Source organism: Scophthalmus maximus, chromosome 2, assembly GCF_022379125.1.
Source record: "Scophthalmus maximus strain ysfricsl-2021 chromosome 2, ASM2237912v1, whole genome shotgun sequence".
NCBI lineage: Eukaryota > Metazoa > Chordata > Actinopteri > Pleuronectiformes > Scophthalmidae > Scophthalmus > Scophthalmus maximus.
The window spans coordinates 23,045,001-23,170,000 of record NC_061516.1 but is presented as its reverse complement, the minus strand read 5'-3'; the positions used below and the strand labels follow the sequence as shown (position 1 = coordinate 23,170,000).

Below are 125,000 nucleotides of genomic sequence, written 5' to 3'. Positions count from 1 at the left end.
TCCTCCTCCTCCTCCTCCTCCTCCTCCTCCTTCGTTTTAGTGTCTCCTTTATCTTGCTGCTTTATTACCCTAACTCTGTCTTGTACCATCTCTCACACACACACACACACACAAGCCAAGTCATTGGTACCACACACTGCCTCCAACTGCTCACCACTTTCAGTAGCTCCTCTACATCTCCCTCTCTGTTTGTGTAGTCCTCCTCTATCTGCTCTTCAGCTGTCTCCTCTCCTCTCCTCTTAATATTTCCAGCTCCCACACACACACACACACACACACACACAAAAGTAGGCTAATGTCTTTATCAGACCCATAAATTCGTTAGCGTATGATCCCCCTGTCTTCATTTTACAGTGCGCAACCTTTTGATGGCAGCGCCATGGCTCTCCAACGGGCTTTTTCGAAAAACTCAAAAGTGCCATAAGTGCCACTTGAGTTTCTTTTTGCTTTTGATCTGGAGAGTTAATCTCGGTCTTTATCTCGGGTATTTGTATTTGTCCCGCACTTCTGACGTGAAAAGCTCAAAATCAAACACGGCGCTCCAGCACAGTGTGCCCTGTATAGGCTACTACAGTAAGAACATGATGCCCTTTGAGCTTTACGCTTATTGTTAATTGGTGTGTGTGGGGGGGGGGGGGGTCTCAGGGTCCAGAGGGCTGTCTGTTGAGGTATTTGTGTTATCACTAAATTACCTTAAGAGCGTATAGGGGAAAGTAGGCAGTGTCCCAGAGAGAGAGAGAGAGAGAGAGAGAGAGAGCATTAATGATTGATAAATCTTTCAGGCACTGGCAGCATGCGTGATGTCTATCTGAACAAAATGCGGTCATGGATGGTCGGTTGGTTGTTTTTTTGTGTGCAATATATAAACTGACACGTGTGTGTGTGTGTGTGTGTGTGTGTGTGTGTGTGTGTGTGCGCTTGTGTGTGTGTGTGTGGGTTCGAGAGAAAGAGAGTGAGAGACCCAACCACCTTACAGTTGGTATACTGTAAGGAGAAGTCACACTACCACACAGAGACACATTGTGCAAGAGGAGTCTTACGTTGGCATAGGGCGGTTCACGCACACACACACACACACACACACACACACACACACACACACACACACACACACACACACACACACACACACACACACACACACACACACACACACACACACACACACACACACACACACACACACACACACACACACACACACACACACACACACACACACACACAAGCTTGTACTCTATATAGTAATCGAAAGGGAAATCCGACGCTCAAATTTGGACACCTTACAGTAACTTCCAGTCATTTCATCCGTCTCATATACAGACATATTCATATGAATGGCCAACATGCAGACACACAACAAGAGGCCGGTTCCCTCCAACCCATCCGTCAGCCACAAAGCTCCCCCAAAAAACAAACATCCAGAAAAACAGATGAAGTAGACGTCCTTACCTCCTGCTCCTGCTCCACGTCTGCGTGTGTAACAGTTAATTCCCAGTGATGGTTAAAACACCGTCACACACGTGTCCTCTCTCTCTTACAGGGGGGAATCCTTGCATCCGTGAGGCGACTCCTGCTCGACTGTACACACACACACACACACATCACAGCACATACTCACACATGCTGCCTCTTGCATGCCGAGACCAGACTGAATGAGGAGAGGGTGTGTGTGTGTGTGTGCGCTGCCTGTGTGTTTGAGCCCGCCCTCTTTTCTGTGGCTCTCCCTCAGGCGCTCACCCTCCTCCTCCTCCTCTCCATCTCTCTCCCCGATTCCACCTCCCCCGGTTTGCCAATTGACTGCCAGCATGTGTGCTGGGTCTGTGCCTCTAAGCCCTTAGCTGTCCCGGTCCTCTTTTTAATTGCTGGCTCTCTCTGGCCCCTCAAAAAGTTTATTTTACTGAGACACACACACACACACACACACACACACACACACACACACACACACACACACACACACACACACACACACACACACACACACACACACACACACACACACACACACACACACACACACACACACACACACACACACACACACACACACCTTTGTGTCAAAAACATCTAAAAATTCAAATTCCCAGCTCCGTGTCGTCTCCGCGTGGTTAGCTGTTTGCCTTTGTGACCTTCGTGAGCAAACAACGAGCATGTGACAAAGTTACACGCCAATAGTTTCGAGTTTCACACAATTGGGAAGCATCTTTGTCACGAGACCAGGTCCATTATATTAGTCTGAGGAAACGTGCCAGACAATATATATATATTCATTAAATGTAATTGTTGCGGGATTAAACTTAATTTTGCTACCGCTGCATTTAACCTTTGAACATTTGGACTCTCAACATGTTTTTGTTTAGAAATTTTGTTCTGTTTTTATTAATTTTTTACGCGATATATTACGATGGCATCTGCACAACTAATTTCCTTTGGAAAACGTTCACGTGCAGAAGGGAGGCGTTTTCAAAACTGTACAGCTTGTTAATATTGATTCCATGACGCCTTAACTCCGTCAAAAGCTGTAAACACTTAAAAAAGAACTAACGAACAAAAAAGGGGGTTTGGCGAAATTCTCATTTGGACCTTACTCCCACAGAAAAAAAAATGGCTTCAGCACCTCGGTGACCTTTAACATTCCAAGGAGTTAAGAAACCTTCTGGCGTTTTCTTTTTTTTGTTAATGAAAGACTTGTCGATGGGAAAGTGAGGAGGACTTTGAAGTATCACGTCCGAATGTCTCAAAAATGTTTCCATCCCCAAAACATGAAAATGTTGTCATGGGTGTCCGTCTGTAAACATACTCACGACTGAATAACAAATAGCCGTCTGTGGACAGTCTCAGCATCAACAAGTCACTGACCAAACCGTTTGGCCTTCGGGGACATGCGTGTGACGTTCCCCATCGTCTCATCGTCCGCTGGTGCTGCGGCGCGACAGCAAACAACTGCCGTTTGGGAGTATTTAACATTTATAGAGGCAAACATGTCGGGGCGAAAAGGGCAGCGGAGGTAACAGGAGGGACCTGACGCGGTCTCCACAGGGGAGACAGAGGAGACGGCCACAAACACAACGTTGCCAACGTTCTGCACACACACACACACACACACACACACACACACACACACACACACACACACACACACACACACACACACACACACACACACACACACACACACACACACACACACACACACACACACACACACACACAATGACATTTCAGCACCTCACGCAGACGACAACACCGCGGTGCTCCTTGCCGATCCCTTTTGTGTGCGTGTTTGTACGTAATGTGCACTCGTGTCGTCTGTCCGGCCGTCGCCCACCCCGTCTTCCCCGTCTGTTTCCTTCTGCGTTATCTAACAACATGGGATGGAGAAGGTCGTGGCCCGCTGGAAACAGGAAGTCGCCAATCCGGGCGAGGATGAGCAGGGACTCAAGACTCAGGCCAGTTCCCACACTCCTACCCAAACACTGCGTTATTGGGCCCTAATGAAATTAGCCAAGGAGCGGGGAGGAAGCGGTTGTAGCAGTTTTTTTGGAAGACAACCCAGAGCGACGGCCGCGAGGGCCTGTTGGCACAAGCAGAGAACAGGAGAGGTAATGACAACAGCAGCAGCAGCAGCAGCAGGTGGAGGATGTTACGTAAGCGGAGAGGTGAGCTGGAGAAGCATCGGGATGGCGGGGGGTGGGGGGGGGGGTTGTTTTCCTCGTTTTGCTCCGCCCGCACTCGTGTGGCGTTGTCCTACATTCGGGTTTTTCTGGTGAATAAACTGTAGACTGTATCTGGCGGCGGCACTGCGAGCGTCCGCCCCCACTTCTTTTTGTTCTCCTGCCTCCCCGCACACCTGAGCTGGGCCCTTTCAGCACAACACGGACTCCACCTCTCGGGCGCTTATCAGACGTTATCGCTGTGCGCGTGCGGGTGGGGGTGGGGGTGGCACTATCAGCTGAAGGCACGGCGACACAGATTGGTTTCTCCATTTCATGCCTCCTGACATCTCGGCTGCTAAACATGTCGTATTGAAATTCATGAACTGTATTGGAGACGTACACCAAAAAAAAAAAAAAAAAATAGAGGTGCACATATACACAGTCAGGATGCCCATTTTCCCCCCACGTTGCCAGATTTGATAAAATCATTATCACCAGTCATGCGTGAGCAGCTGATGAATAATGTATGTACCGCGCCGGGGCCACAATAGTACATCCCCCTTCCTGCCTTCTACCTTTTTTTCTTAAACTCACACTAGCTACCGGTTGCTAGTTCCACTGCTTAGGGTCATGTCAACTAATCCCTGTCTAGTTGTCGCTATTACAATTTCCATCAGCGTGCCATACCACTGTAGATGCACACAAAGCATGTGTTGAATACACACACACACACACACAAATGGGCCCAGTCTAGACAGAAAAACAGATTGGACAGGTACACAAGAAAGACACAACTGCACTCATTAATATGACAGGTTTTGACTGACAGGCCCCTCGAGCCGAGAGAAGCACAGGCATCAGGTGTTTGACTGCATCCCTCCATCACCAACACAAAGGAACAATGACATGCGTGAGGTGGAACGCAGATGATGGACAGCCCGGGCCCGACGCGACAATTTCCTCAGTCATCGAGTGTAACTGATCATACATGAGCGCCAACCTCCTCCTCCGTGGGCCCACGCACACGCACACGCACACACACACACACACACACACACACACACACACACACACACACACACACACACACACACACACACACACACACACACACACACACACACCTACCTGAACCATACAGTCAAGTTAAAGTTAACATTCGCAAACGGACCAGTAGTCATTTTTGTCCCTCAGACTTCCAAGGTCACGCAGGCGCTCATCTGCGCGACATTAGCCCCGAGCTATGCGAGCCCTGATGAATATTCACGTGGGAGAGCTTTGCTCATTATTACCTCGCAGCGCAGTTATTAAAACCCGCCAACATTGCGCGTCGTTCTATTTATTTTGCTCGCAGTCACATGGCTGCTCACAGACCAACGCTGTGTGCACTCGTGTGGCGTTTTCTTAATGTGCTCGGACGAGACACGACCGTGTGTCCCGCTCTCCGTCAGCTGTGCTCGCTGATCACCGCGCATCGAGCTTTTAAAACCCGACAAGACACGGTGGAGACGTCCACAACTGGCCCCAATGTCCCTTCTGGGTGCGAGTGTCGTAGCTGTATCACAGTCAGCTCCACTTATCCTAAAACTGACGGACTGTTCTCACACAGGTACATTAATTCAATTCTAGTGAGTCGCTCGCTAAAAAAAAACCCACAAACGTACGTGCGATAAGGTTCCGTCCACTCATCTGACAGCTCGCACTGATGTTGCAGATGTTCCCTAAAACACGGCACAAATAATACGGACAAAAAAACAACAGCCTTGTCCTTGCATTTATCATATACAATATGTCTTCTTATGGCTTGTGCTGAGACAAACAGAACGATGAGCGAAGCTCCACGGAGTCAGCACCACTTTATTTCCGGATCAACTGGGTTTAAGACAGGACGGCGTCCAGTCCCCCGCTGGGCAAGATGGGCAAAAACAATATTCACGTGTGTTCCCACAGGCAAAATAAATTATCATATTTAGAGTATATCTCGCAAGAGTCAGAGATGTACATCTAGCCGCAGAGACAACACAAACAACCGGCAGAGGATTTTTGACAAAAGGAGTCCATTGTATCCGTCAATCTCGGGAGAATGTGATGTGTAGCAAAGATGAAGACGAGAGAGGCCTTGACAAAAACACAACCGCCAAGACAAAGACTCAGTCTGTCCTCCGCGGTCTACACGCAGGGAACCCTCCGGATCAGACGTGTCACTGTGCTGCATCATACTCCTCAATTATAATCCCCCGTCAATGTAAACAGGGAGCATTAGTTAATTAGGGTGCTGCATTGAGAGATGATTATCTCAGATACAAGCTCATGGGAGGGTGGGGGGTGTCTGTTGCTTTGTATTTCCATCTCTTTTGCTCCTCGTCTCTCTCACACTCTGACTCTGCCCTTAAAAAAAAATCTGAAGTGGAACAAAGACAACAAAGGGTGGAAGTGAAGAAATCAAAATGTGTGTGTTTGTGCGTGCGACTGTGTGAGTGGGAGATGGTGCAGGATGTGACGGAGGAAGAACGAGAGACGAGACTGCTGCTGCCGCCGCCGCTGTTGCACACCCGGCGCACGACCTCCTGACCTTGTCACAAAACTCATGAGCGCTGGGCTCGTTTCATTACCCGCACACCCCCAGTAACCCTCTGGTGACTGACACACACACACACACACACACACACACACACACACACACACACACACACACACACACACACACACACACACACACACACACACACACACACACACACACACACACACACACACACACACACACACACACACACACACACACACACACCCTTATCGCAAAAGACATCAAACGATTCCTCCGCTGCTCATCAGAGTCTCTCAAGACAGACGAGCGTGGAAAACGGACAAAGCAACAAAGCATCCCCGCGAGAAGCGCCGGCCTTAAGCTCCGACGTCACGTGTGATGACACGCGCACAACAAAACACACCTGTGCGTGTGAGAGAGGGTACAAGACAAAAGACAGTCTTCGTTTTTGCAGTAATCGCTCAAATTGTGAGACCCACGGTGGCGCTGCAGGAAAAAAAAAGGTAAAGGGGATCTCCGAGGTTCATCCTCTGGTGACAATGAATGTCGCGGCAATTCATCCAATAGCTTTATCACTAAGGTGTTGACATGGTAAACATTATAGCTTCTTCAATCTTACTTCACGCTGTGCGATAGCTTTTGTATTGAACATGCGATATAAACAAAACGCCAAAATATTAACGTATCAAATCATTTTCATCAGTTAGGACATTTTTTTAAAGTCCCGCTGACCTTTAATTCAAACGCCCTGAACAGCACAGCTCCGACATTTAAATGAATAAATGAAAAAGGTAAATGGCAGCGGACATCTCGTCACCGAACTGGACGGACAAGAGCGGTAACGACCCCCCAGCTCCCTGACACAGCCGCTGCTGCGTCGGCTGAGTTTCAGCCACTTCAGCTGAAAGTTGACAGAGCCAGCACAAAAAAAAAGAAAACGGAGAGCGGGAGGAGGAAGGGAGGAGAAAAACGGGAGATGAGGTGAAGAGGTTGAGTGTGGGAGAAGGAGGGGAGGGAGCGGGAAGCGGGGATTAAAGCATCAGAAGGTATAGTGTTCCTCTGAAAGACGACGGGCTGATGGCTGCTCCCTAAAGACCGACTGCAGAGGAGTAATCCCACCAAATGGAAGAGTTTAATAGTTACCACCCACCAGGAAGGGTACACAAAGGCAGAGACGAGACACTCACACACACACACACACACACACACACACAAGTACAAACGTGCAACATCCACATGTAGGTACACACAAAACATTTCTACCGCAGAGAGCTTGACTTGAAATGTGACTGACACACACACACACACACACACACACACACACACACACACACACACACACACACACACACACACACACACACACACACACACACACACACACACACACACACACACACACACACACACACACACACACACACACACACACACACACACACACACACACACACACACACCCTTTTAATCCACTCCAGTTTTCCAACATTAAAAAAAAAAAAGCAAAATTCATGGGCGACAATATGAAAGCGGGAAATGTTCCAAATTTGCACAAGCGTAACACAGCATGGTGAAATCCTTCAGTCTGCAGAGGTGGAGGATTTTGTGGGGCGGGGGGGGGGGGGGGCGTCCGGCGTCAGGAGAGAGGACACCTGACACCCCTACCACTCTGAACCTCTCTGTGTTCATCAGCAGGACCGAGCGCCGTCGTGGCTCTTTGCCATGAATAAAACAGGACAGGGCGTCTTCGCTGTCCCCTCCCATCGTCTCTGGGCCAGATTTTGACTGCATGCGACGCTGTACGGCCTCATCGGTGCTGTGGTGGGTCTGTGGCTGTGGCTGTGGCTGTGGCTGTGGCTGGCAGTAACGGCCAGAAAGAGGCCGACAACGGACGGACGCGAGGACACGGGGTTCCGTGGGGGTGAGAGATGCTGCCAGGCTGGTGAAGGGTGTCAGTTCAGTGAACCCCACAACGCCCCAGGACGACCCGCTCTTCATCTGGCCCCGCCACCACACAGGCGAGAGTTACTTGGCCCGTTTGGCCTAGAACAAGTCAAAGTTTGGTCAACCGACGTCTCACACCATCTTAGCTGATTGCTGAAAAGTACCAGATAGCAAATAAGATCTCACGTGTTTACTCATCTTGAAATTGAAAAACAAACCACTTCTTATAGAATCATCGTCTTCCTTTTTAATTAATTCATGTGCCGGTTGCTTTGTTGATTAAATATTTAAAGGTCTGATTTATCGTTTCATTATGTGCTGCTCATTAATGAGGTACATTACAGGTTTCATTAAGTAAATGATCGGTGTGGTTTCCATTTGGCAAATTAGTTTTTTTTTCTTCAGTTACTGTGGCATGTGAACAGCTTGTCCCATATTCAATTGGTGGATTGATTTTTTTTTAGTTGGTGATTTTACACAAAGAACACTGGTCATATGTCTCAATTACGCACTATCATAAATAAAGCTGATCCTCGCACGCACGCACGCACGCACGCACACGCACACACACACACACACACACACAGAGAGTCTGGTCCCGTCTAGATGACGGTACTTGGAGTATAAATTAGTAAATTGCAGCTGCCCTCTACCAATGACCCCTTTTGTTTTGGTTTTGTTTCTTCGACCGACTAATTGAGCATCACGATATGATCCACATCTAAAGCATGAAATGAGCCCCGTGGCCACAGTGAATGAGCAGCTATGGATCCCGGTTGAAGAACATCCATGTGTTTCTGGGTTTTTTTACGTCCAGCCATTCGGAGAACGATGAAATTCCATAAACAGGCGTCAGGTCAAAGGCATTTTGAAGTTATGGGCTAGCTAGGCATCAAATCAGTGACATTGTGCAAGTTCCACAAAGGAAATGAAGCATATGGTATCATAATTGCGGTCAGCCAAGTGGGGGGAAACTGTTGGCGTCAGCCTCCCACTTATAGGCCTAAATGTCCGAGATGCATTCATTAGGAATTTCAGTACAGACATAATTTTTTTTTTAAATGACAATAGAATTAAAACTAATAATCTACTCTGCTCATTTGCAGGAGCCATGCACTGTCACGGTCTGACTCCACTCGGCAACAAATTGATCGGATTCTAAATCACGTACTAACAGTCACAAAACTGCTGCTCATTCCAAACGAGGGCATCTGGGAGGTAGATGGATGGTGCCGGTCAATATTTTTCAGTTTGTGAGCTGTACTTGAACTGTGCCAAATAATCAGGTCACTACTGGGCCTAAAAAGAGAACAGCAAACTGACACCAAACCGCTGGCGGGCAAAAAATAAGAATCACTCCCACTCCGAACCTCGCGTCTGTGGTCGCAGGCGCCGTCGTCTCACCTCCTACGGCGACGGCGCTCTGATTGAAACAGGTTAATTGCCGTCCGAGGCGCGGCCGAGGGCACTACAAGTAATTATTAGGAGACCTTTAACCACCGGTAAGAGCGCATTTTTACACTGTGCTACAAAGACCAGCGGTGAATTACGGCCACTAACATTTATGAGAGAACAGAGAAGAGGAGGCTTGTGGAGAAACATAAATACAGCATCCATTACTGTGCTCGTACCCACAGTGGGTTACCTTTGGGCGAACGCAGGCCGACGTACATCAGTCGCCCCTTAGATGAGGCTCAGCGCGGAGTGGAGGTCAAGTGTCCTCGCTAAGTGGCACTTAGTCTGTATTGGACACCGTGGTGTTGCATGTGACTTGTGCCTGTGATTCAGAAACTGGAAAAGAAAACACATCGCAAGATCGAGCAGTAACTGCACTAAGTGTCCAGCCGAGTCGACGTCATTAGGTGAACATGTACAGACGGAATATTGACCTTTTAAGCAATTTTTCAAGCCAAGTCCGTACAAAAGAGGGTTAGGGGCGGCCGGCTTCTCAAATGTGAAGATTTGCAACTTCGTGACAGCTAGTTTTCCATACATTTTAAGGACAAAATGATAACTTGAGCAAAAACAGTCAGAGGACGCCGTCCTAGTCTTGAATCCCTGACCATATTTCAACCCCTCCAAAATCAAAAGTAGATGAATAATTTAGCTAAAATTGGGGGTGAAGTGCAAAAATTTAAAAAAAAATATGCGCATATTAGGACAGTAATTTCATCCTTCATCTCAGAGAGTGTGTGGGAGGTCGGCGCTCAGGCTCTCTCCGTTATCTGTGAAGGATAGAAAGTAGAACGAAAAGAAGAGCAAAGGAGAGGGGATAAAAAAACCTTGCTGTCTGTGAGGGAAGTGAAAACATTCCTTCTAGTGGAGTTTCTATTCTCTGGGACACGAACAAGGGCGTTGGTGACCCTCCCTCCCTCTCTCATCCCCTCCCTCCCTCCCTCCCTCCCTCCCTCCGTCCGTCTCCACATGAGACGAGTGTGTGGAGGGCTTCGCTCTGCTGGGAACCGCAGAGCACTTTCACACCTGAGCGGCACATCTCACGCACACATTTGAGAGTCTCAAATGGGAAAACTCACAAACATACAGACACACACGGAAGAAAAAAGAAGAAAAAAAAAAACCACTAAGAGCTCTCACGAACAGAGAATGAAATCCGTGTGGTGCGCCTGTACACAGGAAGGGAGGTCACCTTGCAGATTATGGAATATGTGCAAACACACTTGCTGTGGGTTCATTGTGTGAACACAGGCCGGTGTCTTGTCTGTTAAGTGTGCGGCATCTCTGGACTGTGACAGCATTCGGCAAACAGGTTTCCTCTCCTTATCTTGTTCACTGCTTCCTCTTTCTGCAACCGCTGGACAAACATTTGCCTTGATAACATTTGAATAGCTGGTGAATTTAAATAACTGAGTCCACAGTGTGTCCGCGGGGGAAATCCACACGAAGAGGCCCCCGGGGATATGCCACGGATCATCTCTGAGCATTTATTTTTTTCTGTAAACAATTTGTGAGAATCATGATGTGATGTATAATATACAATTTACATATGTAAACTGAGTAGGGGAAAATCAATTGATGCGAACTATTTTGAGTTATATTTTAGTTGATTTATTTATATGGTTTGCTTAGGGCTACAGTTACAATTATTTTCATATCCAGCCATTCATCTGTCGCGGGCGAGAGGCCAATTCAAAATGATTTGAATGATTTATCAGTTATCTGAATTCTTGGCCATTCATTTGTTGCCGATTGACTTAATCTCTCAATTGACTAATAATTTCAAGCGCTGGTTTGGTTCATGGGCACACTGTATGGGTGGTAGATAGTATGTGATCGGTAAACTTGCATTTGCAGGGATTATGACAAGCTGCACAGAGATATTAAAGTGCGTGAATCTTGAATTATTTGCGTAAAATAGTGTGTATAATGCGTTTGTTAATTTTGCAAATTACACGAACTAGACATTTTTGAAACATGTGAGATCGCTTTTTTTCTGATCGTGGTTCAGCGTGTGCAATTCTCCTGCCATTGACCATTCACGAGTTCAACAATCACACAAACATCTCTGGAATGTGACACGAGGTCAGCGTCTGTATGGCAACATACTCGGTTGTAAAAGATCCAATCGTGTTTCTCTCTCTGTGTCTGTCTGTGTCTGTCTCGTTTCAAGCGGCGGTCTACTTAACGTTGTCGGAAATCGTACAAGCCCGTCGTCCTGGAAAGAATAACAACCACCCCTTTTGAGTTAAAGTGAGAGTTACGGTCACGCAGGTTTAGGGGGGTCACTAAGGTCAAAGGTCAGAAACCAGGGACTGCCGTTTGACCATGGATGAGAGGGAGGGGGGGTTGTAATGCGTTAAATAGGCCTTGGAATCCCTGTGGAGTCGTCTCCACACAGCTCGCACACAGTGCAGCGCAGGCTGAGCTGCTGGACTGAGGGGCCACTTTTCCCACATACACAATACAGGATTCATCATACACTTGAATATCTCTCCTTCCCACTTCAAAACTATGGCTAGTGTCCGCAGCACAAATGTAGTGAAACGGGAAAATGAAAAGCAGAGCAGAGGAATTAGCTTTGCCCGGGGGCTCCGCTCCCGTGATCACATGACACAGAGCTCGGGGTCAAGAGGTCAGGTCACAGGGGACGTGTAATTAGCCCGTCTAGCGGCCGACCATGTCTCATAGCACGGGCGCCATTTATGGCATCTCAGCCCCTGACCCGTCGCTCCTAACATGCCCACAATGTCAGCGGTGGACGGCGTGTACCGGAAGGTGAACTCTCGCCCCCGGAGAATAGTGGAGAGTCGCAGGGGGTGAGTGCCGATGCCTCAATAGGAGCATTGAGGCTAAAGGAGTGTACAATGTGTGTGCATGCAGTTAACAGCTGGACCCCAACTCGCACCAGCCTCATACAATCCGCCCGGATGAGACCAACCACTCTGTTGAGAAGCCCGTGACCCCGAATTACCTTTTTCATTTTCCCAACGACGGAACATGTAAGCGCATCGCTCGCTCTCTCTCTCTCTCTCCTCAGACAAATCACCCGTACCCAATTGGAGGTGGGGTGTGGGAGTAGCATGCATGGTACTGAACGCAGATGATAAACAAGTGAAAGCCTGTCGAAAGTGTTCAGTCGAAGTGCTGGGCATACATACATACATACATCTGCTGCTGCTGCTGCTGCTGCTGCTGCTGCTGCTGCTGCCCTGGGGGAGAACGCCACCTCCAGAAATGTGACCACACTGGTTCTTGTCAGCAGCGCTGTGGAGCACAAAGATGGATGGCTGTAGATTGTTTTTCTTTAAAACACGATTGCTCTTAGACAAAGTACACCTGCTCAGGGAAGCAGACAAACACTCATGCACACAAAATGCCAGTAAAGTCCCCCCCCCTCCCCCCCCCCGCCAACTTACATAACTTGGTTGAACAGAAGAACCTCCACCTCTGAGTCATCTTTCAGTCAACGGCACAGGCACAACCATGACCACCACCTCCGACCGGGACTATGTACACGTGGGTGTTGGATATCATTGGACAGCCAATGACCGTTTCTCTTCTTTCTCTTTAACATGATGGACACACGACGCACTTTGCTGCAACTGCTGCATGTAAGCACTGAGCCGCTGAAGGACTGGCTCACCAGAAGTTTCGGGAAGGTAATGCAACGTCGTGTAAATCCCAGGAGCTATTGCAGGAGGACTCCACCTCGAAACCTCACCTTTCACCTGAAACGCGTGTCGTCTGTGACAAAACTCAAATCCAAGCACCATATACACAATATCTGTGGTAGAAAAAATATGGATAGGACGATGATTAATAAAAGGGCCAATATCATATTGAAATGTGACCTTCAACGTGAACTGCTGGCTTTACACTTTCTCGTCGTATTCATCATTTAATGCTTTTTTTCATTATGTTACATGCTTTTGTACTAAGCTCGGCTGGTCTCTCCTGCCGTCACGACCTCTCTCCCTCACTGTCAGCGGCATCGGGCAGTCTCTATTATTCATCACCTCCACTCGCAGGCTATTTATACAGGCTTTTTACAGTCCGTCTGTCTTTCCGCTCTGCTGGCTGCCCCTGTCCACACTAATACAGCTTACGCTTCGACTTGAATATGTAGTTCTGCGGCGGTGCATTGGGGTTCTTGGCCTAAAACGGCATCATCACAGGCACCCAAATAATATGAATACACTGACATGCAAAAAAGACTAACTATCTCCAGTCCAAATGATTATGAAACTATACTGGCTGATGTCCCTGATTAAAACTGGTGGATTTTACTAAACAACTGCGGGGGCTGATTTTACAAGTAAAATAACAAGCTCAATGTCCCCCCCCCCCCCCCCTTTTTTTTTTTTTATGAAGCACTGCCAACAATTCTGCTGCCTGATTTCTTTCAAAGCTGAAATTCATGAGCCGTCGATAATCAGCCAAACAGCGGAGCAAGAGACATAATCCCATATATGTTAATACAGTAGATGTCAACGCCTCGCTACTGTACATATCATGTATGGATTTACACACACTTTGCTGCTCGCCTCTGGATTGCTCCCTGGGGTATTAACTCCACAGAAGGAGCCTCAAATCTCTCAATTCCCGCAGGAGAGGAGGAGCAGCAGAGAGAGAGAGAGAGAGAGAGAGATTTTAAAACACAATGTTTATTAAGATTTACCAGAGAACATCACGGTCCTCTACAAATGAAATGGAAAAAAAACCCACAGAGAGAGCCAAGTCACTTCACGTGGAAGCATCTGCCATTCCCATGCAGAGGAAAAGGCTTTGAGAGCATGCGATTTCTACAACCACGCAGGGAGGGATGTGTACTGTATTGGGAGTGTATCCATGTGTTACGGGGTGTGTGTGTGTGTGAGAGTGAGTGAGTGAGTGAGAGAGAGAGAGAAAGAGTTGGCCACTGCAGGGCACAGCTGTTCTGCTTAATATCATGGAGGAGGAGCAGAGACCGTGATTCCAATTTAAACCCCAAATCATCCAATGAAAAACTGTTATTTATATTTCAGTAGGTTGGTTCTCGAGGACCTTCATGAAATTTTATGTTTTTATGCATGTGCAAAGGCATTTAATTATTAAAAAGTAAATAATTATTTACATTGCAAGCCCGTGTTTCCATATGATGATGAATGTTTGCAACATTGCCTTTTGGACACGTCCTGCACTGTTGTGCACAGCTACATTCCTACAATGTAAAAAGAAAAACATATAGGTCCCCATGATTGCAACAGTTTTAGATATGAAGAGGTGCAATGCCCTCTAGAGGATGATTCAGTTAAATACATAATCCAGAACTTCTTTTTTTGTTGTTGTCCATAAACCAGAAGTGAGCTGAATCGGGGATGAAGGTTTTGGATCCCTCCCAGAAACGCCCTGTCTGAGAATCTATGGCATGTGGATTCGGTAGCATTTCTAAAATTGATTCTTAAAATCTCCCTTTTGTTGTTTTGTATTTGTCATTTGGTGTAGTTTTTTTTCATCAGCCTAAAATGTTTCATTGCCCAGGGTAGTGAACATGTTTGAGATTTTATTAGAAAAAACAAGTACGACACATTTGTCCTACCTGTAGCCAGGCGGGTGTGTCAGGTGTCCTGCGCAGAGAGAATGAACCGAGACAACTGCCGTATTGGAGAACTGTGTCAGGGGTCACATGAAACCAGTGCAACACAAAACCTTCCTTTGTCTCTGCAGTGAGAAGACTTTTGTCCAATTCAAGTGTTTGTATGGTGACTTGAAAAATAAACATGATTAAAAACTTATCACCCCCCAGAAAATGTATTCAACTAATTTACACCAGAAATGATGTTACATTACTTTCGAGTATTCAAATGTGCCACACGTGGTGTCGAAGAATAGAAACAAGACAAAGACACTACAATTACTATATTCTTATATAGCTACCCAGTAGCTAAAGCAAACTTCTCCTGTTGACTCACTTGGAAAAGATGTTGATTCTCTAAACATCTTAATGATTGAGTTTGTTAAAATGCTGCCAACTCTTGCCGTCAGCTATGACGTCTTAACATGTAGGTGGACCAGTTGTTTGCCTACCTGAAGGGTTGTTTCTCCTGTTTTGGCGGGATGCCAGCCTCCAGAGAACATGGCAGTTTCAGTATTTCAAAATAGAAACTAACCAAACATATCCTGCGCTCAATAAGATGATTCACAGCTAATTACCTGGAAACTCTTTTTTAAAAGCAAAAATAAAGTTTTCTAATAGTTTTGCCTGTTGGTGGGTAAAAAAAATAAAAAATAAAATAAAATGTTTACTTATGCTTCAGGGGGAAATATTGTGGAACATTTTTTTTAGCTGACATTTCACACTGATCAGTTATTACAGTACTATAATTGAATGCCACGTTACTGTAGGTTTTCAGCAAATTAGATGAAGTGAAGATTGTGTCTGCAGTGCCAAACCATTTACACACAAAAAAATTGGCAGAATTGTTACACGGCATTCAAATGAACAGACAACTTATTGATTAACTTTGTAAATATAGGTTTATTTATTGTGCGCAACTAATTCTTTGGGACCAAAACTAGTCAACAGACATAAATCCATACAGAACAATTGTCATGACAGGAGAACAGTAAAGCATGGCTCGTCTACACTCGCGATTGGTCAACAAAAAGCCACAGAGTATTGAAACGGGAAAACTGTCACCTCAAGTAGCTCTGTTGGTCTTATTAAGTGCTGTGGGGGGAAATAACTATTTCCAGTGCTCAGAGGTTTGGCAGATTGTTTACTGGGTGATGCCAATGACTCCACAGGCCAGACGTCCACCGGCATTGCCCGTCTTTAGGCTCTCTTCATTGCCTCCTTTTCCGAGGTCATCGGCCTTCTCGTGGATCTAAAAGTCAGGACAAAAAAGAAACAGTCAAAAAGCTTTCAGATCAGCTCCAGTAAGGTTTAATACCCTCCAGGTTTTATTCCACCTATACACCAACCTGAGCCACATCAGCAGCTTGTGTCGTGAGAACCAAGATGAGCAAGTTAACCTTAGGCTAAAACTTGGCTTACTAGTCTCAATTTTCATTCTTTGGAAATTAAATTAATATTTTTTAAAAAGCACTATTCCTTACCACCATGGTTCGGCCAATGATGGAGTAGGGGCCATTGAGGGTGAGCATCTTGTCAGTGATGTTTATCTCAGCAGTATTATCTGCTCCCGCAATCACATTCCCCAGGTCTCCAACGTGCCTGTATACATACAAAAATAAATTATGTTATCGTTTAATCTTACAGACAACATACTTTATTAGTTGCCCTTATAATCAACATCGTTTAACAGAAATTAAGGCTGATATATATATATATATATATATATATAGGCAATTTTGTGACAACACTGACTGTACACAGGGTCGCAAAACATTGAAATTTAGATCAGTCAAGAATATATCAGGTTTTTGTAGAAAATGCTTTTGTTTTCAACATCGCACTCGGACCGGATCATCATTCCCGATCCTGTAAATATTTAATTTTCTGTCTGGTATCTATCAAAATTACAATACCTTTAATCATGCAAAATTTCCTAACATAATGTTGTAATGTCTTTGTTGTTAAGCTTTTTGAGCTGCAATTCTTGTATTAAAGGTGCTGCACACAAGATTATAATTTCCATTTGATGAAGGCAAAGTTTTATTGAGAAAGGCCACCGGGCATGGCTGTTTGTTACCGGTGCAGAGGCACAACAGCAGTTAGTGAAATCATCACCAACCTCTTGCGGTGAAGGGGTTAAGATATTACAATCCAAAAAGACTGCAGCCTGGCAATCTAATTTATCCTGCCACAGTTTCATAATGAACCAAAATAAAAAAAAATATACAACACTTCTTATAGTAACATAGAAATATCTAACAAAGTCATCTAGTCTGTTGCTTCATTGTAGAGTATTGTGCAGTGCATTTATTGGCTCCCTCCCTCCTCCGGACCCGTCTATCAGACACACCAGGCCACCAGGGAGAAATCCTGCCACATCTGAGGACTGGTGGGCGGTCAATAAAAACACAAACAAACGCGGCCCTTAAAAGGTCTTAACTATCCACGGCAGGCACAACACTGGCCCTCTCCATGTACCACCTCATCATTCGAGGTGCGCATGAGATCATGCATGTACTGGCCAATCCCAATAATCAACCCCTGCCATCCCAACACCCCCACAGATAAACTCCAACTCACCTATCTACATCATTAGGACCAGCATGAGTCTTGCTATGGGGATTGAAGTGAGGTCCTGCACTGATGCACCCTGGGAAAGAGGGAGAGAAAAAAAAAATCTTTATAAGAAACACTTCCCATTCAGTCTCCACACGCACACACGCACGCCAGCTACTCACCGTTTGTGTTGTCTCCAAAAGCATGGACGTGGAAGCCATGCTCACCGGGGGCAAGACCTGAGATTTTTCCTGTCAACTTCACGGGGGCTGCATCGCTCTGGCAGATTGAGATTATTACACGGTTTATCAGAGGAGAATAAAGAGAGAGAGAGAGAGCTGTCAAGGCCAGATGCCTGGAAGGATGGCACATACACATGGTGATGTGCAATGAGTCATAAAAAATCAGCACTGTGCCAACTACAACTCAAGCTGGTGCACTTTCCACAATAATAAAAACACCATAACCAATTTGCATGGACAACATATTTAGCCCAGTGGTCTGATGACGTCACCAAGCCCCCCCCCCCCCCCCCCACCCAAAAAAACCAATGCAACAAGGAGGACACACAGTGACTCGGCAGAAATGTAATTACGATCCTCTTGTTAACATTAATAATGTCACAGCCAATTGCACTCGGCAACACAGGTGATGAAGGAGACTGATGACGCCATTTGAGCAAGTTTTCATAACGGACTGGCGAATGTCGATGATACCGCCAGAGACGTAAAGACGCCGCAAACGTCGAACTTATGCAACAGGCGTGTGCACCACACGCGCCGTTAATCATTAACAACAACAACAACAACAGACAACGGTCTCATTCGTTCAAAGGTTGCGCGTCTAATGACGACGCTGACTTCTGTCCTGGGCAGTTGCCGTGTGTCAACTTCGCTCGCAGCCGTTCAGATATATTCGAGCGACGAGCGGCTCAACGGCAGCTGCATGCGCACTTTGACGCGCGCGCCAGTTGCGGAGCTTGTAAACGCGCAGCGTCGCCGCTCATTTCCATTTACACAAAGTGAAAACAGTCGGGTCATTTATGCAAAACCGAGTGGATTGGCGAAGCATAAAAATCAGACGCCTTCTCATTCAAATGTAGCTAGCTAGCTTAGCTTAGCTTAGCCGGCTATAAAAACCCGACCGAACTCCTCAAACTCCTAGCTTGTGGATTGGACAGCGTACTTTAGCTTAGCATGGCGGGTGCATACATTAGCTCTCCGGCGTTTGTTTATTGAACTGATTAGCTACTAGCTTTGAACGCAACGCTGCGCGCCTCACCTCCTGCTCAAAGTGAACGGTGCCTGCGGTTTCTCCGGCTCCCTTCAGCACGCACACGGCTTTCAGTACCATCTTTGCGCTGGTTCCAGAAGACGCACAAATGTCAGCGCTGAGGAACCGTATTTAAATGCCGAAAGGCGGGCGCACAAGCAAGAGCTAGCCAATCGGAATCAAGTATGACCAGCGAGACTCATTTTCATTGGTCGCTGGCTGTTTTGGAGCAGGTCGAACAGATCCACACATCCGGTGTTCACGTAACCTTTACAATCAATTAAAAAGCCCCGTGACAACGATTAATCCACATTTTCAGCACTTTTCTAGCAGTTAAAAATAATTAAGTGGATTCTTTGTAATTGGTTAGAATCATTAGAAGAATATTTAGGGTTCCACTTTCCCCATTTATCAACAGAAACCAATAGTATTTGCATCATATTACCCACACTGTTCGCCTTATTTAAAATATCAATACTATTTCTTTATAACAATGCTAGATTTAATCTATATTCATCCATGTTGCATGAAGAGTAGCTTAACTGGAAGGCCAGGCTGCCAGTAATCATGTCTCATATCTCTTATCAAATATCAGGCTTGCAGCATTTAAACAGACCATAACATCAAATGTGTTCAAGATTTTGTCAGAATATAATTGCAACAAGCCAAATGATTTGGTAAAAAAATAGTTTATTAAAAACAATTTCCTATGATTGAAATATTGATGATTTTATGTCCATGTCTTTTGTTTTTTCTTAACAAATCATAGAAACATCGGTCAACTTTCAAACCATGAGGCGTTAAAAACATTAAAGCAAAGGGCCTCTGTTATTCCTTCAAAGTCAACTCCATTTCTCTCCAATAACCGAATCACACATTATAAACAACAGTTGCCATGACGCCTTAGAAGCGTCAGTGTTACAAGCATATTTACAGCAGTGTGTCACGAGCAACACTCTTCAGTTCATCACTTTAGTTTGGCCCTTGGCGTCTGTGTTTTGAAATTCAAAAAAACATTGGAGATTGCAGAATCTGGGCGTCAGGTGTTGCCAATATTTTCAATATCTGATACAATATGTCTTCAGTGACACAGACACTAAGTTTGAAGGCTGTGTTTATCAAAGCCCAAAAAAAAGTAATTCAGCAACAGGGTTTCGTTTTTTTTGCATTTTCGTATGGACAAAATTAATTTATATCCGAGCTCGTCTTGAAACACATGAAACAACAAGAGGAGGATTCGAAAATACAATTCATCTCTTTTATCTGATCAAAGATATTGCCCCCCTTCCTTCCTTCAACACAGGAAATGACCCTCATAAACAAAACGGTTATCAAGTCTGTCTGGTCACTTACAAAATGCTCAAAAAGCCAAAACAAGCACCTGAATCTTTGCACATTGTTGATGGAGTAAAATACTTGACAGGGGTTGGATTACCTTTAGGCCTGTGTATTAAATTTAGATATCAGAAAAAAGTGTACACATTTCAGAATTTTCCTACTTTTTAGGTTGTAGATGTTAGTTATGGAAAAAAATTACTATCTAAACATTTAACAGAAACCAAGATGAAAAGCTGTTTTTAAACTTCTGTCTGGGTAGAAAAAAATGGATGTAGTTCAATTTATTTTTGTACAGCAATTTCTCTCTCTCTGTCCAAGTTTCCAACACCATCTAATTTGTTTGCTCCATAAATATTCCAAGGGAGATTTGCCCCAGTGCACCTGGACTTCCACTTTTCATTTCATTCTTATTTTTTGTGTACGATAATGTTGAAATTCCTCTCGGCCGATCAGTCGCAACGTCGGTTAAGCAAAAGAAATATAACTGTGAAAACGTACGTTTTAAAGGCTTTCAACCTCGACTGTGCTTTGCATGTGTCCAATGTTTCTGCCAACAAACAATATGATTGAATAGGTTTTCATGAGAACTTGCGTGCGTGCCCGCGTGAAGCATCCTTAAATCCCAAAATTTTTTCAGCATGAATTGGGTTTAATTGCCAAGTTAAATTTAGAGATCTGGTGAGAATAAACTCAGCGTCTAATATGATCTGTGTTTGAATTTTTTTAAGTACATTAGTACTGAGACCCAACACAATTAGAACAATGAATTGAAATAGGATTTGGGTATTGGCCAGTAACTTTGCATGTGTCCAGGATTCCTAATTTACAGGATAGTGTTTGGTAGAAAGTTTTTTATCTTCTTTTACATATGCCCTTTTCCATCCAATCAAATAACTTGATGGAAATTGTAAGGCCACCACAATCCTTTAAAAGTTGTTGCCTTAATGGCTGACTAGAAAAACAAGATGAAAAGAAAAAATAAATGGTGCTTCTTTTATAATAGGATTGCTTAAGATATTCAGTGTTTGACATTTTACATTTTGGCAAATTGAAAAAAAAAAGAAAAACATTTAAAAATGAATAGTGATATTAACCATGTTGAGGAGGAGTGCCCGCTTACACATAGACGAGGCTGCGAAGTAAAAAGTACATTTGTGTGATAGAACTCATTTGTTTCCTGTTGGGAGTAAAAACATAAAAAGCTACGCTCACGTTAAACTCGGATGGACCGAGCCGACTCCATATTCTTTCTTACAACTTACCAGAAGGAGAAACATGTAGGTGGTGACAGCCAATGTATTTCTGCAGCCATTTTTCCCCAAAGGGATTTTCATATGCTTGTGTGTTTTGAGACTTTCTGATGCAAAGGAAAAACTTGACCCTAAGCCAGAAATTCTACAAACACCAATTTCATCTGTTTGATAACGTGTGGGAGGTGGTCTTTCTTCAAGAAGTACATTACTTGCCCAGAAAATGTCCAAATTACCAACTGACAAACTGTGAGTAGTTATAATTCATCTGACAGGAGTTGAGTGAAAAAAACACCTTGGTTATCTTTCAGTGGTTCACAGCAGGCTCTGGCTAAAGGAAGAGTCTGAGCCAGTCTATGATGATGATGATGCTGCTGCTGCTTCCTCTTTTGTTTCTGTGGGTTCACTTTGAGCTGAAGGTAGAGGCTCAGCGGGCGCCGGCTCTCTTGCAGCAGCAGCTACCTCCGGGGCCGAAGCTACGAGTTCTGACTCTGCCTTTTGTTGAGGAGCTTCAACGCTGGGTTCTTTACTGGTTTCCGTGGCAGCCTCAGGGGTCACAGAAGGTTGCTCTGTGCTGTTAGAGGTCCGAAGTCTGTCCATGTTTTCCAGTTCAGCCAATCGATCGTCCCTGTCCCACCGCGTCGTCCTCTCTCGCCGCTCTGACCGCCTTGGCCTGTCCCCTTCTTTTCCTTCGGCTCCTCTCCCTCTTTCTCGACTCGCTCCCTCTCCCCTTCCTCTTTCTCCCCTTTCCCCCCTCCCCTGATCCTTCTCCCCATCATCACCCCTCCCTCGTTCCCGGTCCTTATCTAGACTGCTTCGCCTCTCTTTCCAGTCCCGTCGGTCTCTGTCCCGATCACGGTCCCGATCTCGGTCCCGATCTCTGTCCCAGCCTCCTCCCCGGTGATTGCCTCCATCTTCCTGCCAGCCTCCAAGCCTCTCCCTCCCCTCCATTCTGTCAACACCTCCTCCCCTACCCCCTTCACCAAATGGACGCCTTCCACCTCCGAAGCCTCTGTCTCGCTCTCTGTCTCTGTCTCTGTCCCGATCCCAGTCTCTGTCCCTATCTGGCTCTCGGTCCCGGAATCCAGGCCTGTCTCCCCTGAATGCTCTGCCATCCATTTCCTCTGGGCCTTCCTGGCCATGAGGAGCCCCTGGTCTGATAAAAGTAGGAGGAGGACCTTGAGGAGGACCTTGAGAAGGACCTTGAGGAGGACCTTGAGGGGGACCTAGAGGGGGACCAAGAGGGGGAACTTGAGGGGGACCTTGAGGGGGACCTTGGGGAGGAGGGCCATGACCATGTGAGGGGAAAGGAGCCCGCATATTGTGGGGAGGCAGCATCCCAAAGCCTCCTTTAGGTGGATGGGGCTCGTGGTGCATCATCTGAGGGTGTGGCCCCCTGGGAATCATCTGTGGGGGCATAGGGGGCATGTTGGGGTGAGGAGGTCTTGCCACATGGGGTGGAGGGAAACGCTGCAAGTGTGGTAGTGGGGGACCAGGAGGACGCTGGAGTGGGATTATACCAGGCCGTGCACCAAGCAGGCCACCAGGGGGCGGTTGGATGTTTCCCGGGGGACCACCTGGAGGTCCACCCAGAGGAATACCTGAAAGAGCGCCTGGTGGTACACCTACTTGGTTACCTGATGGGGAAACAAAAACAAATACAGCTTTAATTTCATCTCATAAACCCACTGAGTGACTACAGTACTGACTATACTGTATTTATTAACGAGCATACGAACATTTAACCATTGATTCCTTATAGTTTTTTTAAGCAATTAGAGTCTTTTTTACAATAGATCAGGCAGAATGAGAAAAAAACAAATCACTCAATCTGGTGAAAAGTCCGGAGAGAAAGGCAGACTCACCCATAGGTCCCATCTGGTTGTTGAAGATGTTGGGACCCTCTGGGACGTCGTCCTGCTTCCTGTTGCCCAGACCTGCTGGGTCAAGGTTTTTGTCCTCAACTCCACCTTTGGAAGGAGGTGGGGGACCAAGAGACATGGAACCTGGGGGAGGGAAACCTGAGAGAAGAGGGGTGCAATGAAAGTTAGGCTTCAAACAAACTCTGGCGCATTTGCATGTTTTGATTCTGTTCATTTGGGCGGCATATTAGGTTACAAGGTGCCTTAGATTCGTCCTGTTGTCCTTTTCATCATTATTCTTGACTTTTTTTGGGGTCTTGTGCGCTTTCTGACACTAGAGATCATGAATACCCCAAACACACAAGGAGCGATAAAAGTGTCTCATGTCTTTGTAGATCCATGAATAGCTGGTGTTGCAGGATGGCAGTCACCATAACTGTTTGATGAATTAGTTACCCATCTTTCCAAATCACTTCAGGTTCTATTTGGACCAAACTAACTGAACTATAGGTATACCGATTATAATTGGCGGTGGTAAAAGCCACAGAGCTGTGGTCTGATGGCAGTTATAGGAGGGGATACTGTACCTGGAGGCATTTGCATGGGGTTGAAGCCGGGTCTGATGAAAGGTGGAGGGGGGACACCTGGGGGGAATGATGGCGGGGGCATGCCCATGGGACCGGGGAAGACAGGAGGCTGCAGAGGCCCCACGCCGACCATGGGCTGCTGCATTGGAGGGACCTGGAAACATTTACAGGGATTTACTGGAGATTCTTTTTCCCAGGGCCCCACTCTGGAGACACGTAGAGGTTAAGTTATGCAATACAGTACAATACCAACTTTTCTTTTAAAGCGGTGATAGATCAAGTTTAAAATACTGGCAGCAGCTTGTAGCCGTTATCTACCTGTGCAGGAGGAGCAGCTGTGACAGGTAATGTCTGCGTGTCCTCGAGCTGCTGCTGCTCTGAACGCCCGTTGTGGGTGAGTTCTTCCGATTGGTCGAGAGATATCCTTGCTCCACTCCACGCTGAAACAAAGACAGGAAATTCAGGTTTGTTAAAAAGCAAACTGGTCACAAGACCATAATCTTTCCCACAGGAGCTTTGTGGGCTTTTATTGTACGGCTTTGTTTCTATGATTTCCTAATGCGCCTGTGCCCGTCAGAGGTTTTACCTGGTGATAAGGTGTCTACATCCAGTACCCCTCCTTCTTTTAGCTCTTCCAATTGGTCCTCTCTGATTTTAGACCACGGTATGTAGGTTACACCCAGCTCCACGTCCCAGTACTGTTTAAACTCAGCCTTTATGCCCTTGTTCAAAGCCCAAGCAATCTGGCGAGAAAGGAAAATTCAATTAGAAATGTCTGTTTTCTCTTTTGAGTAGCTGACTTTTTGTACAGTTGCGTTGCATTGTCAAGGATCAAACCATGTAGCTCACTCACCTTGATGGCTTTCTGGTTAACTTTATAAGAACCTCTGCCGAGCTTCTGTAGAGCCCTGAAAGCGTCTTGCCTGTGTATCATGACAATATAGGCACAGCCACGTGGAGGGATCATCTTAACAACAGATGAGGACAGACAGACAGACAGACAGGTGAGCAAAAAACACAAAAAACTGCGATTGCGGTTCATTATTACACTACTTACTAGTACTTTCTTAAATCAGCTCAACATTGGGAACAAATATTTTACTATCATAAACTTAAGTATCAAATAAAAAAACACCTGATCCTGAAAAACTAAATATACAATGACAAATGTACTATTAGGTGACCAGAAGACACAAAAAAGGGCATTTTTCATCTTTCATATACAGTGGGGTCTCAATTTTTGGGCAATTCTGTTGTGATCTATACACGTCTGCTTACATTGATAGATTCTATCGGCCCGAACTCTTCCAGTAAACAGGCGACATCTTGCTGTTGTGTTCTCTTGTCCAGCTGGCCCACCCACAGAGTTGTACTGCAAACTGAAGTGGAGAAATGAAAAGAAAACATGAACAAGGGAGGAAAATTATTTGGAAAGACCCTATGATATCATCGAAAAACAAAAATCTTATTACATAACTAAAACCACACTGCACAGACCTAACTGACCATTTTCTGGTCCATGTCTACCCGCTCAAATAAATATGACAACGAACAGATTGTGACTCACTGCTTAGCGTCTCACTCTTGGGTGGCGGGAGGCCTTTCTGTCGTCGCTCTCTCTCCTTCTCCCTCTCCCTGCGCTCCAGCGACCGGGAGTGCGGAGAATGGTGACGCCGGTCTCTGGAGCGCGAGCGGGATCGCCTGTGCCTGGACCGTCGTGTGCGGGAATTTGACCGTGACCTCCTCCGCTTTGGAGACCTGCAGGAACAAAAAAGGCAATGCAGCTCGTGGCTAAGGAAAACCTAGTTTGAGAGGTCACATCCTGTTTTAGATGCTTACCTGGAGCCTGAGTTTGACCTTTGAACATGTCTGCCGTCCCTCATAGATGGACGGTCCGTATCCACTGACATATCCTGATATGGTATAAAAAGTGCATGGTTATAATTTGCTGCAAACTATTAGAACTACACCACTGGGTCTTCTGACTACAACAAAAACATTTAAATAGTACCTGTTGTTGCTGGGCTGCGTTGTGGTGAGGAAATACTACGGGGAAACCTGGAGGCCCCGTAGAACCAGGGAGGGGCTGCCCTGGCAGAGCATGCCCCATATGCGGCATCATAACTGGGAAGCTTTGTCCTGGAGGTAAACCATAGGCCTGGAGCTGGCCATTAGGAGGGAGAGCCTGAGAAACAATATTGTAAATATTGTGCACATACAGCTGGGTTTATGAAATATACAATGAATTTATCCATCTTTATGGTCATGTTAGGTGTCGTCTTTCACAAATGAAGAACATGCAATGTAGGCCACAATGTTTGTTGCAATAGGAAACTTAAATTTGATTGAATATTACACCAATTCGTAAAAAAAACAAAAAAAAATGTATCAAACAGAATAAGACGACTAGAATTGAGAGAAATGTTCTAACGATTAAAATTGATGTTCTCTTTACCTGTTGTGAGAGATCATGCGCCATGTTAATCATTGACGGTTTTAAGTGCTCCATGTGCTGCGGGAAGACTGGAGGCTGCTGGCCACTGTGATAATGAAAATTCACCATTAGCCTCACAGCTTTAATTTCATTCCTTACGTTATCTTATGAATCAAAGCTTCCCACTTGTAGGCATCACACACACATTATTGTTTATTATATAAATATAGGGCTTACAAGGAGGCCTGTGATGCAAGGTCGTCCTTCCTTGATTCCTCTCCGACTTCTGGTTCATCGTCATAGTCAAAGCGGTCCAGCAATTTCTAAGAGAGTGACAGAGAGACGGGTTATGAATGAACAGAATACACAAAGGACAGTTTTCAACATGGAAGAGCTTGTACAGCTTCAAAAACCATGCATCTGTTGAGGGCTTTTTTTCTAAAGAAAAGAAGAAGAAAAAAACACACTGCCACCTTGTCAAAGGTTGTTTTCTGCTGCTGGGTGAGCTGGGTGGGCAGGGGAGGCAGGGGAGTGCCCATGCCCAGGCTAGTGGGGACGTTCTGGGCCTGCGTTTGGCTCGTATGGAGAGTAGGCAGAGTGTTGGTGTCGGGCTTCGCCGGCTGCTGCTGAAAGTTCTGGAGAATCTGTTGAAGCTGTAATCGCCAATGAAAGAAAAGTTATTCGTTAGCGGAAGTCAAGGAGAGGTCCAAGAAAAAATGATACAAGCAACTCTGAGGTAGACTGCAGAACTCACTGAACTCACCTGCTGACCCTGTGACGTCTGGAAGAGCTGTGCCACTGCAGCAAAGGCCTCCGAGGTTTGCAGCTGAGCAGTAGATGGCATGGTGGAGTTTGCCGTTACTACAGTAACTGGCTCTTTGGCTGGAGGTGGAGAAGAACCTGATTGGGGAGAAAAGGCTTGAGCATGTATGTGAGCAGCACACCAATATTTCAGCATATTGAAACAACATTGTTTTAAACAAAATAGATTTTGTTTTTGTTTTTTTTGTTAAAGCATATTTAAAAAATATTCTCCACAAAGCAAACATACATAATTTTATCTATGCAACAACTCATAGCAATTCGGAAGTATTACGTGCCGGTGAAGATAACGGAAGTGAACTAAGTTACATCTATAAATTCACGTTTGTCTTTAAATTCAATTTCATGGCCATACAATAAACACTACTGGCCAATGCACACGATTGCAGAAATTACCTGGCTCATCTGAGCTTGTGAAGGGTGCAGCAGCACTGCTCGACCCAGCTGCCATGTCCAAGAGGGGCTGAATCACCTCGATCTTGAACACCCCATTCTTCTGCCACAGGTTCAGCACCCGCACAATCTTACTCTACAAAAGGAAAATGAGGAGCGAAGGACACGAGTTAAGGGGAGGGAACAACAAGAACAGAGCAGTCTACAATTTCTACACTCATATTCCACCACACTGAAACTTAAACCCGGTCTTGCTGTTCTCACCCTGTCCTCTACAGGGCAAAGGCAGAGGTTCTCAAAGGTTCCTGTAATGTTTTTGGTGAATCTTGGGCCAAACACGTCCTTGTCCACTCCAAACTGGTGTCTGGACTGCCTAACAATGGAATCCACCACGTACAGACCCGCTACCTTGTACTCAGGCTTGCACTGGTGAGAGCAGAAGGAGGAGAAAAAAAAAGATTCTGTATTACGAGAGGTGTCGAGGAGAGACTCGAGTGACGATTACGTTTTGGACCAGTTTGTGTGTCTCACCTTCTTGATGAACTTTTCCACAATCTGGACCACGTGTTTATAGAGCTGAAAATGAGAGGTGCAAGTAAGCGCGTTATAAATCAAGACATGGGCTCCAAAACATGATGAATACACTTTTTTAAGAAAAGAAAAAAAAGAGACTACAGTTCCATTCTTACTTTCATGGCTTTGATGGCCGATTTGGTGATGGATATCATCTTCGCCCGAGAGATCGGGGGCTTGGAGTCCATCAGTGAGAATAGCTAGAGACAGAGAAGATGATAGATGAGTGAGATGAAGAAGACGGAGGGTGCAGTGTTAGAGGAGTGGCGTGTCTTCCCATGTCAAATGACACACTGAAGAGACAAGTGGCGACAAGTGGTGCAATTAAACTCAATAACATAAATTCTAAGCAACGAACACGCCAGTGTGACGTGATTTGTCTAGTGGACAAATCTTTCACTGGTCGCCAGTCGATGATCTTAAAGCAGACACTGCGATTGATTGTGCAGACCGATCTTGTGCGACTGTTGTATTCGGTCATTATTATGTTGTGATGGAAGACTGCAGCTGGAAGTTCTAGTTGTGTGCAGTGAATTATTTACCACTTGTTATTTCTCCGATACACGCTCACGCTCACTCACACTCCACACTTGCATCTAAATGTATTATGGAGGAGATGTAATGAAATACGTAGGAAGTTTTCGAGATGAAGATCCAACAGGTCAGCACGTCGTTGCTGCGGCCGAGATACTGTAGAGTGAAACGAGGAAATAAACTGTACACAGTTGACAGGGGTCAATTTTATGTGGTTTACTTCTGCAAGATAATTAAGTTATTGACTTGATCGTACGGTACATAAATATGAACTCAATAATTTCTTGTTGACCTCAGTTATAGCCACTGTGTCTACATGCGTGTTTGTTGACATAAGAATGAATGTCAACAACAGTCCAGCAAGTTTCAATGCGTCTATCCTCTCATCTGTTATATCCCGAACATATGATTAATCAATGACTTGATCGGTCTATAAAATGTCAGAAAACATGCATTTATTAGTGCTTTTTGTAAAGGCACCATGTCTCCAAATTACTTGTTTTGTCTGGACCTAAACGCAGTACATTCCTCCCAGCAGCAACACAAATCATGCAGGACTTAGGCTCATACTTGCAAGCTCACATGATTCAGTATTAAAATAAAAAGGGTCTTAAAAAGGACGATAATATTGTTTATCGCGATAATTCCTGGGACAATATATATCGTTCAACAAAAAAGTAGTTATCGTCACACCGGCCTAAGTCTGAGATCACTGTAACACACGTTTTATAAGTATCGACAATATGTTGGGTTACAACACACATTGACAAATTGAACGTGCATCATACAAATAACAGTGATTTGCACAAATAAACAACACATTTGTTGTTGTTGTTGTTTCTGTGCCGGTCTGAAACTGCCATTGAAACTACAAGACACTTTCACAAGAAACTGCTTTTAATGTTTTGGTGCAATCACAGAGTTTCGGCGGAAGCAGGACAGATCGATGTGGTGTGGTGGTCACAGGTTTGTCGACACCGACCACCCTCCCTGCACCTCGTCAGTGCCGCGGGGTCGTGTCGCTACGTTCGAGGCATGGAACAAAATAGAGGCCATGGGCCGAAACGAGAGGAAACAGAAGAAAAAAACACACCAAGGGACTGAACTTTTAACACTTATCACCACCCGTCCTCGGGCCTTTACACCCACTTCACAAACACACGCTGTGCACGTTTGTCGAGGTAGCCTCGAACAGTAGCATTGTTACCAACACCGCTGCTAGCAACTAACACTCCCACTAGCCAACGTTTAAATGAGCGCACGGGCTAACGACGACTAGCCGCGGTTGTGCTAGCGTCCTAATTGGCAGGGAAACATCGGCGTGTACTCGGCGTGCGGTACACGCGCACACTCGGGTTAGCCACCCGGGGGACACGGGCCATGTCCGGCTAGCTCGCCGAGCTAGGCCCAACGGCCACGGGTCGGTGCTGCTCGGCTAGCTCCGGTGAAACAACACAGTACCATGACCACCGCCGCCGCCCGCCCGCCAGCCACGGCGAGTTCCCGCGTCTCGGCGAGCCCCTGAGGGCCGCTTACCTCCTGGTTGAAGGCGTTGACGGCCTCCATGGTTGCCCGCCGCCCTGGGCCTTCCCCTCAGCTCCCGATTCCCCCGCTCACGGCGACGTTTACCCGAGGAAGGGTCCGTACAACATGTCCGCTCCCGGTAGCTAAAGACGGCTAGCCTAGCATCGGCGGATCACAGGTCGGCGGTCACGGCAAAGCATGATGGGATTTAATTGTGCAGTTCTGGATTGTGTCCGCTAGGTGGCGGAGTGCTGCAAGGATAGAACGTGGTATGTACGCCTTTGTTTTGTTTTGACATGAAACACGTTCAAAGTAGAGAAAAAGACACCATGAAGCACGTGCATAAGCATTTTTAGGCAGCATACAAAGTGCGATGCATGAAGTTGAAGCATGACACAGGATCTGTGATCATTGTGACATCATGCACATGAAATATTAGGCCAAAATAATGTTGACCAATATGTCCATCATGTGGACAGGGCCGCAGTTTAACTCCACCAGTGATCCCAGGACAAAAAATAACTGTAGGCCATTGATCCATGGTCCTCCCATTCACTGTGCACCTGCCCCAGTCAACTCCAAATGCTTATGAGATGCAGAGGATTACACATAAAATCTTGCCTTTCTGCTGTATAGATTGATTGATGCACTGTATTGATCCCCCCAAAAACCCACTGTTACAGCAGCAAAGTATCAAGCACACAACATTCCATACAAATATAAACAACGTAAGAAATACAAATATAAAAACTGCAAAACTATATAAGTATATAAGGAATAGAAATATGAAGAATGTGCATAATATTAGTGCAAGTATGTGCAATTTGCTACCAGCGATGTGCTATTAAAATAGTAACATTTAAGCCATTAAAAGCTATTTGAAGGTTGATATACTGTATATAATTCTTTTTTTAAAGTGCACAATCAAAAGTGACAATTACACTCTTGTTTTCACCATCACCTGATATTTCTGGGGATTAAGAGAATACATCTGCCCTCAAAGTATTCCAAGTCACAAGGTATTTATTAGTGGAATAATCACTTTGATAGTGCCGTAAAGCTTCTCAAATTGAAAGCATTAAATGGATATGTGCCATATTTCCAATACACACTTCTGAAAATAACTTTAAATTGGGAATCACTATCTTCAAATCACGACATCATTTGTTTGTTGTATTGCACAGTCCCCCCTTTTATGGATACTCTTTATCATACAGGCTACTGTTAAACTACGGGTTAATCCAAGGACTACTTACACTAAAGAAACCCATGTGCTGTTGGGACAAAGGAAAATGGCATTCAGTGAAAGCTCACCAAGGCTGCAGGCTTGTGGGACTGACTCTACTACACCTATCAGCCATACAGAGTTACTGGTTCTAATTCAGTTTGTGTATTGTAGTATAAAATAAATCCAATAGGTGGTGGTATACTTACACTTTTGTTTCCATGTCTGGATGTATGTTTTTTGTTTTTTTTGTGTGTGTCTAGAAAGCAAGGATCAGCAGGCAAGTCTGACAGTATCTGTGGATGTATTCTCCCTCCCTCCCTCCAGGAACCCGCACATGGAGTGAACACACCATGCACACCTGTACATACATTTCAATCTTGATAGTACAGACTATTCAGCTAGTGCAGAAGATTTGCAGCAAAATCCTTTATTAAATGTCAGTATAAGGTCTGGTGAAGACAAACACAGGGGATGGGTCATTTTTTGTTGTTGTCTCAAACTGTTGCCCCTCCCTGCAGGTGCACGTCCTCCTCTGAGTGATGAGCACCACGTTAATGAGGCCAGTGAACACCTCCACGAGCTGGGGGGCGAGTGCTCCATTTGTTTGTGGCTGGTGTGCTGTACCGGAGTGCAACTTCAACATTTCGCCGGGCAGAAACCCGAGTTGGGCAGCAGTCAATCAATAGGGCAACTAATGGAAAATTGCTGTGGGCAGATGGCGCGTCTTCATCTGAAGGTGACACATTCTCACACACGACATTTCACAACATTCACATCGTGGGCCAGTCTAATGAAGGGATCCGTGGGTGTCCTATTTGGATTCATTACGCACAAATGATATATTAAAAATGCAGATGCCCCCCCTCCCCTCCCCTCAAAATAAAATCAGAATCAAAACCAAAACGTGTGCAGTGATGCTGTTTCTGTCTCCGTGTTGCGGACTACAGGTGTACTCTTTGTTCTGGGCCGTGGACAGTCCGAACGCACCATGTGCGTCGGGCGGAGTTGTCGCTCTTGTTCTCACATGTGCTCCTCCCCAGCCTGCGCCGATTGGATTGAAAACTAGCCCGGCTACCACCACCACCGTGTGTGTGTGTGTGTGTGTGTGTGTGTGTGTCTGTGAAGAAACGCCCACCCAGACGACCGGGAAAGTCACTTCAAACTGAGGAACACGCTGCCTCTGCCCGCACACAGACGGGACGCGCCGCTCGCGCATGGAGAAGGGACGCACCGTGCCGAAGACTCTTTTTTTTTTCTTAAATATCAAGACAGGTTGCGTCAGGCATTAACTTCCCACGATTGAGGCTGGCATTTGTTTTACATTTAGCGTGTGTGTGTGTGCGCGTGCGCGCCATTTCATCCTCAACTGGTGCACAGATAATCAAGACGTGCGTCGGAAACTGCTGAGTGCGCACACTTGGATCCTTCGGATGAACAGGTGGCGCACCGCCCCGGCTCCCTTAATTTGTTATTAGGGGCGAGACGCACACACACAGCCCCGGATTTAACTGCGCCGTGCACGTTAAGAGTTTAATACCTGCCTCTCAGGTGGGGTGAGAGTCGATATATCTTTTTATATAGAGGAGGCACTCGGGCAGTGCGCAGCGGTGATGCCTGTGGCGGACAGCGACATGGTCGTGGACAACAGCCACGGGATGTACGAGGGCCAGACCGCCGGGCACGAGGGCGCCCTGCCGGCCTCGCTGGGCAGCCCCGCGGCGGACAAACTCAAGAACTTCTACCACACCAAGCGCGTCGGGAACTACCTGATCGGGAGGAAGCTGGGAGAGGGCTCGTTCGCCAAAGTCAGAGAGGGTCTGCACGCGATGACCGGGGAGAAGGTAATAACACCTCTTGGTATTAATATTATTATCATCACATGGCATAAGAATTAATACAGCTACAGTTGTACATTTCAAATGGAAAAACTTAAAAAAACAAAAACATAGGTTTTTAATAGGTATTACTAGGGTGGCATGGCATGCATGGAATGGCTCAGATATGGTTTTGGATTTCGTCCCACATGGACTGTCAGCTGTCATCATGTCTGCTTGGCAATGCATTTTTTGTTTCCCTCCCTGTGCTGCATTTCAACTCTTTGATCCGTATGCGCAGTATGGTTTCCACAACATGTCAGCCCAGGTCCCCCTGGGTTTAAATCGGCTCTTATAACTTCCTCGGAGAAAGTGATCAGACCCGTTTGCAGATCGGGAAACCTTCTTAGTTAGTGAATGAGCTCGTGGAGGAACCAGCAGCTGTTGTACAGGACTCGTGCTCTGCAGGGGCTTGTTTTCCTGCCAAGGCTCCGGTGACAATATTTACATTCCTGTGATTGAGAGAGAGAGAGAGAGAGAGAGAGAGAGAGAGAGAGAGAGAGAGAGAGAGAGAGAGAGAGAGAATGATCAGCCTGTGTTTCTGTGCCATGTTGATCCGGCACATGTGCTCTGCCCCGAACCTCTGCTTTGTCTGCTGCTGGTGATGGAGATGGTGATCTCACCACTGTGGGCGCGCGCAGGCCAGTGACAGGGACGCAACGGGGGGAATCGGCTCGGCCTATGAGAGAGCAGCGCTGCTGCTTGCATATGAAATCATGTCGTTGATAAATGGGGCTTCATTCAGCCTCATTAGGATTCCGCCAGCGCAGGGGCTTTTGATACGGGCAACAACCACTGGCCACTGGTTGCCTTTGTCTCCTCGGGCAAATTTGAGGCAACAGCCAAGGAGATTTGCATATTGGAAAAACAAGTGCCCCCTCCTTTTTTTTGGTTTTACCCCTTCCTGTGTCTACTTGTGGACCCCCCCCCCCCACCACCTCACCATGTTCATTTGAATATGTACGGAGTAGAATATGTACAAATATAATATGTACATATGTGTCATTGAAATTCACATTAAACATATTAAAATGAGCTCATATTGAGCACCCCCCCCCCCTCCTCCTCCTTCCACTCTGTTGCTGTGAGGGGAGAGAAAGAGAGAGAGTGCTCCTCTCCTCATCCCTCCTTCCCTCACTGTCTTTGTTGAGGATGATGCAAACACTGGCAATCTCACAGCCCACCTCTCTGTCTCTCTGTGTCTCTCTCTCTCTCTCTCTCTCTCATTCACTGGAACACCAGCGGGTGATGGGATGGGGGGGGGGGGGGCAGAGAGTTTATTCAAGGGTAGGGGAAGGGAAGAAGATACAGGAGGAGGACTCCAAGTGATGTAGCATCACTAGAAAGTCAGTGTGGACACAGGGAGGAGAACAACTGTATGTGTGTGTGTGTGGGGGGGGGGGCATGAAAGCGAGGAGAGGTGAGCGAGGGTGCTGTCATGGTCAGAGGGTTGGCGAGGTCATACGCATGTGTTTTTGATGTCTGTAACCCACTTTCCCCTCCATGCCCCCCCCCCCCCCCCCTTTTTTTTTCTGTCTGAGGGGCGCCTGATAAACAACTGAATCCCCCAGAAGCCCCCTGGCTGGGTTTGCACCCCTCCCCCCTCTATTGCCCCCCTTGTCATATAGACCAGCCTACTGTAAATACAGTGCCCCACCCCCCACATACATACCCTACACCCCTTCTCTTATCCACACTGCTTGGCGTAAACATGGGCCATCTATTACTGTATTAGGACGGCTCGGTGAACCCCCCCCCCCCCCCCCCACACACACACACACACAAGCACGTGTACACACACACGCATATACTGCCAGGTTTAATTAGTAGCTGTAAAAAAAAAAAAAGGTTTTCAGAGGTGAATCAATTATCAAAGATGAAAGTAAAAGAGAAAGGCAAGCTGAAGGACAGAAGAAAGAGAAGACACACACACACACACATGCGGCCCTCACCATTTCATTAATGGATATGGTGATTAGTTTCAGCGGCCATGCCTTTCCATGTCGGTGGGCTCTCCTTGAGATGATTTGCTGTTTATAGTAGCCACGCTCTTGAACTCCCAGTCTAGACTGGGACACGGGCAAAGGATGAAAAAGAGTGGAGAGAGTGTGTCATTGAATGTAATTAGCCACGGACGACACCGCAAAGTGTTTGTCATTCAAGACAGAGGACACGCTCTGTGGCTTTTTACGAGAAGCTTGTGTGTGGGTGTTCTTCCTCCGATGAGACAAGGACGGGATGAGTGATTAAAGACAAAAAACATGTCTGCTCGGAACTTCTGTTCGCCTCAGTCTGTTGAATCAGCCCTCGGATCCTGATTCAGGATCCTGCCTCGGTTTTCACGGTTCCACATTTGGCGCCCGCTTCTCCCGTGTGTTAAGCTGCGACTAAACTCTGTGGCAAATGGGGGAATATAAACTGTCCATTTGGCCTCGGCGCCTTCTTAACAGATAGGGTAACATTTGCTTTTCCTCCCTAGTTTATGATGGTTCAGTAACCCCTCTCCCACACACTCTCACACACACACACCACACACCTCCCCCCCTGCCGCCTCAAGGCCCTGTAGCGCCTCGGTCGCCCCACATTGGGAGCAGCTGCGAGGGAGAGGTCAGTGTCGAGTTATATATCCCCTGCAATGGAGACTGAGAAACCCATCACCTGTTACACTGCAACCCCGCCGAAAATCTCCCTTAAGACGCAGCAGTAGGGCTCAATTGTCCACGGGTGTTATTCACTATATCATATAGCAAAGAGTCAAACTTCAGCCGCAGAGTCAGTGCTTTGTCTAAAGCAAATGTCCACCTCACCCTCTTTCCCCCGTCCTGTCTCACCCTCTCCAGGTGGCAGTCAAGGTGATAGACAAGCGGAAGGCCAAGAAGGACTCGTACGTGACCAAGAACCTGCGGCGGGAGGGCCACATCCAGCAGATGATCCGCCACCCCAACATCACGCAGCTGCTGGACATCCTGGAGACGGAGAACAGCTACTACCTGGTGATGGAGCTGTGTCCCGGCGGCAACCTCATGAACCGCATCTACGACAAGAAGCGCCTGGACGAGAGGGAGACGCAGAAGTACATCCGGCAGTTGGTGCTGGCCGTTGAGCACCTGCACAGGGCGGGTGTGGTGCACAGGTAAAAAAGAATTAAATAATAATAAGTTAAATAAAATAAGGCTTATATGTGCAGAGAGAGAAAAAAAACCAAAAACATCTTTCCCTAGAGTCACAGGTAGAATTTAAATTTTTTCATCCGAAGCTCAGAGAGCTTTGTGCTGTTTATGGGTTAAAGCTGACATTAAGATCTCCGAGTCAGACATGATCCTCTTTCTCAAAGTGTGGGTTAAGTCCTTATTGTGTACATTACTGTTAATCCAGAAACAAACAGCTCTGTGTGCTCAGCGACTGCAGTCAGGTGGTGTGCCAGAGAGCTGGTTTAAAAATATCTTTAAAAAAAAAAAAAAAAACAACTGCCAGAGCCCAATTTGATTTCATTTAATTTTTTATTGCGGGAAAACGACAAGTAAACTGCATCTCAAATTTCAAAAAGCTCTCCCCAGGAATATTCAACTCTTTGTCGCCCCGAGCCTGGGAACTACATTTCTATCGTGGCGAGATGGTCCATGTAGATTACTGTGTAACAGGATTTCTAAGACTGAGGAGGGATCTGGAGGCGCAACAATAAACCCTGAAAATCGGCCAGTGTGACCCACATTGGGAGGGGTTATGTATGTGTGTGTGTCTTGGGGGGGGGATTCCCATAGACCTCTCCTGCTTGTGCATTGTGTTGACGCTGGCGGCTTTAGATAAGTTGACTAATGTAAACACAGACACTGTGCTGGCATTAACATCTCCCTCTTTCCTTTTGTCTTGCAGAGATTTGAAGATAGAAAACCTCCTGCTGGACGAACAGGACAACATAAAGCTCATAGGTAAAAATCAGAAGCTCTGACCTTTACTGTATCCATCCCGCCTCAAATCTTTGTCTTTTTCTTTGTTCAGTGCACACATTTCAAACGTTCAATTCCCAAATACATTTTCATCATATTTAAGAAGTTAATGATTAAAAACAGGCCTTTAAACTTAACAGCAAAAATGAAAAGATTTTCTCAGTTGGAGTGTCACAGTGCCCCCACATGTGGAGAGGCCAGCTAAGAGCAATTAAAAATATTCTGTTAAAACCCCTCACAAGCTCTCACCAGAGGGCTAATCTGCTTCCGTGTGTGTGTGTGTGTGTGTGTGTGTGTGTAAAACGCCGCGATGAAGCGGCTCGTTTAACGAGTGAGCTGAAAAGACCCGGGGTAATAAAACCCAGAAACCTCACTCACCCCCCACCTCCGCTGTCCCACAGACTTTGGCCTCAGTAACTGCGCGGGCATCTTGGGATACTCGGACCCGTTCAGCACCCAGTGTGGAAGTCCGGCATATGCCGCCCCCGAGCTGCTCTCCAGGAAGAAGTACGGGCCGAAAGTGGACGTCTGGTCCATGTGAGTGCACTCTCTTCTTTCTATTTTTTTTTAAAAATTATTATTTAGTTGTCAAATATCAGCATGTGTTCATATATTTCGAGTCCACCCTGACCTGTTTCTCCTATATTTTGGTCTGCCAGTGGTGTGAACATGTATGCGATGTTGACCGGGACGCTCCCGTTCACCGTGGAGCCCTTCAGTCTCCGAGCCCTGCACCAGAAAATGGTGGACAAGGAAATGAACCCACTACCTCCTTCGCTCTCCACAGGTAACCAATGAAACGCTTTGTGTGTGTGTGTGTGTGTGTGTGTGTGTGTGTGTGTGTGTGTGTGTGTGTGTGTGTGTGTGTGTGTGTGTGTGTGTGTGTGTGTGTGTGTGTGTGTGTGTGTGTGTGTGTGTGTGTGTGTGTGTGTGTGTGTGTGTGTGTGTGTGTGTGTGTGCGTGCGTGCGCAAGTAACAAGATCTTCCTCGTTCCTTCCTTGTGGTTGAACAAACTATGAGTCCATGAATCCAGATGCTGCACTTGCATTGATGCAGATTACAATTGGCGCTGTAACTGACAGGAGAGGGAAGTCTGAACGTGATGTGCCAAGTTTGTAATGACTTCGTTGGTAATGACTGCGAGTGAGAGAGTGAAAGAATGTTGACATTTACAAAGCCGCTGCTCTGCAGAGCTGAAAAGACAGTCAGGACTGTCAGTCGACTCCTTTGTGGGTGTAGAGATAAACAACACACTCCCTGAGAGTCGCTCATGAAAATGCCCCCCCCCCCCCCCCCCCCCCCCGCTGCCTTGGTAGCCATTGTTGAGCTTGTTGTCCGAATGAACAAGGTCTGTGGCGGTTGAACGTCGAAGCAGTTCTTCCAACTAAAGAAAAGAAAGAATCGCCAGCATTGTCAAACTAAAGCAGTCATATGTACCCTGGTGATTCATACGCCTTAATTCCAGACTGCTCTTTGGAATCATCTGTAAATGTGCCCACGTACAAAGAGGCCATAAACGTTTCTCGAGAACTACCCTGGAAGCCTTATAACAGAAAGTATATTTCCTGTTAGGAATTAAAAAGAAGTCTGTCAGCATGTGCAGAATATTTGTTGACAGTGGTATTGAGCGACAGGTGTGTTCACTTCTCTGGAAGTAGAGACACTTCACCACATTTACGCACATGCGTAGATGTCACGAGGGCGCGATGCCTAAGGCAAAGTGAGGGAGAGCTTAACGTATCGTACTGTATGTAAGTACCTGTAAATCATGCGAATGACAGAGGTATGTCCTCATCTGTGTTACGCAACAATGAAATGAGAGCGGATGAGAAGGGTGAGGCCAGGGTTAGTGGGATTACCGCCTCAACGTTGTTTAACCACTCAATCGAAAAAAGTTGCGAGTGTGCCTTTTCGTTTTTTATGAGGCAGCCTCTTCGGTTCAGTTCCATAGTTGTCACGCAAAAGGAGCCGTCTCATTTCTGAAGTAAAATGTATGATAGAAGAACACAGAGTGGCGTTCCAGTGGCAGCGTATGCATATTTATTCTCCCTCTCCCTGCCTCAGCTGCCATCTGTCTTCTGAAGAAGCTTCTTGAGCCAGATCCCAACAAGCGTCCCAACATCCATCAGGTGATGGCCGACTCCTGGCTACAGCTGGCCAACAAGAACACAGGGGCACCGTACCTCAACAGGTAGACTCCCGCACATTTGACACGCGCTGAGTTTTGTTTTTTCAAAAGCAGCGTGTCCTGAGGATTCACTTCAGAGCAGCACTAATCACTCGCTTTCTTCCTCTGTGTTAAGGATCCACATTGAGGAAATCAACCACACGGTGCTGCTGCACATGACGGAGAAAATGACCTACAAGCACAGCGAGGTCCTGAGCGCCGTCCTCACCAACCGCGCTTGCCACACTTTGGCCGTCTACTTCCTCCTCAACAAGAAAATGAAGAGACTCTCTAAAGAGTACAGGGTGAGGGGCCATAAAAGTGTTCTCAAGAATTTCCGAGCATTTTTTTCTCATAATGACACCTGAATTCGGTTTAACGAGGGCGCCGTGATTTCGATAATGTCAGGCCTCAGACGAACGGGTTTGGTAAATGCTGTCGGGGGCCGGTCGTAAAATGTGTTATTTGCCGTGTCTGCTCAGGAGATGCAGTTCCAGGAGAAAAAGAAAGGAGAGAAGCAGAAGAGCGAATACTTCCAGACCCAGTGGAGGAAGCACGTCGACAAGCTCACCATACCTCCGAAACAGACGCCCGTCTACCTGGCTGTTAGCAAGGGGCCCAGTAAGGAGAAGAAACACCGGACAGGTGAGGTTTCACACGATGCTCTGAAAATGTAAAATAACAGTACAATTGTTAAAAAAACATTAAAAAAACTTACCCCATTATGTATTTTATCTACCTTTATCAATGCAGGGTAGGTTGACTGAGCGTGCATGTTACATCTACGACATATGTAGTTACCCAGTCATCCATCCATCCATCCATCCATCCCTCCATCCATCCATCCATCCATCCATCCAACTACCCACTCAACACATCTTGGACGAGTTGTCAACCTTAGGGCAAATACGAGACCACGTTTATTTAAAAAAAAAGAAAAAAGTTAATTTAGCTTGTGACTGAGAAAGTGTTGTACAGAATCTGGAATTAAACTGGCAATGCAGCAGCTAGATGAAAAAATCTATTGATTAGTTCTTTCAAACTAAGGCCTAGGGGAGTGATAGGTGACCGCAGTGATAGTGTGACAAGGCAAGCACATGGTGCCAAAGCTGAGGTCTCGGCTCCTTTCCTGATCATCCACTTATAAGACTATAAATGTTATCAGGAAAGCCCATAGGCCGTTCCTGATCTGGCACGTCAAGACAGGCACAGTTGTTAATCACGACAGACCACTTCAGTACCTTTACACCTGATTGGAACATGCTGCCAGAAGTTTAATGGTCATGTCGTCACTGACACGTAATGTGGAATCTAGACATGTAGGGGAACAAAAGTAATCGGGGAAGCTGCAGTTCTCCACCTAAAACTACTATTGCAGATGTTTTTTTTTAATGTCAATCGACGTACAGTATTTTCCAAAATGCTAAAACGCTTCTCTTTTACCTCCTCAGGTCTTTTGCGAGCCATAACTGGTGGCCATCGTAATTCACCTCTGGCACCACCCGGCACCGTCGCCTCCTCCTCTATGGAATATCTTGAGATCCAGCCGCTCTTCCACAACACGCCCCAGCAGCGGAGGCGACTGGCCACCCTGCCCCAAGTCAACACCAGCCCAGAGCACAACATTCCGGCTCCACCAGCACCGTCACCGATCGGCATGCATTCCTTCGGCTCCCTCTCCAAAGCCGAGCAAATTGAAGACACCCCCACGTCACCCTGGTACAAGCTGACCAACGGCACCCTGTCCCCACCCCGCCACGTGTCTGCCTTCCAACCAGACTCCTCTTACCTGAAAAAGGCCACGATCCCCAGTCCTCCGGTCCTCATTGTCAACCCGCAGCCCAAGAAGAGCATCTCATCCGACTGGTGCGGTTCTTCCGACACCAGTGGCAGCCCTCCCAGCACCGTAGGGAGCCCCCCAGGTAGTTCGGCATTCAGCCCTCCGAAGTCTGCCTTCAGTCCCCTAAACCCCACGTCGGCATTCAGTCCACCTTCCAACAGCGGCAGCAGTGATCCCGAGAGCCCAACGCACCGCAGCAAGTTCCCCTCCATGGGAATAGGACAGATCCTAAAGAAGAAGGTCCAGCTGCAGCCGTTCTCCTTCCGGCCAGAGCAGGTCGTCGAGGAAGTGGTGTCCCCACCTCCCTATCCAATGCAGACGCTCCTCTGTGCCTCGGGCGCACTCAAGACCCTCTGCTGAGGGGACGCAACACGAACAGAAAACGAAAGCAAAGACAGACTGACCTCGAGGCCCCTTCTCAACACTTTTGTTGAAGTTGGAGAGGTCTTCCAGAGTGGCCTTTTGAACTGTGAACTGTCCCTTTTGTTATTACTGAGCCACTTTTTTTAATGACAGACTTTTTGATCCCTTCAAATTTGAAAAAGAAAAGGAGATCGAGTGAGAGCGTATAATACACGCGGTCGCTCGTTACCGCTCCCGTTATGTAATACGAGGCGGTGACAACTGAGAAGATGAGATTTAAAACTGATCCAAGGGCGACGACTAAACCTGGACGGTGTCCCAGATACGGAGTGGACATCGTGTAACGCGGGGCCTTGCCAGCAAGTTGTACAAACGTGCGCGCGCACACACACACACACACACACACACACAAAACTCTGTATTATACACTGAGTCGACACATACTCTCTCATGTAATATTGCTGTTGTTGTAACTGGTTACTAACTGAGCCGCAGGCTGATTCACACCAGCTAACAGTCCCCAACGCTTACCCTTACCCTGACTACATGTATAAATGTTTTGTCTGTGTGAAAAACTCGTGATGATACCCACCGACTTCCAGCCGGCTGGCACCATATCCTCAGTGCTGACTGGCTGTAAAAAAAAAAAAAAAGAAAGAAGAAAAAGTAAAAAAAAAGAAAAGCTCACTGCACTATTCTTGAAAACCAAAACCTGTGCTAACAACGGCGTCGACCATCCTTTTACCTCGCTGCATTATTCATACATCAATGTGCAACAGCAGTCGATTGTGACATGCGTGTGTGGACTCTGCCGCCGTGTTGCAGCGTCTTGAGTGTCGGTGCCATTAAGAGTCTGGACACCCTGATAGTGGTCGTTGGCAGCAGGAAGGAGAGTAACGCTGTCACTTTTTTTTAATATCACTCTCGTAAACTGTCCCTCAACACAGATGAGAATTCACGAGAAGTGTTGCATCACTTCTTGGACCCAGAGGGAACCTCAAACTGTAAACGTCTTAGCTATGACGCTCTCCCGCAGCAGGATGTGTGTATTTATAGTCAGTTTTGGAAAAAAAATCAAATAAAAAATCAAAAACAAATAGAGCATCAAAGGCCTTATGAAACTGATCGGCCTCGCCGAAAGGCTGAGGCGCGTGAGAAGGTGGGAAGAACACTCGGATGTACTATCCATGGAAAGGAGTTTTTGTACTTCCTTTTGTCTTAATACTGTAGTTCGTGCAATAGTCTTAAATGTTTAACTGCAATGACGAGTATTTGCCAAGAGCTCTCTGAGAGTTATGTGAAAATTGTGCTTGTAAATCACAGTACGGCTCCTGTGCTCCTGTCACTAACGCAACTTAGTTGCTCTAAAAAAAAAATTTAAAAGCTGTGACTGTACGAAAGAAGCTTCCACAGGCGCACACACACGGCTTCTCACTGTTAAGATGCTGTAGAAAATCTCTTCCTGTCCAAAACGAAAAAGTTGCATGCAATGTTTCACGAGTCGGATCCGTATTGTCAACATTTGAAATTACGTCTTTGTACCCTTTTTTCCCCCCCCCGGTTGACACTGAGATTGATACAGACTCGGGTGGGGGGGGGGGCTTTTATAAGATTTTGTATTGGATGTTTTTTTGTTTTGGAGTGTCAAGAGATTTCTATGCTGTATAAAGTATTTTAAATATTAATACTGAATCCATTATGTGTCTGTCTGGTACTGTCTGCGTCTGGCTTTTTTTTTGCACATGTACTGTAGTCTGCACAAACACATATATATATACAACTTTTCCCAATATAGAATTAATACTCACTAATACTTCAATTATCATAATGGAGTAAGTAATGGAGTAAGTAATTCCGCAATAATCCACCGGATCCAAATGTATGTGCGAGCTGCAGTTTCCTGAGGCGAATACTTTGTTCCTAAAGTTCCCTGCTCCGGGACGATCTCTGCTATTATAATGGTCTGTGTTGCTTTACAACCTCAATGTGCCACTTGTCTCACACACCATATACATTTCCCACGGGACACCTGTGAATAACACACACTTGCACCCAAACAGCTGAAGGATCCGTAGTACCGACACACACACACACACACATCCCCTCCCTCTACTCATATGAACACACACTGTAGACACTAATCTCTTCAGCTGTCCCCCCCCCCCCCCCTAGTCCCCATCATAAACCTCTTTGGGTGACACTGCCCTGACGAGACAAAGACGGAGCTCTGAGACAAACACACACATACACAGGACAACACAAACAGGACTGTCCGATTAAAACCGGCGCGGCTAAGCTGATAAAAGCCGAGGTGGAAGAGTGGCTCTAACATGCATTAGAGACGGAGCCGTTTGTTTATCATAGACAAGTTTAGGCAAAATCCCCGGGCGGTCTGGTGGTGAGACAAACAGGTTGCAGCAAGGAATATTATTATGGCTAACGCAGAACGCGGAGCGGAAAGGATGCGAGTTGACAGTATAAGCGCGTGAACAGGTAATACCTGTACCCAGGTGTTCAGTGCTGCTCTGGTGACACCTGTAATGTGTGCACAAAATAATAATAAAAAAAAAGATCAGTCAGGTGATGGTTTGTAATACTGAACGCCCGTAACTTTCTAACAAGACTGCCATGAAGCAGAAAATTAATCAACAGCAAATTTTTTTAATATTTAACTATATTTATGAGAAATTTATCAAGCAAAATAAAAAGGAAGATTTCCTATTAATGTTCTATTTAAGTTTTGGACAAAATTAGCATTTGTTTTTTTGAGACATCACCTCTGGCTGTGTAAAGTTGTGATGAATATTTACACAAGTTGGCACATTTTATAGAAACATTTTTCATGCCAAAAAAGAAACATCCGAAGATTCTTGGAGGACTAAGAAAATCCTCTCATGGAGGAGACTGAATTCAGAGGCAGGTTGTTAATGTAATATCTGAAGAAATCCATACTGATGAGATAAAAGATTAAAACACACATTTGATTAATTCAAAGTTAATCTGTCACAATGACGAATCTGTGATCGACAAGCATTCGCCCCACCGTCGCAGCGGGGAGGCAGGCGAAGAGGTGATTCATGTCATCATAACGATACTTTGGACATTTCAATTCTGTGAATTAGACGAATGGAAAATTATATGGTCGAGAAAAATACAAAGCCACAGTTGCTTCAGGTTCCTCAGAATTGTCCAGAGGGTAGACTTATGCCACACCCAGGGAAACTTTTTTGAAATGCAGTTACAAATATCATACTTATATAGTCTGAACATTTATTTGTGGAAAGAAAATACAGAAACAGGCTTTTGTGTGCGTCACATCTTTCAGCAAGGTTATGAGGGCTGATTGTTTTTTTCTGTTTCCAATTCAACAAAAACAAGGTCACAAAAGTATATTGATTGTGTGACGGCCCCATTCTGACTGCTTTAACTCAGAGCGCTGCGAGAATTACATCTGGTTTTAAGTTGCGTCTGTAGAACTTTGGATAAAGTTTGGAAAAATCCCGACAGAAAATGGGACAGTCAAAGAATTGGATTTTGGTGTTTCCGAGAAGTGATCATCAGAGCGATGTCATCCACAAATGTCATTAGGTGCCTGTGGATTAACTGTCACCGGTCTAACAAAGACGACAGCAACAACAACAAAATCATGTTTTATTATTAACGTCACTTTTAATGTGGCGCCAAATTGACCACTCGCTGTCCAGCAGGACTTTGTTTTTGTCAATCTGTTTGGGCTTAGATCCTAATGACATTAATCCTGTTTTTATCCCCCTTCTCATCACATATACGCGCACACACACTCACACCGGGATGGAACGGGCCAACGAGACGAGCTTTTGTCCGACAAAAAACAAAACAATAAAACAACAATTGACCTTCTGTACAGTGCCGGACGCCAGGGACGTGGACACAGACGGACTACCTGAGCGTCCTGGTTCACCTGCATTCATCAGAAGCCGTCACACATGTAGAGGACGATGAGGAGAGAGTGAGATAGACCGCCAGACTACCTGGCAGACACAAAGACGTGGGGGGGTGGATAAACAAGCAGATGTTTCTAATGAAGTAGGAGGCTGTGAGCACTCAAGGGGATTGGGGTTATGCCGTCAGAGGAGTCGCTGTCCGACCACAGACACAGACGGAGGAGGATTAATGAGACGAGAAGGTCGCGTGGCTTATCGGGAGATTTTGCGCTTTCGCCGTAGAGGTGCCGTCGGCGAAACGAACAAGGCTAAGTTTCCCCAAACGCTCTTGACACCAAGATCATCTCACAGCCACCGATTCTTCCGATTCATTTTGGAAATTTAAACGTCAGACGGAGGGGTCGACCAACTGACCAATTCATTTTTTTAATTAATTGGGTTTTTTTAAATTTAAAAAACAACAACAATCATTGCTGAAACAGCACTGACGAAAAACATAACTATACGTCACGAAAAATGAAACATAAACAAGCTATGGGCAACTGGTGGGGTGTGGTTCCTTTGTCACGGGATAAACATAATAACATGATGGGAAAGGTGAAATTTGCATTTAAATAGTAGGTACAAATAATATTAATTATTGAAATGAGGTCAATATTTGTCAAACATTAAATGACAAAAGCCCAGAATGAGAATTTAGCAACTATCAGAAAAAAAGATTTTCTTATTGCTCTTGATTACAAACCTAATTTCACTCAGTTCAGTTCTCATGAGGCCTTAAAAATAAACCTTTTTTTAATTTCTCACAAATAACCCTTTTCATTTCATGGTAGAAAAACAAAACAGAAAAAACAAACAAACATATTTTCTAAGTTGGCACACAGGTGGCACTCCTTGAGATATTTTTTCCCCCTCTCTCTCTCCAAAACAAGATCAGAAATTCAATCAAAGAGCAGAGTTTAACCAATCGGATCCCAGTGTCTGTGGCAACAGCAGCACAAGCGCGAGCTGCCATTGGCCCCATGTTTCACACAGGGAAGGTCGGTAATTGGCTGACGCCGTGCCGAGGCTTCATTGCCTCCATGGCAACATTGCTTCCTCATTGCTCAGGGAAGGTGAAAAGGAGGGAGAGAGGGGAGGCGACTTTCACTCAGACACTACCTCTGCATTATTCATCCTTTGTCCCCCGAGCGCTCGTAGAACGTGTGTAGATGTACCGACTGATGCATGTGTGTGTTGTTTCTGTGACGGTCTTGGTCTGAGTGGCAATGATTGGCTGAGACTTTAGGGGTGAACGGGGGTGAAACCTGTGCAATAATTGCACTCAGCAGTGCAACGCATCCAGCAACAGCGTGTCTATATATAAAGCAGCCAAAATGAGTTCAGAGGCCGTTCAGTGAGCCATTTCAAACACAGCCGACTTATTGCTCTGAGCGGAACGACCGTCGTTCTGGGACCCGTTCTCCAAAAGGAGTCTGTTGCAGGGCGTAACATCCGGACAGTGGACTGGCTCGCACCATCCACAGTCTGTGCAGGATGCAACGCAAGCGCCTTCATCCTTAAGCGAGGGCTGGATAAAGACATCACCACCAGGAACAACGCCAAAAAAACACGCGGCTTGTTTGTTGTTGTTGTTGTTTTTTCGACTTTTTTTTCTCCCCCCCCCTTCCCTGCAGTTGAGGGAGGGGACAATTATATGGAGGGGGAGGGAGAAAGAAGGGCGAGGGTGGGGTTTGCAGAGAGAAAAACATCACACAGAGATTAGGAGGAGGGGAGCGGGTGCATTCAGGACTCCTCCCCCATGTATGTGCCGGGGTAACGTCTGTTGACAGGCGTGCCGGCCAGCGAGCCGGCTGGCTGCTCCTCCCGGCGGCGAGCGCGTTGACGAGATGGCAACAGGCACTCAGCGTAGCACGTGCTCCCACTGTTGCCATCGCAACCTGCCCTTGGATACAGCGTGTTGGTTGGCCGTTTCCTAGCGGTTGTTGTTCTGCGAGGGCTGATGAAACCTCGTGGGTGAGGGAGGGCAAGCCGTACGGCGTGTAGGCTCCCCTCTGCCGCCTTGGCAGAAAGTGTTGCTAGGCACATTAGGGGTCAGTCGGTAAACAAACACAAGCGCATTTAACATGTAATCAAACCCCGTCTCAAGTCCCGGAGGCCTTAAACTTTGCTGTTTAATTCTTAAATACTTCTAATTAGAGACAAAGCAGGATGAGCCGCTGATCCCCAACTATGTTACTGCACCGAGACCGGGAAACAGAACCATTTAATAAGATTAGGCCGATAGTTTAGAATTGTGCCTTTTTTTTTATTTTGATTTAATCCTGTAGGCAAAAACTGACACTACTGATATAATGTCATTCTGGAAACAGGTGAATTTTTTATTACACACACAAAAGAATACATGAGATAAAACAAGCTTGAACAACTGTGGACATAGAAAAATAACAAACAAACCGTTTTGACGACAACAAATGAAGAGAAGCAAAATGTCCAATATTTGAAAGAAAGTCTTTTTTTTCCAAAGCTAATCAATAATGGGATGCAGTCAATATTAAAGAGGGGGTGTCGTTTTTTGTTTTTGTTTTAGTTTTTTTTAAATGTGTCCATACAAATTCAGTGTTGTTCCATTCTGACGATTAAAAGCATATTATCCCAGAAATCCTGTGTCGAGGAAGAGAACAAAGAAAAGTGCTCGTGGCCTCGAGTGGCCCGATCGATACGGCGTAGTGCTGAGTGTGCAGCCTGCCTGATGAAATCCTGCACAAATAAACATTCTGCTCTCAGCGCGCGCGCACACTCACTCTGCGCCGAGACACACAGAAAAAGATGGTGCCTTCGAGCCGAGCTGACACGGTGATTGATTACAAGCGCAGGCGGTCTTTGTTTCACCATCGGTAATCAGAACAAAGCAGATGCTCTGCGTGCGCGTGTGTGTGTGTGTTGCGTTTGTGCACAAGAGGCTAGGACAAAAACGTGCAACTGAGGGGAATGTCGTTCAGATGAAACTTAAAGAGGCGGAATTAATTTATGTTACGGTAATGGCGAGGAGGAATGAGGATGTTAGAGTTCAACACCTGGACCCACCCATGCATCCGGGTTGACGTTCCATCGCCGTCACACCTCATCATATCCGTCCTGAATGCCAACTTCGATCGCCTCCAGCCTCTGTGCCATGGACATGACCAGCATCTTCATCTGGGAAGGGTGGGAGGAAAAGAAGAAAGAAAAAAAAAAGGTTGATTTTTTTTTTTTTTAATGGTGCAGGGTTCTGGAGGTGTAGGTGAACAGAAGAAGAAGAGTGGAAGAAAAATGAGTTAGAGGGAGGATGGAACAAGGGTGGATACTGGAGAGTGCTGAACTGGGAGGAAAAGAAAACGAAGGAGAAAATTGGACAGGTGGGAAGCAGGAGAGAAGAAAGAGGGGAGGAGAGGGGAAAAAAGGAGAGGGGGAAATGATAAAACCCAGAGGGGAAAGTTGTCAGGGATGGATGGGTATGAAGAGGGTGTGTGTGGGGCAGGCAGGTCAGTGAGTGCATGAGACAAAAAAACCCAAAGAAGTGTCTGCGAGTCAGTCAGACAGTCAGACAGACAGTCGGACAGACAGACAGTCAGACAGACAGTCAGACAGGCAGACAGAATTCATTAACTGTGGCGGCGGGGCTGATGAGCGTCATCCATCAGATACAGTGTAGCTGAGGATTTGTCATTTTAACTGAAACAACTCTTTTCAATACCTGACCTTTTCCTGCAAAACCAATAAATTCATAGAACAAAAGAAGAATGGTTGAAAAATTATTCTCCTGGTTAATTGATTAATCTCCTCCTGGTGAATAGAACAGTTCCAGCAGCCGAAGGTGACGTCAGTCCAAAACCCCAAATATGTTCAATTTATAGCCATTTAAACTGGGAGGAAACAAAAGATCTGACAGAGAGCTTGTCTGCATGGGCTTCATTTTCCGGAAGAAATAAAAAATATGCGGACAGGGGACGGGTGGATATGTACATTGTTTGCTATACATTTCTGAACTTTATTCTTTTTTGTGTGAAGGGTTTATAGTTTTTAAGTTAAAGACTTAGACTTAGTTAAATGCAGTGGATGTTTTGGTGTTCATCAGAGTTCATCAGCCTGCGAGAAGAAACTGTTCTTACAATAGTCAGTTTCTTTTAAAGTGAGAATTTAACTGCTTGTGAATCAATCAATCAGCAGTCTGATTCAACTGCTGATTGTTGCCACAGAAACATTTTACAGTGTTGACGTTCAATGTCAACATTGTGAGTTGTACATACCACTCCTTGTGTTTCACTGGATTATTTCTTTTGGCCAAGAAAAGTGTAACTGTGTAGGATGGTAAAACAGCGGAGCTAATGAAAAGTAGCGTAGAGTTGGACTTAACGGCCTTAACGTTGTAAAGCGAAAAACAGGATTTTGATTATTCTTCACCCTGTCAAAGGCCTTTACTGTCTTGTAACAACGTAGATGAGTAGATATGGATGAGTGGTTTCTGTTAAAATCAATACATCCACACAATCCTATTAATCGTCAGTTAACTCACACAGAAACTAAACAGAGCCATTGACGGGGTGGATTTCAGCGTTAACCTACAAATTAACCTACATGAGGCGACTGGTTCATTTCATTGTATACTCTGCTCATGCAGCCCTTTGTTGCTGAGTGACACATGCGGTTGCTTCAGTGTTTGCATGGGATTATTTGTTAAGGCAGGTCACAAAAGTGGAGCAGAAGATAATTATACACAGGCTCTAACTCAAGACTGACAAAATAATGGATCTGAACGTCACAAAAAGAGACGCCTGACGGTAATCAAATTTGACGTTGCATACATTCTTTCTTCTCGTCACCTGTACAGTTTAACCTGTTTAAAATATACATTTACATATCATAGTTCAATAAATCAGTTGTCACATGCAGGGAATTTTCAGTTGCAGCCAAGCAAAACAATATTTCATTCATACATACATACAGCTTTCATGACAAAGACACTCATCGCCAAAACATGTTTTTCCCCTAACAAAGATTCCTCCACATGCTCCCCATCACATCTATTGTCCCTTGTGCCAAGGAGCTGGCCCGCTATCGCCACCTACTGGCCAATTTGCTTTTTTATGGATATATTTTCTAAACAAAGGATGATTTTGGATTAACTTTAGGAATCCAATACCAATGAAAAACATAAGCTAACCTTTAGATTTCCATATTAATAACACTAATGCGACACTTGCGTGTGAAGTGTACTACTAAAGCAGAAAAATTATCTTTTTTTTAGGTGAACAATGCAGAAATTTACAAACAAATCTGATTGTTAACATTGAAATTACTGAAAATATATATATATTTTTTAAAGAAATGGAAAATAAGTGCGGCATGGGGGGTGGCATGATGGGATGAGGTAATGTCTGATACAAGAGTCTGCCCATCACAACAGCAAGGGCTTCCCAGAACCAGGGCTGATGTCATCATTAGTACAACCTGTGAATTAATAATTAATGAAAGGAAGAAGCTTCCCGAAAACAATGTGAAATTTACCGCCACAACTGACGTGTGTGTGTGTCAGATAATACACATCAACAATATTGTTTTGAGGAATTAAGTAGAGCTGCAACAGTTAATCGGTTAATAATCGACTACTAAATTAATCACCAACTATTTTGATAATGGATTAATCGGTTCAAGTAGTTTTTATGGGGGGAAAAAAGTCACATTTCTATGATTTCAGCTTGTTGAATGTGAATATTTTCTGGTTTCTTTGCTCCTCTGTGACGGTGAACTAGATATCTTCGGTGTGTGGACAAAACAAAACATCATCTTGAGGTTTTGGGAAACACAATCGACATTTTTCATCATTTTATGGACCGAACAACTTAATCGATTAATTGAGAAAATAATCAACAAAATAATCAATAATTAAATAATCCTTAGTTACAGCCCTAGAATTAAGTCCACGTTTGTTTGGGGGGGAAAAACAAGCCAATGTTATTCATCCCAAAGAGCTTTACTGCAGACATTATGCTCAGCAGATGGAACACTTTACCCCACAGCGAGGCAACATCACAAGGAGCTGAACAAAGAGAAGCAGCAGCAGTAAATTTACCTCCGTTAACTGTTGTTCAAGGACGCCTCTGTACTCCAGCGTGACCGGCAGCTCTTTGGGGCCCTCTGCTGCCAACATCTGGCTCGCCGAGCCCAGCACATAGCTGGAAAAAGGTTTACAGGATGATGTCAGGGGGCTAAATGTAGGCACAGGAATGACACGTACAATCAATGCAATATCTCAACCATTAACACTACCTGCGTAAAGCTTGTTCAAAATTACACACGCCCGGTGTTATGTTTCTTGGTAAATTAATTCCTTTACCTTTTATCTCTTGAAGTCGTGTGACAATGGGATACTTTGCACTAGAGCCCGACTGATATGGATTTTTGGGGGCCGATGCCGATATTAAGGAGAACAAGATTTCTGATACAGATACATCAGCTGATGCATATAATTTAATTTCGAATCTGTCAATGATTCCTAAAATGTCGTCATCAAACCTTTATGACAAAGAAATGTAACTGAGGCTTGATATATTTTAGTTTAACCATAACCCTTATGATAAATAACTATACATTTTTTTACAAAAGAAATTGCAATAATGCTAATTTCTTTCTGCATTGTTTTTTTCCGTACAATAAAAGATATCATATTTGTAAAAATAAGCCCTGATACTGTATACAACCATATCTCTGTCCCACCCAGAGACTAACTGACCATGAGACACATGGGCTGGTGCGAAACATTGATTAATACAGAAAAAAAAAAAATCCTAAAGAAGGAGAGATTCTCGGACTCTGAACCGACCTGTCGATGTCTTTCACATTGAAAAAGAACGCAAATCTCTTGTAGTCCAGGTTCTTCGGCGTGGATGTATAAATCATGCCAAGCACAGAGTTGCAGGCTTGACAGAAGAGATCCATGATCAGACTGCGGAGGAAGAGGATGAAGAAGAAAAAAAAAGAAGAGATTTGTCAGTGACAGACATTTTGTTATCCATCAACCTCCCCTATAATAAAACTACTGGTTCGTTTAGCCAGCTGAAACGAGGTGATCACGGTTAAAAGAAACCAAAGGTGTAGTGAGGTTCATGCATGTGGAAAGTTGTTAGATGGGACATGAAGCCCTGAACTCCACAAAGACTGGCAACATCCTGTTTCAGCACTGAATGTCCATATTTGGGTTTGTGATGAACGCTGTCGTTTGACTGTAAAGATATGACAATAACGATCTGACAATCTGAAGCCGTGTTTCCTGAAATTTTACAAGGTGGCTGACAGGACGAAGTTTCCAGAAAATGTGCAGAGCGACATTTTCAGACATTTGCTTTTTTACACATACGGCCCCTCGGAAAAATTTCAGGAAAACAATCCAGACTTCAGTGCAGAGTTGTAGATTTTCCGGGCAGAAAAAACCCTCAAACGTCATCCTGTGATTCTGAGTATGGGACATCTGAGACTTTCTTACCAGGGAGAGTTTTTGCCCGCTTCATACAGTCGATTGTCTTCTCCAACCAGGACGTTTTCAGTGACCCCTAATAACCAAAAGATGAAAAACATTACAGCTGTAAAAGAATAAACTGCTGATTGTAACTTTTTTTGTCTTATGTATTTCTGTCTAGATTATTTGGCTAATTGACTATCACTCAAGCTGAATATCAAATGTGACAAGTCTTTTGGTCCTGTTTTAATTTATAATGTGGTCATTTGTTGTTGAGTGTTTCCTCGAGTGTCAAGTAATTGAAACAGAGACAGAAACTTCAAGCAAGGTAGTATTATTCCACCATATGAGAACTATAATTATATAATTTATTTTAAAAAATTTAATAACATTATTCGATTTATCTAAATTCTTTTTGCCGAGTAAAAATGTCAGAAAACATCGATGAATGCAATTTTTTGGAGTTCACTTGTTCCCTGGAGCCAGTGAACATTTTCATTATCTGATCTACTGTAAAATAATAATAACAAAACACTCTTTATCCTCATGTAAAATTCAGAAGCTGTTTTGAATTGTTTGGGCACGTTTTGCTTTAAAAATGATTTAAATATTATATCAATTGGTCTGAAAATATTATTGACATTAAATTTTTGAGTGCGTGCGTGTGCATGGTCGCACTTTTGTGTTTTTTGCTTGTTTTCGTTGATTGTCTTGTTGTATTGATGCTTGTACTGTATTCTTATTTCTATTCATGATTTGTTTTAATGTGTATGCTGTTTCTTAATGTAAAGCATGTTGGGTTTACTTGTAATGAAAGGTGCTATATAAATGACATTGACAGGAAGTAATTCAACTGCAGTGTTACAGGGGGGGGGACTGGGGCCCCCAACAAGGGCCCCTCAATATGTCCACCACGGCCCTGTTTGTTTGTCTCCTGTTTTCTTCCATCTCTGAACATCTGGTCAAGTGTGTTGAGAGGATAAAGGCCAGACTCACGTTTGAGTCGGATCTGGTTCTGTCCGTCCTCGCATCCGTCCCAGGACAGCGAGTCGCCGACGGGTAACTTGCACTTGCCGCAGATGAAGACCACGGGTCCGTCGTCCTCCTCCTCCGGCTCCTCCGCGCGGCCGAACAGCTTCTCTTCGACGGTGCTGACGTCGACGACGCTGGACGTTTCAAACGTGCTGTTGTTCACACATATCTGACGGTACTTCAGCGGCTTGTTGCCGCCGGCGGTGGAGTCGACGCCGGGCGCCAGGAAAGTGCTGTCCGCCCTTTTCTGTCGGTGCTTTGGTTTTGTTGACTTTTCTCTCTCCGCCATGTTTTTTAAGGTTTCTCTCTCAAAACAAACGGTTTCAAACTTTGGCGGCTGGTCGGACGGCGAGATTTTCACTCCTGTGCACTTCCGCCTTCGTCTCTCCACCCCGGTGTGTGTGTGTGTGTGTGTGTGTGTGTGTGTGTGTGTGTGTGTGTGTGTGTGTGTTTTTTCCCTTTTTAGCTGAATGTTGTCAGAAATTTGAGTGACATAGAAATATATGCATCTAATTACATATTCCATTCATGCCCAGTATATTAAAAATATATATTTATGAGTTACAAATATATGTATATATATAACCCCCCCCCCAACATTTGTATTGTTCCATTTTAGATAAATGAGTGGCAAAAAAACATCAGTATAAAAGAGATAGATAAGTAAACCTACGATATAAACATAAGGACATATATAAATAGTAATGAAATATACAATGTGAACAGGATTTTCCGTAAAATTATTCCACATGTATCAATAGATATGTCTAATTGAATTGTGTGTACACAATAGGAATATAGGCCTTGCATTGATGAGCAGATGTGTTTTTCCCCCTGCGGGATTAAATAAAATAAAAGATATTGAAACCAACAAAATAATAAATTATTATTTATCTACCTATTTATGTAAATAGGCAAACAAAAAAGTGTTAGATATTACAGTAATTATAAACTTTTCTCATGAGTGTGACTCCGGACTTCATTGTTAAATAGAGAAGGGGGTTGACTTAGCTGTGACGGTACGTGAACTATCTTGACCTGATCTTGATCTTTGAAACTTGAACCGGATGTACTTTTATCATTAAAGCGAAATAATTTTTCCTTTTATTCACTTAATTCGTCCCCTGTTTTTCTTTGTGTTGACTTGTATCATCACCAATATCTGTCTACATTCATTTTATCGCTAAATAAAAAACTGCCATCGTTAGCAAACGTAGCTAAGACACTTTTTCATTGGTTGGCAATGCGGAAGTTATTCGAATAATTTCAGGGGGCGCGAAACCAAAGAGCAGATCATTGTTGTTGTCGTTTTTCTCCCGAGCTTACATGTCCGCTTAAACTTTTAATAACCCCGTTATTTTTGGGGGCTTTTGTAAGTTTTTATTCGCCATGTGTGAGAAGATAAATCAGGTAACGTTCACTGTCTCTCAAACGCGAGGGAATTTCGAGTGACTGCGGCTGTTGTGCCCCGTGGTTCATCCTCCCCGTGTGGCTCCTCCGCAGGTGAACAGCTGGCTCGGCTCGGTGTTCGGGGATCAGCCGGTGCCGCAGTTCGAGGTCAACACCCGGACGGTGGACGTCCTGTACCAGCTGGCCCGGTCCAGCGAGGCCCGGTGCAGCGACACGGCCCTGCTCACGGAGGACGTCAGACAGAAAGCGTCCGAGTATCAGGCCGACGGTGAGTCACCGACAGACTGACAGACAGACAGACAGACAGACATGTAGACAGACTGACAGACAGACAGACAGGCAGGCAGGTAGACTGACTGACAGACAGACTGACGGACAGACATGTAGCCAGACTGACAGACAGACAGACAGACAGACAGGCAGGTAGACTGACAGACAGACAGACAGACTGACAGACAGACTGACTGACTGACAGACATGTAGACAGACTGACTGACTGACTGACTTACAGACAGACAGACAGGCAGGTAGACTGACAGACAGACAGACAGACTGACAGACAGACTGACTGACTGACAGACATGTAGACAGACTGACTGACTGACTGACTTACAGACAGACTGACTGACTGACAGACATGTAGACTGACCGACTGACTGACTGACAGACATGTAGACTGACTGACTGACATGTAGACAGACTGACTGACTGACTGACAGACATGTAGACAGACTGACTGACTGACTGACTTACAGACAGACTGACTGACTGACAGACATGTAGACTGACCGACTGACTGACTGACAGACATGTAGACTGACCGACTGACTGACTGACAGACATGTAGACTGACTGACTGACATGTAGACAGACTGACTGACTGACTGACAGACATACTGACTGACTGACTGACTGACAGGTAGACAGACAGGTAGACAGACAGGACAGGTCCATGTGTGTACAACATGTGTACAACATGTGTCACTGTTGTTGTTGTTTTTTATATATGTTTACTGTATAAGATACTTTATCTTTATTTAAAAGTGCTCAAAAACATAACTATTTACAATTGACTTCCAGGCTCATTGTTTGACCCACTGCACTTGCCAAACATCAATTCAATTTTATTTGTATAGCGCCTAATCACAACATACTCTCAAGGCATTTTACACTGAAAGATCGAAAACCTCACAATATTGCAGCGTAGAGCTGCAACAGTTAATCGATTACCAATCGGCTATTAAATGAATCGCAAACTATTTTGATGATCGGTTAATCTGTTAAGTAGTTTTTATGATTTCAAATAAAAAGTAAAAATTCCCCCAGATTTCAGCTTCTTAAATGTGAATATTTTCTGGTTTCTTTTATGGACCAAACAATTAATCGATCAATCGAGAAAATACTCAACAGATTAATTTGATAATGAAGAGAATCTTCAGTTGCAGCCCTCTTACATGTTAAAGGGAAACCCAACAGTTCCCACAATGAGCCAACATTCGGGGCCCATGGAGAACAGAAAAAAAAACGGGAAGACAGTTCTAGCAGAACTGGACTCAGGTGGGTGGAACATCTGCCATGACTGGTTGGGGTGAGAGGAGAGAAATGGGGGAGAGGATAGAGAGCGAGAGAGACCAGGAACAGTTGTTCCAGTTTATTTCCAAGTATAAGACAACACTGATCCATCCATTTACACCACAAAGTGTTGACGAAGGACACGTTCACAGAACTGAACCGTGTGTGTTTCCTGCCTCCAGGTGCACATCTCCAGGACGTTCTCCTGCAGGGTGTCGGCCTGTCCTGTGCGAGCCTGTCGAAGCCCGCCGCCGACTACCTGACGGCTTTGGTGGACAACGCCATGGTGCTCGGAGTGAGAGACACGTCACTGGGCAGGTATTCGACCGTCGCTCTGTTGGAATCGATTGTCTTGTCGTTTATTCTCCATGAAGAGAGACGAGAACAGTGAACAGGTAAAGATTTCGAAGGCATTTTGTTTTTTATTCCTTTGTGTAGCTTCATGCCAGCAATGAACAACCTCACCAACGAGCTTCTGGAGGCAGAGAAGTCGAACAGACGACTGGAGAGGGAACTCAAGGCCCTCAGGAAGAGACTCGGAGCGACGCTGGTGCTGCGGAGCACTTTGCAAGAGTAAGAACGCTGTTGCCACGACACCCACTGCTTTATAACATTAATTTATAACACATAATTTAAATTATAGTCCCAACAGATGTAAATCAACTTGCTGCTGCATCTGAACTCTGTGTTCTGTGTGTGTGCGATCGTCTTCAGGGATATCAACAGAACGGTGAAAGCTCAGGCGGCGGAGGGCGCTAAAGCGGAGGAGCGACTGCTCAACATGGATTTTGTGACGGCAAAGGCTAAAGAGCTCAGCAACAGACGGGAGAGGGCAGAGGTACGTCGTCCCCTCGTGTCTGTGCCTGTAAAAGAGCTGTTAAGTTGCAGTTGTCTTTGCCTTTTGCCCTGTTCAGTGTCTGAAAACGGCTTCAGTGGCACAGCTGTGCCGAGTAAGACGACCAAACCAGCCCAAAATGATATTAGTAACAATAAATTAGGCAAAATATGGAATGTTGTTGGTATCTTGCAATGGGAAAGAATAATTTCCAATGTAGATGTATAAAATCCTTAATGTTGCAAAAGAAAAGAAAAAAAAGTTTTATGCTAAAAATGTTTTGGGAAAGAAACTGAGCTTGAAAGAAGCAAATAAGCTCCTGAGGGGCCACTATTCTTTTCCTCTGTGGAGTTTTATTTTGTTCAGAAATGACATCGGATATAATTGTGGCATCGTGTTACCGCCTCTGGTTGAGAGATGAGAGATGATGCCGACACTTCTCTGTGTCGAGTTTTTAAAAAATGTCTCAGTGGCGCAGCAGCAGCAGCCACGACGGAGCTTTAATGACCGTTTTTTATTCTGCCATCGACCCCACAGGCTCAGCTTGTCTCCAGGAACATGGACAAGTCCGTCACCCACCAGGCCGTCGTGCAACTCTCTGAGGTATTTATTTAACGCTTCTGCGTGTGTGCCACGGTGATGATCGCCATGGAAACGGAAGACGTAACGCCCGTCCACTCTCAGGGTTTTTCAAGTGTCGTTGTCTTATTTTTCTCTCTGCAGGAAGTCACCACACTGAGACAAGAAATAATCCCCTTGAAAAAGAAACTGGAGCCGTACATGGACCTGAGCCCGGTATGCTCGTGTTCAGTTTGTCTTTGAAGTTTAAAAGACAAATTTGAGAAATTAAATTAATGTTGAACCCATCTTAAGATTTGAAAAAACAACTTTGTGTTGCTTCTAAACCACCACAGAGTCCGTCTCTGGCTCAAGTGAAAATAGAAGAAGCAAAGAGAGAACTGGTGGGTGTCTAAACATATCATTCAACAATGAACAAGATGAGGTTGCTTATTGTTTTTATTTTAACGCCGTTTTGTTTCCTTATTCACAGGCTGCACTCGATTCCCAATTTGAGATGAAGGTGGATTTCAAGTGAAGATGGTTTGTGATGTTGAAATCTGTTCTTTTTCGATCCGTGCCTTTTCTGTGTTTTGAAAAATAATAAAATGTAATCGCTGCCGTTATCCGGGCGACTCTTTGACTAACCTCTGTCTGCCCGTAAAGACCTGGTGCACAACTCGTCAAATCTTTCGGTGAGTTTGGGAACTTTGGACAATCACCTTTTTGAAAAGTTTGTCAGAGACAACCAGAGTCTCCTCGTAAAGCGATTTCTATCCAATAAAATCCAATACTTCCTGTGCAGTTTGTAAACATCGCTCCCCGACACCGTGAGAGACGCGCTAGCGACAGATGCTACGACTCCGGGGTTGTGGACCTCGTGGTTAGCGCGTACGTCCAGTGCAGTTAAAAAAAAATGTACAACAAACAATCTTTCTCCGAAATCGCTTACTGCCCCTTTAAGTGATGTCTCATAATCTACACACTATATTCCATTAATGAATCTCTATAAAGGCGACCTTAGAAGACGAACTGTTTCATGCACAGTCAGCGGTGAAGCGGTGGCAGGTATATTTTTAGGCTAATTTGAGGGAAGCTGTAAAAATAAAAACACTTCATACGTTGATTTATAAATACCTCCTTGCAATTATTCATGCCACTCCGGCGAGACAGGCGGGGTTCCGACCTGGATGGGCCACCAGCCCATCACAGGGCCAAAGTTCTGAGAAATCAGAAATCTCATCTAATTATATTTCATATGAATATACATCATTTTCTCTCGGATGCGGTCGCCCTAATATCAATGTGTTATAACGGCTCCCTCTGATGTTTGCGACCGCCGCAATCAGAGAATAGGTTGGACCTCTTCCTTTCATCGCCTCTTCCTGTTTGTTACAAAACATCATCAACACTAATCTGAGTGTTTTGTCTTTATTCTCAGTGTGATCCAGGGTGTTGTGCTCCCAGTTCATCAACTAGCCGTGAGAATCTTTACTGGCCAGATGCATGTTGATCAATCTCTGCCCCCAACACACAGAAAGAAAGAGAGAGAGAGAGAGAGAGGCCTTCGTTATATTAGACGTATTGAGAAATAAGAATAAATATCAGTATGTTTTTGATTGTTTCAAATGGCAACTTTGGAGGAATCCTTTCAGATGTGATGGACACTACACATCCACTGAAGTGCAATTTCATTGTATTTGTCACCTTCCTGTTTAAGCCTATGTGGCTGAATCCCGTCTCAAAAACAAAGTCCAGGAAACGTTTTGGAGTTTGACAACAAAATTCCACAGGCTTTGGAGGGATAACGGCAGATGAAAGGGGCTGTTGGAGCCACTCCCTGCGCGCCTAAAGCTAAAGTACAGCAAATTGAACCAACTTGCGGGGGCCCCGTTCTGTTTGTATGCAGAATATCACCTCTCACTCCCCCCACCCCCACAGAGACCCCAAAACGTCTTGACTGTTGTAGGTCTGACATTGGGATTGACTGGTTACCATGGATGGGGGTCATGGATGTGGGCCGGGGGGGAAGCAATTTACCCAGTAGGCCCCCTGCTTCATTCAAAGACACCATGGATATAGAACATCGACCGTTTATGAAAAGAAACTGAATCAAAAAAATCCTTCACTTTCACTTGATCTTTTGATGCTTTTTCTTAAAGCTGATTTGAAGCCGACACACACACACACACACAAAGCATCACAAAGCTTTATAACACCTCACCTCTGTCTGACAGCAAAACTGTTTAATCTAAATTAAAACATAAATCCCGGCACATTTGCACCCTCGTGTTACCATGTTCCTCTGCACACTACCGGTAACTGATTGTACTACTGCACTATTTCCACAATTAATATTCATGTCAATTATTTATATTTATTATTCCTATTCTTCATATGTTTGCAATTTCGTGTATTTTTACAATTATATGTGTAGACATTGTATATATTTTGTGTGCTGTGGGAAACGTGCTGCTGTTACACCTGAATTTGCCAGCTTGGGATAAATAAAGTAATTATATATATATATATATATATATATATATATATATATATATATATATATATATATATATATATATATGTGTATATATATATATATATATATATGTGTATATCTCATTACCACTAATCCAATATGTTTGTGGTAACTGACACTCTAATTCAGCTCTTGCTTTCTGGATCAGACTTTTATCTTTAAGCTCCTTTTTTATTATGTATTATAAATTATTTTTCGTCCGCGCAGGTATCACGATTTCACAAATAATAAGAAGAGAGAGACTTCAAATAAATAAAAAACCTACTACAGCAACCCAGAAAAGCTCAAGAGTTTAGTTTATTTACCGAATTCAAATCAAATAAATGATGATTTTGGCAAAAAAAAAAAGGATTAGAAAAATGATCTATGACACATTTGAAGTCTAGTTTTCACTTGACAAGGAGGAAATAAGAAGGAGGAAGAGAAAGAGAGAGAGAGAAAGTCTCAATCCAGAAAGTAAACATGTGCCTCATGGAGGGGGAGGGGGGAGGGGGGGTTTAAAATAGTTCTCCAAGTGCCACGCCCACACACCATAACTCCCACTCAGCTGTCACCGCGGAGGGGGACGTTAGGTTTCCACGACGCATTACGCATCATCCATTCACAGATCCGCGGGACGTGGGAGTCTCCTCACATCTCTTCATCCACGCGTCGGGACACACCGCGTCTCGTCGTCTGGGTCAAGTTTTTGGAGCAACTTTGTTGCGCAGCTGCTATTTTCTGACCCCCTCCTCCTCCTGCTCCTGCTCCTGCTCCTCCGTGGTGCGTCGCTGGCGCACACCGGCGCCGCTTTGTGCGCCATCGGCTCCAACCACGTTTTACTTTGTGTGATATAGAACAAAACAAAAAAAAACTTTTATGAGATGATTGACGTGGCGCACCCGTTAACCTTAGTTAATGTTTTTTTGTTGTTGTTTTTGTGAGGTCCTGTAACCTGCTGCGGTGACGTTTTGGAGAAATTTTTTAATTTGAATTTTTAACTACCATTTTTTTTTGAATATGATCTGGGAGACGGGGGATGCGACCGAGTCATGAGCTGCAGCACGCGTCCTGGTCACGGACCGGACTGGAGCCACAGCCTCCTCTACCTCACCGTGCTCCTGTGGAGCAGACGCGTGGGCGGACTGGCTGACTTCTCAAGTAAGAGGAGGATGATGATGGTGATGATGGTGGTGATGGTGATGATGGTGATGATGATGATGATGGTGATGATGATGATGATGGTGATGATGGTGATGATGATGATGATGGTGGTGGTGATGATGGTGATGATGATGATGGTGATGATGGTGGTGATGGTGATGGTGGTGATTATGATGGTGATGATGGTGGTGATGATGATAATGATGGTGGTGATGATGGTGATGGTGATGATGGTGGTGATGGTGATGATGGTGATGATGATAATGATGGTGGTGATGATGGTGGTGATGATGATGGTGGTGATGATGGTGGTGATGGTGATGATGGTGATGGTGGTGATTATGATGGTGATGATTGTGGTGATGATGGTGATGGTGATGATGATAATGATGGTGGTGATGGTGGTGATGATGGTGATGGTGATGATGGTGGTGATGGTGATGATGGTGGTGATGATGGTGATGGTGATGATGATAATGATGGTGGTGATGGGGATGGTGATGATGGTGATGATGATGGTGGTGATGATGATGGTGGTGATGGCGATGGTGATGGCGATGGTGATGATGGTGATGATGATGATAGTGGGATGAGGAGGAGAAAGTGGATGAGAAATCAGGATGAGAATGAAAAGATTATCATCGTCCAACTGAAAGTTTTACTCTGTACTCATAGGTTTGATGTGGAGCTGTTGCAGGGCGGTTCAGTCTTTCACAATCTGCCTCTGTCCTTAAAACTTGACCCCAGTTTGGATTTGGCATGGAATGGCACACCTGTCTGAGATGCTGTCATATAAAAGAGGAGTGCGAGCAGTAAAATACACAAGTGATTGGATTTATTGTTTTGTCATTTACAAATCAGCAGGGGAAACCAGGCAAACTCTGCTCCGCTAAACTCACCATATAATCTACTGTATTTCAGTCAGTTCTGTCTCGCAATGGTCACTCTCTGTGAAAAAAACAAAAACAATCTCAAGAGAAAGGACTCTGAGTCACAGGAAACTGCACACCACGCAACAGAGGCGGGTCATATCGAGGGTTGAATGCCAGTTGGCAGAATCTGCCAGCCAGGAAAGAGAACTCGCAGCACTTTGATAAGTGAGTTTTCACATAGCAACATGAGACAACTACAAAAGAAACAAAAAACTAAACAGAGCTCCGAGGACTCGGAGGCCTCACAGCATCTGATGTGAAGCCACAGATGCAATAGACTGACAAGAGGAAGAAAAAAGAACATTAACTACAGAGTATTTTTATTCCCATTATGGTTTTTAGCTTTAGAAAGTTTCCTCCAGAGTCACATGGAGGCGTTGCCCCCCACAATCCATCCGTGACACAAATGTGTCCCAATATCATAAAAACCTGATGTTAACGCGACACACAGACATGGACCTCGTGACCTTGACATGTTTCCGTTATGTAAATTCAACAATTTTCGATTTTTGAGTTGATCATACTTAAAATTTACAAGGTTGACACAGCCCCATTACCTCAAGGTAAATTGACAACACGTACAGTCTCCTCTTTGCATATGTTTATTAGCGGAATAAACCACAAAAAAAAGTTATAGGTGTAAGTAAAAGTATATAGTCAACGGTTTTCTGTCCACATGACCAGTTCTCACTTTCTTGTGTGCCTAAATGAAACATTTGTTAATGTTAAAAACATAATTACAACAAGAACAATACTGAACACATACATTTTTTTCATGTCAGGCGCACTCGTAACTTTCACGTTACACTCGCTGTTCTAAACTAAAAGTGTTGTTGCCAATAAAGTGAGCGAGGGGGCATTTCGTGCCGATCGAACTGAACTTCATGTGTACAATTGGTGGACTGTCCCTTTAATGCACCATAATATCCCACAGACTACCTGTCCAGGATCATCACCAGTCACTCGGCCCACGCGTGCGACGGCGAGCCGCTGCGCCTCCACTGTCCACGTCACTCCACCATCTCCATCCAGGCGGCCTTCTACGGCAGCGGCGAGGCGTGGCTGTGCAGAGCGGCCCCCGACCCGGCCCCCGACCCGGCCCCGGCCCCGGACCCTCCGCTCGGAGCCCGCAACCACAGCTGTTCAGCGTTTACTGCCCTACAGGTGCGTTTTTTATAGCGCGGGACACGCAGCGCTTTTTTGCGCCCCTCGCTGGGTCAGCTTGTGAGCAGGTGGGGAGGGGTGCGTTCGCCGCGTTCAGCGGATTTATTGGAGCGGTTTTAGATTCCGGTGTTTGCTCTGCAGAAGCTGCTGTCAGAGTGTCAGAGCAACAGAGATTGCCAGCTACCTGTCAATCCACTGCTGTTCGGGAAGGACCCCTGTCCCGGCACCGCCAAATACCTCCACGTGGACTACAAGTGTAAACCCAGTGAGTTCCCGAGTGTGTCCCCCCCCCCCTTTTTCACCACCATATATACGGTCTGCTCCTGTCGCACGTTCACTGGTGGTCCAGATTCCCCACTGTCATCACCTCCTCCTCATCCCGACCGTTTCTCGCCTCCCCCCACTCTCAGCCGAACACAAGAGACACGTGGCGTGTGAGGGCGACACCATGGTCCTGAGCTGTAAGCCCCCCAGGGTGCTGAACATCTATGCAGCTGTGTACGGCAGAAGTCTGGGCCAGGCCGACACCTGCCCCTCGCCCCTGACGAGACCACCCCCTTTCGGTGAGTCGACGTCGCCATCGCAATGTCGCCAGGAATCTTAAAAACTACTCCGACAATGTATTTCACTTTACACACAGAGAGAGAGAGAGAGAGAGAGAGAGAGAGAGAGAGAGAGAGGAAATGAAGCATTATCTTTAAACTTACATTACTTGAAAAAGAAAAAAAACTGTTAACAAGGGGCAACACATACTGTAACGCTTTGATGTCTTGTGTCTTTAAACCATGGAACTGTGCTGAGTTGCTTTGTGGCACAAAATAACTTTTTAAATGTCATTGATGGTGACAAGTGCACAGGCCACTGTCCCAAAAAAAAATCACTCCCCACTTACTAGATGTACTAGATGTATTTAAAAAAAATTGTGCGTTCAAAAATGAACCACCACAGGGAAAAAAAAATGTTGATGGGATGATTGATGGTTTCTAATTTCTGCTACAATGTGCCGAATACTAGTGTCTGTTATTTCGAGGTGTCGTGAATGAGACAAACAGAGACAACCTTTTTCTAAGCAAACAATTTCTCCCGTCAATGCCCCCCCCCAGAGTGTCTCAACCACGGGGCCGTGCGCTCGGTGTCCAACTCCTGCTACGGCAGACAGAAGTGTGCTGTTGCCGTCGGCAACCAGACCTTCAGGGACCCCTGCGCTCCAGGAACCAGGAAGTACCTCAGCGTGCTCTATTCTTGTGGTAGGACTCTTTGTGCTTTCTCCTCATTCACAGAATAGAATTGCAGTACAAGCCCCCGTGGTACATTGCAAAAATAGGAATTACGCTCCCTCATTCATCATCCTGACAGCTCCAGCGGCAAACGTTTATAGTCCCCCCCCACTGTCAATTCTTATCTGCTGATCTCAGCCATCAGCTTTTCTTATCGCACCGCACCCGATAATAACAACACAGCAGCAGCACGGAATAATACACTGTGAGCTCAGATACGTGGGGGTTGAGGCTCACATCCTGGTGAACTTCCTGCGATTGGCGCAAAATGCCAGTGAGGTCATCCGATCATGAAATTGGACTCGTGAATTAAAAGGGGCAGTGAGCGATTTGGGAGAAAGGCTCGTTTCTCTCTCGTTGCCGTTGTTCCGTGTGGTGCAGTGTACAGAGCCAGGGCTGTGGTTTGATTTTTGCAAAAAACGTGTATTGGTTTAAAATCGCTTACTGCCCCTTTAAGCTTGGTGGGAAAAGGCAATTCTCCTGACGGGCTCTGTTGTCTCCGTCTACCACGAAACAAGGCGTGTTAACCTCGCAGGCCGGTCATGGTCACCACGGGACACTAAGTTTTTCACACTTCCATCGTGGGCCCATTTTCTTTCCCCAAGAGGTTTAGATGTGGGAATAAGTGGTGCGTACCGAATCGACTGGAGATTCGCCAATGCACACAAAGATACACGTCTGTCCCGTCTTGTTTCCCAGTGCCGCACTCTTTACTGAGGGAGGCAGACCCGAACATATTCAGCTCCACCTCGTCTCCGACTGTGGACACGGAAAAGGGTAACGGCAGCGTAATTTCTGTTTCCCTTCCATCTTTTCTCGGCCTCTTCCTCCACGTCACAATTCAAATTTTTTTCCGCTCCCCTAGATCTGGAGGAGTTTTCCTCCAAAGGGCCAAGAAGGCCGGGCGACTCGGGAGCTATGATGAGCAACTCTCTCCTGACCTATGCCTACATCAAAGGTAAACATGATCTACTCACATGCACGCATGAGCGCACATGGACGTCCGATCAATGTCCCCCCCCCGCATCTCCTGCCGTCTCTTCCCCCTACGCAGAGCATCCAGAGATGGCAGCTCTGCTCTTCGCCTCCAGCGTGTGTGTTGGTCTTCTGCTCACGCTCCTGGCCGTATCAGTCCGAGTGACCTGCAGGGGGCGCCAACTCGACGATGACGCACTGCCATCCAAGTCTTGTAGCCAGACTGTCACCCGCCAGGAGGAGGAGGAGGAGGAGGTGGAGGAGGAGGAGGATGATGATGATGACGAAGAGGGAACAGAGAGTTCTTGTATCTCGACGGCAGGGAGGAAGGCGATGTTTGGCTGGGAGGAGGTGACGTACGTGAGCGAGGCGTCTGAGCGGGCGGAGAGGATCGAGCGCAGAGATATGATCATACAGGAGATTTGGATGAACGCCTACCTGAACGGCAGCTCGTGTTGAACAAACCAGGAAACTTTTATTATCGTTTTTTTTTAAACATGAAACACTGGATCTGCAGTACTAGCCAATTTTCTTAATTATCCATTTTAGGGCTTTATGGGTGGCCAAGTAAATTTGGAAATTTTAAAATATCGTATTTATTTATTTACATTCACCATCAGATGAAGTAAATGTTTCAGGTTTTGAGTACGGTTTCCAAAGAAAAGGTCAAATCACTGTTCATGACAGAAGTACTGTAGCACAGTCGCCACATTCAGTCAAGAACATTACTGTACGGATTCGTCGTCGAGGCGTCTCACAACAGATAATTCAGTGAAACCAAAGAACACGTCACCTCTGCCTGACATGAAACAGTTCAAACGCATTTCGGGTGTAATGTCAAGGATAATCAACTGGTAAAAATGTTTTGATGTTCATTTTGGGAAGACAAAGAAGACTGGCAAAAATAGACACATTGGTGTTTTCCCTACAGTATAACTACATTAGTGGTTATTAAAATTGGCAGCTGTTCATACCAGAGAGCCACAAGGGATCGCTCAGTGCCGTCTGAAGTCGATGTACAAGAGGTGGAATTGTTTTTGATCCTTCAAACCAGCGACACGTCTCTGAATCACCGCATCCGCTCCGTCAACAGTTCCACCAAGTCCAACCTCTCCGGGTGAATGAAAACACTTTCACTCTCGAGCGCGACAACTTCCTCGCCCCTGCTGGGACGTGTGTGTGTGTGTGTGTGTGTGTGGGGCTAATGGGAGACAAAGAGAGGAAAGGTGTAGCATCCTTGTCCCAGCACTGCACGGGATGAACTTCTGAGACTTTGTGGAACATTGGGGAACATTAGCACATCGTCAATAGAATGTGTATGAACACTGGAAACCATTCTATCTTGTGTTTTTTTTAACAATAAAAAATTGTATAGTGAATACAGATTTAACTTGAGTTTTGTTTGCACAGGTTTAAGAAAAAATGTAACTTTTACAACAGGGTGATAATAATCAAAGGGAAAACAGGGAGAGGATTGAAGTTGAAGAATAAATCAGGTTTATTAAGATATCAGCCTCCATGTGACTTCACTACCTGTTCTGTCATCCTTTGTGTCCGCATGTCTTCTTCACATTTCAAATTTGGTTAAAAATAAACGTTGGTTGTTCATCCAGAAACTCATAAAAAAAACAAGGCCAGCATACTTCTAAAACTGCCTAACAGTAGTCATATGAACATTACAAAATCCTCTGGAAGACTTCAAATAACACCAACAGATGTCAGGACAGTGATAAGGCATTTGGTTGCATGTGATGCTGTTAGCGACCAGCACCAACGACGGGTATCCGTGTGGCGGTGGTCTTTATCTTGGCCCCCATTTGATGTTCGAGAGGCCTTGAAACTGTTTTTTCAGGGCCTGTCTGTCCGACCACTCGGAGTCGAGGTGGCTGTCGTCATCTGCCTCGTCCAGTTTCTGAAAAAATGTGACGAGGGGACGGTTAGAATCGGCGCAAACTGAGGAGGGTGGTGGTTCGTGTTCTACCTTTCCTCACCTTGAGCTCCTCCTGCCTCCTGTGGTAATGCAACATCATCTGTTTCTGCTGCTCGTCGGTGACCAGCGGCTCCCTCGCTGGTGCCCCCTGCCCTTTCTGAAGGGGAGACGGGGACAGCAGCAAACGGGGGTTACGGTTGTTCATCCTGACACCGCAAATTTACTCACTCAGTCGCTCACATTTCGCATCTCACCTTCTGGATTTTGACCACTAGCTTGGTCTTGTCATTTTTGCCCACGTAGTCCTGCAGTTTCTTCCCCCTCTGCATCTCCTTGGCGGCCCACCAGAGCTGGCACTCGTCCTCCGCGATCACCTGCAGAGATGCCTGGGCGGGGGCGAGGAGACAGGCGGGGAGGGCGGATGCAGCGAGATGAGGATGGAGGCGGAGAAAGGCGAAGAAAGAAATGATCAAGGTGGCAATTACGTAGCTTCATGAATTTCAATTGCAACGATCCCAGAGAGACTGTAAAATGTAGATTAACAGTTGAACATATCAGTTACTGCAGTGAGCAGTTTCATCAGTTCACCTGTGTTCCTGACAGGTCTTCCTTGTCCTCGAACTCCATCCTGATGGGGTCGTGAGGAGGCAGCCCCATGGGGTACACGATCATGACGGCACCCCTCAGCTGATCCAGCGCCTCTTTTACCATCTCCATGGTGACACAGACGTTAGCTTGCACTTGTTTCTGAAGGATAAAGAGAGAAAAATTATAATCTGACCCTTAGTGAACAATATAATTTTTGGTGTGAAACTTTTCATACTCACTTTGGAGATCAGTGCCTTTGCCTCCTCCATTGTTCTCATCAACACCTCTTTCATTTTATCATTTGGAGCTGAAGTGGGCAAAGACGTATGTGGTGAGATTTAGCAAAAAATATTTTCCCCGACTGATAAACTTGAAAAAACTATTCAAAGCAGTACAACCACATGTATTACATATTCAAATAATTGCAGAATTTAGAGCAATTTAGTATAAGTCTTGTATTGGTCTCGAAAGGCTAATAGCGGCCGATATTATCTGCCAACCGATATTATCAGTCAGGCTCTAATTTAGAATAATGAGTCTTTGATCAGGAGCCAGGAGTCTCACCGTGTCCGTTCCTCCTCCCGATCTCGTCCTTCCTGAACACCGGCCCTCCGCTGGGCACGCACGTGTCTTCCCATTCGTCCCTCAGCTTCAGATCCACAATCTGCTCCTCCGTCAGCCCCTGCATGTTGGGCGGCAGCGTGACGCCGTGGTCCGCTAGCTCTGGGATCTCTGAAGGGAACAGAAAAACCGAACGAGAAACTTTGCCGTCAATGTGTCCCCCCAGACTCTGAAAATGGAGGGCCGAAGTCATTTTCATATTTGACATTCGTCAGTTTTTCTTGGGTGTGTTCTTCATTAACTCCGCATCTGAACCTCGACCGGTCCCAGTTTGTGACATCCTCTCACAGCTTTCACTGCTGTTAAGTTTGTGAAAAAGGCCTCAGCAAATCCCTTAGCATCCTTATCAGTGATCATTTTGCTTTAATGTGCATATTTCAAGGTTTTCTTTCTTAATAGACATCCTCTCTCAACTTTTTCACAAACTTTAACTGCTGTGAAAGCTGTGAGAGGATGTCACAGACACACGAGAGGTGGTTTGATGCCAATAAATTCATGAACGAGTGAGCAATTGAAAATGACCAACCTTTCATTTTTACAAATGTCAAATATGAAGAAAAAACAGAGAAATTTAGTCACTGAAAATGAATGCTGGATCACAGTGTGTGTGTGTGTGTGTGTGTGTGCGTGCGTGTCAGTCGTTCTCTCACCAGCATATACTGTCCACCTTCAGTCTCCCATTGTAAACGGCTGTGATCTGCTGGATCACAGTGTGTGTGTGTGTGTGCGTGTGTGTGTGTGTGTGTGTCAGTCATTCTCTCACCTGAACATATTCTGTCCACCTTCAGTCTCCTGTTGTAAACAGCAGTGATCTGCCGGATCACAGTGTGTGTGTGTGTGTGTGTGTGTGTGTGTGTGTGTGTGTGTGTGTGTGTGTGTGTGTGTGAGAGTGTGTGTGTGTGTGTGTGTGTGTGTGTGTGTCTGTGTGCGTGTGTGTGTGTGTCTGTGAGTGTGTGTGTGTGTGTGTGTGTCTGTGAGTGTGTGTGTGTGTGTGTGTGTGTCAGTCATTCTCTCACATGAACATATTCTGTCCACCTTCAGTCTCCCGTTGTAAACAGCTGTGATCTGCCGGATCACAGTGTGTGTGTGTGTGTGTGTGTGTGTGTCAGTCATTCTCTCACCTGAACATATTCTGTCCACCTTCAGTCTCCCGTTGTAAACAGCTGTGATCTGCCGGGTCACCGTCTCCAGCTGCTCGTGCACGGCGGCGCTGTACAGGAACTGGCTCTCGTCCCCGCGCTTCACGTGCAGCTGCACCATCGCTCACCTGCCGAGAAAGAGGCGATTTACTTAAAAACTCTCCACTCGCGGAATAAACACGCGAACCGCTCGACGGCTTTTTCTCTGAGTGGATGAATGAACGCGGCGCCCAGAGTTTTCAAGGCAAACTGTGTAACCATAGCAACAGACAGTCATGCGCAGATGCTTCTAGAAAAATCAACAGCTAGCTTTTAAGCTAGCTAAGCTGATACAAGTGTTTACTGGCTCGGTTTATTTTACCGATAATTGTCACTATTGTCTTTTTTTTTTTTTTTAAAGAAGGGGGTAACACATACCTGTACAATGAAATAATAAGAAAGACAAGGCGGTCCTCCACCATTCAAAGCGGTTCACTCACCGTTTTGTTTACAACCGGTAACGTGACGATGCGTCTGTCCTGCATCGTGTGATCTATTTACGGCAGGTTCGATTAATTCCCACCAGCGTGACTGCCCCCTAGCGGTTTGTGGTGGTAGCACCCCGTTGTGTGCTCTCCACATGGGAAACTGATGAGAGCCGTGAACACCTTCACCGATTACTTCACTCCAGGCATGAGGTGAAATATGAAAAGTGAGCCTCACAGTGTTATGGTCACTCAGCTGCACATGTTTGCATCACCTAATCCATAATCCATGCACTAGCAAAACATTTTGAAAAACATTTTTTAATTGCCATTGAAGGTAAAATCATGTGCAGCCCCTCGCTCAGTCAGAGCCCAAAAAAATCATCAGGGTTTTAATTTATGATCAGCTAAAGCCTGCCTGAGTGGCAATATACAGTATGGGATTTTATACAGGTAGAATGTGAAGTAAACAGGGAAAATACAGGTGGCAATATAATTCAATTTAAACAAAGATACAGTTTAGTTCAATGGTTTTGGTGCACAACAACCCCAGCGTGTCGCCTGTATGTATGCAAATGCGTGCCTGGGTGATATTTAGCCCTTTGGTAATAATATCCAGAATCTAAATTTAAAAAGTAGGTAGGCAGTACAGTACAGAAACATTATTTCTGTAGGTTTACAAACAGATGATACATTTTGTGTATGATTAATATGATTAGTTTTTATGTTGCACAATAAAGTGAGTGCATGCATTCACACAAAAAAAGAAAACCATCGACACTCAGGCCAACGTACATTTATTTTTGCATACATACAACATAAACTGCTTCATACATAAAGGTGCAAGCGGCTGTGCACTTAAAATATGGAACGTCTGGTATTGACATGAATCTCGCAGCTTCATGATTTTATCGTTAATACGCACAGAATATGTTCAACGACACAGACTCTTATTCACTATGGGTTATTATTAATATAGCCATAAAAAGGGGACACTGACCTCACAAAAGGAGCAATTTGTTTTCCTATAAAATTTTTCATCCTGGAACATGACATGACACAAAGCGCTGGCTAAGTCACCTACTGTTAATTAATGCAGATATAGTTTCTACTCATAATCACATGTTTAAAACGGAGCAGCTGGTTCTTTCTTGGTTCACATGATTTATCCACCACGAACCATTAAAATGCTTTTCAAGACATTTTAGCCTTTTATTTATTATTTCTGAAGATTTTTTTTGGGAGGGGGGGGCGACAATTGATTCGTCTACAACAGCAGGCGTGTGTGTCGCGTTAGGGAGGATTTTGCTCTCACTGATCCCATTTTTGCTAAACTATTGCTTGTCATCACTGATGTCGAGCTACGAAACTCGACAGCGGTCAAAGAGTGAGGGTAGGTAGTACAGGAACAAAGAAATACTGACATCACCTCTTGACAACAACACCACACTCACACACACACACACACACACCTTAAGAATGGTTAAGGAATCAGTGAAGTTCTCAACTGGAGGAAACAACGGGCGATGTCACAGGTGGCGCCGCGAAAAAGGCCGAGAGGAATTTCACGCGCTCCCTACTGGAATGTATTTGGCGCCCGGGAGGAAACGCAGCCAACAGCCAACTGGGAAATGTTCTCTGGTGATGCGTTCGGGGTCCGAGCTTTCAGTGTCGATGAGTCTGTGTTTGCAGTGGTGAATAATTCTCACTTTGTGGTTGCTTTGAGTGATGCCTGTCGTCAGCCCTCAGGACATTAAATACAGTTGCAGCCGCGAGTGAGATAATACAGTGGCTGTTAGTTCAGAGAGCCTGTAGGCAAATACAGTGTGTTCGAGAGAGAGAGAGAGAGAAGAGACGAGACTTCTTAGGGGGAAAAGCTCTGGTATTTCACTGTACACAAACACACACACACACACACTTACATACAAACACATAAACGGACGATATGCAGCTCAAACACGACACGTTACTTCTCACCACAGTATCAACGCTATATCATCTAGAGTAAATGTTCTCGGAAATTAAAAGCATGATTAAGAATGGCCCTTGTTTGATGCCCTCGGACTCTCTCTCTCTCTCACACACACACACACACACACACACACACACACACACACACACACACACACACACACACACACACACACACACACACACACACACACACACACACACACACACACACACACACACACACACACACACACACACACACACACACACGAAGGTGCCACATTCTCTGGATCTACAGTAGTACGGTTTGATGCTTTGGATAAATCAAGGAGGTGGAAAGGTGGGAAAATAATAAAATAAAGCCCTCATCTCTTCGATCTGCGGGCTCTCTTATTTTTGTCTCTCTGCCGTCGACAAGAGAGCACGTGCAGCCTTTCAGTGCATATCAGTTACATTGTGCAAACCACTGATACGGTCATCACAAACACGCGCGCGCGTACTTACATTTAGCGAGTTTCAGTTTCCATATTTGAAAACGTAAAATTCATACATAAACCACTATGTATACGTTTTTTTGATATAGAAGCTACAAAATATGTTTAGCTAAGCGTATAGACGAGAGAATGACGACTGATAAAAAAAAAAATTGCTATCGAGTGGAAACTGAGATATTCCAGAGCATCAGTCGTGTGCCAGCAAAGCAGTTTGACCGACTGTGACGCCGACTCGCGCCGCCGCTGTGGTTCGCGCTGTGGCGTCGGAGAGGAGGCGATGACATGACCCAGTGCAACATAAAGTACATTCATGATAAAAAGCGAGCGCACGATTATGACTTTTGAACTCTGCACTCCTCAAACAAACTTTACAATTGTACTCTTTGCAAATGAAAGCAATGCAACTGCTGTATACAGCAGCAAATCTGGAATCGTATGTAGAACCTGCAGTGCATTAGCCTCCTACCACATGACAAAACCGAGAAAGTAAGATTCTCCTCTACTCTTTGAGAATCCTGCGCGATGGACAGATATAAACTGCAGCGTGTTTGGTGGCAGACATCGATTTGGGTGAAACCCCTCGCGGGCCAACACCGCGCGGCCACAGAGACACGTCTAGATATTGCACGGGTGCTTACACAAAGGATTTGCGCATATAGATATACTTTGTATAACTGTGCACTGTAGAGACACAGGCACGTCTGCTGGCATAAATTAAAAAAAAGGACAATTAATATTTAAAATAAAACGGTAATTTCACCAAGTAAGCAAACATCTCTGTGGTCAGAACACACACGCTTTCCTTTCCTGTGATAAAAGAAGGGGGATCGGTCTGTTCTTCTTAAATACTGTCTCTTTTGTACATAAACACAAACATATACACATGTTTTCATAGATCTATACATATCTGGACGTGCCCTTTACATTATCAAGGGTCGATTCCTATCTTTCCGTCGACTCCCTGGGGAAGAAGCAGCCGTCGCCGGATCCCTCTGGGAGTTTCGGGTTCGCAGTCGCAGTTCTAGTCGGGACAGGAAGAGGGAAGGTCGGGAATGCTGAAGGGGCGGCGGACAACCAGTCGGGCTCGGAGTCGAACACAGAGCGAGAGGGCTGAGTCCGAGTTCGGGGCACCAGGGAATTGGGGGGGAAGTTCTGTGGCGTTTTGGTCGTAGGCGGAAAATCCAAATCGTCATCAAAAGTGACCCACTGCTTGGTGGGTTTGCCCTCCGGTGGAACGGAGGAGGGCGGTGCCAGAGGCAAGGCAGGGACAGGAGCTGGGGCGAAGGGGAACAGAGGAGCAGGTGTGGTAGGATTGAGAGTGGATGATGGTCCAAAAAGGGACATGGTCCTTTGGAGCTGGGAGGTGGGCGCAGCTGCAGGGGTGGGGATGAGCGGCTGAGTAAGAGCGGGCATGGGCCTCTGAGGGTTCGGCGCCATGCTGGGACACTGGACGCTGAAGTCGGGGGTGAGCGAGCGAGCGTGCTGCTGCTGTGCGAGCGGACCTGTGAAGGGATTGGTGCTGCTGGGTCGGACAGGAAGCGGTTCGGCTGGAAAGGGGCAGGGGGAGGCCCGCAGCGCCTCCTGCGAGCGACTGCGAGACGGGACCGGAGGGGGCGGGAGCAGGGAGGAGGCAAACGGTGACGGGGTGGAGAGCGAGGAGGAGGAGGAGGACGACGAACCGAGCGGCCGCAGGTCCGACAGTGCGGAGGACTGGAGGGAGAAGGACGACGGGAGAGTGCTGGAGTTGAACATGGACAAAGTAGGAGCGGAGGGGGGAGCGCGCAGAGAGGAGCCTCTGCTCAGGGACTGGGTGGCGCGCCTGGAGGAGGAGGAGGAGAGGAAATCGGACGAGAGCGTGTCGAAGGGGTCGGGCTTCCATTGTGCTTCATTTGGGATTCCGTTCAGTCCATTCGTCTGAGGAGGAAAACAAAGAGAGAAAATGCCGTTCAGCTGTCAGAACGACTGCACCGCTGAAATATGAGCGTGTCTAACTGTAACTGATAAATCATCAGTTCTCTATATCGAGAGATAAAAGATACTCTGTGGAGCTTTTTCTGTAAACATTGATTACATTCAGTGCTTCTTACTAAAAGATAATGGCGATATTAGGGAGTAAAAAAAAATTCACATGCATATACTGCACTATAAATATTGGTGAGGAACAACAAAGAATTGCAATTGAGGCTTGATATTTTACAGTTACAGTTTGACCTTTTTTTTTTTTTTAACTTACTGCGAAAGGCTTGTAAAGACCAATTTAATCGACCAGACGATAAATCTGTCGGTCTCTACATTGTTTTTTATCCGTATCAATCAGAGGCAGCACCACACTTTGACCTAAATTTAATTTTCTGTCACATCACAGTCTGCAAATCTTAAGATGTGTACGACCGTTTTATGTTTGTGTTTCATGGCTCCCGTACACATTAGCGTCATCTCCCTCTGCAGTCAGCAGGTCACAGGTCTTTTGAGTCGCCCACATACCAATGTTGACTTGGTTCGACAAAGACGATGAGAACCTGCTCATTCAGCCTCAATCCCACCGACTGTTATAAACCTCCACAGGGTGCCTTTAATCTGTTTTCACTATAAAACACTCACAAACATGTATTGTGTTAAGTTTACTACTGCTGATACTACTGATTTATCACAGTTCACATAAAAAAAACACTAACTCTAGCACAGATAAAACATACATTACAAATTAGACACAATGTCAAATCAAATAATGACTTCATTTCACATTTGCTCACTTGAGAACCTGAACCACAGTGAGCAGACATGAAAGGACCAGTGAGGAGGGGAAAATGGCCGACGACAAACACCACATTTTTGAATCTGCTCCTTTTCTTTGTGTTATTTATGGTTTGAAATGTTTGACCCAACAAAAACAAAGTAATGCTCCACCCCGTGGTCCTAAAACAAAGACAATGCAGTAAACATCCAGGGTTAAAACAACTCGGGAGGGGGACATAAAGAAAAGGAATGAAAATCAAATATGAGAACAGAGAAAGGTGGAGGTCACTGGGTGTAATGCATGAGAGGTGATAATAAACATCGGAGCAGAGGACTGTTGTGCTATGGAGGATGAGACAAAGAGGTGGTTTTTAATATCAAGTACCTGTCACCCTGAGGGCTTCTCCGGCTTGTGAGAGAGAGACAAATGCATCAGAGAGACAAAAGCAGGAAGAATGACACACAACTAATCTGATGATAAAGCAGAAAAGAGTCCGACTCCTACAACTATCACGATTAAGAATTAAATCTCTTGTCTAATATTCAGAATTTGAGCAGGAACATGTAGTACATGACTCGTCTACAATCTTAAAAAAAAAGGTTGTTAGAGTTCTTTTTTCGAAATTCCGATAATATAATGAAAAGGAAGTTGGCACCAACCTGTGCAGCTGGGGCCGTCTCAGACTTGGCGGCATCGGGCGGAAGAGCGTGAGAGGAGCGGGAGCGGGGTGGGGGTTTGGGAGAGGCTAGACCCTGCGGAGGCCCAGCAGGGGCGGCGGCGGCGGCAGCAGCAGCAGCAGGGGGATGAGGCCCTGCTTGCTGCGGCTGGAGAGGAGCTTGAAGTGTCGGCTGCATCGGTGGTGGGAGCTGGGACTGATATGAAGGGGCAGTAGTTTGCGGCTGCATGGGCGCCTGCATTTGAACCTGGGGTCTCACTGCAGGGGGTGGCCCCAAGGGCGGAGGACCTGAGGGAGGAAACAGAGCAGAGTTGAGACTTTAATTCACCGTATCACATGAATAACATTCTAGTGTTGATAATCTTGTGTAATACCCAAAGGCAGGTCAGTCGGTTTTTCGGGTCGCGGGGCTCCGGGATGGGTGTCTGGGATGGGCCGAGGGGCCCCTGGATGCATTTCTTGGATAGGTCTGGGTGCTCCAGGGTGAGCGGGGGGCGACGGGCGAGACTGCGGGGGAATACTGATCACGCCGGCTCGAGGAGGGATATTCTGCAAGGTGAAAAGGGAATGTGAAACAGAAAGGAATTTAGAAGTTTGGAGAGCAATCAGTGGAAGAATTGATTTCGAACTAGATTTAGATCTCACTGGTCTGGGGGCACCTCCGGGTCCTGGAGCTCCCACTGCTGCCGGGCCCCGACCTGAAAGAGATCAGACAGACGAACCAGCTTCGTCAGCGACCAAAGAATAAATAAAATCCTACTATTCTGTATTTATCATGTGTCTCCCTAGGAAGAGATGTAAGGAGAAGCAGGAGCGTTCAAGAATCTGAAAAATTATAACTTTTAGTACTGTGCCTAATAACAGATCGTCAACTGCACACCCGCCCAAACGTATAACAGACCAAATTCCCCATGCTTGACTTCATTATTAATAATGACTAGGGTCATTCCTGAGTTACAGGAGGTCTGGAAGAGAGGCAGGCCTTGTTCTTGGAGCCGACCACCACACACACCTCGTCTTTTACTATTCTCTTGATGAACTCCTGTGAACAGTTAGATGTCTTCGTCTGTGTAATACTTCACTGCACAGCCGACAAACATAAGTCAATGCTGTTAACCACACACACACACACACACACACACACACACACACACACACACCAGGCCCCCCCCCCTTCCTGGGGACAAAGGGATGTAGCTTAACAGACACACACATGATGCAAATGGGTCAGGTGATGATGGGGCTAAGTCACCGAAAAAGGCTACGCAACCCAAACCCCATCATCCACCCAGGGGCAGGCTCATTTTGTGTCAGGGCATAGACAAATGATAACACGAGATAATCTCCTTCCATATCACTCCCTGCAAGTACAAGAAAAACGCCAGGCAAAGATTGATTCCAAGAGACAAATGAAAACTGACACATTAATCACTCGTCTTCAGTGATGCATTCAGTGCCGAGTGAGGCTGCGTCGTGGTTTGTGGACACTCACCTGCAGCAGCGTCCGGCCGAGGCAGAGCCGGGCTTTTTGGTCCTTCGCAGCACAAAGGAAACCAAACCACATGTACTGTTATACACACAAGTTGGAATGCCGGTCAGAGAGGAAGCAGCTGTTCACTTTACGAGCATGGTAGAGCAGCAGAGCGGTGAAGTCTGAGACGCTGTGAACAGGATTATGTATTTGCCAGGTTGTCGCCGAGCCGACTTTCATACAAATTTTTAACTCTGGATCGAAGGATTTTTTTCAAGAGCCCGACCAATATGGAATTTTGGGGGCCGATGCCAATATCGGTATTAAGTAGTAAAAGATTTCTGATGCCGATACATCGCCCGATATATATATATGTGTGTGTGTGTGTGTGTGTTTATACATATATATATATATATATAATGACCAATATATATAATGATAATACTACTAAATTGCACTTTTAAATGTGGTCTTATGGGTAGAAAAGTTTGAATTTCCTGCAACAAGGAATATTATTACTATTATTCTGCATTTCAGAAATATTGTTTTGCAACAGGCCTCCTACTGTAGGCAGATCTCTCTCTCACAAACAAACACACACACACACACGACTAAGACCACCCACAATGATGCACAATTGGTCACTGGTGGTGAACCATCAATATTAAAATGGCATCATAACATCGATCGCTCGGTGTGAGACTACAGGGGTCAGGTGACATAAAGAAGAAACACCACCTAGTGAAGTTACCTTCACTGCCTCTCCTAGCGAGCAGTGGGCTGAGACAGGCGCCACAGTCTTGAAGTCAAAAAGGGGGAAACAGTATTTTTCAAAAATAAAGTGAAGCAAGGAACATGACAAAACCAATAGATTAACAAAATAAAATATTTGAAAACTTCACCTTCTAGCTAATAATACCACATATTTAATAAATTCACATGGGGGCAACACTTTCTAGGACAGTTCACAACACTCACATAGAGACCCCAGAGGACGGATAGTTGTAAATTTGACTGCACATTTTATCTATGACCGAAATCTGACCTACTGATACGGTTTAGGTAATGCACACAGGCAGGACTGAATATTGAACTTAACCACAAACACACACTTAGCAGCTGTAGCATTGCATATGTTTAGAATTTAACGGCACAACAGCTGCGAGCAAGACAAAAAGGGTCGGCAACGCTTGCAATTGATTATCCATGTCGAGTTCTAGACTGGTAGTCGATGATACAGCCAAGATATCTGAATGATCCGAAATATTCCAATCAGAAACCCAACAACTCACTGAAGCTGCAAAGTCTTAAATTAGGTTCTGGCGCAAACTGTGACTCATTTTAAGTCCTATTCTAGAAACAGAAATTAGTACTGGGTCTCTATACAAAACAAAGAACATCTAATGATGACAGCTTGCTGAATCAGCACTAATGCAATGTGCTCCTCTGTGTACAGCGTCAGACGCACGATAGCAGCCAGCCACTACTTCCAATGCTTCAGCAACGTAAGCAAATTAAAGCACAGTTCCACAGCTATGACTTTACCTCCAGAGCCCTTCCTAACCGGAAGAGGGCTCGTGCCTCCTTCAGCAAAGAGGTGAAGCAGTTGGATAAAGGGGAATATGTTAAAAAAAATCACACAAATATCCCTGTTTCAAATGAAGGATGTTATTTAGTCGCAGGCTACATTTCTGAGTTCTACCGCAGAAAACTAGGATTTAATTAACTGTATACAAGAGGGTTAATAGTTAATAGGGTGATAGTATACCTGATGGTGGTGGTGGGCGCTGGGGGGGTGCGGGTCTGGCCGGGGGGGCGTTTGGACGAGGGGGAGGGGGGCGTTTGGGCTCAAAGCCTTGAGATGTGGGGGCACCAGGCTGGAAGTCAACCGGAGGCCCTAAAAAATAAAAGAGGAGCAAGTTTACAAATGACAAAGGGAGTTTAACTGAGGAACAACTAGTCACACGATACAGAGAAGAACCTCTATACTGTGTCCATTACATGACCTAATGTCATGTGATTTATGTGGTATGCCATCCTTCAGTTTGGTCCCTGTGCGCAGCTGGTATGACGCTAACACTGCACACAATTCAACACTGCACTACAAAACATGTTTCAGAAGGAAACATATAGTTTGCTGTAAGATGCACCACAAGCCGCCTCACACTAAACACTGATTGAATCATCACACGTTACATTTACCTGAACTTCTTCTCCTCAGTAATGACGGATTTAATTCAGCTTCCATGCATCACAAACAGAGCAAAGTTACAGTTTACATTCAAAGCAGGCAGAGACAGGAAGCCACCAGATTCAGGGCGCGTTAGGCTGCACGTGTGCTGCGCTCACCTTGTGATGGGCGGGAGGGTTGCAGCCCACGGCTGGGTCTGCTGGGGGCTGACGGTTCTCCGTGGGTCGGGGAGGGGCAGGGGCTGCCGCGGGGGGAAGGGAGAGGAGAGGACCCAGGGCCGGCGCCTGCTCCCGGCTGTAGGTGCTGGGGAAGGATCTCCTCCACCTCGTCGTCCACATCGCCTGGTTAAAGGAGACAAGAGGGCAAGAATTAATTTTCCCGGTGAGTGGCAATTCCCCTGAGGGGATAGGGATTGGGATTACTAGTCCCTGCTCACCTTCCATATCATAATCGTCGTCGCCCATGTCCGTGTCCTCGGCGAGCAGAGTGGAGCTGGCTGACATGGGGATGGTTCCACAGATCCTGTCTACGCTCATCTCCTCCTCCAGACTCTTGATCCAGCCTGGACTCTTTAGACGGACATCGATCACCTTGCCAAGGACCTATAATGTCACCAGGAGATGAAGGCAACGGAGAATTACTATGGTATACAAGTGAAAAACAGTGTTACAGAAAAGGAGATGGATAAAAAATTCATATCTATATTGTTAAGACTTTACGGGAGTATTTTTAAAGCTTAGAAGTCATATAGATTAAGTAGTTATGACTTACAGTGGAAGCACTGAGCGACAGAGCAGCGAGAGCAGAGTAACCTTCCAGGAAGGTCACCCACATTTTCTCCTCAACAAACCTGCAAAAAAAAGGACACTTGTCAATGTCGTCTAAACAGATAATGGCGATATACAGACGTCTCTCTGTGTCAGGACATCCGGCTAACCTGATGAGGATGACCTCTCCAAAATTGGTGAATTTGTCCAGAAGTTCATCAATGAGTGCGTCGCCAAAGTAGTCCTCCGGGCCGGAGGTGCAGAGCGACACCAGGATGGTTCCGTCCGGAGGCCCCTGCAGGGCGATGACGTCTTTGTAGACCTGGTGTCGAGCCTCCGGGTCAACCTCCAGGATGTCCACGTCCATTATTGCCACCACAGGCCTGGAGACGGATGAGAAAAAGTAAGGTAAGTGGAGAGGAGTGCTTAGGGGCCGTTGTGAGAAACACCCAAAAGAGCCTGAGTATTGGTTTGCACCGTTGCGGTAGCTGAGAGTCTATGTGATCAGTGGTTTCACTTGACACAGACGTGACATGAAAAGAAATAACATTTATTTCCACAACTCTCACAGATAAACAATATCTTGTTAGCGACCTGTGGTCTGAGGTCTTCAGCTCCGCTCTGCCATAGTACTTCAAGGCACCGGGGCTCCAGGGGTTGTCTGGGTCATCCTCACTCTCCCCAGATGTAGAGCCTGCAACTACTACATTCATCTCCTCAGCTGCAAGACATATGCACAAAAGCATAAATGTACAGAAATACATAAAAGTAAAGAAAGAGCTCTTTTGTTTTTTGTTGTTGATTTTTTTTAACAGTTTTTATTCTACTGTACCCAAGGAGGGACAGTAGGATGAATACGCCTAAAACGTATTTATGCCAGTGACAGGAAGGAAATAATTAAGGCTGGGAAGACCGCGGCTCTGTAGCTCACCCGTTTTATCGAAGTTCCACTTTCTCCTCTTCCAGAGTATGCGGTCAGTCCAGGCCGGCGTGCGGCACTTCTCGCTGGTGTCATAATCCTCTGAGAAGAGGTCATACTTGTAGGTGGGAGCAAAATCCAACTTCCCCTCGATAAAACCACGGAAGACCTGTTGAAGACAAGAGAACTTTCTTATCGGCTGAAGCGTAAAGGATGTGTCATCAGGTTTAGGTGTGTTTAAAAAAATCTAATATTTTAGGCATAAAACATCAACCCTTTGTTTGCTATAAGGTCTATAAATCCAGTGTTATTCACAGATCTTGAATCATAGTATCGACTTCATCCTTTTCTGTTGAGGAGAAGTGAAAGTAAACAGTTACTGCTGTTGTAAATATGTATACATATGTATTCTGCAGGGGCCCGTACCAAACCGGCGTTCTTCTGATCCAACAGCTGGTCACCGGCCGTCAAAGCGTCCCAGCTCTGCTGTTTGATGAGTTCTTTCACTTCCTCGTTGGGCAGGTTGATACGATAGTTAAAGTCTCCACACCAGAACACGTAATCGTGCGAGTACAGCAGACGACCCTGGGGAACGAGACAGATGCATGGAAATTAAGACTAAAAGTAGATTTTGTTTAGTGTTATTAACAGCCATGTCTACTCAATTGCCAACGGGCAACCTTGAAGGATAAGCGGGAAGGCTAATGGATGGTTGGATGAATATTGTTATTACCATGGGGAAGCTGAGTCTGCGCGTGATCTCACTGTAGTCGTCGTTCCTCTCCTTGACCTGCGATTGGCCAGCAGCAAAGTGGGAGCAGACGAAGCAGATGCTGGTGGTGTGGAATAGGAGGCGGATGGCAACGCCACCTTTGTTGCCCGTGGCTCCACCCATTCCAGTTTTTACAGTGTCTACAGCCACATCCCTGAGAGATACACGGCAAGATCCCGTCTATAACCACACCTGTGATTTAAGTATAACCACATATGTTCCTGATGAGAATGTGTAATTTCATACCTGATGAAGGGTGCATGCTGCGGGCGGATGAACACAAACAAACACACTCCCACCAGCTGCTCCGAAGCAAGCAGCACATACTTGTGGTCCCGTGAGAGGTTTTTCTGGAGCTCGGCTGCCCACAGTTTCTGGTTAGTGGTGCTGAAACCAGGACAGAAAGACGTGATGTAGTGTAGAAAGGGTATAATTCAAGAAAGACAGTGAGGCTGCTTTCAGACATGCACTGATGTCCAGATATTTTCCTAAAAACTGCTTTCCACATTGGAATTATCATCATGTCTTGCCTTCTGCAACGCTCCACCCAGATGCCTCAGAATGTTCTAGAAGTTTTCCTGTTGATGTGAACACGTCTGACTCGGACTTCCCTGCTGCGTTCGTTATTTTCGAAAGGCATTATCCAGAAAATGTAGAAACTATTTTTCCGGACATTTTCTAGAATGTCCGGAAACATTTTTTCACAGCGAAATATCTTGGCTATTCCGGATTAATTCAGATTACAGGTTACTCGCAAACATACCTGGCACTGACAATGTTGCCGGCATTCAGTTCAACCATTTCCTCAAAACCGACAGCAAAGATGTCTATGGGGTTGGCTTTGCTGTCTGTAAAGAGAAAGAAATACACAATGTACGACACAAATGAAAAAAATATTATTATGTATTCCATCTTCATGTTTTATTTTAAATAGTCAAAAATACGATGACTTCAATAAGTACAACACTTTGCCATAACAATTTACCGTTATCAGTGAGTGCGGATCAACAAACACCAACATACCCTGGAACTCAGGATGCCCTGCCTTCTTTGGAGCATCCAGCAGCCAGTCGTTGAGTGTCTGGTTGCGGAAAGCAATGCTGCGAAACTGTTTACCCCCGTTGACGTTCCAGGTGCCGACGCCCACCCGGATCTGCCTGGGCCTCGTGTATTTATGGTAGTTCTGACACATTCCCAGCAACACTCGTGGGGAGGCTGCAGATGGGAGGAGAGGGTGATTAGGGGGGGGGGGATATTTGTGTGTCTGTAGGGAGGGTGGCACACAAGGAAACAACGACAAAAAATGGGAGAAGGCTAATCACAACCAATGGGAGACATCCAAAAACACTAACAATTCTGGGGGGGGGGGATGGGGCTTGGGAGGAGGGGTGTAATCTTTTTATCTTATCCGTATTTTACTGAAATACAGATAAAATTCCAATAATCAACCTTGGTAATGGTTCATGTCTCTCTCTTAATTTTGTTTAATTTAAGGGCAAAATGCAGCATACTCTTTCACTGTTGCAGGACTCTGATAAAATGCAACAGACAAGAGTGTGAAACCACTACCAACATTGGATAATAATACATGAATGAAAAATAACGAGTAGCAAACACGGATGAAGGGACAAATACAGGATGTGACAGAGGATGAAAAGATCCATCCACTTGGGGGCAGTCGGTCAGTTACTGTACCTGATTGTAAGACGGGCTCAGTGACTTAAGATTGTGCGCAAAGAGGTGGGAGAGAAGGGAGAGAAGGGCGGGGTTAACCAGCGCTTTAGAAAGATAACGCTAGCAGTGCAGTCGGTCGGCCGTTAATCTAACCGGGACAGAGCGCTGACATGTGGAGATTACACTTCCCCCTTGACGCGTCACAGACAAACCCTCCTATTGGGCAGAGTAGCTTCTGGCTTACATGGTTAAAAGATACAGGTTAGAACTGGTGAAGATATTTAAATAATTCCCCCCTTGATGGAGCTAAGAGGAAATTACATTCTTAAAATTGCAATTAGAAAATATAAAAGCTGTAATATGTAAAATGGGGAAAACATTTGTTACACTATTAATAAGTACATTTTTACCCAAATGGGATCTCTTGATTCATTTAAACCATGCTTCATTTTACCCAAGTAGTGAATAATTACCGTAAAGACTGGAGGTGGTGAGCAAGGCCCGAGCCTTGTCCGCCAAATCGCTGTTGAGCGTGGAGCCCAGCCTCAGGATGTCTATCGCCTCTTGCTTCGAACTGTCAAAGAAGTTGTTCTGGATGGTCCTCGTCACAGAACGGGCTCCGTCTTTTAGCTTCCCCACCTACAAAAAAGAAGAAAAAAAAGGGGGTGCGCAAAAAGACAAATTAAAAACAAATGTTGTAAAGATTCAAAGTGAATGAGAGATTCAAGACCCTTGAACCTAGCAAGAGGGATCAAAACTGCCAGAGACTGTGCAACTTCAACATTTTCCTGATTCATGTGCAACGTGATTTGAGCTGTTGCCACATGGCGATAATTTTGATTCCTCCAGGTGCGACCGATCAAGACAACAGATGTTGCCATGAGAGTGCAGGCAAAATTGGAAATGATAGCACAGTGAGAAAATTATCACTCTCTTTAAATAGATTTCTGTCAATCAGAGAATCAGGTCTCCGTGGAGCTTTTTAGAGTTGCCAGGTCCAGATAAGAAGGGATCATTGGGAAATCTCAAGGGAAATAAAATCAGGTTTTATGAATATATATATATATATATATAAAAGAGATCCCTCCCATCCCATCCTCAGTCATTTAGCCCATAGACCCTTAATCAATAATGCACCAGAAATAGACCCACAGCTCAAATACGACATCAACTGACTGGTTGAACTTACCACACAGGAAGAGAGGTCCAGAGGACAGCAAAGAGAGACAGCACACAAAAGTTAAGAAACGAAAGCACTCAGTTCTACTCACAGACGATCAACTGCTCATGCAGAATTCTGTCGCTGCATGCACAACTAGCCATTTACACTTTAATATCAAAGTCACAATGTATATTTTTAAATCCTAAATTCTGTCAAACATACGGTACAGGGGATTTTGCGACATTTGTGGTATTAATGATTCCCCTTTCATGGCTTCTTTTATTAGGCTGCAGTGATGTGAGATGAACTGGTCACGAGTTAGGTGGAAACAGGTTGTGAGGGTCGACTGAGAGACAACTGAATGTCTCTCAGCCTCAGTGGACAAAAAAAAGACGTTAATATAAAAATAACTGAATTTCAAGGTGGCAAAACTTAAATATGAAATTATTTTTTGACATATCGACCTTAGCTTAAGTTTTATTTTTCCAGTTTAGAAGGAGTAGTCTTTTACATATTAGTAACGAGTGTTTATGAAGATTGTCTTTTCCAGAGATGAATCCTAAATGTCCAGCATTTACATATTTTAAGATTAAACAGAATTTAAAAAAAACAACTAGAAAACTTCTAATTAAATTCCTTCTCTCATTCAAAGTTTCATCTGCTCAGGCAGAGACATATTTACCGTGTTTCATACATAATCTAAAAAGGTCAAACTGAATTATTACGAACTTGTGTATCTGTGAGTATTTTCAGTTTGTCCATAGTTTGTACCTTGGCCTTGCCGTCCAGGGCACCAGTGCCTGCGTAGATCTTACTGACGGAGTCTCCATTGACGGACCACATGGTCCTGAAAACCTCCTGGAACCTGGCCACCAGCTGGGGTTTCTCTGTCAGACTCATTTCCTCCAGCTGCTTCGGCAACATCTGGGTGCGGCGAGGAACAGAGGGTTAAGACTAGAAGCCTCCCCCACTGAGGACAACAGGCTTTGACTAAAGAAAACGCAAAATGTCATAACAACACAAGAGCTTAGTGCGTCAGACTCCTACCTCGAGGGCAAAATAGGCTTGTACGCTGTTGGTTCGATCCAGACAGTCCAGGCAGTTGGTCCTGATGGTCCCACCCTGAGTCCTACAAAGACACGTTCAAATGAGAAATGACAGACAAAATAACATTTACTACAATATGTGTTTTTATTCTTTTCTCACCTTGTGATACCCGTCTCTCCAGAGTAGTAGAAGAACCCACACTCGTCCATGAATTTGCCGAGCTGGGGTTTCAGGACACTGTGCAGCTTGTCTGCTTTGCCTCCCTTCACATTTTGGTGGTAGTCGAAGTTCACCATTTTCACCGCCGCCACATGCTCCGATGCCTTTAGATGACTCTGGGGAAAAAAGTGAGAGGTCGAGAGGAAAGGCTTAATCCCAGAAATTCTAACTTAATTTCAAATGCAATGTACGTTGTTTGGACCTGAAGCAGCATTCGTTTTCAGTTGTTGATGCAAAACCAGTGGCTTGAATTCTTAGGAATTAGGAATTAGACATGCTGTTGACATCTGGTAAAAAAAACATTGACTCTGCTTCCAGGTCAATGGAAAAGATTGACATTTAAAAGATCTAAATCTCACCTTTGTCATAGAGACAACATATTTGTTGCTTAGCTCACAGTAGCATTTACTTTTGTCTTTGCTAATATAACACCCAAAGCACACAATAGATTTTAAAAAAAGACCACAGTTATCAAGCATAATAAGTGGCTTACAAGTGCAGATTGAGAGCTGTCAAAACTTTTGTTATTACAAAAGTATATTATTACCTTTAATATTATTTAAAACAGTGTAGTTTTAAACCTAAAGCTTCTGTGGAAGCTTCAAGTCCACAGAAGAAAATGAGTCCAGGTAAGAATTTAATAAGTTTTTGAGATAAGCAAACCCAAGGAATAGGGTATTTTTTTATCATTTTTGATATCCATCCACTGACTCCCTCAGCAGGAAAATGCAGCAGACAGCATTCTGTCTTGAGCGGTAGTGTCCACCTACTCAGAAGAATTCCTCGCTGTTGCTAGTGTGTGGGTTTTTACAAAGAGACACATTGTTTGCCATCAGTGTGTGTTGTGGACTAATTCTTTTCCTGTTGTAGGCATCAGATTAACGTCACACTTCAGTGGTTATGGGACAGAGAATGGCTCCTCTCACCTGAAAGGCTTTACTGAGCATGTGTTCCCCTTCCTTGCTGCCGAGCAGGTTGATGATCACCTGTTTGCCGTACAACTTCCGCAGTGCAGCGAAGTGTCTGGAAAACACACACATGCAGTACAGTCCCATAATATGCACTGCCAAGTTTAAAATGACATCACAGACTAGTGGTTAACCAATAATATCCCTTTTCTAATATGATAGCAAAGTCAGTACACACAAGATGTCTCTGATTCATCAACAACAGCCTTACGGCGCACTGACGCAGGTGGATTTGTTTTGTAAAGATTTAGGGTCTGCTGGGGTAAAAAAAGAGTGGGGCACTGCAAAGCCAGGATACGTAAAGAATCTAGAATCCTCTATATCTGATGTAACTGGTTTAAAAGGATAAGAGATATGCAGCCAAATTCAGCAGGGAGAAAGGCAGATATGGGCTGAAGGCCGTGTTGATTATAAAGGTGTTGGATGTAGGAAATGTTGACTGAATTATTATCTGTAACAGGCTCTTACTGCAGAAAACCGACAGGATATTGCAAAGGATGACTCATCGCTTCTGCTCTGAACGGATATTTAAGAAACAAGAAGCGCTGCCAACTATTTGGTGTGAGAGAAAAAAAGACAGATTTGTTTCAGATTACCACGGACGGTGTACACAGTCCGCCATGCTTGTCTTGACATGTTAAAGATAGTAGTCATCAAAATACATAAATACAGGGCTCAGCCCTGCAGAGTCTCTACAGTTCAAGATGTCTGGAAATCAAACAACCGCCTCTTGAACTGAGTCAACACTGTGGCTACTGCACGACTGATAAGAGTGGCTTCAGACAGGTGATAAGCGGGGAACTATCAGGGTGTGGCACAGTGATTAGGGTGATCATCTTTCCTCTAGACGGCCCCGAGTTTAGGCCACAGTGACAGTCAGTCAGGCTTAAGTGTCCCCAACAAAAGTAGCAACTATAAAAGAGCGCTGCTCACAGTTTTGTCTTCCAAAAATTATGATTTAATAATTTATTAAAATCTGTGTATGTGTAAATCAACATATTGGATCCAGACTGACAACTCTGTGAGTGTTTACAGATAAAATGATGTGGTGGTTCTTGCAAACATTTAATTACTTCCTGTAAATAATCTACACAAGTATTTTGTTCACTTGTTGATTAAAGAAAACATGGATGGTATGTAACTGAGGAATTTCAATATCATTATTTATTAATATTGATTTAGAAATAGAAATAATACACACATGCACACGCTTAATTAGATGAACAGTTAAAAAATCTTTTTGAAAATGACTTTCAAAAGGATGTTCAAAAAGTCAAGCAAGGACTTTTACAAAGAAACAGTCTGCAATAACTATAAATTACAGTTTGCTGAGGTCGACAGCTAATCAAGGGCTTCGAATGTTTCCTTTCTGTTCCCTGCAATAAACCTGTCTCTGAGGAAAAACTTCAATTAACATTGTCTCCTTCAAGAGCCTGGAGAGATTTTTCACTATTGTAATTAGACCAGTAGCTGCAGCAAACCTTGTATTGTGGTGTCTCCTGTGTTCTTCTAAGGAGTGGGACTCAGCTGGAAACTAACACACACTCGTGTGCACACATAACACAGATCATTTTAATCACCTTTCAAATGCTGGCGCGTTTGCCTCAAATCCCCTTGAGAGTTTGACCCGATGAGAGCCGACCTGCAGAGCAGAGACAGTCACAAAGGACAAAAAAAAAAGAGACAAGTCAGAGCGTCTTCCCTCCGTAAAGGTCAAAAATGCCAAGTTGCGCAAAGACACATTTTGAAGATAGCAAGTTTTAGACAACATTTGAACAGAGGAAATGAGACCTTGTTTTTTTTAAAAATGGTATGAAAGTATGGGGCAGGAAAACAGCAACGGGGGGGGGGGGCGGCATGGGGAGATTTGTTCATACAGAGACAAAGACACTGAGCAGCAGAGAAATCCTGTTGTATGTCAAGTCTCTCCAACACCTTTATTGAATGTGTCCATGTTTTGTCTTTTTTTGTCTCACTAACTCTCCCACACACGGCCTTATTTTGATCGTATACCGATGGTGACTGAATCATGAGAAACACCAGAGAGCATGACAACACACGATGCACCTCGAAAGGGTTAGCAGGACACAAAACTTACATGGAAACCAGCTCATTCCACACTACAGGTCACGACTTGTTCCCTAACCCTGTGAGGACATTTCTACTGCTTTAGGGATTTTTCCTTGTTAGGCCATGAGCTCTCTACGTATGAAGTACAAGCTCATCTCTCCACGCAGGTCACTTAGGATGGGTATCGTTAGGATTTTGACTTAACTCATCGACAACAAAGTCTTAAATAATAACCTCTCCCTTGATGTCACTTACTTTAAACAGTCCTACAGTACATTGTTTGTCTCAAACTGTTTAGAGCTGCATCTGCTCAACCAAGCAACCACGAGGCTATTGAATCAGGAGCAACTGGACTCGGACTTAGTTTCTTGAAGACGTTTTCACCTCTCATCCACGAGGATTGATCAGAGCTGAACAAGAAGAAGAAGAAGAAGCCTCTTGGATGAGAGGTCTAGACCTTTTTGCTCCATGCTGCTGCCATTTTGTCACTCTTCCCTACTGTATCACTGCTGTCGTGCACATCTATGCCTAATGCATATTTAATAACTTCCTGAGATGGCATCTGAAAGGACTCGGGTTACCGCTGTACACCTCAGACCAGCTCAACAGTGAGCGCCTGGAGTTCATCTGGTCAAATCATCTTTTTTTAAACTTACTTTGATTGTGCTTTACTGCTAGAATATAATGCCCACATAGTTCAAGGTGTGTCCCAGACACTGACAAAGTATAATGGGGATTCATCTAGTGTTTATTTGGGATTAAAGCATATTTTTGAATATGCCCCAAGCTATCATTTTCCACTTATCACCAAATCCTCTGACGTCTCTTTCTCCAAAACAGCCATAAAAAACTATGAACTAAGATTTCGTCATCAACCAGGACTCTAACAGCTAGAGAGTAGGGGTCGACCGATATTCACCATTTTTTATGGTTATCTGTATCGTCATTTTTTTAATACCGTTTTGCCGATAAGATAATTTCATTTTAAAATGTGCTACTTTGGCTGTGATGCAGCCGCAGTCACTACCCTCTGAGCTTTAGCGATGTCCCGTCCATGTTTGTTTGTTCAACTTCATAATAACGCTGCTGACAGCTCCCTGCACTTTGTGTGTTGAGGTCATGTTGAAAGGTTCTGAGAATTAAACATGCGCTACAAGGCATTTCAACAACGTTTTGCGTTAAAGAGTTTGTGTTATTCTAAATCTTGACACATTTTATTACTGCAGACAAATATCAGTTATCAGTCTCTTAGATTAGTAATGATCGTTATCGGTCCGGAAAAAGCCATATCGGTCGACCCCTATAAGAGAGGGCAATCCTACCACCTTATTGATTTACATCTTTCCTAGCAGGGGTTTATGATACTGCACTACCATTATGTTTCAAGACTAATTCAAAACTATTTGTAACCTACACAAAGTGTATCATTATCAATGACTCTTATGGAAAGGATCGAAACTATCCTGCTCAGGGGATGATTTGGAGAGCACAGCGAAGAGAAAGAAAGCCTAACAAGCCACAGTCGGTACAGGGGGTCGTGTAGGTGCTAAAACAGTTTTTTAAAAGCAGATCTGTCTGAAAACAAGCCACAAGCCAGCTCCCCAGCGATTTTACAACAAAACTAAATAGGAGACCAATACGGTCTTGGCTTGCCTTAGCCATCTAAACCCTCCAATATGATCAGTTAACGCCTATCGAGCTGCCAGGGGGACAGTAATAGCCCGAGTGAAGGGAAGTGGCTGGGGGATGTTTTCAGACCAGGCTCTCACCTGACCAAAGAAGTCTGGGAGCTGAGGAAAACAGAAAAATGCCCTTTACCAACCACTAAATCTATCATTGACCTCCCTCATCTAATTCACCAGTCTGTGCAATGTCAGGAGGACAGGGGCAAGATAATCCCAGCGGTGTTGGTGTGTATTAAATGGTTGATCACAGCATCCTAAATTATATTTTTGGGACTTGTACTGTGTACGGGAGGTGAATAGAAATCCATATTTGGGATTACCTTAGTTTTTTCACCACTGTTCTTTGACATTGCACAGAGCAACTCCCACCTGCAGCAATAAAGCGCCAGCACCACAAAGAGCCACAAAAAAACAAGACGGTTATACCAGGTGGGGGTTTTCATCCGGTCCATTAAGTTTCCGATTGTCATTCAGGTGCAACAAAACACCCTTAATGGACTTTTTCTGAACACAGCATGGACAAAATGTGTTAAGGATAGGATAAAGATACCCATTATGATTACAAGGAGACTTTTCATTCCCCTTACGCTGTCGTAACAGATGCAAATAACTTTTTTTCTTGTTTAAGGAACTGCAATTTATCAGGCTTTATCTGAGTTCACTCTTACAGCGTGCAGACTGAGTCAGCCTCATCTATAAGCATTTATTAAAAAAAGTATTGTCTGCTACACAGACACAGGGTTTCATGATTTTCTTTCAGCGTGGCTAGAAGGAACAAATTCTGTTCTGATTACCTGGATTCCTGGCTGTTCCCAGAAAAGAGGAATGGACCCACGGATCTGTATGAAGGATGAAACTTTGTCATCCAGGAAAATGACCTGTAAGAGAGAAGAGGAAAGTTTGGTCAAGACATTTGCATTGTGATCAACTGAAAAAAATTAAAAAACAGACCGTAACATTGTCTTTGTAAACAAATAAAACCACAGGAAAATGATAGCATGTAACTTCCTCCATGACAAAGAAATCACAACACCACAGGGACTGGCCAAATTAACCAGAACACCTGACAACACAATACAATTTAAAAAACAAAACTGCCACACTTGTGAAGCTTCTGTAAACTTCCTATTCAGACTTTGGCAAAAGACAGTAAAACTATGGTAATTACAGTAATAGTAAAAAAAAGAAAATATGTATAGTTGTACTGTATTACACTGTATTGTAATTGTAGTAGTTCCAATTACTGTACCCAACCTTTGTTTCCTCAAGCATGAAAATGCCAGCTGAGGATTTAAGTAATTTTCCACATAGAAGATCAGAAATGTAAGTCTTGCATAATATTCAAATATACATGTTTCAGACAACATACTAACTCGGCAATAAAAGTACACACTGAACTGAGCTTCACTTAGTAAACAAACCTAAACTGCTGCAAAGTAAAAGGCTTCAGATTGAATCTTAAACACAAATAAAATCAATATGCAGATTTATTATCATCAACTATCATCAAATATTTTCAAAGTGACAGTAGAAGCTGTGGGAGTAATAGTGTTTCGCCACAAGACATCCACCAGCTCCTGAACAGTCAATAGATAACCAGTGTCTAAATAGACTGTATTAACCAAGGTCACGTGTCTCGATAAACAAATGCATATGATACATTATGTAAATATCCAACTGACTAAAGTGTGTTTGTCCCCGTCTCCTGCTCTGTGTCCTGTTTGTCCAGCTCCGATTGGCACCTAACAATCTGCCATGCACAGAACATACTGAATATAATCTACTAAAACCGAGGAAACTGCAGCATTAAAGTGATTTGTGACCGCCAGCTTTTTATCATGACACCTCTCAAACAAAAAGAGAGTGACCCATTAAAGCTGTAAAAGATCGGACTTACCTGTTCGGTCTCAACAAAGTTGGCCACCTGTCCGTCGTCGTTTGTTCCTCGGACGTTGAACCGTGTGCCGGCTCGCTCTGAGCTGAGGCGGGAGAAAATACAAGCCTTGGCCTGTTTGTGACCGGCGTAGATGGTCCTGATCTCCACGCCGCCGCACATCAGCCTCAACAGCCAGTCGTCGCAGTTTACGCCGTAATGTTTCAGGTGCAGGTGGAGAGACTGGTTCCTTTTCGATTCATAAAGAAAAGAATCAATAAAGTAAACAACACACAAGCAAAATTCAGTGTGAACAGTTAACTTTCACACCTTAGTTGCAAATCCCACAGCCAACCTCCATATGACACATTCAGAAGAAGCAAATTCCTCACACTGTGCAGATTGCAGAACATGTATAAATTTGGCTTTGCCTATTAGTCTCCATTTTACTCTGTAATCATTCAGCTCTTACCAAAAGAAGCGGTTATCCGTGGTATCTTCCAGGATCCTGCGATGCGCATTGAGACTCAGGTCCATGCTGATTCCGGAGGAAGACCAGGCAAAGTAGAAGTGTCCTGAGCTCAGGACCTTTCGCACCTCGGCGATCCGGTCCTCATCTCCTGGGTCGTTCTTCAGCGATATGAAGTCTGTCTGTGTCACCCTGAAAACCTCGGAGTCCTGCACCTTTCCCACCGAGCTACATCCCGTCACAACCACCAGGCTGTGGAGCATAGAGTCACCTGCAGAAGCCAGGCAGAGTATTATTTGGGGAAATGTATAAATGGTAGATTGCAAAAGAAAAAAGAATGGAAGCAACCAGCATGTTGACAGATTAATAATAAGCATTAATAGACAGGGCAAGGAATGGCTTATTAAACTTGGATGCCACTGGTTTATACAAAATCACTGCCCCGTCAAATCTCAGCCATCTATAAGACTGAGCTTTAATCTTTTTTCCTTGTTGTGATAACAGGAGCCCCCAAGGTCAAGTGGAGGACAGAAGAAAGCAGCTTACAAGTGACCAGTGGCAAACCAGAGGGCCTTCACAGGCAAACATGAACATAGCAATCAAGAGTCTGGATCAGACCCAGGACATTTCTCCAACACTGGGAGCAACAAATAGAGAAGATGTTTCAGTAGCTTTACCTAGATTCAGGCGGAGGACACCCAGGATTCCATAGGCATCGACAATCTTGGTGTATGTGTTTTTAATGGCCTCCTTCTCTGCTGCCGCTAGAAAAAACAAACAAAAGCAACACAATCAAAGGGAAATAAAGGCAGTTTCCTTCCTAAAAATCACATCCACCACTCAACCATTCTACTCATATCTCGTCACGGAGCAGTGACACGAGACGCCTTACACAGGACGGCGACAGCGCCCGATTCAAACATGAGGCATTCTTCCCTGGTCCTCGTCTCCACTATGACACTGTAGGGGGGTGGGTCCAGCTTGTGGTAAATGCGATATCCCTTGCTGAAGGCCATTGTTGACTCGAGATGGGGATAAGAAACCTACGTTATGACCTGAAATACAAGAAAAAACAATGAACAACAGATCAGAAACGAGAGAAATTCCAAACCACACACACACACACACACACACACACAACATCTGTGATTTGATGGGGATGTGTGACCCTATATAGTGTTTGCAGAGTTATGACATTTTGTTCAGGAAACGTTCGGAGTGAACCAAATGTAAAAGATGGAACAAAAAACAAAACTATGGATAATTGTACATCACTCCCAAGATAAGACCGTCGGGGGCTCCCATTGGAATTCGTGGCGATGCACCTACCTGTTAATGAGAGCTGTCATGTGATTGGCCAATACGCTGACGAGAAGAAAAAAAAACTATAATTGCGAAATCAAAATGTCAACACACTCCCGATAACGGAAGTCGCGCACACACATACAACAAATCAATGGTATTTTTAAAAAAAACAAAACCTGCTCGCAGGAGCACAGTGTGATCGATAACGTCAGTGGAGGCCGGCGGACTGACACTAACATCCAGCCCGGCACGGACAGTCACGACTTCACATTACATCCGCAGCGGGCGCAGCTACCGCTAACGCTTTTGTTTTTTTGGTGTTTTTTTTTTTACCCGCCCGCTTTCAGCTTCTTCAGCACTTCACGTTTTTTTTTTTTGGTGAGATGGCGACACGACCCGAGCACGACAACGACAGAGGCGACAGCGATGAGGCGAACGCGTTTATTCAACGCTAGCTGCTGACGCTAGCCACGTTAGCTAGATTAATCACAGTGGGCAGCTAGCATTCCTAGCTAGCTTAGGATATTGAGATGGTGCTACTACCTGCATCGTCCGGGGGATGACAAAGTCTAATTCTTTTTTCTTTTTTTTTTGGGACCCGACACGGCCATGTTTGACATACAATAAAACCGTGCACACGCTCTGACCGTTTTAATTTACACAATTGCATGTTTAGTTTTGGATTACAGCGAGGGAAAAGATGATGGACATCTCCTTACCGTCTCCCCCCGCCGGGTAGTAGTGACTCTGCCTCCGCTGCTGCGCTGCCTGTCACAACAAAACCCCCCCTCCCTTCCGGCGTGTTGGCGACATGGTACATTCCGACGCAAAGCACGTAAAGCTGCTGACGCTACCGTAATGTCTATAAAAAAAATTAAAATACAATCGCAAATGAGGCATTTACTCAAAAGTATATAAACATATACAGCCCCCCCCCCCCCCCAAAAAAAATAAAAAAAATAAATGTGTCAAACACAATTTAATGTTCAATTACGGTCCAGCTACAAAATGTAATCGTCCACTACTTCCTCATGAGTGACGGTTCCTCCGATCGAATAACCCCTACGTCATTGAGCGACTGCCCCAATCATAACTAGGGAGGGGCGGGACTTATACCTTTCACAACAACAGTCATACCGGAGCGGACACTTTGTGCACAATGGAAGAGGAGCTGTGACCGAGCTCACAGCCGCCACGGACCTTCGCTGGTGTGAATTTAGTGACAAAGAAATGATCGGGTCGTGTGTCTAAAACAGGTAGGAGTTCTCCGCACGTGCTTGGCAACATCCTGTGAGCAAATAAGGCTGAACTGTAAATATGGACCTCCACCACCGGCGCATCCTGCAGCAGCAGCAGTGCATGTTCACGGGGACGCAATGTCCGACGCAGGGTTCATGTCTTATTTCCTCCCCGCTATCACAAATAGTCAGATAAAGATGCATCTGTGCACACTGCCTCCTCCTGTGTGATCCCCGGAAGGCAAAAATAGCCAAGTGTGTGTGTAGACCCTACCTTGTCACCTGAGTTTCTTCTGTTTACATTGCACAGTGTCATTGGATACTGAAAGGTTGGAGGTTGCAACAACTAATACAAACTTTCTCAATCTGTTTAAAAACAACAACAACAACCTCATATCATGTCTGACATGTTCAGTGTCTTCTATACACAGTTATCTGCGCCGCTTTCAATTTCTGTCTGTGTTTCTTTCATTCTCTGTTTTCAGACGAGTACTGCGTTGGGGGTCAAAATGAGGGGCCTTTTCCTTGTCGAGCCCGTGGTGGCCCTCTACGCTTTCTCCTGCTATCTCATCTTCCCTCTGGTGCAGCAGTATGTGTACCGGAGACTCTGGGAGGAGCTGACAAACACCACCTACCCCGTCTCTGACAACGCAGCCAGATGTGCGCAGAACAGCAGCAACCACTCCAGCTTCCATACGGTTAGACATTAAACACTGGGTGTCAAAAAAAAAAGGAAAGAAAGAAGAAGAATTAATGCACTTGAAATGAAGAACCATCAGCTTTATTTCACGGGGGTTAACAAAAGAATTGCATTAACCTAATAGGAATCACAGAATTACAAAATTCCTAAATGGAATCAGGTCCTTAAATAAACTGCAGCTCAACAGACATCGAGTCTCAGAAGCGCAGGTGTAGTCCGGTCCCTCCACAGCTGCAGTTTGTATCTCAGCAGCTATCTGTATCTGCTGTTTGACCTTTGCTCTCATGACACAGCATTAATTTTTTTCCTCTACAACTTTTCCAGATTCCTTCTTACGACACTGCTCCGGTAGCAAGAATTGATTCGGCCACTGCATCAGAAGATGATATGCAAGGGAGATTCTTGTGACTTTGCGTTTACTGCTGCAGTCACCGCTAGATTAAGTCAACGTGAGAAGGATTTAGACGAAATGTTCTTCTGCAAAAACTCTGAGTAATACAGTATGTCATTTTTAGTCTGTATTGATCGAAGGAGATCGAATAGAGAAGTGAGGATTAAGTGACGCACTGGTCTTGAAATAGCCACTTCTGCACCCGTAGCTCTGTGTAGAGACTTTGTTCCTTTTTCTCCTGACTGAAAAAAGCTTCACATACTTCTTCTTTTATTTTTTTGTCATTGTGATTTCATTCATGACATTAGATTGCCACTGTCTCTCTGTAATGTGTGTTTGTAGGATAGTTTCTAACTTTCTAAGACCTTATAATTAACCCCTGACAATACAGTGTCAGTCCATTCTCTTTTAGATTCAACCACGGTTTCTGTTTCCTTTTGTTTTCAGGAGGTACAAAAACAGGCATCTCTCTTCTCCCTCTACACGGAGCTCTTCTCGACGATCCCCTCTCTGATCGTCACCCTCATGCTGGTGGCCTACAGCGACCACGGGGGACGCAAGATCGCCATAATCATGCCGCTGTTCGGCACGCTCATCTACACCTTGGCCTTCCTGACAGTGTCCTACTTTGAGCTCAACATCTACCTGCTCATCGTCTCCTCGCTTCTCAGCTCCCTGTTTGGCGGCCTGGGCACCTTCCTCGGGGGCTGTTTCGCCTACATAGCGGACCTGTGCGAGGACGGTCGCCAGAAGACGCTGCGCATGGCCGGACTGGACATGATGATCGGCCTGTTGGCGGGCGTGGCGGCGATATCAGCGGGCTACTTCCTGAGAGCTGCCGGGTTTAACTGGCCGTTCCTGACGTCGGCGTTGTGCCAGTGTTTGATCCTGCTCTACACAATTTTCGTCCTGGAAGAGACCGTGAAGAGGACTCCATCTGATTCCGTGACTCTGAACGGGCCTCCGCAGCGCTCAGCCCTGAAACAGATGATCTGTGGGATCTATGACATGATTACAGGTGCCAGCAGCAGGTGTAAAACCGTTTTGGTCCTCCTGATGCTCATCTTCACCAGCTTCTCCTTTGCCTATGTGGGCGGGATCTCCCTGGTGACACTGTATGTGCTCGACGAACCGCTGTGCTGGACTGAGATTTTGATCGGCTACGGATCTGCACTGTCCACCACCGTGTTCCTGATCAGTTTTGCCGGAGTGTTGGCGTTCACGTACTGTGGTGTCCCGCAGCTGATCATCATCCTGATCGGGATCCTGTCTGTCGTGTCAGGCATGGTCCTTTTAGCATTTACAAAGACCACTGTAATGATGTTCATAGGTGAGACACCAAAAAAATACTACTAAACTACAGTGTGGCTTATACCAATAATGTACAATGATTTAGAAGAAAATTACCAAAGTCTTGTCTGTCAGTTGCAAGATCAAATATACTAAGCTGAATTGCTAGCTGCCTCTGGTTTAAGTTACGCTTTCCTATTTTCAGAGAAGTTCAGTACTGTTCAACAGTTTGAAGTGGACAAAAGAAATTTGTGTCATCTTGTACTGTATGTTAGATATTGAAAATTGCTGAAAGTCACTGGTTGAAAAACCACCTAATATGCCTCAGGACTAATTTGTATTTTTCTATTACATGTAACTTTAAGTGCCTTGCTCAACGTTAATAGGTGTAAAAAGACCGGACATTGAAAAAGAACACACATAAATACAAAGCACAGACTCAGTAAAATAAAAACAGCCAATTGGGTGTGAGGAAATTAAAGGTACATTGCGCAGGTTATTTATTGATGGGGTGACAGCATCTTGTTTATTGTTTTATGATACAAGTGCAGTGTAAACTGACAAGACAATATCACTTCACTATCAGTGCTTTGTTTTTTTTTTAAGTATAATTTAGCCAGTAACCAAACTAGAGGACATAAATCTGTAAATGTTCTAATGTTCTGCATAATTTGTGCAAACATAACTTTGAATAACTCAAGTAGGAATTAGTAGATATATGAATGACGCAGTGCGTACTTTTTTTAATTTTGTCACATAGTCCTTGCATCACGATGTAGAGTATAATGGCCGTCTTCTGTCATTTGTTTTCCACAACAGTGAAGGTTCCAATGCTGCTGTCGATCATGCCTTTCCCCGTTCTGCGCTCCATGATGTCAAAGATCATCCCCAAGTCTGAGCAGGGTGAGTGGGCGAAGGGCTTTCCACGAGCCACCGTACCGGATCACGTCTGCGTGTCCGAAGTCCCTTTCAAAAACATTCAGAGTTTCTGTTTTTTCAGAGCAAACATTGACCCAGTCACCTGTTACGAGTAGTTTTTCCTTCTCTCCCGGGTCTGTCTTTTCCCCCACAGGGGCCCTGTTCGCCTGTCTCTCCTTTCTGGAGAGTTTAACCTACAATGTCTCGACCGCGACCTTCAACAGTGTCTACGCCGCCACGGTGGCGTGGTACCCCGGCTTCAGCTTCCTGCTGGCCGCGGGCCTCTGCGTCGTCCCTTTGTTTGTCCTTGGGTAAGTTTAACCGTGTCGTCCACGGCACCAAAAAAACCCCACAACGTTCAAAGATTTTCCCTTTTCGTACCTGCCAGGCACATTCATTCGTCACATTGCGGTCTCCCCGTTTCGGGCCAAGTCACGTTGCAACACCGTCCTCCGAAACTGAAGGACTCTCCGCCAATCACACTGCATATTCAGACCCTGGCGAAGATTGCATCGGTGATCTTGGATGACTTTTTATTCCGAACGCCGGTCCACGTCTAGTTGAACCTGTCGGTCCTGTTTCTGTTTGTCTCGGAACTTGCGTGAAGTGGCAACTTGTTTTCCCGTTGTTATTTGAGAATTTGTCAAATCACATTCACGAGGTGTTCAGCGAGTGTTCCTACCTAAAGCTATTTGTTCAGTCTGCGACAAAAAACAGAGCAGCCAGAGAACAGAAAAGAGAAATGCGTTGCTCGGTTAAGGTAAGGGGGGGGGGGGGACACCACTCTTAGTTCCTCATTCTTGCATTCATCATAACATCCACCTTCCCTACCTTCCTTCTTCATATGGCAATCTTTATCTCTGACATGCGCATAATGTCTTTTTGTCATATTTCCACAAAAAAAACTGAAGCAAAAGAAGAAAAGGCCAAAAGAGGAAACCTAACTTGTGGTACACAGCCGTCTTACACGTGATTTGTTACGCTGACTCGACAAAGAAGTCCCGCTGAGTCAGCCGGTGGTTACTTATACGTGACTGAATCCAACTCTGCCACATGCACCACTTCGTCTGTTCCACAAGAGGTAGTTCTAGAATAACAAAGCCACTGGCTCAGTGATCTCATGCCCGAATGAGCTTCACACAAACATCCCAACATTTTGAATTTTATTATTTTTTTATTTGTACGCTATTGTCAAGCCCGTCAACTAAAAACATTTCGTTTTGTTTCTTGAATAACACCTCAATTCTAAGTTCTCTCAGAAATCGAGTTATTGATGCGGTGCGACCGTGTTTCTCAGACATTTCCCTCCAATTAGTATTTTTTCTCAATGAGTGCCTTTAACTTCCTGTTTGTGTGCTAATGGGGGATTAACAGTCAAGATATGATTCCACAAAACTAAAATGCACCTTGCATTGTGTGTCTGTGTGTCAGGTTATATTATATTATTGTGTGTGTGTGTGTGTGTGTGTGTGTGTGTGTGTGTGTGTGTGTGTGTGTGTGTGTGTGTGTGTGTGTGTGTGTGTGTGTGTGTGTGTGTGTGTGTGTGTGTGTGTGTGTGTGTGTGTGTGTGTGTGTGTGTGTGCGGGAAATGTCTCGACAGTTGCCCATTTATGTTGGAATTGGCAGAAACACGCATGTATTTCCCATATTTTTTTATTATTTTCTCTGCTTCTCCTTCATGGCTTTGTCCACGTTTCAGGGTGGTGGCCGTGATCGGAGTGGATGTTGCCAAAGAGACCAAACCGCCTGAGACGGATCCTGAGGATCAGAACGACAACACGCCTCTTCTCAGCTGAGCCACAGGAACATTGCCCAATTAGTCCCCGATGACTGATTGTTTTTCCACTTTGATCCGTTAATATCGCAGGTTGCAGATTCATCTCTGAGCTTTTGTTGCCGTGGTTTTGTGCTAATAAACTTAGCCAGACTTTGTCGGATACGGTAAATGGACTGTCTTTGTATAGCGAATTTTTTCTAGTCCTATAGTCCACTCAATGCGCTTTACAGCACAAGTCACATTCACACACATTCATACGGTGTGTGAATGGATGCTGCTATTTACCGCGGTGTTTTTTCACTGAGCTGACTGTGACATTACTAATATTTTTTTAAAGGTTTTACGGTGCGGTCGGATTTGCAGTTCTACAAATATTTGTGTTCACAGTTCCAGTTATGAACTGGTTTGGATCTGTGATACTTTCTGCCTCGTTGTCTTTGCAAAGAGCTCCGCTGGCACCAACTATGCAATGTGACGCAAATTTTGTTCACTATATCAAGTTGCTCGTATCTTTCAAACACCTCCAATATTTATGCATTTGGTGTACCCCACAGTAAGTGGTGTAAGAATAAACAAAATGATCGCAGACATATAAACATGAAATTATATCAAACTAATCAAAACCATGAAACGGGTAAACCAAAGAGGGAGGGAAGGGCCAACTACTCTAAGCTGGGTTTTAATATGAGTAAATATGCAGGGCTTTATTTTTTTTATCATAGCCACCGCACAGATGATAAAATCTTCTGTGTAATGTGTTGAGACTCATTCCATATGTGTTATCATAGAGGTATGATCGGAAACACTGGGAGATGTTAGAAGTGCAAATAATTCCTGGAAATCAAATGAGAAATGTTTCCTTTTCCTTTTCATAAATCAGGTGTTTTTGCAGGGAGACTTTTATATTGATGGAAATAATTCTTACTAATTAGACAATCCAGTTGATAAGAATATGCAGTGTTTGTTGTGTTGAGTTTGGAATGTCAAAATGAAGGGAAACTGAACAAATGAAGATTTGAAAATCAAAGTTTGACATGTGTCTTAAATACTTCACATATTCAGAAGAGTATAAAAAAAAAGCAGACTTTGAGAATACTGGGACACGATCGATCGCAGCGCAGTCGCAGTTTTAAGACAAGGTTGTTTAAAAAAATATATTTCACCTTAAAGAAGGAGAGTTTGTTTTCTCTCCCCGCACAGAATATAACCCTTAGGGTGTCTGCGAGGTGATGAGTTCTGGGCTTGGCTCCTATTTAAATTTATATTCTAGGTTTTGATAGAAATGTATGTTAACTACTTAAAATTGAGGTCAGGAAAAGACCTGTTAAAGTGATGCTGTCTTTTCTAGTATTGACCACTAGATGTCCCTCTTGGTCCAGGTAAACTATGACAGTGTAAAAGTGTGTGTATAATACAGTGTGTATATATATATATATAATACTCTCTTTACTTTCTCATTATCCATTCTGCAGCAGATTGTACAAGACAAGAGCAGTGTAACTACTTTGTTCAGTAGATTCTGAGTTTTTTTTCATATGTCACAAAGGGACTATTGACAATTCTGTGCTCATCCCTGGAACCTCAGTAAGTTGTTGATTTAATGATCCGATAAACACTGAAAAATTGTCTCAACTCAATGTTATGATCCCCAATAAAGTACACGTGACACTGAGTTGTTTTATTTGAATTCTCCTTTACTGAATTTTCCAACGTTACCACCTCCTTCCTGTCTTTGTCCTTTATGTGGAAGGGTCGTCAATGTGCCTGCACACATGCACTGTAAAATATAAGTGGTTGGCTTTCCTTAAATAAGCTTTTTTAAATTTGCTTTAATTGCCTCAAAGTTAAGTCGGAGTGTTTTATAAAGATGTTAGCACTTACTCCATCTCAGTGTAGTCAGCTCCAACAAATTTGACGGGAGCTCAATAATAATGTTAACGCACTTAATTTACTGCACCAACAAAAAAGAAGAGATACATAAAATGCACTTAGTATACTTGTGCAATGTAAGAACTCCAGATTTACAAAAACAATTTCATTCAATCACATTACCACAAGAGCATGTTGTAAAACAACAAGTACATATAATTGAATTGAAGAACTACGCAGGTCAAAAGTACAGGAAACTTAAATTGAATGAAGTCAAATTAAAAGAATATATTAAGTAACATACACAATCTGTGAAAGCGCGCACACAATGTGTGTCTTATGGATGATGAATGGACGTCTGAAATACTGGTGACGACTCCATCAGATTGCACGGCTGTTTAGTCACTGGACCAATGAGAAGAGAGCACGTAACCACAAAGGTTGAATGAGATGGCGACCGAATATGCCTCATGGAATCCGATTAGACTTGCACGTGACGCATCACAAGGTGCAGTTATCAGCTCCGATTTTAAATTGAGTCGATCACTGCGGGGATGTGTTCGTGCGCACAATGGGAAACCTTCATGAGAATGGAACTAGGCGGCCATTTGGTCTGGAAAAGAGAGGAAAAAAAAGAAGTAAAAAGGCAAGACAAACACAACCTGGATACGCTTTGTTGAGATAAACGCCGCGCCGGTTCAACGTGAGAACATGCGGCACCTTGCGAGAAATCAATCCTTGCGTCTTCTAAACGTCGTCGAAGTCAAGAAACACGCCAGTGAAAGTGGGTGCAATTTCCTTCTTTCCCACCCTCTTTCAAGTTGCATGAACGGCACGTCAGTTCGAATTGGCTTCTTTCACGGACACCCAAATGACGTCCGACCGTGCCGTGCAGCTATTTGAATTTCCTGAGAGCCGTGACTGCGGCCTGATTGGAAGGTGATGTTGACACCGAATTTGAATGGAGCACACGCGCTGGAGGTCACTCGAGGGATCACCCCGAGGGAGGGCCCTGGCGCCGACAGCCCTGAGGTTCCTGCTTGAATTAGAGACGGAGGCGTGGTGAGCGCTGACGTGGTCGAGGAACTAAGGAAGGGGGGAGACGGTCGCGGTGGTACGCGGCTGGCGTGCACGGTGTCGCTGAGGATTAAAAGGAAATTCGACAGGGAAACGGGGGAGGCGTGGCGGCGGGGGGTTCGGGGGGGGGGGGGTCTTTGGCTTCTGGTTGCCCAAAGTAGCTGACTCATCCGCGCCGCACATCACATCCCATCACGTCACCCACCGCCCAATCTCTGATCTCGATCCAGTGAGATCCCCCCGTCTTTATCTCAGCCCCCCCGGGGGAAGGAGATAATTCACTACAATAGAAAAAGCCCACTTGAGGTGGTTCGCGTGACTGAGGCCGAGGGGGGAAATGCAGCGGCCTCCCAGTCCGGGGCGGTTGGATCATCTGAGGACCCTCCGATCACATCGGGATCCGCTACGTAATATATTTCCACGCTCGGCTGTCCCACTGCAAACAGACTCGACAGCACAGGGGATCGACCGACGTGAGCGAGGGCTGATTTCGATGTGTAAGCAAATCGTTTCCTGCGCTTTCTTCACCCAGGGGAGATTTTTCTTGCTGATCTAAAGAAAATGTTTGCGACGCCTCAGTTGCCTTTGCACATGGAGACCACAGAAAACCTTCACAAAGAAACCTCCTCTGGGCCACGGCCCTGTTTGAAAGGCGACTTTGACAGCGGCTGAGGGAGAGCAGGGCGTCGGCAACGCAGGCAGGTTTCGCCAAAAGCTTCGCGGCCGCACGTTCGCCTCACTGCGCTCCTGATAGGCCCGGTGGTCCTCCAGCTCGCGGTTCCACCGAGCGGGAACGCACTGCTGCTTGCGCTGGCCTTTTCTCAGTGCATGTTTTTGCGCATCATGCAACAATGCAAGACACTTTTGGGATTTTCGCCAAAGGTCTCGCTGCTCCGTTGGTTTTTCTGGACGATGTGTGTGTGTGTGTGTGTGTGTGTGTGTGTGTGTGTGTTGGGGACTCCGCTGCTCTCCACATGCAATCTGTGTGCAGGCTGTGTCCATGTGATTACCGCCCTTTCCCAGATGATGTTGCCCCCCCCCCCTTGCAAAACATTGGCACATCACTTTTAAGGTTGCATATATATAAGTATGTGTAGAAATGGAGCAATGAATGTGTATTTATTTAGGATTGAACGCATGGGAAGTGGTAAATGGATAAATGAATGTATATATAATGGACTGGATGCATGGATGCTTATGTAAGTATGAATGAGTTGTTTGTAAGGTATGTCAGGTAGAACAGAACGGATGTTGGTGGGATAGCTCTTTTGCACAAGCACATGGATGGCAATTTGCACAACTCATTTCTGAGTAGCCCAAATGTTTAGGGTACTTTTGTACTTTTGCACTTTTACTGTCTTTTTCATATGGTTTGTTGACTGGATGCCTTTGTTGTATGTGGTATGTTGTATGTTGTAGTGTTACTGACGCAGAGATTTCCCTACCCAAGACAAATTTCTCCCTTGGGAGACGAAATAAAGTAACTTTGAACTTTGAACTTTGAACTTTTTGTGTTTCCAACCTTCTCCAAATTCCTCTCTTCCCCTTTCTACCCGTTTACACCACTGAGATGAACGCACTCCTCGACCGGTTTCCGTCCCGTCCCGATTGCGTGACTTCATGTGGCTCCTTGCACAGATGTCTTTTACCAGCCCTCACTGCCAATAATGTCTTTTCCCCCGTCAGCCCCGCTGCTACCTCCCTCCTGCACGTCCCCCTTTTATTTTCTCTCCACCACTTCACTTGAAGGGATTGACTGGCTCTTTATGATCCGCTTCAAATATAGATCTGCGACCGCCATTATTGGCACACGCCTCGACCACAGACCCCTCTTCTCTCCTTCTCCCTATCCATCCTTCCATCCTGCCCGCCATGCCTCAGACTCCAGAAGTGGTTTCACAGTGTAATCTCCACCTCCCCCGCCCTGCAAATCTACTGTGTGTGTGTGTGTGTGTATGTCCCCTTCCGCGCACACTCCGACACAAACTCCACCTCGGCCAAATGCCAGTATCTTCATTCAGCTGCTTCATTACACTCTGAAGAGGGCGCACACAATGTTCAAGGTTTCTGCTTCTCAAATATCCATCCATTTGCTGAACCGCTTAGCCGAGTGTGTGTGTGTGCGTGTGCGTGGGGGGGGGGATTCTACACTGAAAGGCCCCAGATTCGAAACCCAGAACCTTCTTGACCTTCTTGCTGTGATGCGACAGTGCCTACCATGGCACCACCGTGCCGATTCAGATTCAATGAGAGGATTTGAGAACAGGCTTACGATTTAAAAAAAAAAAAAGGACTGTCAAACTGTACACAGACAGTTGGACAGGACTGTCAAACTGGCAGAACAGGACGCAGTGTTTTAATGAAGGCAGACACAAAGAACACACTCTCTGCAGGAGTCACTTACCGAGGTGAGTTATTCTGATTATCGTCCCTCCGCTGCTTTAGGAGGCTGTTGACCGAAGGTCGTTGTTTAGCGGTGCCACTCCACCGGGACCTCAATGATTTCAATTTAGTACGTGAAAGACGCGTGATTTGTGTCCCTGTCTTTAGCCACGACGGCTGCTGGTGAGCCCCCCCCCCCCCACACACACACACACACATCTGTGGACCAGTGGCAGAGGAAAGGTCACTGTGACAATCAATACACTGCACTCACTGCTTGCCTGGTTCCGCTTCGGTGTGTCTCGCTAATCAGCTGGCTCCCTGTACCGGAAGCGAACATCAGGACCTGACCTGGACGAAAAGACGAATCCTTCAGTATCAGCATCAGCGCAGGCTGCGTTTGTCCAGATCCGTCTTTCCTCTGGTCCCCGCAGTGTCCTTTCTCCGGTTTTAATTTTCCCCAAAGAAAGGTTTTATTGTCCCCCTGGGTATATCAACGGCAGCGTGTGTCTTAAGTGGGTTCACTCTAATTGCATTTGGTCGGGGCGTGCTCTTAGACACACACACACACACACGGGACGCAAGCGCACAAACTGACCGAGCGGGGTGTGTGTGGGGGGGGGATCTCTGGGCAGAAATCGGAAGCTCTCCGGTTTCGGTCCAACATCACAGGAACCACCGAGCACAGTGGGCCTTCCGTGCAGCCGCGCTGGCAAACACGTCGTGGAGTGACGTGACCCAACCCATGCCTCTGTTCTTTGTAATGAGCTCAGCCCGCAGCTCCCTACGTCTGGTCCCCCCCGGGCCTATTAATAGGCATTTTCATTTCACTTCGTATTAGCTCTTCTGCCGCGTTCGCGGGGCATCAGGTTTCTGATTATGGCCTTGGAGTGGAAAAAAACTATCCGCAAAGGAAAAGTTCAAAGTCGGTACGGGCAGTGCACCGTTTTTTCGTACTGATGTGCAGGAACCCAGTTTCCCAGTCTCACACGTATACTACACAAAAACAGGAGAAACTTAAATGAAAACGACCAACGCTCTCAGTCTGGAAACCCCCCCTGTCACTGACCCTTCAGATATTATTGTTTTGCTTTCATTTGTCCGAATTAGCAAACCCCTCAATGGACTCCAAATGATACTGGACCCAGTTTTAATGAAAGGCAGTCATTTGAGATGGATTGTATTTTGTCTGTGGGACCTCTGTCGTGAACCTAAACATGCGAGGGGAAGTCTCCGTCCATTTGGTACAGTAGTAGATGATGGCTGATGGGCTGGGGTCGGGGGGGGGGGGGTCGGGGGGTCATGGGGTCATGGGGTCGGAGGCTTGGATTTCTCTCAGGGAAAACTTGCTGTAAGAGTGAAGCTACTGCGCCGTCCTTGAGCTCTCACTGTCATCTCCAATAGGAGAGGAGTGGGACGGAAACCTCCTGGAGCGTGTGAAGCCTTTTTAGCTGAGGCATTTGCAGAAAGTCTCGAGAAGCACACACTCAATCCCAAGGGGGCTGTTTCGCCCTCTACCTTCTTTTCGGAGGTCTCTCCCCTGCCAGCTGCTCGAGACCTACTTGTGTCTACTGCAACACTGCAAACATCTGTCCCTTGTCTGCTGGTGATTGATGTCAGTCATGTGAAGGAAAAAAACCCACTGGCAATATGACAAACCCATGAGAACACGAACATCGTGCGTTTACAGTACAGGGAAAACATATGCAGACAACCGGACATGTGCACACGACGGCCGCGACGTCCATTACACCGCAGTTCGAGCTCCAAATTTTGGAATATTTGGAATATTTTCAGCCTGATATCGGGCCTGCAAATCTGTACCTGTATGCGGAGCTGCGGCGGGTGGTGGAGTGGGAATATTTATTTGACATATTTGCCAATTTTAGCGAGCTATTTTCTTCTTCTTTTTTTTTTTTTAAGCCAACACAAAAGCCAAGATATAATCACGAGCTAACCCCTTCGCACACTATTGTCACAGCTGTGTGCTCTTTCCTGAGACTCTGAGAGGTCATGCTGAGAGTTTAGCATTCATAAATTATGTTGATAACAATCTGATACGCGCAGTGTAATGTGAGACATGCATCCAAAGGCAGGATCATTACAAATGAATGTGCGTTGAACAGCATCTTCTTATATTCCATACACACATGAAAAAAACTAACTAACTGTAATTAAATACTACCCAAACAGCCGCACCTTCCGTACATTGTGATCAATTCATCAATGAAAAACATCCTTTTCATTCCGGATCGCGAGTCCCCTCAGAGGTATGAGAGTGTCAAGGTAAGAGGCCGATCTGTCATGGACACATGTGTTCTCTATTCTCCGCGTGAGAAGAGAACATACAATATGAAAAGTTGTGATTCTGCCAAAATGAAAGGGGGGGGGGGGGGGGGGGGGGGGGCTTCTTGCTGCGCAGAGAGAAAATGTTGGCTGTTCCCTCCTCGGAAACGTCCACATACTCGGTCGGTTCATTCGAAATGCCACAGTGCTCCAACTCGATGCAGACTGCATATAGGGTTGAGTTTGTCTCGAGTGATGCCAAGCTAAAGAGATGACAGCTGGCGTTGCTCTGACAGGAAACCACTGGACAAATACCAATCCATGTCAGTCTTCCAGCTCTAAGTATGGCCAGACTGCAGTTTCAAGAATACGCTCTTTGACCGCCGAGACACACACACATACACACACACACACACACACACGTACACACACACACGTACATTCCGACATTACCATGAGCGGCATTTCCGACTGCCCCGATCAAGTGTGCGCTGCTATTTCTAGTCATTTTGAAGAAAAAGAACTCAGCGAAAAGAAACACATTATTTTACATTACATTATTATTATCATTATTTTTTTACACACATGTTTTCAAGGAGACTGGTTCGTCCAGTATGCAGTCTGCTTTAAATAGCTCCCATGTACAGTAGTAGTGCCTGACTGGGGCTGAATCCCATTCACACTATGGAGGAGTGTGGAAAAAAACAAAAAAAAACCTGTGAGAGACTTATTAAAAATCCCTGCTGATGAGAATGAGCGTCAGACGATTTTAATTGGTTAATTTAACGACACTTGATTTCGTTATTGCTTGTTTAAATGTAGTGTTGGTGGTTATTTGGGTGAGCAGAGAGAGGAACACAGTGCGTCTCGTCTCCTCTTCCTTCCTGCGCACCTCATTTCTCCGAAACCGTCGTCCTTTCTTCTCATTCTCCCATTGCTTTTGACACTTTCCCTTCAATTCCTGTTCACTAATACTGTCTTGGTTTCTGTCACACTGGACTAAACAGCACATCATTCCAAATAGGCAACCATCATACAGGTGAATGTGACTGCTGTGGCCGAGAAGAAACAATAGAGCGTGTTCTGCTGCACTGTTACAAAATATGAGCAAGAAGGAAAGAAGGCATCTCATTCAAAACCTTGAGAAGGAAAAAAGTACAGTTTCATATTCTACAGAAGAACACAGAGGAGTGTTATCAAGTCACATTTCGGTATTTTAGACAAACCAATGTAAATGTATTGAGTCAGTTTGTTTTCTTTGGTTAGTCTCAGTGTACATAGTAAGTAATAGCGATGCTGAGCCACCACTCCAAACCAGCTGGTGGCGGTAATGAGCCACTTTGTGGTTTGCCAACCGCCAAAAAGAAACAGAAGAAGAAGAAGAAGAAGAAGAAGAAGAAGAAGAAGAAGAAGAAGAAGAACACAGAGTGCGGATCGATCGGGTTGTTCGGTGATCGGCTGGCGATGCCTGGAGGCCCGGGTGACAGAAAGGTGAGAGAGCACGCGTCCGCCTCCTCGCTAATGTTACCCTCCTTTTTCAGTCGCCTTGAACACACGAGTTCCCTGTGTTACGGTCAAGTTCTGTGGAAGAAAAAAATACAGGTTTTGTTCTTTAGTTGAAAGAGTTTGATGGTGATTGATAGGTATTGCCCCACCAGCGAATCACTGTTTGTTTTTGTGTTCATGCGGTGAGAGGAGAAGACTGTAGGAAGTTCATAGGATGGCACTAGTAGAGTTAGTAGGTTTGAAATACATGTCAGAATTGATTGGTCATTTATTTAGAAAGTTAAAAAGATACGTTTGTTATGGTGTATGGTGAATGTGCCATTTCATCGTAAACCCTAACCCCCTGACGATTATTTTCACTAGCGATTATTCTGTCGATTTTTTTCCTCCATTGATTAATTTGTTGTTTGGTCCATAAAATGTCATAACATTGTGGAAAAATGTCGATCGTGTTTCCCCAAATCCCAAGATGATGTTTTGCATTTTCCACACGCCAAATATATTTTGTTCACTGTCATAGAGCAAAGAAACCGGAAAAAATACTTTAAGAAGTTCACAGAATCGATTGGTCATTTGATATGAAATAATAGAAAGACGCCTTTGTTGTGGTGTCTGTGGCTCTGAAATTGAGGGTTTCTGAATTTAATCTGTTAGCAGGCCTGCAACTAACAATTATTGTCATTAACGATTATTCTGTCGATTATTTTAGTTGGGTCCATAAAATGTCATAACATTGTGGAAAATGACGATCGTGTTTCCCAAACCACAAGATTATGGTTTTGTTTTTTTCCACACACCACACATATTCAGTTTCCTGTTACAGATGAGCGAAGAAACCCGAAAGAATTCACATTTAAGAAGCTGAAATCAGAAGAGAATTTTGACTTTCTTTTCCTTAAATACTACTTGAACCGGATTAATCGATTATCAAAACGGTTGGCGATTCATTTTGTAGTCGATTACTAATCGATTGCATGAATCTAACTGGATGGAAGAGTGAGGGCAAGAGCAGCGCGTCCGTCACCTCATTCCTTCCTATTTAGCACTTTTTTAAGTGCGTTACACAAACACCTGCAGGTCCACGCTTGGCTAGAATTAACCCAACTTAGATCAGTTGGCCTGAGACGTTATTACAGCATGATTTGAGGCATGACCCACCTTGGACCTAAAAGTGCCCCCTGCTGGCTCACCTGTCCAGTGTGTAATCACACACACACACACACACACACACACACACACATGCAGCCGCATTGCATGTAAGCTTGCATGCAAACGCATTAACACACACACACACACACACACACACTTGTTCGCCGTCTGCACCACTTGTTCCCATAGCCTTTAATGTCACATTTGAAGACGCTGTATTTCTTTCCCTGTCCCAACAAGCAAAAAAAGAGTTCAGGGTTGCTTTTTTCCGACTTCCCCGCACCTGGAAATGTATGAACTCTGCCAAGTGGTTTCTTGGATTTCAGCTGTTACATGCTAACTGCCACACCGGGGGGCGAAACCAGATGCCTCAAACAGGAATTCAATCTTTTTCTTGCGCTGCACTCACCGATATGTAAATTGAGTCTCTGGACGGAGCCAAAAAAAGACCAAAATCATAAACCAAAGGTTAAGCAATCCTAATAAAAACGTGGCACCTTACCTTTAATGGACTAAACATTGTTGTTCGAAACAATCGTTGTGGGGCTTCCTCCAATTACACTGAAATGTTCTGCCTTTAAAAGTTGGCCGCTCGTCAGCTTGATACTTAACATGTGTTGCCATTTTAAAAACTGAACTTATGCGACCCAAATTATCTGGCTTTGGACTCTATTATCTTCCCGGGACCAGATGCAGTTTTTTGTGATAAAGCTGACTGTGATGTTCAGCAGTGATCCAGAGAGGGCGGCTCTCCGTCATTTGACCTTATTGATCATCGCCTTATCGGGCCGCTTTATTGTTAAGTGTTGCCTCGTGGTAAAATGGGAAATGGAGATGGCCGGGGAAATGCATATTTGCTGACATATCACCGAAACACGCAGCACATTTGTGAGAGGAACATTGAAATTCCGTGTGTTCACGCTGACCAGCGCTTGTAATCACTCGATCTCTTTATCGGGTCAAACTCTCCAAGGGAAGGGAGGGGAAGGTCCGTTTCGCGGGGATAGGAAAGGGTTTTCATGCCATTAATGTTTCCATTCTGTCGGCTGCACAATGCCTGCAGTTTCCTAAAATCAGCACTCCCACCCTTTACACGATGAAGAACAAAACATGAAATTGTCAGCGCCAAGTAACATTCTGGTCGCCAAGACAGAGATGGACCGCAAGGCAACTGTTTTCTAAAATGTGTGGACAAATTAGCCCTGCTGGAATATTTCCTTCCACTTTAGCTGCTTTCAGACATGAACCCCAGAGTTTGCTGGTCACATACGAACAACGCAGCTGGGTCGGACCCTAACCCTATAACAGGGGGGTGGTCTCCAGGGTAGAGCACCATCTTGCACACATTTTGTTACAATCTTTATTTCCTTCTCTCTACATATGTATTGTGCGTTATTTATATTTTTTTCCACTGTGTGCATTTGGTCCACTTGGTGTGTGTGTTTATGAAGAAGAGGTTTTGTGAATGGACATCTGACCTCTGCGATGTACTGCAGTAAGTTTAGCAGGCAGCTTGCGTTTTGAACAGTAGTGCAGCTTTGATGAGGTCGTGCTTCTGCCCTCTGTATTTTGAGAGAAAAGCCCGTGTGCCAAGCAGCCAGCCGGCACATGCACACGCAGCCAACCAGCTCCGAGCACACAACCCAAACACAGATTTCGTAAATTACAGCCTGCACATAGAGCTCTTTAAAGAAGCGAACACTTTCTGTGATGCCGCTCAATGGAAAGCAGACCAGTGTGTCGCTACACACACACACACACACACACACACACACACACACACACACACACACACACACACACACACACACACACACACACGGGTTATGCATATGTGCAGAGTGGCCTCGGGTCTGCTGAGGTCAACGGTGTTGGTATAGGATGTCCTGTTGATGTCACTCCGAAGGATGGAAACGGTGGAGAGACGCAGCTGGAGACGCAGCGGAGTGACACTTTGATCCTGTCACACAAAAGTTACAGTCCACAGATGTGTCTCTCCGGTGGAATTCCTTTAGTACGTTACAGTTTAAGGAAAACTTGGAAACCCTAATCACAAACAAATGAGCAAAAAAGGATCATGTTATTGAATGTCAGATGTCCTCGAGGCTCCTTCTGTTGTTTTGACAAAGATAGCATGGGTCCAATCAGTTCAGATGGAAAAGTAAAATGAGTTAGAACTAAAAGTACAATCATTGCCTTGATACATGGCTTAATAACCCGCTGAGGCTTTTGCTAAGATATTAAGTCCTTGATCCACTGACAAAGGAACCTTGACTCACTGCCTTCACAAGAATCCCTTACTTGCTCCAACAATTCACTCGCCGCCTCCAACATGTTGGAATCGGAAAACCAGAACCGTGTGTTTTCTCTGATCACATTTATTCAATTGAGTTGTAATTATCCGTGAAGATACATATTGGACGTGCTGCTAATGCAAAGAATCCTCCTATACGGTGCTTGTATCTGGAGCATGTTAGTCGCGGAGGAATGAGCCTTTCCAGACTCTACGTAATAAGAAAGCGATATTAGCTGAAGGAGAAAGAATAACAGATCGGGTGAGTCTGTCACCATGCAATTCTAACTCAATGGATCAGTACACCAAAACTTTATTAGGCCATACTAATTTGAAAACGACTCTTTTGATTCATCCGGGCAAGCCAAAGTCTGATCGATAGCTGAGGAGCAGAAGCCTTTTGGGAGATTTATTTGTGTGCTGAGGCCGGGCTTTGAACTGTGACGTTTCTTTTCATGTTTCACAATTCGATCTGTAATTTTATTGTGTAAAAGCGCTGTGAACGAAATGGGGGCCGCAGTCAGGATGATTTGCAGCCTCTGTCCCACAACAGTGGCCATTTACGGCGAGCGGTTCTCCAAATTATGACCACATTTTCCACAAACTGCTTCCTTCCACGAAGGGCAGCCTTATTTCTTCTGGTTAAAGGTTTGTTGGTCTTTGTTTTACCGGAGAAGACAAACACACTGGATAAACATCGAAAATGTTGGTGAGGTTCTTGAAGGAAAATAAATCTTCCCATCTGCCACTGTAAGAAACTATGGCTCTATTAGCACTCGGAGAGCTGCGCCCTTTGCTTGATTTGAATCCTAAACTAAACCATGGGGGCAACTGGTGAATTCTCACCCTGACGGCACAAAATGGAAAATGTTGGACTGCCTACAGTGATTATTAAAAGCATTTATGTTTTTAACGATCGGTAACATTGGGTGACAAAGCTGCATGTTGCTCTTTCGGCGCAGCCTCCGGGACCGAGGAGGACGAGACGGAGAAAGAGCGAAGAAGTGGGGAAAAACAGGAGTTTCGAGAGGGTAAGTGGGGACACAAGAGTTAGGTAACTCTTAAAAAAAAAAAAAGAAGGGGTGGGTGGGTTCGAATGCAGAGGCCAGACAGCTGAGGAGGACAAGGAACTGAAGATGATACTGTCACTAAAATGAAAACCACCTGAAAAGTTACTGAAGCAATGGAATCTTCCCCCCGAAGCCCGGGGCGGACCTGAGGGTCCCCGGGGAGGTTCCATTTTCTCCGCAGAGTTACCTCCAAATTAGACTGCCTCGCACGAACAGATTGACGAACAGCAGAAATTAGGACTTGTGTCCAAAAGAGAAGGCCAGATATTCCAATTCACATGCACTACACGCACACAATGGGGGCACACAGGCAGACCTGCGATCACATGAAACACAAAGTACACTGTGGTTGTTGTTGTTGTTGTTGTTGTTTTTAAAAAAAAAATACATCTCTGATAATGTCCCTCAGGCTTTTTTTTCCCCTCCGCCTCCCATCAAGTACAATCTAAAACCCCCCAGATCTCCCGACGCACCACGGTTAAAATCATCGCCCCTCAGGAGAAGCCGCGCCACATCAGAGGACGACAGACCTTCAGCATTAGCCACAAACCGAACAATGCTGGCATGCTCGGCGGCGTGACAGATGGACGGAATGAAAGGGGGAACGAGAGGAGCCACCAGCCATCTGAGCAGCGGCTCGTAAAAAAAAAAAAAGAAGAAAAAAAATCACAGCACCCCGCCATCTTTGTTGGACCTCAATCATCCCGCTGGCCCAGTACGGTAAAACCTTCCCAGGGGAGCTGTGGCAGTGTGCGAAGCGTTTCATACCTAATCCACGGCGAAATATTGTCGAATCGCTCTCGTAGTACGAACGAGAACTCCTGTGCTCGGCGGTGGAGTTTCTTTTACGGTCCCACTGAACACCTGGAGCCCACCGAGAGGTGCCCGCGCAGTCATTAAAGTGAGTTTCAGTGTGCGCCTACAGCCGTAGATCAAATGCTCTACAAATGAGAGGGCCTGTTAGGTTTCCTCCGACACGTCCAACCCCACATGGCACCCATATTTCCCTTCACACATTTGTTCACACAGAGAGAGAGAGAGAGAGAGAGAGAGAGAGAGAGAGAGTGGCTTGGTGCTGCGCAATGAGCTCCTTGCCATCAAAGCCCTCCATTTTTCAAACTCTTTTCTTTTCCCGTCTTTGTTGTCACGCCGACCCGCGCTCTCTCGCCCTCTCTCTGATGTTCAGGAAATTGCAGTGGGCTTCCAAGGGAGGAAGGTTTGAGGCCCCCCCCCCCTTTTTTTTTTTTTTTAATTTCTTCTAAAACACTGAAAGTGAAGGATTGGAAACCACTCAGTTCCACGCGCCACCGGTTGAGTGTCGGGTTCATTTGAGACCGTAAGGTGCCAATTTGTGCAGCATGTTTTTACAACTCTGTTGGGGGCGGGGGTTTTTGTACCGGGAGCGTCAAAGCATATACTCGTGTATATATACCCCCCGACGAGGTTTTTTTTTTTAAAAAGGATGGAGGATTCTTAATGATGCACTAGCACTCTGTTTGCCACTACTGCATTAATGGCTGCCAATATATCCACAACTCCAAACTGCAATGTTGCTTCTTCACTTGTATTGTTAATGAAGACCTTAGATCAAAAATGGCACGGTGGTCGAGTGGGTAGCACCGTGGCCTCACAGCAAGAAGGTTCTTGGTTCGACTTCTTGTTTGAACCAACCAACCAGGGCCTTTCTGTGTGGAGTTTACATGTTCTCCCCTCGTCTGCGCGGGTTCTCTTCGGATACTCCGACTGCCTCACACAGTCCAAAGACATGCAGACATGCAAAGTGAGCGTGAAGGGTTTGTCTCTATATTAGCTACGTGATGGTGATCTGTCCAGGGCGTGCCCCGCCCCCGCGACCCCCAAAGGACAAAGCGGTACAGATAACGGACGGATGGATGTAGACCGTGATCCACACTTACTTGGTGTAGTCCGACTGTCCACGGTTGGTTTGATTGTGCATTTGCTCTACTTCAGATGTGACTCGAGGCCAAAATCTGCTGCTATGAAATGTGATGACGCTAATAACAACAATCAGCGGTCGCCTGAGGCAAATGTCCAATGCCTAGCTTTGAATTTGACGACCGCTCCGAGGGAGCTGCGAGCAGGGGGGAAAAGGAGGCGTTTGAGGTTTTTTTAGCCTTTCCTCGGATGCTGCTCCCGAGTGTCAGAGCCACGCTCAAAGTTAATAAAGTAGAACTGAACCTTGTATTTTGACTCGATAATAAAAATCAGACGGACATCGTTTCTTTTGTGATTCCTGGAATTGGATTTTGTTTGCTGGAAGCTGATGAGTAAGAAAAACAAACTACGTCTGACCTCGAGCGATCAACTTCATCTACTGACTCTCTCAACAACCAATTGCTGCCGAGACGGTTCATTGTTATGATTTTTTCCTTCGGTAATACAAACCACTACTACCGATAGAGCCAGAGCGTATTCCTTCCCCCCTTGGCACGGTCCGCGTCCTTTCAGAGTTTACCAGCGCTCGGGAGCTTTTTTTTCCTCACACTGTAAATGAGCTCTGACATTTCATGACATAAAGTCGAGAGGAAAATAACGTACCTAATATATCCATCATGTCGTGAAATTTCATCACAACTGGAGATTGCATTCCTCGCGAAAGCAGTAAAAGATGTCTTTTGGTTGTTGTTGAAATGTTCTGCGGACGACGTGAGACGCGTTGTGTTGTGTCGCTGTGATGGATGAGCCACTGAAAGGAGTTGTGGCAATATCAAGTGGCAAATGCATGTTGTCGCTTCCAGTTCAACTCATCTGCGACTCTCCTCTTGGTTTTTCAGTGTCAGCATGTTTTCATCGTTTATTTTTCCGATTGTGTGAAAGATGGCCCACGTGCTGTCCAAATCTTTTTCCGTCCTGTGTGTATGTGATATGTGGCTGACGCATTGTGTGTGTGTGTGTGTGTGTGTGTGTGTGTGTGTGTGTGTGTGTGTGTGTGTGTGTGTGTGTGTGTGTGTGTGTGTGTGTGTGTGTGTGTGTGTGTGTGTGTGTGTGTGTGTGTGTGTGTGTGTGTGTGTGTGCGCGCACACACATCTCTCAGCAGTCTACCAGTTGATGGGAGTCAGATGTAATAAATACATGATGGAGCGCTTTGGGACCGGAGGGATTCTGACACAGCTTTCAGTTTCTAATTCATTAAAGGAGCTCATTGTTGGGTTGTGCCGACTCTCCTGACAGTCACCACCACAAGCTCTGTCATGATTTCAACTCTGGGAGGATTTGTGGCTCTCCGACACATATGTGTGACCTTGAGTACAAACATTTATGGCTAAGTCAGCTTGTCATTACACCCGGCTGATTAATAGTCAATGAGGAAGAAGTCATTGGTTAGACATCCACAAGTGGAGGTGATTGAGTGCGAGGACGAGATTATAAAAAAAAAGGGACGTTTTTTTTTTGTCTCGCTCGGCTCTGTAATGTTCTGTCCTTCGTAAAAACCTTGTTCTCCTCGTGCTTTTGAATAAACGCGCGCGGGCAAGCGCACACTCTGCCGCCGCCGCCGCCGCCGCCGCTCTCAGACTGTCACGTCTAATCTCAATCCAGCTCCTCTGTTTATTATTCCTCGCAAAGCAACTTCCCTCCTCGCCATGGAAACGCTCGCTGTCTCCCGGGCAAGTTGCTGTCTAATCCGTAGTCACGTTGCACCGAAAATAGGCCCGCGCACGGTGATTACAGAGCTCCGAAATCAGTGGCCACTGTGATGTGGACGGCCGGTGGGCACGTCCTGAGCGGTGCAGCAGATTTTCTGGTCGCGGTCTGCGCGCACACCACCTTGCTTTTCCATTTAGGGCTATCGGTGTGTGCAGAGAATGATGGGAAACACAGTGACCGCTCCGTCCTCATGTGTGAGCCCTGCTCACAACCAGCCCTCTGTGGCGTGGACATGAGGGTTGTGTGTATGTGTGTGTGTGTGTGTGTGTGTGTGTTGGAGAGTGAGCGCACTACTTAAACAATAATGCATGGAAAATTTGGGAACAAAGCATCGGTTGCCTGGAAGAGAAATAAACACACATAAACTCAATATTTCCCCCCAATCCCTGCACCCCTCACCTGACGTACTTCACCACACACACACGCACACACACACACACACACACACACACACACTGCTTCTGCGAGGCACAGTGATATTGCAGGAAAAAAGCACCACGTTTTGAGGTAAACTCAGAAAGAAAAGCGACAATTGGTTTAAGAATGGAGGGGGAACGACGGAGAGGGAAAAGACTCTGAGAGCGAAACAGAAAAAAAAAATAGAAAAAGGAGAAGGGTGCAAGCTGAGGCCAAGTGGGTTGTATAACAAAAATCATTATCCCTCAAGAATCCAGGTTTTGCAGATTTTCTCTGACGCGGACTGACTGTGCGTGTCTGACAACCAGGGATCAGGCCACGCGAAGTCGTCATGATGTCAGCCTTGCACTCAAAGGTGCCTGGCAGCTCCCCGTCCGCCTGATAGCCACCGCCACTGCGGGGAGCGGGGAAATGAGGCCGCCTCATCCAGTCAAATAAGAAGGGACTGAGAAATAGGTGTCTTTTTCTCACGAAGGCGTCGTCCCCCTTTTGTGCGAAGTCGTCACCGTGCAATGCTATGCTTGACTTTCCACTTGTCATGCACAGTACATCTGTGTGTGTGTGTGTGTGTGCGTGTGTGCGTGTGTGTGTGTGCGTGCGTGTGTGTGCGTGTGTGTAGGGAAATAAACAGATCACGAACACACACCAGAGGTGGAACTACAGTAAAAGCCGCTCTCCTTGTTTTACAACTCAGAAGCGATGAAAGGCGTCGCCCCGGACGGGGACGTCAGAGCGATCCTCGCGAGCAGTCCTTTACTTCTGCTCAACCGTGTAACCGCGTGTATTATATTCCAAACCCGCGTTGGAAGCGGGCGCGCTGGGACGAAAAGTGAAAAATTAGCTGTCAGCCTTGGCCGCCGCGCACATTCATAGTGATCTCACTCATTTACTGTTATTTGAATGAAACATTATTAAGAAAAATATGCAGACCCCAGATTCTTTTCCTTTTTTTTTTCTCCTTCCTTACTTTCTGTCCCCCCCCCCCCCCTTCTCGTCAGTCGAAGGCTGTGAAGAAATGTTTTGTTGAGCATTTGAAAATCTCTTGCTTCTTCACGTGGTGCCTCTCCATAAACCCCGTGCAGGTATGTACGCGCTGAACGAAAGAGAAACACGGCTGTAAATTGGAGAATACCTCCCTTGTGGTAGGTAATCACTAGTAGCTCATATACAGTGGTCTTTGTAAAGCTCGGGGCTTCCCTCCAAGGAACACCTCACCCCGCCGTCGGCTCCAAGCGGCCTGCCTGGCCCTCGCAACGCGCAAAAGTGGTGTTTACGAGTTCCTCGCCGGTCGAAATGGTTTGCGGAGAGCAATCAACAAATGGCACACGCGCACACCTCCTGCGTTTCTCTCGGGCCTGTTTCCAATCAGAGCCGCCGGGACGGCACAAGTTGTCGGGTGGAAAAAGTGCTCGCAGCTTGGCGGCGGCCCGCGGCGCTCCTCTTGTCCCCGCGAGTCGCAGGCGCGATTGGACGAATGTGTCGCGCAGGAGAGGGTGCCGCCTTGGCGGACGGGGGCCACCGTAAGTATTTGGGGGCCTCGCCCGACTGCCGAGTTCTGCCCGGGGGACTGACGCTGACATGCAACGTGCAGATATTAGCGACATCATTAAATCCAATTGCCTGTTTGAATGTTGCGGTTCAAGGGTGCGCACGTGCAAGAGAAGAATGAGGAGATCAGCTTGAAATTGAGTGTAAAACTGAGGATTGAAAATAGCACAGCGCATCGTCAGCGGCTCCCTGTCCGGCTCCGGCTCTTATCAGCGCGGAGTCTAGACGTAACCTGATTTAGTACGTTTACCGTCGACCCCGCGACCGCGTTTACACAAATGTGTTTGTCCGTCTGTGCGCGCCGGCCTCCCGTGACTCGTTTAGCCCAAGGAGACTGTGGATAATGTTGGCCCGCGCGGTCCGGTCACCCAGGTCGCATCTCCCGGGGAGGCGATGAATACGTCCCTGTGCAGAGGGATCGGAAGAACCAATCGAATTCTCCGGAGCAGATCTAATAGAGACACTCTGCATGTGCCGGGGAGCTTTCAGGACCAGAAGTAAATCGCTCTCAGCTTGTTATTGAGACTCTTGGAACGGCTTCATGCGGGGGTTTTTTTGTTTGTTTGTCCTTCTTCTTCTTCTTCTTCTTCTTCTTCTTCTTCTTCTTCTTCTTCGCCGCCTCCTCACGCGAACTCTGTCAATGGCTGCAGCGGCGCTCCGGTCCAAAAGAGATGAAAATGTTCTTTGGAACTGGCATCCAGTGATCAGGTCTCGTGGAGATGTGTGCAATGCTCACGTACGGGAGCCTAAGCTGCTTGTGTTTTTTTCTTCCCTTTTTTCTAGAAACTTAGCTTCACTGTTGCTCTCAGCTCTTTTCCAAGTCTCTCTATAATTTTGCCACATTGCCAAACGTCCCCGTGAACAAATCGGAGCTTTGTTGGAGACTTTTTTTCCCCGTCCCCTGGTCCTAAGCCCTCCGAAGCCCCTCACATATTATAAACCTATTGTGACCTGTGCTGTTTGTGTGGCGCCGGGTTGGAAAACCAGAAAAATGCTGCATCTTTATTATTGTCCTTCTGCAGCCTGCCGATTTATCGAAGGAAAAAAAAAAAAGAAAAGAAAAGAAGAGAAATCCTAAACCCCATCCAAAAAAACAAACAGTCAAACGGGGTCCAAGCAGTGGGAGAGGACTCGACATAAATCACACTCGAGGAAGGACGGAGAGAGAGAAAAAAAAGCCTCCAGCTTCTGCCCTGGCTCCAGCCACGGACAGCTGCGAGAGTTACGAAGCTGAGATTTCTTTGAGTTTCTCTTGACCGTGGTCCAGACGCAGAGTGGCCTCGAGTTTCCACTCTCTGATTCCAAGAAGATAAGCAGCCTGAAAGTTTTCAGAACGCTGTATCGTCAAAAAAAAAAAACTCGAATGTGATCTATCAACGCCTCCCCGCCTTAATGTGAACGCATACGCTCGGGTTTATTCGCGGGAAAAAAACATAACAAGAGTGTGCTCGAAGGGTCGTTCACGGGCTCTGCATGTTCATACCAGACCCGGCTGGGTTGCCAGATCCTTCCCGCATCCGAGGCATCCGAAGATCTGTTTGGAGAAGACGAGCAAACTGCACAAATTCAAATAAGCTGCGCTCATTCATTTTTCGTGGATGTTTGAGGATTTTTCTGTGTTCGGCTCCTTCTGTTGGGAAGGAGGTGGAGGAGATCTGCTGCTGCTGCTGCTGCTGCTGCTTTTGAGGAATATCAGCGTTTGCTGTCAACATGCAGTTTATTTGAAAAGCTCAGCTCATTGTAAACCTAACACTCGAGCAGTTTTGCGTTACAACAATCACAGTTTGAATTACAGCAGAGCAAAATCAGTGACGCCGAGGTTCAACACACTGTGATCCTCCGTGACGTGCAGGAGGCGGACGGTCACGGCGGTTGTGTGTGCTGAGAGTGTGTGGGACGAGGCACTGAACAATATGGCATCCGCCTCAGGATGTGCTCCTGTTGCGCCGGGGGGGTCAAAGGTCAAAGACGTCTTATCTTCGCAGGGACAACACACTCGGGTGGCGACAACAAACAGGAAGCAGCTGATCCAGGGGACAAATGAGGAGGGGCGACTTATCTCCCGCCACGCACTTGACCTTCTCCTCTTCCTCTTCCTCCGAAGTGTCTGAGACTCTTTTAACGGGGCTGAGCCAAGGTCAGGACGCCCCACGACACACGCACCACACACGTTAGACAAAAGAGAAACGGTCGTCATATAAAGTGGCTTTTTTAATTTTAATTTTTGGGGGATAAGGGATTTTAACACAACGTAGTGTGTGTGAGTGACCGTGTGTGTGCGCATTTGGTTTGTGATATAACCTTTGGAAAGATCAGATAAGTTAGAAATGTGCAATGTAACAAGGCCAAATAAAACACACACACACACACACACACTTGTTATTAATCTGCCATTCGCTCTAAACGTGGAACCGCGGCGATCTGTGTGGCACATTAGTGGCACCGTTTCCCAGCGGCGCAGCGCAGCATCACATCTGGCTCGCGACGTCCACTAAATCTGTCCCCGCCTCTGCTGCTTTATGTGTGCGGTGAGTGAGCGAGCGCGGCCGCTCAGAGGTGAGACTCACTCTTTCCCACGATGCCGTGCAAGGGTAGGGAAGGAAGCATGAGTGGAGGCCGGAATGTCGAATGGCACACGCACGCACGCACGCACACACACACACACACACACACACACACACACACACACACACACACACACACACACACACACACACCTCCTGTGCCAGTAGTGCAGAAGCTGGCCTGTGTGGATGGGCTCATACAGGAAGTTCTCAGCTTTGGCTACTTCCTGTTTGCTAGACGCTCGTATTAGAAGCACATTGTGAGTTAGAGAAACCTTTCAGCGGCTATTCACCGCGTGTAATAAACCAGTCCCAGAGTCCTGGCAGCGAGTGTTCCAAAGCTCCTGCAGCTGACAGTCCTCCCTCTGCGCACATGTAGGACTTTTTTTTTTAGTTTTCAAGCGACATTGGATTTGTATAAATTTCTGTTTTTGTTGCTCTGCCTCACTATGATATACACATGTAGAGTATTTGAACAGTGACACGTCAATGTAATGGGTTTAACAAAAGTGTCGCATTAGCCTTTTAGTGATTACAGCCGTTCTTTAACACATTCCCTCCGTGCCCCGAGGCTCCGAGGTCGTTGGACAATTAGCTGACAGATTCGTGGCCTCTTTTCTCGCCACACCGTGACTCATGGGTCAGATAAAAGGTCCCGGCCTCAGGTGGTCACCGACTGCAAATGGTTTGCGTCAGACGATTAGAACCCGACCGACCCGTCCGCTCACGATTGCTTTCGCGCCGCTGAAAATGGAGGCACTGTGGCAGCAAATTCTTACATGGTAAATGCGATATTCCCGTTTAACCCTTTTGAGAGTTTACACTTCGATCACATCTTTGTTGTTTCGTTTTCAAATCCATTGAGGTTGTGCATAGAGGCAAAATTACAAAAATCATGTCACTGTCCGAAGACTTGTTGACCTGACTGTGGAGTTGAAAAGATTCCTTTTAGTTCATTCTCATCAAACTGTTTCAAGCTCTCGTTCCATGGTCACCAAGTTTTTACAGCACGTCATCTAG

The 125,000-nt window shown here is 45.4% G+C and overlaps 10 protein-coding genes across 29 annotated transcripts in view; 4 read left to right on the top strand and 6 right to left on the bottom strand.

Annotated features, from left to right (window-relative positions):
• Positions 1 to 1,659, bottom strand: part of tiam1a (TIAM Rac1 associated GEF 1a) — a 54,033-nt gene extending 52,374 nt beyond the window's left edge. Inside the window, exon 1 of the mRNA XM_035626020.2 lies at positions 1,453 to 1,659. The gene's annotated coding sequence lies outside the window, so the exon portion shown is untranslated. The remainder of the gene's footprint in view (positions 1 to 1,452) is intronic.
• A 14,447-nt stretch (positions 1,660 to 16,106) lies between these two features.
• Positions 16,107 to 19,221, bottom strand: sod1 (superoxide dismutase 1, soluble). Its single transcript, XM_035624629.2, has 5 exons — positions 19,064 to 19,221; positions 17,965 to 18,061; positions 17,807 to 17,876; positions 16,708 to 16,825; positions 16,107 to 16,475 (listed from the first exon to the last, which is right to left on the bottom strand). The coding sequence occupies exons 1-5, from the start codon at positions 19,133 to 19,135 to the stop codon at positions 16,368 to 16,370; spliced, it is 465 nt and encodes a 154-aa protein (XP_035480522.1). The 5' UTR covers positions 19,136 to 19,221; the 3' UTR covers positions 16,107 to 16,367.
• Positions 19,222 to 19,727: 506 nt separating this feature from the next.
• Positions 19,728 to 30,557, bottom strand: scaf4a (SR-related CTD-associated factor 4a). Of its 2 annotated transcripts, none has more exons than XM_035624630.2 (19): positions 30,384 to 30,557; positions 28,430 to 28,513; positions 28,272 to 28,316; positions 28,005 to 28,166; positions 27,744 to 27,876; positions 27,280 to 27,425; positions 26,999 to 27,178; positions 26,763 to 26,848; positions 26,547 to 26,631; positions 26,103 to 26,276; positions 25,931 to 26,004; positions 25,659 to 25,849; positions 25,370 to 25,470; positions 24,945 to 25,058; positions 24,678 to 24,834; positions 24,410 to 24,531; positions 24,092 to 24,245; positions 23,508 to 23,663; positions 19,728 to 23,279 (listed from the first exon to the last, which is right to left on the bottom strand). In XM_035624630.2, exons 1-19 carry the CDS (start codon positions 30,411 to 30,413, stop codon positions 21,997 to 21,999), a joined length of 3,477 nt encoding a protein of 1,158 aa, XP_035480523.2. In that variant the 5' UTR covers positions 30,414 to 30,557; the 3' UTR covers positions 19,728 to 21,996. The 2 variants fall into 2 exon arrangements, with proteins under 2 accessions (XP_035480523.2, XP_035480524.2); XM_035624631.2 differs by having other exon boundaries at positions 27,289 to 27,425.
• Positions 30,502 to 43,482, top strand: hunk (hormonally up-regulated Neu-associated kinase). 4 transcript variants are annotated; one of them, XM_035624634.2, is made up of 12 exons: positions 30,502 to 30,640; positions 31,860 to 31,959; positions 32,118 to 32,335; positions 32,547 to 33,440; positions 36,314 to 36,606; positions 37,347 to 37,402; positions 37,822 to 37,957; positions 38,080 to 38,207; positions 39,485 to 39,611; positions 39,724 to 39,892; positions 40,070 to 40,232; positions 41,039 to 43,482. In XM_035624634.2, exons 4-12 carry the CDS (start codon positions 33,210 to 33,212, stop codon positions 41,785 to 41,787), a joined length of 2,052 nt encoding a protein of 683 aa, XP_035480527.1. In that variant the 5' UTR covers positions 30,502 to 30,640; positions 31,860 to 31,959; positions 32,118 to 32,335; positions 32,547 to 33,209; the 3' UTR covers positions 41,788 to 43,482. The 4 variants fall into 4 exon arrangements, with proteins under 4 accessions (XP_035480527.1, XP_047183521.1, XP_047183525.1 ...); XM_047327565.1 differs by having other exon boundaries at positions 31,860 to 32,335; XM_035624635.2 differs by having other exon boundaries at positions 30,510 to 30,640; positions 31,864 to 32,335.
• On the bottom strand, positions 33,783 to 54,529 carry mis18a (MIS18 kinetochore protein A). 4 transcript variants are annotated; one of them, XR_004790074.2, is made up of 8 exons: positions 54,205 to 54,529; positions 53,236 to 53,302; positions 52,576 to 52,698; positions 51,826 to 51,928; positions 48,801 to 48,911; positions 42,383 to 42,424; positions 40,164 to 40,252; positions 33,783 to 33,925 (listed from the first exon to the last, which is right to left on the bottom strand). XR_004790074.2 is itself a non-coding variant. In XM_035624640.2 (6 exons), the coding sequence occupies exons 1-5, from the start codon at positions 54,527 to 54,529 to the stop codon at positions 48,831 to 48,833; spliced, it is 699 nt and encodes a 232-aa protein (XP_035480533.2). In that variant the 3' UTR covers positions 42,328 to 42,424; positions 48,801 to 48,830. The 4 variants fall into 4 exon arrangements, 2 of the variants coding, with proteins under 2 accessions (XP_035480533.2, XP_035480532.2); XR_004790073.2 differs by lacking the exon at positions 33,783 to 33,925 and having other exon boundaries at positions 40,142 to 40,252; XM_035624640.2 differs by lacking the exons at positions 33,783 to 33,925; positions 40,164 to 40,252 and having other exon boundaries at positions 42,328 to 42,424.
• Positions 54,508 to 59,241, top strand: haus1 (HAUS augmin-like complex, subunit 1). 2 transcript variants are annotated; one of them, XM_035624637.2, is made up of 9 exons: positions 54,508 to 54,635; positions 55,744 to 55,918; positions 57,405 to 57,540; positions 57,661 to 57,795; positions 57,937 to 58,060; positions 58,595 to 58,660; positions 58,781 to 58,852; positions 58,972 to 59,019; positions 59,109 to 59,241. In XM_035624637.2, the coding sequence occupies exons 1-9, from the start codon at positions 54,528 to 54,530 to the stop codon at positions 59,151 to 59,153; spliced, it is 909 nt and encodes a 302-aa protein (XP_035480530.1). In that variant the 5' UTR covers positions 54,508 to 54,527; the 3' UTR covers positions 59,154 to 59,241. The 2 variants fall into 2 exon arrangements, with proteins under 2 accessions (XP_035480530.1, XP_035480531.1); XM_035624638.2 differs by lacking the exon at positions 54,508 to 54,635 and adding an exon at positions 55,277 to 55,650.
• Positions 59,242 to 61,682: 2,441 nt separating this feature from the next.
• On the top strand, positions 61,683 to 68,030 carry eva1c (eva-1 homolog C (C. elegans)). The gene is made up of 9 exons (XM_047327571.1): positions 61,683 to 61,916; positions 62,166 to 62,294; positions 64,164 to 64,393; positions 64,535 to 64,658; positions 64,804 to 64,956; positions 65,497 to 65,640; positions 66,370 to 66,447; positions 66,536 to 66,628; positions 66,725 to 68,030. The coding sequence occupies exons 2-9, from the start codon at positions 62,186 to 62,188 to the stop codon at positions 67,102 to 67,104; spliced, it is 1,311 nt and encodes a 436-aa protein (XP_047183527.1). The 5' UTR covers positions 61,683 to 61,916; positions 62,166 to 62,185; the 3' UTR covers positions 67,105 to 68,030.
• Positions 68,031 to 68,119: 89 nt separating this feature from the next.
• Positions 68,120 to 71,490, bottom strand: cfap298 (cilia and flagella associated protein 298). 2 transcript variants are annotated; one of them, XM_035627215.2, is made up of 8 exons: positions 71,403 to 71,490; positions 70,906 to 71,051; positions 69,728 to 69,895; positions 69,403 to 69,470; positions 69,164 to 69,322; positions 68,830 to 68,961; positions 68,637 to 68,732; positions 68,120 to 68,557 (listed from the first exon to the last, which is right to left on the bottom strand). In XM_035627215.2, exons 2-8 carry the CDS (start codon positions 71,042 to 71,044, stop codon positions 68,447 to 68,449), a joined length of 873 nt encoding a protein of 290 aa, XP_035483108.1. In that variant the 5' UTR covers positions 71,045 to 71,051; positions 71,403 to 71,490; the 3' UTR covers positions 68,120 to 68,446. The 2 variants fall into 2 exon arrangements, with proteins under 2 accessions (XP_035483108.1, XP_035483106.1); XM_035627213.2 differs by having other exon boundaries at positions 71,341 to 71,465.
• Positions 71,491 to 72,167: 677 nt separating this feature from the next.
• On the bottom strand, positions 72,168 to 96,711 carry synj1 (synaptojanin 1). Of its 11 annotated transcripts, none has more exons than XM_047327514.1 (32): positions 96,559 to 96,711; positions 95,427 to 95,589; positions 95,212 to 95,298; positions 94,538 to 94,805; positions 94,090 to 94,315; positions 92,987 to 93,070; positions 92,619 to 92,696; positions 90,018 to 90,079; positions 88,396 to 88,492; positions 87,410 to 87,585; positions 87,251 to 87,332; positions 86,975 to 87,127; positions 85,515 to 85,680; positions 85,063 to 85,086; positions 84,391 to 84,582; positions 84,131 to 84,215; positions 83,614 to 83,754; positions 83,329 to 83,521; positions 83,022 to 83,180; positions 82,608 to 82,764; positions 82,271 to 82,397; positions 81,847 to 82,059; positions 81,681 to 81,759; positions 81,346 to 81,511; positions 81,068 to 81,250; positions 80,487 to 80,615; positions 80,264 to 80,302; positions 78,740 to 78,781; positions 77,893 to 77,945; positions 77,622 to 77,796; positions 77,231 to 77,535; positions 72,168 to 75,748 (listed from the first exon to the last, which is right to left on the bottom strand). In XM_047327514.1, exons 2-32 carry the CDS (start codon positions 95,548 to 95,550, stop codon positions 74,777 to 74,779), a joined length of 5,037 nt encoding a protein of 1,678 aa, XP_047183470.1. In that variant the 5' UTR covers positions 95,551 to 95,589; positions 96,559 to 96,711; the 3' UTR covers positions 72,168 to 74,776. The 11 variants fall into 11 exon arrangements, with proteins under 11 accessions (XP_047183470.1, XP_047183473.1, XP_047183472.1 ...); XM_047327517.1 differs by having other exon boundaries at positions 85,515 to 85,671; XM_047327516.1 differs by lacking the exon at positions 96,559 to 96,711 and adding an exon at positions 95,864 to 96,541.
• Positions 96,712 to 96,937: 226 nt separating this feature from the next.
• Positions 96,938 to 103,825, top strand: slc46a3 (solute carrier family 46 member 3). Its single transcript, XM_035627212.2, has 6 exons — positions 96,938 to 97,095; positions 97,563 to 97,775; positions 98,616 to 99,498; positions 100,278 to 100,361; positions 100,531 to 100,687; positions 102,076 to 103,825. The coding sequence occupies exons 2-6, from the start codon at positions 97,587 to 97,589 to the stop codon at positions 102,170 to 102,172; spliced, it is 1,410 nt and encodes a 469-aa protein (XP_035483105.1). The 5' UTR covers positions 96,938 to 97,095; positions 97,563 to 97,586; the 3' UTR covers positions 102,173 to 103,825.
• Positions 103,826 to 125,000: the final 21,175 nt, after the last annotated feature.

Coding starts and splice junctions, on each gene's coding strand:
- sod1 (XM_035624629.2), bottom strand. CDS start 19,135: ATGGTACTGAAAGCCGTGTGCGTGCTGAAGGGAGCCGGAGAAACCGCA. Junction 17,877..17,964: donor TTTTGGAGACAACACAAACG/GTGAGTAGCTGG, acceptor CCTCTTTCCCAG/GGTGCATCAGTGCAGGACCT. Junction 16,476..16,707: donor TCATTGGCCGAACCATGGTG/GTAAGGAATAGT, acceptor CCTGACTTTTAG/ATCCACGAGAAGGCCGATGA.
- scaf4a (XM_035624630.2), bottom strand. CDS start 30,413: ATGGAGGCCGTCAACGCCTTCAACCAGGAG. Junction 26,277..26,546: donor CGCATGATCTCTCACAACAG/GTAAAGAGAACA, acceptor ATTGTTTCTCAG/GCTCTCCCTCCTAATGGCCA. Junction 25,850..25,930: donor AGGTCAAACTCAGGCTCCAG/GTAAGCATCTAA, acceptor TTGTTCCTGCAG/GTCTCCAAAGCGGAGGAGGT.
- hunk (XM_035624634.2), top strand. CDS start 33,210: ATGCCTGTGGCGGACAGCGACATGGTCGTGGACAACAGCCACGGGATG. Junction 36,607..37,346: donor AGGGCGGGTGTGGTGCACAG/GTAAAAAAGAAT, acceptor TTTGTCTTGCAG/AGATTTGAAGATAGAAAACC. Junction 39,612..39,723: donor GGGGCACCGTACCTCAACAG/GTAGACTCCCGC, acceptor CTCTGTGTTAAG/GATCCACATTGAGGAAATCA.
- haus1 (XM_035624637.2), top strand. CDS start 54,528: ATGTTTTTTAAGGTTTCTCTCTCAAAACAAACGGTTTCAAACTTTGGC. Junction 57,541..57,660: donor AGAGACACGTCACTGGGCAG/GTATTCGACCGT, acceptor TCCTTTGTGTAG/CTTCATGCCAGCAATGAACA. Junction 58,661..58,780: donor CCGTCGTGCAACTCTCTGAG/GTATTTATTTAA, acceptor TTCTCTCTGCAG/GAAGTCACCACACTGAGACA.
- mis18a (XM_035624640.2), bottom strand. CDS start 54,529: ATGGCGGAGAGAGAAAAGTCAACAAAACCAAAGCACCGACAGAAAAGG. Junction 51,929..52,575: donor AATGTGAAAGACATCGACAG/GTCGGTTCAGAG, acceptor ACCTTTTTCCAG/CTATGTGCTGGGCTCGGCGA. Junction 48,912..51,825: donor TTGAACAACAGTTAACGGAG/GTAAATTTACTG, acceptor CACCCTTCCCAG/ATGAAGATGCTGGTCATGTC.
- eva1c (XM_047327571.1), top strand. CDS start 62,186: ATGAGCTGCAGCACGCGTCCTGGTCACGGACCGGACTGGAGCCACAGC. Junction 64,394..64,534: donor CAGCGTTTACTGCCCTACAG/GTGCGTTTTTTA, acceptor TTTGCTCTGCAG/AAGCTGCTGTCAGAGTGTCA. Junction 64,659..64,803: donor GGACTACAAGTGTAAACCCA/GTGAGTTCCCGA, acceptor CCCCACTCTCAG/CCGAACACAAGAGACACGTG.
- cfap298 (XM_035627215.2), bottom strand. CDS start 71,044: ATGGTGCAGCTGCACGTGAAGCGCGGGGACGAGAGCCAGTTCCTGTAC. Junction 69,896..70,905: donor GGTGGACAGAATATGTTCAG/GTGAGAGAATGA, acceptor TGTTCCCTTCAG/AGATCCCAGAGCTAGCGGAC. Junction 69,471..69,727: donor CGGGAGGAGGAACGGACACG/GTGAGACTCCTG, acceptor TGCCCACTTCAG/CTCCAAATGATAAAATGAAA.
- synj1 (XM_047327514.1), bottom strand. CDS start 95,550: ATGGCCTTCAGCAAGGGATATCGCATTTACCACAAGCTGGACCCACCC. Junction 85,087..85,514: donor CACCACCTCCAGTCTTTACG/GTAATTATTCAC, acceptor CACAATCTTAAG/TCACTGAGCCCGTCTTACAA. Junction 77,797..77,892: donor CCGGAGGTGCCCCCAGACCA/GTGAGATCTAAA, acceptor TTCACCTTGCAG/AATATCCCTCCTCGAGCCGG.
- slc46a3 (XM_035627212.2), top strand. CDS start 97,587: ATGAGGGGCCTTTTCCTTGTCGAGCCCGTGGTGGCCCTCTACGCTTTC. Junction 97,776..98,615: donor ACCACTCCAGCTTCCATACG/GTTAGACATTAA, acceptor TTTTGTTTTCAG/GAGGTACAAAAACAGGCATC. Junction 99,499..100,277: donor CACTGTAATGATGTTCATAG/GTGAGACACCAA, acceptor TTTCCACAACAG/TGAAGGTTCCAATGCTGCTG.